General features: G+C 39.3%; 22 protein-coding genes, 1 long non-coding RNA gene and 3 other non-coding genes across 40 annotated transcripts; 13 read left to right on the top strand and 13 right to left on the bottom strand.

Annotated features, from left to right (window-relative positions):
- Window positions 1–307: 307 nt before the first annotated feature.
- LOC132793067 (mitochondrial proton/calcium exchanger protein) lies at window positions 308–6,067 on the bottom strand. Its single transcript, XM_060802723.1, has 6 exons — window positions 5,925–6,067; window positions 5,243–5,512; window positions 2,797–4,055; window positions 1,657–2,736; window positions 1,315–1,596; window positions 308–1,245 (listed from the first exon to the last, which is right to left on the bottom strand). Exons 2-6 carry the CDS (start codon window positions 5,319–5,321, stop codon window positions 880–882), a joined length of 3,066 nt encoding a protein of 1,021 aa, XP_060658706.1. The 5' UTR covers window positions 5,322–5,512; window positions 5,925–6,067; the 3' UTR covers window positions 308–879.
- A 33-nt stretch (window positions 6,068–6,100) lies between these two features.
- Window positions 6,101–9,007, top strand: LOC132793070 (uncharacterized). Its single transcript, XM_060802727.1, has 2 exons — window positions 6,101–8,562; window positions 8,628–9,007. Exon 1 carries the CDS (start codon window positions 6,777–6,779, stop codon window positions 8,559–8,561), a length of 1,785 nt encoding a protein of 594 aa, XP_060658710.1. The 5' UTR covers window positions 6,101–6,776; the 3' UTR covers window position 8,562; window positions 8,628–9,007.
- Window positions 9,008–9,143: 136 nt separating this feature from the next.
- LOC132793069 (larval serum protein 2) lies at window positions 9,144–11,413 on the top strand. The gene has a single exon (XM_060802726.1). It carries the CDS (start codon window positions 9,150–9,152, stop codon window positions 11,262–11,264), a length of 2,115 nt encoding a protein of 704 aa, XP_060658709.1. The 5' UTR covers window positions 9,144–9,149; the 3' UTR covers window positions 11,265–11,413.
- On the bottom strand, window positions 11,242–13,322 carry LOC132793072 (uncharacterized). Its single transcript, XM_060802730.1, has one exon. It carries the CDS (start codon window positions 13,166–13,168, stop codon window positions 11,414–11,416), a length of 1,755 nt encoding a protein of 584 aa, XP_060658713.1. The 5' UTR covers window positions 13,169–13,322; the 3' UTR covers window positions 11,242–11,413.
- A 94-nt stretch (window positions 13,323–13,416) lies between these two features.
- On the bottom strand, window positions 13,417–17,540 carry LOC132793068 (syndetin). The gene is made up of 10 exons (XM_060802725.1): window positions 17,388–17,540; window positions 17,089–17,313; window positions 16,710–17,027; window positions 15,785–16,651; window positions 15,393–15,730; window positions 15,159–15,324; window positions 14,983–15,093; window positions 14,601–14,924; window positions 14,423–14,535; window positions 13,417–14,360 (listed from the first exon to the last, which is right to left on the bottom strand). The coding sequence occupies exons 1-10, from the start codon at window positions 17,451–17,453 to the stop codon at window positions 13,985–13,987; spliced, it is 2,904 nt and encodes a 967-aa protein (XP_060658708.1). The 5' UTR covers window positions 17,454–17,540; the 3' UTR covers window positions 13,417–13,984.
- A 406-nt stretch (window positions 17,541–17,946) lies between these two features.
- On the bottom strand, window positions 17,947–20,862 carry LOC132791500 (general transcription factor 3C polypeptide 3). The gene is made up of 2 exons (XM_060800446.1): window positions 18,948–20,862; window positions 17,947–18,887 (listed from the first exon to the last, which is right to left on the bottom strand). Exons 1-2 carry the CDS (start codon window positions 20,793–20,795, stop codon window positions 18,000–18,002), a joined length of 2,736 nt encoding a protein of 911 aa, XP_060656429.1. The 5' UTR covers window positions 20,796–20,862; the 3' UTR covers window positions 17,947–17,999.
- A 323-nt stretch (window positions 20,863–21,185) lies between these two features.
- LOC132792384 (DET1 homolog) lies at window positions 21,186–23,253 on the bottom strand. Its single transcript, XM_060801731.1, has 3 exons — window positions 22,925–23,253; window positions 22,167–22,870; window positions 21,186–22,109 (listed from the first exon to the last, which is right to left on the bottom strand). The coding sequence occupies exons 1-3, from the start codon at window positions 23,181–23,183 to the stop codon at window positions 21,411–21,413; spliced, it is 1,662 nt and encodes a 553-aa protein (XP_060657714.1). The 5' UTR covers window positions 23,184–23,253; the 3' UTR covers window positions 21,186–21,410.
- A 564-nt stretch (window positions 23,254–23,817) lies between these two features.
- LOC132790542 (putative helicase mov-10-B.2) lies at window positions 23,818–27,166 on the top strand. 2 transcript variants are annotated; one of them, XR_009632809.1, is made up of 6 exons: window positions 23,818–23,970; window positions 24,035–24,186; window positions 24,258–25,057; window positions 25,118–26,539; window positions 26,600–26,664; window positions 26,720–26,801. XR_009632809.1 is itself a non-coding variant. In XM_060799105.1 (6 exons), exons 1-6 carry the CDS (start codon window positions 23,968–23,970, stop codon window positions 27,011–27,013), a joined length of 2,610 nt encoding a protein of 869 aa, XP_060655088.1. In that variant the 5' UTR covers window positions 23,820–23,967; the 3' UTR covers window positions 27,014–27,166. The 2 variants fall into 2 exon arrangements, 1 of the variants encoding a protein (XP_060655088.1); XM_060799105.1 differs by lacking the exon at window positions 26,600–26,664 and adding an exon at window positions 26,953–27,166 and having other exon boundaries at window positions 23,820–23,970; window positions 26,720–26,891.
- A 210-nt stretch (window positions 27,167–27,376) lies between these two features.
- On the bottom strand, window positions 27,377–37,252 carry LOC132790541 (putative uncharacterized protein DDB_G0277255). Of its 7 annotated transcripts, XM_060799102.1 has the most exons (8): window positions 36,800–37,242; window positions 34,008–34,387; window positions 33,573–33,949; window positions 33,297–33,431; window positions 32,629–33,029; window positions 31,200–32,007; window positions 28,645–29,301; window positions 27,384–28,567 (listed from the first exon to the last, which is right to left on the bottom strand). In XM_060799102.1, the coding sequence occupies exons 1-8, from the start codon at window positions 37,218–37,220 to the stop codon at window positions 27,919–27,921; spliced, it is 3,828 nt and encodes a 1,275-aa protein (XP_060655085.1). In that variant the 5' UTR covers window positions 37,221–37,242; the 3' UTR covers window positions 27,384–27,918. The 7 variants fall into 7 exon arrangements, with proteins under 7 accessions (XP_060655080.1, XP_060655082.1, XP_060655081.1 ...); XM_060799099.1 differs by lacking the exons at window positions 31,200–32,007; window positions 32,629–33,029 and having other exon boundaries at window positions 27,379–28,567; window positions 28,645–28,750; window positions 28,853–31,026; window positions 36,800–37,249; XM_060799100.1 differs by lacking the exons at window positions 31,200–32,007; window positions 32,629–33,029 and having other exon boundaries at window positions 27,384–28,564; window positions 28,645–28,750; window positions 28,853–31,026; window positions 36,800–37,243.
- A 12,113-nt stretch (window positions 37,253–49,365) lies between these two features.
- LOC132790544 (sphingosine-1-phosphate lyase) lies at window positions 49,366–52,618 on the bottom strand. Its single transcript, XM_060799109.1, has 6 exons — window positions 52,478–52,618; window positions 51,973–52,150; window positions 50,583–51,244; window positions 50,076–50,524; window positions 49,864–50,010; window positions 49,366–49,808 (listed from the first exon to the last, which is right to left on the bottom strand). Exons 2-6 carry the CDS (start codon window positions 52,124–52,126, stop codon window positions 49,586–49,588), a joined length of 1,635 nt encoding a protein of 544 aa, XP_060655092.1. The 5' UTR covers window positions 52,127–52,150; window positions 52,478–52,618; the 3' UTR covers window positions 49,366–49,585.
- A 114-nt stretch (window positions 52,619–52,732) lies between these two features.
- LOC132790545 (enoyl-CoA hydratase domain-containing protein 3, mitochondrial) lies at window positions 52,733–54,872 on the top strand. Its single transcript, XM_060799111.1, has 5 exons — window positions 52,733–52,842; window positions 52,905–52,961; window positions 53,026–53,402; window positions 53,462–53,847; window positions 53,923–54,872. The coding sequence occupies exons 1-4, from the start codon at window positions 52,810–52,812 to the stop codon at window positions 53,841–53,843; spliced, it is 849 nt and encodes a 282-aa protein (XP_060655094.1). The 5' UTR covers window positions 52,733–52,809; the 3' UTR covers window positions 53,844–53,847; window positions 53,923–54,872.
- LOC132790546 (glutathione S-transferase S1) lies at window positions 54,191–58,686 on the bottom strand. Of its 2 annotated transcripts, none has more exons than XM_060799112.1 (5): window positions 58,541–58,686; window positions 55,825–56,111; window positions 55,599–55,766; window positions 55,386–55,528; window positions 54,191–55,321 (listed from the first exon to the last, which is right to left on the bottom strand). In XM_060799112.1, exons 2-5 carry the CDS (start codon window positions 56,084–56,086, stop codon window positions 55,154–55,156), a joined length of 741 nt encoding a protein of 246 aa, XP_060655095.1. In that variant the 5' UTR covers window positions 56,087–56,111; window positions 58,541–58,686; the 3' UTR covers window positions 54,191–55,153. The 2 variants fall into 2 exon arrangements, with proteins under 2 accessions (XP_060655095.1, XP_060655096.1); XM_060799113.1 differs by lacking the exon at window positions 58,541–58,686 and adding an exon at window positions 58,047–58,194.
- A 75-nt stretch (window positions 58,687–58,761) lies between these two features.
- Window positions 58,762–64,894, bottom strand: LOC132790547 (uncharacterized). 3 transcript variants are annotated; one of them, XM_060799116.1, is made up of 2 exons: window positions 64,110–64,894; window positions 58,762–58,779 (listed from the first exon to the last, which is right to left on the bottom strand). In XM_060799116.1, the coding sequence occupies exon 1, from the start codon at window positions 64,701–64,703 to the stop codon at window positions 64,122–64,124; it is 582 nt and encodes a 193-aa protein (XP_060655099.1). In that variant the 5' UTR covers window positions 64,704–64,894; the 3' UTR covers window positions 58,762–58,779; window positions 64,110–64,121. The 3 variants fall into 3 exon arrangements, with proteins under 3 accessions (XP_060655099.1, XP_060655098.1, XP_060655097.1); XM_060799115.1 differs by lacking the exon at window positions 58,762–58,779 and adding an exon at window positions 63,611–63,766 and having other exon boundaries at window positions 64,098–64,894; XM_060799114.1 differs by lacking the exon at window positions 58,762–58,779 and adding an exon at window positions 63,611–63,766 and having other exon boundaries at window positions 64,110–64,891.
- Window positions 61,678–70,640, top strand: LOC132790543 (triple functional domain protein). Of its 3 annotated transcripts, none has more exons than XM_060799107.1 (8): window positions 61,678–61,768; window positions 66,121–67,261; window positions 68,512–68,610; window positions 68,670–68,967; window positions 69,230–69,316; window positions 69,379–69,483; window positions 69,550–69,684; window positions 69,740–70,640. In XM_060799107.1, the coding sequence occupies exons 2-8, from the start codon at window positions 66,495–66,497 to the stop codon at window positions 70,241–70,243; spliced, it is 1,995 nt and encodes a 664-aa protein (XP_060655090.1). In that variant the 5' UTR covers window positions 61,678–61,768; window positions 66,121–66,494; the 3' UTR covers window positions 70,244–70,640. The 3 variants fall into 3 exon arrangements, with proteins under 3 accessions (XP_060655090.1, XP_060655089.1, XP_060655091.1); XM_060799106.1 differs by having other exon boundaries at window positions 61,759–62,066; XM_060799108.1 differs by lacking the exons at window positions 61,678–61,768; window positions 66,121–67,261 and adding exons at window positions 67,832–67,937; window positions 68,007–68,170 and having other exon boundaries at window positions 69,740–70,637.
- A 1,418-nt stretch (window positions 70,641–72,058) lies between these two features.
- On the top strand, window positions 72,059–79,257 carry LOC132791286 (rho guanine nucleotide exchange factor 25). Of its 2 annotated transcripts, XM_060800149.1 has the most exons (7): window positions 72,060–72,492; window positions 73,384–73,551; window positions 73,653–73,986; window positions 78,238–78,324; window positions 78,390–78,494; window positions 78,558–78,689; window positions 78,750–79,257. In XM_060800149.1, exons 1-7 carry the CDS (start codon window positions 72,227–72,229, stop codon window positions 79,191–79,193), a joined length of 1,536 nt encoding a protein of 511 aa, XP_060656132.1. In that variant the 5' UTR covers window positions 72,060–72,226; the 3' UTR covers window positions 79,194–79,257. The 2 variants fall into 2 exon arrangements, with proteins under 2 accessions (XP_060656133.1, XP_060656132.1); XM_060800150.1 differs by lacking the exon at window positions 73,384–73,551 and having other exon boundaries at window positions 72,059–72,492.
- Window positions 79,258–84,899: 5,642 nt separating this feature from the next.
- LOC132790253 (uncharacterized) lies at window positions 84,900–85,745 on the top strand. Of its 2 annotated transcripts, none has more exons than XM_060798732.1 (2): window positions 84,900–85,408; window positions 85,472–85,745. In XM_060798732.1, exons 1-2 carry the CDS (start codon window positions 85,007–85,009, stop codon window positions 85,496–85,498), a joined length of 429 nt encoding a protein of 142 aa, XP_060654715.1. In that variant the 5' UTR covers window positions 84,900–85,006; the 3' UTR covers window positions 85,499–85,745. The 2 variants fall into 2 exon arrangements, with proteins under 2 accessions (XP_060654715.1, XP_060654716.1); XM_060798733.1 differs by having other exon boundaries at window positions 84,901–85,412.
- A 2,317-nt stretch (window positions 85,746–88,062) lies between these two features.
- Window positions 88,063–89,635, bottom strand: LOC132792699 (uncharacterized). The gene has a single exon (XM_060802147.1). The coding sequence runs from the start codon at window positions 89,545–89,547 to the stop codon at window positions 89,107–89,109; it is 441 nt and encodes a 146-aa protein (XP_060658130.1). The 5' UTR covers window positions 89,548–89,635; the 3' UTR covers window positions 88,063–89,106.
- Window positions 89,636–92,166: 2,531 nt separating this feature from the next.
- On the top strand, window positions 92,167–93,573 carry LOC132790507 (chitin deacetylase 7). The gene is made up of 3 exons (XM_060799051.1): window positions 92,167–92,447; window positions 92,503–93,227; window positions 93,281–93,573. The coding sequence occupies exons 1-3, from the start codon at window positions 92,196–92,198 to the stop codon at window positions 93,528–93,530; spliced, it is 1,227 nt and encodes a 408-aa protein (XP_060655034.1). The 5' UTR covers window positions 92,167–92,195; the 3' UTR covers window positions 93,531–93,573.
- A 3,119-nt stretch (window positions 93,574–96,692) lies between these two features.
- Trnag-gcc (transfer RNA glycine (anticodon GCC)) lies at window positions 96,693–96,763 on the top strand. Its single transcript has one exon. It is a non-coding gene; the product is annotated as a tRNA-Gly (tRNA).
- Window positions 96,764–97,715: 952 nt separating this feature from the next.
- Window positions 97,716–98,971, top strand: LOC132793151 (uncharacterized). Its single transcript, XR_009633083.1, has 2 exons — window positions 97,716–97,825; window positions 98,632–98,971. It is a non-coding gene; the product is annotated as an uncharacterized LOC132793151 (long non-coding RNA).
- A 1,642-nt stretch (window positions 98,972–100,613) lies between these two features.
- On the top strand, window positions 100,614–101,555 carry LOC132789939 (uncharacterized). Its single transcript, XM_060798287.1, has one exon. The coding sequence runs from the start codon at window positions 100,929–100,931 to the stop codon at window positions 101,280–101,282; it is 354 nt and encodes a 117-aa protein (XP_060654270.1). The 5' UTR covers window positions 100,614–100,928; the 3' UTR covers window positions 101,283–101,555.
- Window positions 101,556–101,904: 349 nt separating this feature from the next.
- On the top strand, window positions 101,905–104,130 carry LOC132789937 (uncharacterized). The gene is made up of 2 exons (XM_060798286.1): window positions 101,905–102,126; window positions 102,191–104,130. The coding sequence occupies exons 1-2, from the start codon at window positions 101,972–101,974 to the stop codon at window positions 104,010–104,012; spliced, it is 1,977 nt and encodes a 658-aa protein (XP_060654269.1). The 5' UTR covers window positions 101,905–101,971; the 3' UTR covers window positions 104,013–104,130.
- Window positions 104,131–105,038: 908 nt separating this feature from the next.
- Window positions 105,039–105,479, bottom strand: LOC132789941 (uncharacterized). Its single transcript, XM_060798289.1, has one exon. The coding sequence runs from the start codon at window positions 105,372–105,374 to the stop codon at window positions 105,132–105,134; it is 243 nt and encodes an 80-aa protein (XP_060654272.1). The 5' UTR covers window positions 105,375–105,479; the 3' UTR covers window positions 105,039–105,131.
- Window positions 105,480–105,905: 426 nt separating this feature from the next.
- Window positions 105,906–106,263, bottom strand: LOC132789940 (uncharacterized). The gene has a single exon (XM_060798288.1). It carries the CDS (start codon window positions 106,231–106,233, stop codon window positions 106,036–106,038), a length of 198 nt encoding a protein of 65 aa, XP_060654271.1. The 5' UTR covers window positions 106,234–106,263; the 3' UTR covers window positions 105,906–106,035.
- A 3,111-nt stretch (window positions 106,264–109,374) lies between these two features.
- On the bottom strand, window positions 109,375–109,456 carry Trnal-aag (transfer RNA leucine (anticodon AAG)). The gene has a single exon. It is a non-coding gene; the product is annotated as a tRNA-Leu (tRNA).
- Window positions 109,457–110,781: 1,325 nt separating this feature from the next.
- On the top strand, window positions 110,782–110,863 carry Trnal-aag (transfer RNA leucine (anticodon AAG)). The gene has a single exon. It is a non-coding gene; the product is annotated as a tRNA-Leu (tRNA).
- Window positions 110,864–113,731: the final 2,868 nt, after the last annotated feature.

The raw sequence follows: 113,731 nt of genomic DNA, 5'->3' as shown, positions 1-113,731 counted from the left end.
CAAATATCGCTTCACCCCTCACCTTGTGGTCATAGCATAACTAATTCTGAAAATGCACATCCAAGAATATTTGGCAATCACTAACCAAATAAAAAGAATGGTAAAGACTAAAGTAAATCAAATTTAAAATTTTCTACCCCTTTAGGAAATAACATACAAATTTCTTGTGTCTATACTTAGTTAATTTTTTTTATTATTGTTGCATAACACTTTTATAAATGGTTATCTAAATGAGTTAAGCACATATTTTTATTTTAAAAAATTATCACGCGTTTTTCAAATTGTTATTTTTACGTTCAGTTATGAATATGCTTCATGCATTTCGCACAACTTTATTTAATCTTCAATCATTTGCAGTTGTATAGGATAAATACGTGTTGCGTATACTAAATGAATTGAAATAAATGTAAATAAACATTTCGCTCTATGATCACAATTGCTAATTGCAAATTATTGTTGTCTGCCAAGACAATAACAGACTTTTAATGTACGACATCAAATAAAGATATAAACTAGGGCGGTAGAAAACAAGTAGTATGTAAATTTAAGGTAGTTTTAGTAAAGACACACCTGTATGGTAAGTGCTTGTATTTATGAATAGTTATAGATTATCTAGTTCATTTCTGATTTGTGCTCGATTTTACACATTCGTACTTCAGCCTCGCAAAATGTTACACCCGTTTAGGATTAATTTAAATACAGATTTGAAATTTAATGTCAACTGTCTATTCGTGCTTACAGTTTATATGGTCAAAATTAGTAAAACTCCCATATAAACACAACTGACATAGGGTAGACATCATCATCTTATTTCGCCTTAGGTACTTGTTCTGGATTACTGTTTGTCAACGACTCAGGCTTCGATTTGTACTTAGCCGGTCAGATGAGCTTTTTCGAGGTGACTGTCGTGGATGAACCATTAGCCGCCGCCTTTGCAGAGCTCGCTTTTTGCGTCTGAGACGCAGTTGGTGTTGGTATCGTTGGCGGCAATTCCATTTCCTTTTGGGGAAGAAGCTTTTCGATCTGGCGTTCGGCCGCCTCACGTAGCGCAGCTTTGGTAGGCGTGTCTTCACCTTTAGCGGGAGATTTGTTATTTGCGCTATCGCTGCTACCACCACCAGCTCCCTTGGGTGGTGAACGTGGAGAGTTATTTCCTTTATTGTCATCTTTTGGCGATTTTGACGCCAACTCATCCAATGGCTTAGCATTGTCCTTTAGTGTTTTCGCAGTATCCTTTAGATCATGCTATAAAAACAAATGAAACGAGATATATTAAAGTAGCTGAAATGAATAATTAAGCTGGTCAGTAGTTACTTCTTTTTGACTAGCGATTTCCTGATCCATTGCACCCAATTCGGTGGCAATATCGCGAATCTCCTTGGCAGAATCATGTATGCCATCTACCAACTTTGCCATGTCCTTATCACTCTTCTCCACCTCCATTTTTAGTTTCTCTGCCTCCTTCATACTCTTTGCAATCGCCTTCTCAATCTTTTGCTCAGCCTCCAGAATCTGTTCCTTGTCAAGCAACGTTACGAGCTCCTCAATGGCTTTCTCGCTTAGTTTAATGTTATCTCGTCCAATAGACTCCAGCACCTGCACATTGCATATTATACGAATCAGAGTGGTTTATTAAATAGCATTTAACTGACTTACCTTGCGTATGTCATTGACGGTTACAACGCCATCCTTGTCTGCATCAAATTTGTCCAGCACGCTCTCGATGTATTTAAGACGAGCTTCGTCGCTGGTCTCCTTCAGCTTCTTGATACTATGCATGAGATCATCGATGCGGACTAGCTCTTCAGTGCGACGTTTAGTTGCCTGCTTGATAAGAAGATCGGTGAATTCCTCCAACTGTTTCTTATCTATTTTAGTAGCTGTGCTGTCGATGCTTTGGACAACTTTCGTAATTTCATTCACAGAAATGGCACCATCCTTATCGGCATCCAGTTTAACCATCAAGTCCTCAACGACCTTGAATCGCTCCTCATCGGAGGCTTCCTTCATGCGTCGAATGGTTGAAACAAGTTCATCTATGTGCACCATTTGTGAAGGGCTGCTGGAACTTGGAACAGGAGACAGTTCGGGGCTATCGACTTGCTTAATCTGTTGCTGACGATGCTCCAGATCGTTCAACACATTATCGAGTTGCGAGATCATTTTGTTGACCCTATTGTAGAGAAGCTTAGCTGCTCGGCTCTCGCGCACTGGCTCCTTAACCACTTGGCGCACTTCACGCAGCTCCTCGACATCCTCCTGATAGTCACGTAACTCCTCTTTAAGTTCCTTGATTGTTTCCTTCTCCACAACCAATTGTTTGTCCGTTGAGAGCGTTTTCAACGCATCCGAGAGCAATTGCACATCCGTTGGCGATATGGTTTTCTCTTTGTCTTCAGCCGTACTTTCCAATTTCGTGTCAACAATTTTCGGTACCTTGACAATCTCCTCGGAGAACACAAACGGAGCTGTCAGCTCCTCCTTAATAGCTGTGCGCTTTGCAATATTCTCTTCGCGCTCCTCTTCACGTTCCTCACGAATCTTTCGCTCCTCCTCCTTAATAATCTCGATCTTAGTCTTGTTATCCACTTTGCCCTCACGCTCTCCAATCGCATGGCGCGTGTGCGCGGCCACTGCCTCAGGCAACACACGTATTGTCTCCTTCAGTTTGTCCGTCGTAATGCTATCGTCAGAAATAAGCATAGCTCTAGACAGCAGTAACAATGTCGGTGGCACCTGTATTCAACAAATTAGTATCAATAAAAAATATATTCTCCTACAAATCACAGTACATACCTGTTCATTCAGGGATAAATCGATCCACTCCTTCAGCTGAAACCGAAGACGTTCGGCTGTTAGGCCATAGGCACGCATTCCACGCGCCTTGCACGCCTGCTGTAACTCAAACAGATCCAGGGAGTCGACGCCCTCGCGGGCTATCACGCGATCATCGGTGGCCAGAGAGCGCAGTTTCAAGCGCAGTTGGAAACGCAGTAACATTGTGGTGCCAATGGTGTTCAGCTCAAGAACGCGACACAATGCTGCCAACTGCTCTCGGCTGAGCGAATCCAAGGTGATTTCATCATCGAATCGTTTGGCAAACTTGATGATGTCATCGTTGCTAACATGTTCCGAATTGCTTCGTAAATTATTAAAAAATTGCTCAAATTGCTTCGCTTCTTCACTGCTATGCTCGACGTGTTGCACAGGCATCTGACCGAGAGTTTGTTGCAAGAACTTGGCCACCTCTAGACGAACGGTAAGCGACTGTCTAAGACGCTCCTGACGATCCTTGGCTGTTTGGAACGTTGAGGGCAACATGCCCGGAAAGAATTTAATAAAGACGGGCAACAACAGTTCCATAAACGGCACCACAATGAACACCGAAAAGGGTATCAATCGAAACAGATCCGATGTGGTTCGCTGCAATTGTTTATTCTCACGACGAGTGAGAGTCTTTCCATTGAGCACGCGCCAAAGCAACTTCGAGCTGATGGCCGTGTCAATGAAAAGCAGACGAAATCCGTGATAATAGTGCACCAGTTCATCCCAAATACGTTGCTGCAGTGGCTTTTTCGGCTTGGCCACAGCTTTCGATGTAGCTTCCGTTAATTCATTTCCCGATTTAGCTGTCGCCGTCGTCGACGTTGATGTTGCTGCCGCTGCTGATGTTGAACTGGAGTCTACAGGGCTACTGTTGGCGGTAGCTGCTGTCGCAGTCGCGGCTGATTCGGTGGCTGCTTTCGCGGCTTTGCCATTGGCCACTTCCTTCATAATCTCCTCAACCTTCTCCTTTTGCTGATTCTTCAGCTTTTTCACTGTCGCGTCAATCTTCGAACAGGAATCGAAGAGTGCGGGACTTGCATGAAAATGCCGGAGACTATGAGCCGAAAAATAATATTGACGATGAATATGATGCGGGTAGGTGATCAGCGAATTTCCACCCAACGGCCTCAACTGGTTCAGCACCGCTGCCGATTCCGGATGCAGTGAAGCATCGCTTTTGTGCGGAACGTGTTTCGTTGAACTATATGCATAGCTGCTCGTTCTGAGATCTGTCAAAAGAATGAAATCACATATCATGGTTAAAGCTGATTAGAATAAATTCGATTCTAAATTAATAATCGCAAAACCATAACATTTCCCATTGATAAGCAGGGTGAGTGCTATGAAAGATAAGATGAGAGCTCAAGAGAAAACTAACACCTGCGGTAGTATGTGAACTAAACTTATATAAACTCTTAACAAAAATCAAAAACAAAACACAAAATAATTGCATGTAATTGGCAAATGCATACAGCGGTTAAATGCACTTTCATTTGTATTTGCTTTGCTTACGTTCGCATTCATTCCCTTGGCAGACACTCAGAAAATATAGTGTGTATGGTTTCCCACACATAGAAAGAGAAATCAAGGTGAGGTACAGCGAACTGCGTAGATGGATACAACGAGGAGGAAACAAAGGAAGAAGCTAGCACCGCACCACAAACAATGCATGCAGCCTGCGTTAACAAAAGCGAAAAGTATTCAACCTTCGGCCAATGGCCATTGGCCATTATTACGTGATTATGCGATTACCGGTGAACCGTGTGGACTGTACTTTGTTTCAGGCAAACATACAGGGTATCTGCATGTGTGAGAGCATCAGCGACAGAGGGGGAATGGCGTCAAAGAGTCTAGATGTCTTGGCACTTTTGCTATTTCGATGAGTGTATGTTTATATTCGGCAGTGAGCAAATGATTTTGCAAATTGGTAAAGCAAACAAATGTATTTGTTACCCGAATATTGATCATAGACTACGATTAACACAATTAAAGCCTATAAAGATGTCTTAATCAGTTGGGATTTTTAATTTTAAGCCTCTTAGATGGGCCGTTCTAACACCTAAAGAGTTATATAAGAATATATCAAATATAAAATTGGGCTAACGTATGTAATATGAAATCTGACATTTTGAAAATATTACTTCCAAACAAAATCAACTGAGTCGGGAAATTTCTTATTTGTGGAAGACGAATGGCAAGCAAGACGCAACAAAGGGAATTTAATTTCCCATTGAGACCAGCAAACATTGAATCAGCTGTAGACGAACAGGCAGTCAAAACAAAATATGAGAAAGAGACACGCGCACAATACAGCGGTCACTCACACAAATAAACACGCATGCACACACACACGCGCAACAACTACGATGTGGTTGTAAAATCAATGGAAAGTTTTAGATTGCTCGCACACACTTACAGCGCTTGTAGAATTTCTGAAACATATAATGCGTTTTCAGGTTCATTGAAGATCCTTTGTGATGCAGCAACAGATTCATGATTTTGTATGTTTTCACTGGGAGGCTGTCGAGGGTGAGGGCAGTTGCCAATCCAATTCCAAAGTTCTGTAATTGTTTTTAATTTTGAATTTCCGAATCACTGTCTACTCTCTGTGTATATCTTTGAATTTGTTGTCGTCGTCGTTTCGTTGCGCATGAGAAATTTGATGGTTTCGTTTATCTCCTTAAGCCTAAAAGTGTATACAGTAGATGGAGAATTAGAATATAATGAATTTTTAAAGTAACAATGTCCAAAAAACAATATCACTCTTTTTTCATTTTAAAAATTAGCTTCAAATAATAACTTTAACTGTCAACATAATCACGTTCGCTGTTTTCTTCTCAAACAACTTATTATTTCTATCTTACGTTTCGCTACGTTAGATGCAATGTGTATGGACGAGTTATACATACATACATGCATATGTACGTACAAAACACTCTTTACGATATCAGGCGATGTTTCATTGTGTTCGTTGTTGTTTGCTGCCTTTCGCACATTCTAAATATTACACAACTACAGCAACAATTTCAAGTTATTATTCTAAGCGAATTTCACTGAGTCAACACCTGTTCCGTCATAATTGATAATGCGCAATTTACCATTAAAGTAATTTACGATGTTGATGTACTCTCCGTCTCTTGCCGAGTTTATTTAAATATATATTTATAAATAAATGTAACGCAAAATCAACAAATCCTTTACAATTTTTGTTATTCGCACGCCTTTACGCCTTTATTCGCAATTAACCAATGTGACAGCAAGCCAAATAAACAAAATATACTTAAAATCTTTGAGATACAGCACTCCTGGTATATTTTCAAATTTGACATATTTGAAAATATCGGCAACATTTTTCGGTATATTTTTTTTACTCATGCGATGTTTACAATCACACCTTCATAAATACGATGCTCAACAAGTGCGCCAAATTATGAAAATTATACGAGTGCTTCCCAGTTATATTTAGATGTTGCTTATGTTCCGCGGACATGTGTTAGGGGATGCACAGACTCCTACGTGTTGTCTTTTTCCTAATATACGAGTCGGCACAGTTTTATGTGCCATTCGGCGGCCACATTCATGTATGAATATGTACAGTAAATAACTGCTTATTTCAAACTGCGCCAACCCACAATTTTAAATGATTAAATCGGCCAAGCAAAAATTGTACAGTTAAAAAATAACATTTTATGTTATTTGCACACAAATAATCACAATTACGACCAGATGACTCTAATGAATTGTGTTGATAGTTTTTACACCCTTATTGCAAAAGTATTGTCAACATAATGTAAACAAAGGTAAACGCCATTAAACCTTAAACGTTTTTGCTAAATTAATGGGTTATATTGATTGGTTCGTCGAGTAACTGAACATATAAAAGGACTTCAATTTCCCAGGAGTTGGTATTCATAAAGTTTGGACTCTCGAAATTATAGTTCAAAATAATAATGTGGCAAATAATAATAATCGCTTGCTTAGTCAACGCCCAACTGGAGGTGCCAGATCAAATTATTAAGCGGCTCAAGACCGAGTTGGATTACGAATCTATGCTTGTGGTTCACAACAATTTTGCATCATGTGTGATTGATCTTCAAAGGGACGATACAATGCCCATTATCAACTTTAATGAGAAGCAGAACTTTTCCATTAAGACAACATTTAATAGACGATTTCTTGTCTTGGTTTGTCTGAGTACTCACAGTATCACAGCTCTGAATGTGCTCTCTAAAAATCTCGATGGAATGCGTGACACAGCGATCGTATTGGTATTAGCTCCGGAAGTTAAACTAAGTCTAAGCAATGCTTTTCAAAATTGCTTATGGAACAAAATGCTCAATGTCATTGCAATTCGCAGTTGGAAGCAGGATCATCACGTTTATAGCTACCGCGCATTCCCCCAATTCAAGGTTATCAAGCGACACATTTCTCAAGTGGAGCGTTTCTATGTGCCTCAAATGAGGAACATGGGCGGTCATCCCATTATAAGTGTACCGGATAACATCTTGCCACGTTCTGTCTACTACAGGGACGCGATGGAAAAACCTCATGTCGTTGGATACCTTGCATCGTTTTTGTATAACTTTGCTAAAACCTTGAATGCTACTGTGAAAATCTGCTGGGATCATGTGCCACTCGATATGCCCGAGGAGATGATTAGTCAGGGTGTAATCGAATTAACCGATGAAGGAATGGTGGACATTCCCCTATGCATTATAAATACTGCAAGTACAGTCGGCGAGACTAGTCTGATCAGCAGTTATGTGATGGAGACATCCACTTGGCAACTAATAGTGCCACTTGAAGCCGAGTGTGAAGGTGAATACTTGATTTTTACTGCTGCAAGCAAAGGGCAATTGTGTCTTTCAGTTCTGATCATGATACTATTTGCGTTGTTGCTCCACAACTTCGGACGCCTGGAACTAGGAGAGTCTGCAAATTTGCGATGTGTATATCAATTAATTGATCCAGTTTTAAGGGCCGTGACTAATCAGACCTTTGTACTACCAAGGCAGCCATCGAGGATGTTAAGGGGCGTTTATTGTATGTTGCTCTTATTCAGCTTCTTATCCTACAACATTTACATTGCTCAGCTAGAGATGATTTTGGTACATCCACCCAGAGATAAACCACTAAAGAGCTATCAGGACTTACGCCACGTCGGTTTAAAGATTCTCTTGTCCCCGGACGACAGACATTTGATGCACCATATCTTAGGAAGCCGCCATATGAATGAATTTTGGGATATCTATGAAGTTGTGAATAGATCGACTTTCCAGAGTATGCGTCGGCAACCAAACATTTCCTACGCCTATCCCATAACTCACACCTTATGGCCTCTAATCCAGCGTAAATTCGCTAAACAACCATATCCGTTGTTTCGACTCTCAAAGGAATTCACTTTTATTTCATTTTTGCTCTTTGGTCTGCCTTTGTCCAGGAACTCTATCTACGAAGAGCCTCTCAATCGGTACATCCTAAACACACACTGCAGTGGTCTCTACAATCATTGGTTCCACCGATGCTTTGACAAATTGGTTGAGATTGGCAAAATGGAAGTGCTGCCGTATATCAGCATTGAGGAAACTTTCCATATATTACGCTGGGAACATTTCAAATATATTTGGGTATTGTACTTCATTCATATTAGTTTCGCAACAATTGTATTTGTTTTTGAAATCGGATTGACCAATTGGATGAATCGATATATTTATTATATTCCAATAATATGGTGAGGTATGCTCCCAGCTCAGCACTTCTAATCACATCTGACTGCAGCTTCATTGTTCTTTGTTGTCTAGTAATCCGATTCACGAGCATTCTTGTTGTTTTGGCATTTCATTTGATATGATTTAATGCTCCGCAAATGGGGGAGATATTTTTAGAAGTAACGCATCTCGCTGGCAACATCTCGCTTGATAAGCTTCTCTATTGACCGCTGAGCGACCCTCAGGCGATGTTACAATCATGATGCATCGTTGTCATAACCAAAACAGTCTCAATCAGCAGGTGTAAGTGAAATTGCTTACACGTTAGATTGATGATTAATAGAACCCTCTGGTAGTCGAGCCTCTCTATACCAATCCCAATGCCATTCCCAATCGATCGATCAATTTATCAGCTCAAGGTGCAATCGAAGGTGCAAGCGGAGGTGCAATCGGCGGTGATGCTAGAGGTGCAGTTGCTGTTATCAATGCGACGCTGGGACGGATGTGTGCTACAATAATGTCAAGGCAATATCAACGACCGAACCGAACCGCAAATATCTCCCATTTGATCCCACATGATCAGGTATAAATGCAGGCGGAGAACCGGTCAGTGGTATGAGAACGATGAAGTCAATCACGGCGGTAGTTGTGTTAACGCTAGCTCTGCTGGCACTTGGTGGCCAAGGCAAGCATGTGGATTCTAAGGTGGCCGACAAGGACTTCCTGGTGAAGCAGAAGTTCGTGTTTGAGATGCTGCAACATATCTACCAGGACGATGTCTTTGTTACCAAGTATGATACCAGCTTCTGGGAGTACAAACCCTGGGAGCATGTCGCCGACTATCACCATGAGGAGAAACTGCAGCACTTCTTCGAGCTGTGGCAGCACCATCCATTCTATGACGACCAGGTATGGACTGTGATGTACGATCGCCACGAGGAGTACGCCGTTGGCTTGGCTCGCCTCTTCATGTACGCCAAGAACTGGGAGACCTTCCAGCACGTAGTCTTCTGGGCTCGCCAGCATGTGAACAAGCAGCTCTTTGTCTACGCGTTCACCATTGCCGGACTGTTCCGTGACGATATGCAAGGAATTGTGTACCCCGCCCAGTATGAGATTCACCCATGGAGCTTCTTCGATGGCCAGACTCTGGAGATGGCTGAGCATTACAAGATGCATGGCTTCCACCATGTCAAGCAACTGAACAACGTGTACAATGTGGTCATGAAATCCAACTACACCAACTTCTACGGAGACATGAACTATGAACACGGTCTGGCCTATTTCCTGGAGGATATTGGCTTCAACAGCTTCTACTACTACTTCAACTTGGACTATCCCTACTGGACCAAGGGCGACGAGCAGCATGTGCTGAACAATGATCGTCGTGGTGAACTGTACCTCTATGTGCACTGGCAGCTCCTTGCCCGCTACTACCTGGAGCGTCTCTCCAACGATATGGGTGAAGTGCCCAGCTTCAACATGTACGAACCTGTTGCCGCCGGCTTCTATAGCGGACTCCGCGGCTACAACGGTGTTCCCTATCCCAGTCGCGACAACTACCACAATTTCTACAAATCTGAGAATGTGGAGTACGTGAAGAACGTGGAGCTCTACACCCAACGCATTATGGACTGGATCCATAAGAACGGCAAGTACGACGTCGAAGTGATCAATCAGCTGGGTAACATGATTCAAGGTAATGCGGACAGCATTGACAAGCAGTTCTATGGCAGCCTGGACAAGTGGTATCGCTATATTGTGAACGATGCTCGTCCATTCGGCAAGTACCAGGAGACCTATCCCGGCCACTTCATGCACTACGATACCAATATACGTGATCCCCTGTTCTTCGAGGTCTACAAGAACCTGCTTTCCCACTACTGGCATCTCATGGAAACCTTCCCCGAATACACCAAGGTCGACTATGGCTTCGAAGGTGTCAAGATCGATGCCGTTCACATGCCCGACAGTCTGAGCACCTACTTTGAGTACTTCGACGCCGACATCAGCAATGCCGTCAACGTGGAACCTACTGTTGAGCATCCTAGCGATGTGTTGCACAGTTTTGGACGCAACTCCTTCTACAATGGCAGCAGCTATGTGATCAAGGCTCGTCAACATCGTCTCAACCACAAACCCTTCGAGTTTGTCCTGGACATTACCTCCGACAAGGCGCAGCCGGCTGTCGTCAAGGTATTCATTGGACCTAAGTACGACGAGTATGGACATGTGATTCCATTGGAGCACAACTACCAGAACTTCTTTGAGCTTGAGCACTTCAAGGTGCAACTTGAGTCTGGAGTCAACCATATCAAGCGCAACAGCGGTGATTTTAGCTTCTGGGTTAGCGATCGCACCACTTACTTTGAGCTCTATCAGAAGCTGATGGATGCCACCAACAGTGACTTCAAATTCAAGTTGGATCAGTCCGAGACCCACTGCGGTGTTCCCAACCGCATGATGTTGCCCAAGGGCAAGAAGGGTGGTCAGGTGTATCAGTTCTTCTACATGGTGTACCCATACCATGAGCCCCATGTCCAGCAGTACACTGGCTACGATCCCATTGTCAGCTGTGGAGTTGGTCACGGCTCCCGCTATGTGGATGCTTTGCCTTTCGGCTTCCCCTTCAACCGACCAGTGCATCACGATTACTACTTCGATGTGGAGAACTTCAAGTTCTTCGATGTGAAGATCTTCCATCGCGACGAACACACCAATGTTGCCTAAGACTAAGTTGTGCATCTCACATTCCAGATTCCCTAGACTTCATAGCTCTTGAATAATTTACAAACAACCCCATAGATCGTGTTCAAACTTCGACTTGTAATTAATTTACTTCAAATCAATATGCAATAAACGAATTCTATCCACCTTAATCAATCTGAAGCTCGTTTAATAATCACTTCCAGTCCAAAAACGACCAAGGCAGTGCCTGAAAGAGCTGCATATCCCAACCAAATCCACTGCAGATCTTCCAACTGCAATGCTCCTCCGATTTGCGGAAATTGTCGACTAACAGGATCACTGAACGAGATTAATCCAGCTGCTGCCATATCATAGAAATGCATGTCTACCCAGTGCTGGTAGATGCCAGTGGCTCTCGCATTCATAGTCAATCTGGTAATGTGCTCCTCGAACCAAGAATTTTGGGGCAACTGAAATGCGAAAAGGGTTAATGTACTAAAGCAGGCCTCCTTCGAGTAAAGAAATATTTCCTGGGGGAAATACTTCTGTTGGGCACTCAGCATAGTCCATTTGAGGCGGGAGGCAAAGTAGACATGACTCATATTGAATTTGTCCCTCAGATGATTGAATTCGCTGGAATTAACTGCTAGCATAGGCAGAGAAAGGGAGCTGAGCTTACTTAAATCGTTAAAATCGGCGACATCTACGATAAGTGGCAACGGCGTTAAGGCGTGTTCCAAGTCCGCAAAGCTGCGAGGCTGAAAATGTTTCGGCGGATGAGTTAAAAGGGTACCAAGCGCTGCTTCATGGATTGAACTGATATTGAGACCCATAAAGCCAAGCATTAAGTAAATCCAACTGCTGCAAAGTCTGGGTGTGTGTTCAACATTCTGGCCAAATGATTGGCCCAAGAATCCTCGCAGAGCGACATCACTAAGCAGAAAGTCCACTAGACGGATCACTTGTCCAGTGAGATGCCTGTACAGGCCGAGCAAGCATCCAAAGCCAGTGATAATAGCCAGAGCAATGATTATATGACGGACATTACATAGAATGAGATAAATATCCTTGATTGGAATTGGTTGAGCGATTGGAATCATTAAACAAATGTGGCTCAATTCAAAAGGATAGCTTGTGTGTTCCAATTGCTCGTTTGTATCAATAGATACAAGACCAGCCGGAATATCGACATGTAAATCTTCAGCCATTTTCATCATCTCTCGTTTGTTTAAACTATGCCCTGGCTGCACTTGCTCCGGATACTGCAATGTAGCATTCAACTTCCAGACTAAAGTGTTCACAAAACGACCCACGGAGCCGGCTAATACCTGCGATCCTGTTCGCCAATCTTTGTAGATGATGGTACGTGGATGTTTTTGGTCAGGTAACACAATCAGTGGCTGCTGTTTCATGTTGAAGAACTTCTCCGCATAGAATGGTCTCTGTTGTATCGGATGCTGTTCCACTTTAAACTCCGGGTAGGGATAATAACGGTAATAAAAGAGCTCGTTATCCTCGGCCAACAGTCCAATAATATGCCATATTCTCAGTTTATAGCATTGCATCATTAAGAACCGTAGTAGATCAAGAGACGTTGAGTTGAATTCTCCCGACGACAAGTAGAAGACGATGCGCTCTTTGCGAATATTGTGTAATAATGAGTTCAACTGTTCCTCAGGCAAGTCATTGTCCTGAAAGCAGACTATACAAAGCACACGCGAAAATTCATTTCCAGCTGTTATGTTCGTCAATGGTTGCAATACCACCGGCACTGGAGGCTTCAAAAGTAGCTCCTGCAGCCAGCTCTGCGGGCAATGATCCTGTCGTATTATGAATATCGAAGAGCTCGACTCTTGCACCAGCTCGTTGATAATACTTATAGTACTACTGCTTTCCAGAGGTACTAGTAAAATGATGCCAATGACTAGCGTCCACATGGTGGCCATCAGCAATGATACTGATGTATCCAAAGTTAGGCACAATTCTTATATTCTCATTGCTGACTCACTGCCAAAAGGCTCTAGGCACGCCGAAGGGCAAATGAAAACGCCTTAAATGTGCATGAGTCGGCCTTTTACTAACCAGTTGACAAATTCCTGTTTCTGATAAAATAGGGGCTGACCAGAAATATGTTTGCACAACAGAATTTATTTTGAGCGTTTGTCACTTTGTTTAAATATTCATATCTCAAAATATGCACTCTTTATTAGGTGTTTGTTTGTTACAGATTCATATATGCATATATTTATATACTATATGTATTTATTAGTAGCACTACATTGTGTATAAACGCGAGATTTCTTTTACAATTATTTGTCCGTTTCGCAAATAAATATTACATTTGGGTATTAAAATAAATTGTTGATGTCTTATTTCTAGTTCGACATACATACTCCAATGTGTATGCCTTTGTGTATATGCGTTCTCTAGGTACATAAGTCATATGCATGTGTCAAAATCAAAAGAAAATAACAATAGTTTAGTCACAATAAATAGAGAGCAGAACGCGCTTAGATTACAATTTTCAGATTCAACATTTAAAATTCGAATATCAAAAATGAAGTACATTACAGAGATCGCTTATTTAACTGAAAGAGACTCAAATACTTATAACAAAATGTTCATAAATTTGTACTAAATGGAATGTACAATATTAAAAGAAGAGCCACCAAATTCAGCTAGTATTAACAAAGGGGGTTGCGGGTGTTAATTATACTAGTACATAAATATAAGAGAGAAAAAGTTTGAAAGAGACTGTAGACTTAAATAACATTTCTCAGATTCGAGCCAGAATTATAAGTGTTCTTCTGCGGCGTTGTGCTGGGTGTTGACAAATTAGCTGTTGTCCCCTCTACCAACTGCAGCAGCTTTTGTCGAGTCCGCTTATCGCTGACACATATGCATTGAATAAGATTCGTCAGTTGTTTCGCTGAATATTCATCAGCTTGTCGTTGTTGTTCAATCCATTGCTCAAATTGGTCCGGCGAAAAATAATATGCTTTGATAAACACATCCACATAAGCACGATGCTGTGGATACTTTTGATGCGAAATTAACTCGAGGAATGACATAAAATTTGCAAAGTCCAATTGCATGAGAGCCCGCCCTCCTGCCGAGCATTTCTTCACATTGGAAAATCTAATCAAATGTGCAAATTGAATTCAATTGAATTTCCATTACTAATAATTTCATTTACTTACCCCTCTACTAGCAAATGTGTTGCCACATGCGCCATAGAATTCCACACATGTTTGCTGGGGATGGGCACTTCCTTGGTTATTTCCTCTAGGCACATGGCAAAGTTTTGTATATTCTATAATGAATAAAGATTATTGGTGTGTTTTTCCTTAACGCATTGCATCAGAATCTAGCACTTACGCGGTTCAAAACATCACTGTAGTTGCTATGCTGGTGAGTCACATGATTCACATCCCATTTAACCTTAGACATTTGTGCTAGTATCGCCGGTAGATCGATGACGCGAGATGTTACGCATGTGTAAACTGGTTTCGCAAGATCAGCCATGAATTCGCCGTGTTCCAGATAATTACTTAAAATTGGTCTATCACCAGCGGGCAATAGATGGTTCAAATAGTTTTGTAATACTTGGAACTGCTGGAACATGGTACGGCCCGCTTCAATAGCCACAATGCGGTGCGGCAGACCGTATAGAGTATCCGGATTAGCTAACTCGTTGTTGATCTAAAGGTCAAAGCGGTATATTAGTTGGAAACACGTTTCAGTTGAAACAATCTATTACCAGAGATGAAAAGTTAAGTGGCCAAACTTTAATCTGATTGACTACATTGGATTCTACTGCTCGAAGGCGTTGCTCTAAATAGGGCGTATAGAGATTATCCGTGGCTACGAGCTAATGCATTAAAAATTGAAAAGTTTAATTGAATACTATATCACATGAAGCCCGACTTGACTTACTGCATCTTTGCCAAATATTTCGTGCACTGCATACGCATAAAAGTCAAGCAGTTCCAACATACTGAAGATTATCTTTGGAGAGATGCAGTGCAGCAGCTTACACATTTGCAAATAACGACCAATACAGCGCAACACATTTAGGGCAGTGTTGTTCACAAGCAGCTGACTGAAAGCACACAAAATGAAAACACACAAATTATTTAAAGAATCTTTGCAGATCCTCAGCCTACTTACTTGCTGACATCATCCGCAAACTCCTTGCTTTGCAGGCTCTTTTGCTCATCATCGCTTTCTTCACTAAAGTAACAAGAGGCCTCATCTACAATGCCGGACAATATGTCTTCCTCCAGCATTGCCGCATCAAGGCCTCCATCAAAAGGAGAACTTTTCTCAGAGAAACGCAAAAAGTAACCGTAGGAACCATAAATAGAGCTGCCACCACCATCCTGAGAATGCACAGAGACCAGCTCGTCACAATTGTTGTTACTTATAGGGGAATTATTGGTGGAGGGCATTAAAGCTGTTGTGGGTGATTTGTGCCTTCTCAACGTATGTCTCACAGACCGGAATTCCTGTGAAATTTTTATATAGTAACCTTAAGTAATAATGAAATGTTCAGCGCTTACCGGCAACTGAAGAATGTGCGAAAATGAGTCCAGCGGTGTCCAGGATTCGTTATCCAAAAATAGACATATCTCTTCAACACAACAAATATGATAGCGTGTAAAGAACTCTTCACTCCGTTGCTGCATAACCACAATTAGTTTATCCGACTGCTCGCCGCAGAATTCAATGCCCACCTTCTTCAAGCGCTGCACAATTGACAGAACCTGAATAAACTGATCATATTTGAGGGACGTCAGTTTTGCGCTCTGCAGAAAGAGGCACACTTTGTTTAGTATATCGTTCCAGATGCGCGACTGTCCCTTCTTTAGTTTTTGCTGAATGTAAAGATCCGGAGATTCGCTATCTGTCTCCTCCTGCTGGGCATACAGCTTGTAGTTGTTGTGCCATATGACCACTTGATAGTATGAGGCGAGAATAGTCCAAAAGGTTTTGCACAAACTTATTAGACATGGCATCAGTTTGTCCACATTAAGTTGCTCGCAAAGTTGCTCATATAAAAGCTTGGGCTGTTCCTCTGCGTTAGGCTCACTGTATCCGCGCACTACAGCATTGACCGTGGAGTGAACGGCCGAAATGTAATTGATGTGAAGTTGGTCCATGGCAATAAGTGACTTATTCGCTAGCTTATAAGCCTCCTGCAACTTAGCATATTTGCGAATGTCGAACTTCAGCACCATTTCATTGAGCACCGTATCCAGCTGATACTCCATCAACACCATTGTCTCCTGCAGTTTTTTATGCAGAGATTGGACGCAGTTGAACTGCATAAAGTCGGCAACAGAGCTCTGACATTGCAGGAGCAATGCTATAGCAGCTGAATAGTTGTGCTCTGCCAGCAGTTTGTGCAATTCTTCATCCGTTGTTCGCTGTGAATATAATAATTTTGTAATATGGTTTATGATTATAATGATTATAAAAACCCACCAACTTCTTGATGGCCAACAGAGTTTCCAACACTTCTTTGAGCACCTCCCTCTTACGATAGCTGGCCAAGATCTCCAAGCTGGTCGTGGTTAAATTTGTGCGTGCATAATTCAGATAGGATCGGGCTTTCTGGCAAGTCCAAAGAGATTCTTCCAGCTTCTTTTGCGTCTCATTTATATTTTGAAACTCACTGCCACATGCGTTTCGCTGCTCCAATATGTTTTGCAGTACTTGTTTGGTCAGCACCTTTTGTTGTACTCGCAGTTGGGCGATGGTTTCTTCAATAAGCTGGTTGTCAATTCCACCGCTGAGGACTTTCTACGAAATGAAACACAGACTTATTGACATTTAAACAAATTAGACAGAGCCAAGCAAATACCTTAAGCTCGTATAGCTCCGGATTGTGGTCAGCGTCGTAGTAGCAGGTTTCAATGCTTTCAAGAACTTCTTGATCCGATTTCTGTGCGCTTATTGTGGCATCATCCTCCTCCGCACTTGCTCCAGTGGCTGACGGCGCTGTGGTAGAGGGCAGTGCGTCAGTTGTAACCGTCTGTATAAAATAATCTGAGAATCCCATGGCTGGAATTTTCATTTGACGATTCGTCTAAAAGTGAAAGGCGACGAAAGTAGTTAGTAGTTAGTCATATCATTGGAGGTGCATATTTGGTGGTAATTTACTTGTTTGTGCAGCATGTCCATAAACCTTGCCTTAAACTCATCCATTTTGGCCTTAGAGTTTTGCATTTTGTTGCATCCATGAAAACTAAACGAATTACGCGAAGCAAAAATTCGAGTTCTCTTTGGATGAGACAGTGGGTGGAGTGGAGTGTGACCGAAACTTGTATAGCAGAAATATACCAAATTTACAACAACTACTAGATTTTCTTGCTGTTATTAGTGATGCTCTGGCCTTTTAAAAGAAAGGAAGCAACACTTTTATAAATAATACTTTTTTTTTTTAAATCCATATTTAAAATAAAAAAATAACTCGTTTTTTATTTTATTATTTTATGAAAAGTCTGTTGTATTTATTATGGACAGGCTTATTTTAATAGTTATAAGCAATCTTCCGACTGTTTATTAAAATTAATTTTATTATATTGGCTGTTGTCTGCATAAAAAATGAATTATTTTGTTGTTTGTTTTATATTTTGTGCTAAAGGAGGTCTTCATCGAAACTAATCAGTTTTCTTGCTTTCTTCTTTGCATTTTAATACAATATACATTAAATCAAACTTTTATATTAGGTATAAAGTAAAATTTATTAACTTATTTTATTTAAATAATAGTTTATACAACACAATAACGCATTAAACATTGTCGAGCCTTCCACTTATTGCCATTGGCACGGTAGATGAGATGCAGATTGAATGCGACCTCATGTTGTAATCCCAAGATCTCCTCATGCTCCTTTATCAGTGGATGCTGCTGGGCCAGAGCTCGCTCGTAGTATTCAACAGCCAGATGTAAGATATTCGCTTGATGGTATATACGTCCGATGTTATAGTAGATTTCCTGCTGTGCAGCACACGATGAAATTGAAGAATCCTTCTCGGTGCCTTTTTGCTTACGTGTACGTAGCTCTGCATAGCGTTGAGCAAAAGCTATTGATTGTGAGATTGCTGCCGACTTGCGAAGAACCTTCTTTTGGAGCGACAACTGATTGAAGACTACAGCTATGGAGAGGGCGACCAATGGATGCGGATTCTCACGCAGTATGGGAACATACACGTTTAGGGCATATTTGTACGAACTGCAGTTGAGGTGATAGTGACCGAGGAACAAACGCATTGCCTGTGTAACCGATGGATGACGTTGCAAGAGACGCCGCGTATATCGAAAGTAACGAACCTCATCACCCTGCTGCACCATGAGGGACAGGATATTCCAGAGATTAACGTTCTCCGGCTGCTTGGCAATTAGCTCGCGCAGATATGAGAATCCAATGGCACAATCACGATTAAAGAGACAGGCGAGGATTATAATGCGCTCGATTTCATAATGATAGAAGGTGAACCTCTTTGTAGTGACCATGGCGAAGCAGATGCGTTCAATGGCGCTGAACTTCCCATGGGCGAAGGCGGTTCGGATGAGTTCCAGAAACAAATCGTATTCATTCTTAATCGTCAGATCAGAGATCGCTCCCGCTCCACTTGTACCAGAACTCTTCAGTGATTCCTGTCAAATTTGTTATAATTACTATTATAATACGATTTCATTTGACATTTTCTCACTTACCTGTGGCTCCTGTTCTGCATTGCCTGTTGCTCCAGCGGCTAAGCTACGCATTTGTAGGATTGCCTTGAGTCCCTCGGTGTTGTAGGTGCTGCCACCATTTGCGGCTGCTAGCATCTCCTCTCGATTCTTTAGCTTGATGGAGTTTCGACCAAGCAGCACGTAGCCTACATCGAGGAACTCCTCGATGCGACCAATCTGCTGCAGCATCACGCACCTCTCGTAGAGTAAACGGGCATGCAACGGTTGCCCCTCCTGTTCTCCCGATTGCTCCAACGCCTTGACGGCCTCTTCTGGTCTGCCCTGCTGCTTGAGCAATGCGGAGAGCGTAAACTTTGCTTCATAACAGTACGGAGCAAGCTGGACTACTCGTGCATAGCTCTGGATGGCCTCATTGGTGCGATTAATCTGTCGGAGACACTCCGCTTGACGCAGCCAAACAAATGCTGGACACTCAAATGAATCGCCATCTGTAATGGGCCGCATCAGGGCTATGGCCTCGGCATACTTATGCTCCTGCATTAGCGCCTCGGTGATATCCATGTATAGTTCAACACGATCTACGGTTGGGCTTATGTGTTCCTGAACATTCTGCACCAGATATCCCAACAAGTGATGAGCATGCATGTGTATGAGGCTGACGCAAAGCTTGGCGCGCAATTCGGGAACATAGTCATCAGGAATGTGGCAGAAGTAGATCAGTTCCAAACTCTCTTTCTCGTCTTGCTCCGTTTCAATTTCCAACGTTGTGCGTTCCCGAAGGCATCGCAGAACTGTTTCATACTGCTTATTCAGTATGAGTAGTTCCAAATAGATGTTGAGATCTTCAAGGGTGAAGCGAGAGCTACACACACTGTACGCTCCATCCATGGCCTCTAGTGCTATTGTATGCTTCTCCAGCACATGGAAGTAGCGCGCCACATTCTTGCCAGTTGTAAGGCAAAGATTCCATTCTGTTGATGGCATCAACGGCAGCATTTTCAGGTATGTGAACATCGCCGCATTCGTCTCTCCCATGCGCTCCAAGAGCTGGGCCTTTCGGAAGCGCAGCAAGTAATCCTTGTGAATCACTTTAATGGCTTTCGTATAGCAGACCCTAGCTCTTGCCAAATGGCCCTGCTGCACCAGGAGATCGGATATGCGTATCCACATGTCACGATCTTGTGGATTGAGATGCGCTGCTATTGTGGAAAAGTGCAGAAACTTAACTTCATCACGGTTCTCATAGATCTCGGCCAGCGTGTAGAACGGCTCACTCGCCAGGGGATTCTGTCGTATGATTTCCATGCAAATGCGCTCGGCTGTATCGTATCGCCCATAAACAAAAGAGAGATTCGCTTCACCCATGAGGCCAAGTAAAGCGGGACTTAGTTGACTACGCCGTCCCCAATGGCCACCACCGCCACCTCCACCTCCGCCTCCGGTACGTTGACTTACAGCAGTCTCTGGCTTCGCCTTTGTCAGTAGTGACTTCTTAGCAGCAGCCGCTCCGCTAGTGGAGGGCTCGCATTCTGACTGATCGTCATTGTCATTTGTTTGCGTGAGTGTTTCCTCCTCGTCTTCATCTTCGTCCCCGGGTTCAAGCTTAGTGCAGAAATCGGGAAACTCCAGGCACTGAACGCCCTGCACATAGCGACGGATTAAAGCTCCCTCTTCCTCCTCATCGTGTGTTGCTGAGCTCTGTTCATTGCCATTGTTTTCATTGTCGTACTCAATAATTTCAAAAACTCTCAATGGTTCCGTCTCCTGGAACTGTGCCAATTCATTCTCAGGCACATCGTTGCTATCGATTTCTTCAATTAATACTTCATTTGAATCATTACTTGCTGAAGACTTCTGGGATTCACTCATTTTACTTTCAATGCTATCTGCATGTGTTTATGTACAATTTTGTTGTCAGCGGTTTAATACTACCAGCTCCAGCTGTTCGTTGCTTATCGTATGTTTTCGATAACATACTCGATGCATTAAACTATCGATAAATAACAGTGTCTGTCAAATGACTATGGACTTGTTTGAGAACAGCTATTTTAATATAATAATATTATAGTGCAATAATATTGTAAGGTTTTTAGTGGAAAATATATTTGTTTCTTTTTGTTTTATATTTTTTAGCATGTATATTTTATTTATTATTATTCATTAGTATACCTAATATAGAAACAAGTTAAATTAAATTATTAGTCTTTGATTCTAGAAAAAATTAAATGAAATAATTTATTTGATAAATATTTTATATAAATTTATTCACAAAATCACTGTTTCTAATTTACATTAAGTATTTATTTAAATGTAGGTATCGTATTACTCGGACTGTTTAAACTTTATTGTTAGGTTTCATGTTTAAAACATTTCGTTAAAATTTTATGTCGGCTTGAAAAGTGGTCTAATGTTTGACATTGCTTTGTAACTACTATGTAGCATTATAGGTAAATAGATGCAACAAATAAAATATCACATTTCCATTCAATTGTAGAACTGCTCCACAGTAGTACCATGGTTGTAAATATGCAATTTGTAATCATAGACATGCATACACTTCTGTATGCTAATAATAAGTGGCTCAAATGGATGGCAAATGAAGGCGCAAAGCTCGCGCGGAGCCAAGGCATTATGTGGACGACGAGCTTTAGTATTTAGGCGATATTTGATTAAGTTGCTGACACGATCTCTGAATATTATGGGCTCCGTGGAGCAGGGCTTCGGCCGTTCTAGTGGTGAAACTAGGCGATCGTCATAGTTGAATACATTATAATTAAGATATGGTGATGTGGAAAAACTTTGTGTGCTGACCGGCACACTGGGATTGAAGCGTAGAGCTGCTTGACGCATAAATGGTATCGTTTTGTTGGGATTCACATAATTCTGACGCATAAAATAATGTGTAGGCAATGATGGTACATCGCCAGTTTGCAGGGATCGCACGTTGCACATTTTGTTATAGAAATGCACTACTATTTGAAGCAGTTCCAGAGAGTCATCCTGATAGACGCCAGACACATCCTCGCTGGTCATACAATAGAATACATAAAGTCGTCGAGGAGGCTGTGGCTCGCCTGTGGTCAGCATGGGAGCTACATCGTTGTCTTTCGGTCGCTCTTCGTAGCGTAAGAGAAGCAAATCGCTGTCAACTAGCTGCATTTTTTCAATGATCATGTTTTCGATCTGTAAATCGAGGAAATTTATGATTCAAATGTTCAACGCTGTTGCTTTGCTACTCACAAAATCGAAGTTCTTGTAAAATTCTATATACTTCTGGCCAGTCTGGGGATCATCCTGCTGTATCTGACGGTATAAAAAGCTCAATACTCGTTGCTTGATGTGGCTAATGGGCAGCAGAGTGTTAACATCTAACATCGATGGATGCTCGACTGCTTGGAACGCACATTCTCGTGGCCGAGGACCAATTTCGTGTTCGTGTTTGATCAGTCGACCATCAACCAGCTCGTAAATGTAAATTGCCTGGCGCAATCTCGACAATATTGCTATGGTGTGGCCATGCATTGAAATTCCGTGATTGTGCGACAGGCAGATGGAATCTTGAGGTAGTTGGACTTCATCGGTAACAATTCCATGCTGCAAGTCGACCACAAAGAATATGTACGAAAACAAATCTAGCTTGTCGAATAGATCCGGGTACCGTTCATAATCCGATACAGGTATGTTGCAACCATTGAGAATGCACATTCCAGCAAGCAACACATATCGTCCATCCTCGTGGAAAATACTGAACTCTCGATGGAGATAATATCGAGCTGTGTCGCCATTACACAGGCGCAGCACGTATTTAGTTTCAAAAAGTTTGTCAAATGCCGTCGACCTTAGCTGATTGTTGATATTGACATTGTAAGTTTCTCCGGTGCCAACGTTTGCTTCACTCAGCAGTTGTCCAAAGCGCTCCGATCCGACTCCTTTGTAGGTGTAGACTGCAAATAAAAACTGAATATAATATATATCATCTGCAAGTCAGCTTGACCCACCTATGCAGGAACGCTGATCGTGGGAGAAGGCCAACAATTTGCTTCCATCCGGCGTAAATTTCCGCAAGTAAACTGGCGGTATTGATATGCCAATGGTGAGACACGGAGTTATGGCCTTGTAGAACTGTCGTTCATATGACAGAGGAGCACTTTGACTTAACTTGTTGTGCCGAGTGTATCCCGACTCTCTGTTTTGTAGCATATGCACAAGATTTTGCGTTTGCATTCGCTGATCAATGGCAAGTTTTTCCAAAATCATAATACAAATGAATAACACAACAAAATGTAAATAAACAGGGAAATCGATAAGTGTCTTATCGAAAAAGTACGATGTTTTAACTAGACGAAAATCGATGACTAGTGATATCGATGGCTAATGTAGTCGATGATTTGATAAATTTCATTAAAAATTAAGTGTTCATCAACTCATGGTAAGCTGTTTGAGCTGGAGTAAATCCATTCTAAATCACAAAATAAGATGCTTTTCTTCCAAATCAAAGACCATAATCTACTTCTTTTGTGATATCTGAAATGAATACATCAGATGTACTGAATTTGTCTGTAATACTTTACTTAATATGCATTTACATACTTAAATTTTGAAATTAAACGTCAGTTATAATTATAATAATTATTAATCGATGGTTCGCCAGTACTAGTTGCAGCTAATTGCAGCCAACTTCACGCCATTCTTTAGAAGCGCGCATAGGTATATAGACAATTTAAAATCTTCCGAAAAATTTATTATTTTATTAAAAAAAAAACAAAATTTTAAATGAAGAGTTCTATTAAATTAGCTTGTAGTATTATTAAAAAAAATATAAACAACATTTCAAGCAACTCTGGCAATAAATATAACAGTTTCTATCACACGAAGTTGTCTGCGATCAGCGACAATAATATTGATGACAGATGGCTTCTATAACGGTTCTTCCGTCCATAATTTATCGTGTATAATTTGTTTTGTTTCTTATTAGTGATTATATTTATAAAAGTGAGGCCTTCGCACATTTAATGCCGAAAAAGAAGAATTGGAATCAGAAATGGTATCTTAGAATTTTTAATTAAATGATGAGAGCACGAGCATATTTTTGTATGTTTGTATTTCAGATGGACTTCCAAATCTTGGACAGTGGCGGTATTAAACCTGTCTGTAAGTGGATGCCGAATCATGTTCAGATCAATGAATGTGAGGTACACGAGTTGGAGTTGAGTGAGGCCAACTCGAGCATCGATGATGGTGGGGAGACGCAGGAGCAAAAGTAAGTACTTTGCTTTATACATACATATGTTTAATTCAATTAATATGTTTACTTACAAATGTGTCCCACAGGTTTGCTAAATTGATGCGCTCTTTGCCGCATTATGTACCGAATCCATTGTTGCTGCAAGCGGTGGAACTGAATTTCAGCAATGACAGCTTATCTACCGTGGATGAAACCTTTGGTGCTTATCTGAAATCGCGACGTCTCGACTATGACAATGTCTGCTCTGTGCTGAGCACCCTGTTAAGTATCGAGGATATGTCCACTATGCAAAAATATGCTCAGTTAATGCAGACTGATGTTATGGTCACCAAAGTTGGTGCACTTTGCTACAGCTTTATGCTCAATGATACAAGACTTAGTCCAGAGGATGTGCTTGCCCCGTCTGTGGATGAAGTTGTACTTATACCTATGCAAAGTTTATTGGATGATCCTCTACCCGAAAATCCCGTACAGGCACAACTGCCGCACAAGAGAGAGCATTTGCCTCTAAAGCATCCATTCAGACGGCATGTTGCCTGTGTTGAAAAAGTGACATGTCAAAGTCTCACATTCAAATTCAAGGACAAAAAGGCATTTCCGGGAGACGAGGCGATGACCGAGCGTTTCTGCGTTATCTTCCGGTCTCGTCGTATACCATTTCGATTCATGCATCGAGCGATTCAACTCTTAGAGAAAAGTCCAGGCGTACGCCGCTATTTGTTTCCTACTCAGAAGCCCCAGGAAGTGCCCTATGGTTGCTCCAACTTACCAAATTTATCACTGTTCAATTCTAACATTGCGTATAACATGGAACAACTGCAGGCAGTCAAACAGATTGTTAACGGTCCCAACGCCCTAGCACCTCACATAGTCTTCGGACCACCTGGTAAGATGCCCAAAGTTTCAAAAACAAACCCTAATAATATATCATTTTTTTGATATCGAGGCACTGGCAAAACAACAACTATTGTCGAGGCCATTCTACAGTTGCGACTTCATCAGCCACGAAGTCGTATTCTTGTCACAGCCGGTTCGAACTCGGCTTGCAACACAGTTGCTTTAAAATTATGCGAGTATTTTGCGCATAATAAACACTTGAAGGAGCTGTTGAAAGAGCGAGCCAAGGACTCGCGCTTCATTAACCAGGATGTGGATTCTCATCGCCAGTTAATACGTGTCTTCTCCCGCTCCATTTGGGCGAATGGATTGGGCTCAGTGAAGCCACTGCTGCTCAGGCATTCAAATTGTTCTAAGCGTGTCTATGAGCACTTTGGTGCAAATTTATTGCGCGAATATGGAATTATTGTTGCCACACTGTGTACTGTGGGCCGCTTAGTCACTGATAATGTGGGTAAATTTAACTATTTTACTCACATTTTTATTGACGAGGCAGGCGCCTCAACGGAGCCGGAGACCCTGATTGGTATTATGGGCGTAAAACAAGAGGAAACATGTCATGTGATATTGTCGGGCGACCATAAGCAACTGGGCGCAGTCATTACTAACAATCGTGCAGCCGCTTTGGGATTGGGTCACTCGCTAATGGAACGATTGATGCGCACTGAACTGTATGGCATGGACGCAAACGGCAATTATGATCGCACACTCCAGACAAGACTGCGCCGCAACTATAGATCACATCCGGAAATCGTTGGGCTCTATAACAGGCTCTATTATAATGGTGAACTGATACCTCAGGCCCCGCCAGATCAGGTCAATCTGGGAGTCAATTGGCCCATGCTACGCAATCCGCACTTTCCAATTATATTCCAGGCCACGCACGGCGTGACTCAGAAAGAAATGAATTCCACTAGTTCGTTCAATGAGCTAGAGGCTCAGGTGTTAGTCTGGTATGTCAAGCTCCTACTCAACTACGGTCTCGGCAACAACATCCGTGTCGAAGAACAGGATATTGGCGTTGTGGCACCCTATAATGCACAGGGTAAGGTGATCAAAGAGTTATTGCATAACCAAGGCTACATGCATGTGGAAGTGGGTAGTGTGGAGAACTACCAAGGACGCGAAAAAAATATTATTATTGCCACTCTCGTACGGTCTTTTGCCAGCATAGGATTCATGCGAGATCCTCGCCGTTTAAATGTGTTGCTATCGCGAGCAAAGTCGCTAATGATTCTTATTGGAAATCCAGTGACATTGCGATATCACCCCGATATTAGCTACATAATCAACGAATGCAAGCTGCAGGGTAATTATCTGTTTAAGGAAAGAGATCATACGCAGAGGAAGAAGCATTACCACAATATAGAGGAAGAACTGCCTACTGATCATCCCGATCTATGTTATGATCAAATGCCGCAACACATTTCCGTATATTCGTCCCAGAATCAGAACCAGCAAAGCATACTAGGTAAGTGTAGACAGCCGTAATCGGCATTCTGTACGTAATTTCACCAAAGTAATCTATCAGAACTTTAACTTTGTTTATCGGTGACATGTAAACTAAAAACCCTTTTTGAGAACGTTGAGCGAGAGGTCATTAGTTGTAATTCACTATTTTCACAATTACTGTAACAACATTTTTATGCAGATGAAATTAGCAGCAACAGCTCCTCAAATTGCTTGTGTGGCAAAAAGTCCGATTCAAGTCAACTAAACATTAATATGGAGACTCTATTGCAACTGCACGAAGATTTGATGCCTTTTGTCTGTCGTTGTGGCTCAATTACACTTTTCAACAAGCAAGAACTGATGCAGCTGCAGTAAGACGAATGAATTTACTTTGTTTTTAATAATATTCGAATTTGTCTGCCCTTTTAATAGAGTACACTTAGAAACGATGCTTACTAATCTTCAAGGTCCAATCTACTCTAATCTAATTTAAGCACGATTTGAAAATGATGTGTTCAGTAATTTGTACTCATGAATGTTTAATTATCTGTTATTGTCAATTTTTTAATATTTTTTTTTTTGTCCTTACCATGTATATATTTAAGACACTATTAAAGTTCAATATCAATTCGACTGTTTGTGTGAATCAACGTGTTTTTTCAATCAAATACGTAGATCTGAAGTAGCTTATTATTAAAGATAAAAATTGCATTTAATTGTTAAATGCTTGATCACTCTGGGACTGCTGTGAAGAGAGAAAAATATATTGTTTTAAATGCGAATAAATTATATAATAGTAAGTAAATTTCACACACTACTTGAAATAGAAATTAATTCAATTATTTTTTTTTATATATTACACGAGAATCAAATCAATTTATTTCAAATTTTATTAAAGTCAGCTCTACCATATGTATTGTGTGCTCATTATATTGTTTTCAAAAAGCGTTTATAAAATTAGTTTACAAATTCAGAAATTTCCGAAATGTATGATATATAATTTTGATGTCATTTGATTTGGTTACATATCGCTTTCACCGCTCTTTTTATTTAAATTTGTTCAGTCTTGGTTAATCAACAACTCGGTTAAAAGTGTTTAGTTCTTATACATTCGATAATAATAAATATATTTTGATCTTTATTTGTTATTTGTAATTAATATTGCATTTTTTTTGTATTTTTATTTTTTTATTATTAAAATATATTTAAGCAGCGTACATATATGCAATAGAATATGTAAGTGCACTTGATATCTTCACAATTGTTAGTGGCTTCATTAATTGATAGTATGTTATGACTCTACTTTTGGTTGTTCTTCTCTAATGCTCGCAATGATAGTCTAAGTGTGTGCATGTGTCTGTGATATGTATGACAACAACAACAAAATTATTAATTGGATTAGAGAGCGACGCGTTTTACGCCGCACTCCACGCAGAATTTGGCGTGCCCAATCATGAACTTGGAGCCGCATTCGTAACAGTAATTCGACATTTTCATACTCGCAGTCATGCTAGATGATCCGTTGGACGTGTTGCTCGAAAGTGAATGCTGTGAGGATGCAAGTGCTGTACTGGCAGCGTTGATTGTGTTGTTGTTCATGTTGTTCTGCGCACTATGTTCGTAGTTGTTATTATTGTTGTTGTTGTTGTTGTTGTTGTTATTGTACGCTGTCTCCACTTGAGATTGCTGCTGATGTTGATGTTGTTGCTGTTGATGGTAGTTGAAATTTGAATTTTGCTGTTGCTGCTGCTGCGGCTGAGCAACTGGCAATGAAATCTCTGAACAGCTACTGGAGTAACCAGCCTGACCATCGCTAGGACCAATTCCGGCGTACAGCTGCTGGCGTGCTTTAAGGGTGCCGTAATTGGTTTGCGCTTGTGTTGAGGCATCCGACTTATTGCTCCGACTTGCTGGTTTGCCCGACCCCGAGGCCAAGGCACCTCCGGCGGTGTGTGGGCGCAACTGTTTTTGGGAACGCTGAGCATTGCTTATGTGTAGCTGCTTATCCCCAGAACGCTGTGACAGGCTGTTGGGGGAGTTGCTGCTGCTTAATTCAGAAAAGGAAGAGAGTATTTTGGATGAGTATATCAGGTAGACAATGATGCATTGATAGACTTCACTCACCTGCCGTAAGCAGAGTCAGAACTAAGCTTGGAGCTTGCGCCGCGACGAGATGACTGCGAGGATGACATGGGATAACCATCTAGGCTGCTTAGCTCATCCGAATCTCCTGAGGGTGATGGCGATAAATGTGAGTTACACTTTAATACCTGCTGCACATGCTCCTGATGCTGCAACACATTGCGGCGCACAGAGTCGCCAAACTCCTCACCTATCTGCTTGAACTCGCCGAGCCTTTTCTCAATCTCATTCTTGGCATTGTTTGCCCTCACATTGGGCAATGGCAATGTCGGTGCTGGGATCGAGGATAAAACCGACCGTTTGCTATAATGAACGTGCCTGGCGTCATCTTCGATCTCAGCGTCGAGGTGATCCTCTTCGGTGTCGCTGATCTTGCTGAACTTAGCGTGTTCCGGTTCATTGCCATTCTCAATATGCAGGACATCGATGGGTGTCTGTGCATTGCCCACCATGTGACGCAGCGATTGTGGCGAGATGGGCGAATGTCCTTGGGCGTTTGCTTCCGTCTCAATGCTTATAAAAATCTCGCGCTTCTGCGAGTCATCCAAACTTTTTTGGGTATTCTCATCGAAGCTGTTCATAGATTTGTACGAACGGTTGCTGCTCTGTGACGTCTTGCTCGATGCGTTCGAATCGGATCTGTGGGCGTAACTTTCTTTAGTTGATGCTGTATAGTATTGACTGCTGGGCGACATTATAAGCTGAGAGCTAATCCCGCTAGGGGTAGCTCTTTGTGTGGCTGTTGTGGGTGTCTGTGATTGGGGTTTGGTCTGAGTCGGCGTCTGATTCTGAGCCTGGGTCTGGGTCTGGGACTGTGACTGGGACTGTGTATGCGGAGTCGAAGTTGCTTTCTGGAACGAGCGTTGTCTGTTCGTTGTGCGATTCAAGAGAAACTCGCGACAATCCCGAAACAGTGGAAATTGCTCCTCATCATTATCATTCTCGAATGATGAGAGAAATTCCTCGAAATCAAAGTCATCGAATGTGGGCAGCGGCGGCATATTTGGCATTGTCAGTGGCATGCTGATCGGATTCGAGAGCAGCTGCTTTTGCTGCTGTTGCCAGCACTGTTCATCGAATTCCAGGGACGATCGATTCGCCTCATCATCAGCACAGCTGCCCGACGAGATGTACGCCTCCTCTGGGGAGGCATCGTACAGGAATTGATTGCGTCCCAATCGCATTTTCCTCTTGAGTAGATTCCTTGCATCCCCCGAGTTACGCTGCTGATCCTGGCCCATGGTAATAGTGGACTGCGAACTGCAGCGGCTCTGGGAGAGCTGCTGATGTGGCGTGGAACTGGCATTCGATGAGCCAGTGGATGACTGTGCCTGCTGCTGCACGTGCAGATTATCACATGGATTGATCAGCAAGGGATCAATATAATCACCCAATCGATTGTTTCCAAAAATACTCTCCAGCTTGATGGGCACCCCGCTGCTGCTGCTGTTGTTACCTGTGCTTTGCGTTGTCGAGTTCAACTGCGGAGTCGTTGGCTTGCTAATGGGCTCCAAGCGGAGTGGCGTTGCATAGTTGAATGCCTGATTTTCATTGTTCTCCTTGGCGACTGGAGTGGAGGTCGTTGTTACAGGAGTGGTTAGTGGTGGCAATTGTCCGCTGCTTGTAGTGAGGTTCTTGGCCGAATTCTGTTTGCTCAGATTATTGCTTTTATCCTTGAGCTCCTTGCTGTTTAGCTCCTTGCTGATGGCTGCCACTTCGGCCGCCTTCGCATTCAACTGCTCTAATTCGTGCTCATACTTAAGGAACACTGCGAGGGAGTCCGTCTTGGCCACATTGCGGACTGGTTGCTGCTGCTTGGACTCGTTGCTGCTGTTCTCTATGGTATCGTTGCCCACGCCGAGTGGGAGCTTGAGTTGCTGCTTGCGGTTGGAGGCACTGGTATCGCGACGCACAACGCGAGGACTATGGAAATCATTGCCGCAAGCAGCTCGAACTGGCATCTCGTCGTACTCCTCGGGCTTAAGGAAGTTGGTCGAGATGGGACCCTCGTCGGAGAGACCTCGCTGGATGGTAGGACGATAGTTGGTGGCGAAGAGCGGCCGACTAGGTAGCAGTGGTGTGCGACGTGGTCCTCGCAATGATGAAGTGCGTCGAAAGTTGGAGGTGGGCGTTGTCTTGGCTGTCGTCGGTGTCGTCAAGGTCGTCTGAGGTTTGCTAAGTGAACCCGTCAGCGAGGTGGACATGCTCGTTGGTGTGACTTTGAGTGTGGCATTGGGCGTGTGTGTTGCAGTGGAGGAACCTGGCTCGTTGTCTGGTGGCGTGCCAGGTGAGCAGAGCTCCTCGAGCTGACGTTTAGCAGACAGAAAAGGATCGTATTTGCTATTGGTGAGTGGACTGATGCCGCTGTGTGAACGAAAGATAAAAACCAAACAAATATATATCTCTAGCTAAAGTATCTCAAGTAAGGCTAACACCCTCTCCTTCTCTCCCGCAGTCTGTGCGTCGCTTGGCTGTCGTCTGCAATGCGTGGCGTGTATGTGTGTAATGAGTGTGATCATGTGGGGAATTTAACAAACCTATTTAATAGAGGGCATTCCGAGCCGGGAGATGATCGTGCTCGCCGACTAGTGGGCGATGATGATGGAGATGTCGCCTTGATGTATATGACTGCTTCTTCGTCCTGTTCGAGGAGTACCAGGCGTCGGCTTACATTCGAGCGCTGCCTAAAAGGAGACAACTTCTTCGCATCTCGATGTTCGCGCTCGTTGTCGGTTTCGAGTTCATCCAAAGGTTCGCTTTCATCGTCAGTTAATGACTTGGCTATATCCATAAACTGGCCAACTTCAATGTCAGCGTCGTCGTATTCACAGTCATTGTAAACAGTCAACATTCCATTATCAGCATCCAGAAAACGATCTTCTTTATAATGGTCTCTTGGTACGTCTTTCGACTCAATGAGTGGCAACTGCGTACGTGGCACATCTTTCACACTTTCCTTCCTCTCCGCCATAGGCAGAGCTCGGAGTGGTTCACAGCTGTTCATTATGGTTGGTAGATGCTCGCGTTTCTTTGGAGGGCGCACAGTTCGGATGGTGCAAGTCTCCATCTTTAATCGTATCTCACCACATAGGGAATTCGATTCGTTGTCGGAGCCAGCGTGCGATGATTCGCAGGCACCAGCAGAGCTTTTCTCTATGCCTGTCAGATCAAAGGAACTTATGGCCTTAGGGGCCTCCAAGGATTGTAAGTCAAGAACTGGACTCGTCTTTGTCCTAGGTCGACGATGTGCCTGACGTACTAAAGAAGTGGTTGAACGCGTCTTGTTTCCCACATTTAACTCTTGCTCATTCATATTCATTTTAATATTACAAATCTTTGATCCAGCTGAGAAAGATGCAGCATGTAGGTTGGGTTGATTGGGTTCGATTAGCAATGATTTTATGAATCTAAAACCTGTCTTAAAAATGGCTAAGTGAAAAATATTGCAGTAGGGTCGTTCCTCGACTATGACAATTTTTGTATTAATTTTCTATAATCCCTATAATTATCTCGGTAATGACAACTTCATCTCCTTGCATTGAATGTTATTAAATTGGTAAATTTTATAAAAATTCCTTTGTTGGATAACGTTATCAATTGAACTACTTGGAAGCATACTTTGAATTTGAATAAAACGAAGCTCTAAAGTATATCCTTTTGACGCTATAAAAGAATGCGCATCAATATAACTCTTTCCTATATTGTTCTTTCCGTTGATGGTATCAGTTATCTACTACTTGGAATGATTCTCATTCGAAGAGAATTTTCTGCTTCGCTTTACTGAAAAGATTTAATGGACTGCAGATCCCTTTGGAATTATGAAAAGTATTCTGTGGCTCTCGAAAATGATTAAAAATCACTTGAAAACATGCCATCAAAATGCGGTGATGAACGGAAACTTTAAGAAAATTTGTAGCGGACTGCCTAACTCTATCAACTCGATCCTGTTGGAAATAGGGACAATACCTTTTCGGAGTAGTAACCCATTGAGTTCCTCGAATGTGCAGATAGCTTGATCTGGAGCTATTAATTTTTCCGCAGCTTCCACCAACTTGGGGCGTGTGGTGCGACGTCGGGACTTAGCCGGTAAAAGAGGTGCCGCCTCTATACAATCTAGTTTGGCCAACTGTAATGTGTCTGCTGTGGCTTTCCGACGCAAACGGTCCACGGCGACATCAATTTCCTGGCAAGTTTCGCGCTGTTTACGCCTCGGCTTGAAGGTGTTTGCCTCCTCCGTGGAGGCAACGCAAAGACTGACCGTATTCTGGGTTATTTGGGTCGTTGGCGACTTCGGCTTGACAGGCGCTTGACGTTGCTGGGGTGTTCCCGGACGTGGCGCTTTCATTAGTTTTTCGGTTCTTTGCGAGCTGGGGGTTGGGGTGTGGTGTTGGGTTAGGGGGATAATGGATAATGAGTTTGGAGATCATTTTTTGTAAGATTACAGTGTGCGCGGTACTACGAGACGGTGTCTACATGATTGCCAACGGCAGGATTAGTTGAAGAGCAACAGGAACGGCAGCGAGAACGACAACCATAGCAACGCCAGATGGGCCAATAATAACATACATACGATTGGTGTTAGACTAGTCTAAAGATCGAAGATCGATCAAGATATCAAAATAGTTTGGACTCACTTATCACTTTGAACGGACGACGTCATGGCCGATAGCGACATTAGTGTTTGCTTTTGTGCAACCATTTCAGCCTCGTACTGTTGTTGTTCCTCAATAGAGCCGGAGTACTTGTCGCGATTCAACGAGCGTTTGGTTCTTAAATCAAATAAAGTGAAAAAGGCAACAATTAAACAGTGTAACATGTAGAAGCAAAAAAGTGTAGCTGTCAAATTGAAATAATATCCTATGACATCACAAAGAAATAGTACCCTAAAGTAAAGCCTACTCATTGCTTACTTGAGATTGGGAGGTCGATACTGCTTGCGAGCCTCCATGCGTTCCTTGGCCTTGTTGGTTTCTACGGTGTTGGCCGCCTTGATGTTCGCCTGAATGGCCTTCTCCTTGCACCACTCCACATGGCGATCAAAGGCCTTTGGATTGAAGCTGCGTTCGCAATGTGGGCAACGCTCTGAAGCTGTATCCTTAATGCGTTTACTAATTGAACGATCCGAGGAGCGCATCCTATCACGTGTAAGACCCGGCGGAGCAGCAGCTGCTCCTGGAGTCTCGGCTGCTGCAGCGCCAGCTGCTTTCTTCAAGGAAGAACGTGCAGTCGCACGAGCCTGATCCGTGTTGGATTTGCGGCGAGTCGACGCCGGGGATGCAGCAGCATCCTAAATACAGAAACATATCGTTAATAAAACGATACTTGGTTTCTATGATTGTACTCACCGTGGGTGGCAACTGTTGTGAACCTCCGCTTGCTATTGAAGACGATTCGCGACTAACCCCGGGAGGCGTATGTAATCCAGCCGCCTTCTCTGCGTTGGGCAGCCCAAAATTCTTCGGCAGCACATAGGTGGAGAGCGCAGTGCCCTCTCGGCGCTGGCGCGAAGAGTCAAAAACTTTGCGCTTTTTCCCGCAGAACGCCACATGCTTGCGTAGGGCATTCGGATTAAAGGTGCGTTTGCAGCAGGGACATTCCGAAAGATCTCCAACTGCAGCATGCTCTGGAACGGGGATGGAGGCGCCTGTGGTAATAGGTCCCGGCGACTCTAACTCATTGACTTCGTCTATCTGATCATTGTCAACTGGATCGGACTCCATGGTGGCTATTGTTGTTTGGAAATATTATAAAAATGAATTGGATAAATTGGGTTACTTTTGCAATGTTTGGTATGGATTCAGTATAAAACTAAGCACCTAAAACTAAATATAACACGTCAGCAGAATGAATGAGCCTTCTGCGATTTCTTAAAAAATCAGTGACTTGTTGTGCCTATAAAAATATATTTAACAGACAGAAGAAGGCATCTCTGACCCCATAATGTTGGTTGACCTAGACTATGAGATAGAGAGTTATAATTTGTTTTCCGCAGCACTTGTTGTTTTTTTGCACGGTGATCAACTTGTTTTTAGTTTTTGGCTTCAAAATGGAATACAACTATGTTATATGGTATTAATCATCTTGATTCCTGCGATCAGATAAAAGTTGTAAGTCATTTAAGACAATCTGGATTATTTTGGTATGGTATATTTAAAATGCAATAGTATATTGAAGTATCTGCAAAAGAAAAGTGTACCATTGCGAAGAGAAGTATCCCATATTCATGTGGCATCTGGCCAATTGGATCAAAATGCCAAGCTGGCTTGCACTTGACTGAGAAAGTCAAAAACTTTCCAATCACATCAACTGCCAGATATAAGTGAAAACCATTTTTTGAAAAGATATTCTAGGCAGAGCTCAACTTTGTCACGTCTTACTCGTTCGTAAGTAATTGATCTATAAATTCTCAGACAAAAACAATAGCTGAATTCCACAAATAATTTATGGTTATTATTTGGGCACTATTGACTTTTGCGTGTGTGTTCAGCTTATACATTGTTATTTATCACGAAACTATTTCATAGTACACTGTCAGCAGCAGCTGATGAAATGCGGTAATATCCGAATTTGGTAGCTTGTCTTAGCCAACATCTTGATGAGGTTGCGAACACAATACTGCGGTTACATTGCGTGGGAGCATCGATCAATTTAAATATCTTCGACTCCCCGACGCAAACCACTCATCATCTCAGATCGTATCTCTTGAGTTCAGTAAGGGAAAAAAACAGACAGCATTGCAATAATTATTTAAAATTGTCAGCCTATAAAATAGCATAATATATATATTTAGTTGAAGTTTTAAGCAATACAGTGAACACTCAGTGACTAATGCTATTAAGTCTTGAGTAGGAAGAAAGATGTTTCGCGTCTCATTCCAATTCAAATCAATCCGAGTTTCGTACGCAGGTCTCTCAATGTGTAATCCGATGAGAAGTGGGTAAATGACTGCTTCAATGGATACGAATGTTTACAAAGGACAGAGGAGGTAAGGTGGGTCATGTGTTTCTCATGACAGCACCAAGTTCCACTTCAACATCAACATCAGCTTCAGTTTCAGTTGCAACGATTCCATTTCAATGATGCTTGCAAAATACAGACAGCGGTATATGTGAATGTGAATATGCTCGAATGTATTTTCTTATGTACATTTGTATCTTCCAACTATTACCTCTTGAGCTTTATAAATGAAATAATTCTCCTCATGACCAGTAAATGGCAACCCGTCATTTTTAAAACAACTGGGGGTCCATTAATATTTTGTAGAGCTTGAGCAGATTTTGTTTTGTACAATCTAGAGGAACAGAGCAAAAGTAATCAAACTGCGGAAAGTTGAAGTGTTTACCATGTTTACTCCAATAAATTAAGAAGTTTATTATTATGAAAGGTATGTTGACCATTTGTAATGTACTTATCATAGAAAAATGAGAAATACTGATGAAAAGCTACAAACTAAATACATTCTAATACATGTATATTTCGGAAGTAAGTCTAAGTATCTGATACCCTATAGATATATTTATTTTGTTCAATTGTGAAATCAACGCCACATTACAGAAGGTGTGAGGAATTCTCACTAAGGATCTCAGAACCAAAACTAACTCCTCAAATTTAGTGTGCATGGTCAAGTATTTAATAAGTTTCTCAATTTTTAGATTTTTTTTTTGGGAATTGGTATGTTCTATTCGAGAATTATCTACTAGAATATTTTCAAGTCTAATGACATCATTTATATAATTCTTGCTGATAAGCAATTGACAAATAATGCTCACCGATAACAGAATAATTTCAATTGAGAAAAAAACAGAAATGAATAACTATTCATTCTTAGATGAATTAACAAATTGCCTGCGAATACCGTTACTGCGCTTCTCTATCTTTCTCTCTATCTCTCCACTGATTGAGTAGAAATCTTAATGATGCATAGAGAAAGCATTCGCACTATTAGCAGATAGTTAATTGGAATTAAATTTACTTGACATGCAAATGTCAATTAGTGGCATTTATAGTTGGAGTTATTAATATTGTTGTTGTGGCTGCCGTTATATCGATCTCATTGACAATAATCATAACATTCTGTGCAGCTGACCAGCGAGCGCAATTAATTGCGTGGGCGCTGTTGTGGGCGTAACCGACTCACTTGACTTCGGATTGGGCGTCTGTTTTTTGTTGCCATTGTTGCTGTTGTTGTTGTTGTTGTTGCTACTGCGTCGCAGTGAGAATGTGTTGCGTACGCGCGAAAATGTGGACAGCTGCTGCGATTGTTGCTGCTGCTGCTGTTCCTGTTGCGCCTCACTGAGCAGCGCCGCGGAGTTGAAAGAACTTTGCTGCGGCTGCTGCTCAAACACATTTGTGTTGCCGTTCTTCCCATTTTCAATTTCATGTTCATTTTCACTGCACAAACTCTGCGATTTATGTTGCTCGCCACTGAGCAGCTCGTTTAATTGTTGATATTCCTCATAGATGCCACGACTGTGTCGTTTATTGATTTTATTCAATTGCTGCTGTTGTTGCTTTTGAGGCTTCGATTTGAATATCTTACGCCACATTTTCTTACTCATCTTGCACGGAGTTACGCGGTATTTTCTTCTTAAATATTTTTTTTTTTTTAAATGTATTTATATTTTTAAACGCAACATCTTAGATCGTTTGCGCACTAAGATCTTTAACAGCGAACAAACTTCACGCGCCGGCGATTTGTGTCCAACTAAACGGCAGCAACATCATCTAAAGCGCAGCAACATCAGCCGCGATTCGGGCAACATTTGCGGTAGCAACATTAAGCTTCCGACGCGGCGGCGATGTGTTGTTTGTTGACAATGGCAACATGTTGCTGGCGCATATTTTGCATTTAATTAAAAATAGTTGCACTCCAGCTGCTTGTGCTTCGCTTGTCGTGGGTGTAACAACAACAATAATAACAACAACAACAACTGGATTTCTAACAAAGAGGGCCATTCTTTGTAAGGCAATTCCCGCCGTCTTTACGCCTGATTTATTTAAAGACGCCGCACAAATGTTGCTGAACTTTGGCTGCCTTAGATATATTTGTCTTGCTTTTAGTTGGTTTTCAATTTATTCGAGCAATCTCCGAATCTTGGCACTTGGCAATCTTTGCCATTTCTGACTTCCCCAATGTGATCAGTATCAGAGTCAATCAAAAGACTTCAAAGACCCCAACTTCCTGCACTGTTGTCCATTGATACATTGAGCAACATTCGGGTGTAGCCCACCAACACACACACAGGCATATGTACATAATTACGCCCTGTTACGGACAAAAGCTTCCAGTTGCATAAAAGTGCCAAAAAAGGTAGCTGCGGTTGCAGCCGCTAAACAACAACAGCAACAACAACTCCAGCAACATTTTGATGCTGCAGGCGCCACACATAAATAAACAGCTGGCATGGCAATGGAGTTGGAGACAATAATATATTATAGTATGTGTATCTTATATATTTGTGTGACTTTTTTGAACACAATGGGCAAATCCTCGAGATCTTTGCTTTGTAGGGTATTCCCGTTTCGGACTGTCTCTGTTTTCAGTTTCGTTTTCGTTTTCATTTTTAGTTATTTCTGTTTTTGGTCGTTTCTGTTTTTAATTGAAATGCGAATGCACTTTGGAGTGCCTCTCGCTGTCTCTTTCTGTATCGCTGAAGTATCTGTGTCTGCATCTGAATCTGAGTCTGTCTGGATGGGCGATCCAAACGATTTCATTTGGATGCTACTTGCAATAAATCATTTACTTCTTAGCAGTCAGCACTCAGCTTCCAGCAGATGGTTGACAGTTGAACTGTCGAAGACTTCAGAGGAAACGCAGATCTTATGCAAGTTGCCTTGCCTCATAATCTTTGCTTCAATTGTGGCACGCGTGAGAGGTAATGAACTTTTCGGCTCACCATTCTGTGCTCTATTGAACCAACGATCATATATACCAAACACTCCTACATATGTGGGCGTGGAAATCGTTTGTGGTCGCAAAAGCGAATCACACTTGAGAGTTGCCATAAAACTTCATAATCTCTTCTAATTGTCACGCCTTGAGAAAGACAAAAATAAATTGTGGAAATGTTCACTCAGTTCGAGGGTTGCGAGCAGGAAGGGCGCGAGCATCGTATAAATAGTTCATATGCTTGGATGGGTGGCATTTTGGGAGCAAGGCGCACAAGATGAACTCAATTTTGATGAGCAAACGTTTCAATGTTTCTTATGCATTAGCTTAGCTTCTCCCATACACTGAGAGAATAGAAAAGCAATAATAACATATCGAATAGCGACTGACTATCTACTACTAATTGAGTTGTATTTCTTTTGTGTTCCATTTCCCTTCGTCATCGTAATGAAACCATTCCAGCGTTCGCCTTTTGCTGCTCTGTTCTTGTATGCCGCTCTATAGGTCGATTCTTTTTTTTTGCTATTCCCAATTCCCAATACATGCTGCGGATTGCATAATTTTCTGTTCTCTTTTCAGTTCAGTAATTTTGTTTGTTGTTTATACAAATTCGAGTTGATTTATTTGGTTGCTCTCTGTGTTTATCATTGTTGATATTGGTGATTGCATTTTAGAAAGTGTGAAATACTTTGTACTTCCCATAGTTGCCTTTCACTGAGGCGATTGGTTTGGATTGTTTAAAGTTAATTGAGGTAGGTAATTATTGATTCTCTATGGGAATGTGGAGTGCAAAGGTTATACACAATAGAAATTCAAACTTAGTGTTAAGAATTTGGTTTAAATAGAACTTTTCTTCACACATAAATTATATTTGTGTGTATATATTTGAATTTCAGTTAATTAGTTTAAATTGCTTGAACTAGTATGCAACAGTTGCTACTGCGCAAAAGTTTAGTATTTCCCTCAATAGCACGGCAACACTTTTTCATGCTTAACAGAAAGCTTTCGGCGAAGCTTTTTGCTCAAGCTATGCAGCGCTGTTTTGCAAACTTCGTAAATACGCGACTTGTTTACATACTCTGAATTCCAACGAAACTTCAGCAATGTCATAATGTATGTAGGTTTGAACATTATTTGATTTATCTAGTAATGTGTAAGTATGTAAGTACTAGTAGTAGGCAGGACTGACAGAAAGGGATCACCTGATAACAAGTTCGCACAAATGCATTAATGAATTGTCATCATTTAACAACAGTTTGCGAATAACGAAAAATCGTGAAACAGTAATAAATATATATTGTTTTTTTATTGTTGTGCATGGCTGTCAAGTAAACTACGTTGTGAACATATTAGAAAACTGGTTGGTTGGAATTCATTCTATTTGCCAATAAAACTGGAATTTGTCTTACGAGTCAGTGTCTAGTATAGTGTGGGTATAATAACTCAGTTAAATGTAGTTCAATGTCAAGGAAGCAAAATAGATTCAAGGGAGCACAGAGCGAGCACCGACTGAACTACTGAATTTCTTGTGGGCTGGGTAAGTAACTTTAAGCATTTAGCCAAGTTTGCCCCAGAAGTGGCACACATTTGAGAGATATATGTATATTATGAAGAAAGGCCATTACAAGACCCAAATACATAACAAAATCTGATTATTCAGTGCTACCTGTTATTGGCATACAAATAATGTATTATATATACATATTCGTATATAATATATACGATATTGACGCATTGAGTTGATTGTTTGTTAAAACAGACACGCAATTTTTATGCGTGACTTGATTTGAATATTTCGTTTGATCGATTTCTGTCATACTATAGTCAAATGCCTTACAACATATTATATTATAGACAATGAGGGTGTAATTAATTACTGCCTTCCGCTGCGAAATGAGAACATGTTCTTAAAAGTGCTTTGAAACTTCGATGAGACTTTTATGTTTAATTTAATTAAGATTTATCTGTGTCAATTTTGGCAGCTTTCAATTGAAACTGACATAGTTAAATGTTTGTATTGTTGATGTGTGCTTTCGTTACTTGTTGCTTTTCTGTCGTTTACTTGGCTTCTTTATATTCGTTTTTACTTTTTTCTCAGTCTGGACTTTGTTTTTAGACTCTACACTTTTAGGAAGGTGGAAATGGGTCTATTAAGTTTTTCGAAATCGGAGTGTGAAACAAATAAAACACTATCATCGATATGTGAGTAGGTTCAGCAATTTCCGTCTGTATGAACACATGGATCTCAGCAAATATAAAAGATAAGGACCCCGAACTTTTTGCGTATGTTCATATAGGGTCTATTCTGCATGAAATCAATGTAGAATTTTAATATCTCCACCCAATTTCATAATATATATAACATAAGACCTTAGGTTACAATATTATAGTTTCCATATGGTCGAAAAAAACTTTTGTGTAAATCTGTCAGATTTTTGTCATCTGACATTAATATCGAATAATTTTTAAATCATAAATATATTTTTCAGCAAAAATCCACAGATAAATCCCACACGAATTCGAGTTTAAAAGATTTTCAATAGTCCAAAAAAGAGCGAAGGGTCTAGTGCAGTCAAACCTTGACTGTGTCTTTTTTAATTGTTTAGATTTCAACTGCGTACCACGCTTGCCCTTCCTATACAATACGTAGCGAAATAATAAAAACAAATAAAGCAATGCTTTTGATGTCATCATAGGTGAACACATAGAAAGAAAGTTTTTAATTGACTCATCACTCTCCGCACAGCAAATTTCTCTTGATTTTAATAAGACATTTACATTATAATTATAAATATATTATGTTACTCTTCAATAATGTTGTTGAAGCAATAGAGTTGGACTCGTGACTAATAATAAAAGTGGTGGTAATATTGGAAATAATTTTAAACATTTTACTTTAAGAGATATTTATTTAAGTAGCGTCTATTAATCAATCTAATATGTTGTCAATTATTAACCACAATGTATTCATTTCTCAACCTTTAAATATTTTCACAGTATTTGTGTGTTTATTAATTTCTAATATGTGCATATTTGTTACCTCTACAAGTTTCTCACTTCTCGGAAGTGATTTTTAGTTAAATCGATAAGCAATTATAGAAAACTTATTGTTAACGTCTTGATGATCTCGCAATTTATAAATTCCATTGCATGCGTACTTGAGAGTCTGACAATTATGGAACGAATTCTGAACTTCGGTCTGCTATTTACTATTTTTTCAACTTTTTGTTATTGTTGTTGGCTATGGGAGCAACTTACCAAAGTCAAAGTGATACATGGTTGGGAGGTCGCGCGGGGTTGTCGTCCGTGTTATGGAGGTGATGAGGGGCGTGCATGGTGGCGTGGCGATAAAAAATCGGCTCCAGTTTGCGCGTCTCCGATGCTGCTGCCAAATCCATTTTCACAAGGAAACCTAAGTGGATAGTTGGCAGCCACAAAAATGTATGCAATGAACTCGCTGTTTAAGTTTCGTTGTTGTTGTTGTTGTTTTGTTTTAACACTTTGCAATGCTTCCGCAAGAGAACCGAAAATCCGAGCGCGATTTTCAACGCGCCGCGAAAATCTTTCACTCACATGCAAACGTTTTGCTTTAATATTTATACATTAATGATTTTTGCTCCGTTTGCTAATTAATCATATTTCGTTTTCACTGCACTTTCAAAAGTTTTTAGTAATAATTTTTGCCCAATGTTGGTTTGTTTTCACAATTCTTTTTTTTTTTGTTTCGGTGTGTTTTAATGCACGCAAATCTTTTAAGCCCGAAAACAACTGTTGGAAACAGATTTTGGTTTGCTGGTTCACATTTGAAATTCGTATTTGGCTGGCAATCTGAGAGCAGAGCAATGTTGTTGTTACTTATGCTGTTACCAGTTTTTCACATTATCTCCAAAATCATATGGAAATTTCTACAGTCTACCATATAATTTAAGTCTGGCTTTGAGTTCGAGTGCTTTTGTGTGGGTGTCGCGAGTTCGTTTCTCAGGTCCACTCCTCTCTTCTTCCAATTTATTCGTTGTCGTATCTGCAAAAGGTCAGAGAGTGAGATTTGAATTTTTCGAGTGAAATATGTATGAATAATAAACTTAAGCATTACAGCTGATTTGCTGTTTTGAGGTGTGCGCTTGCTCATTAACTAATTATGAGGAATTATAATTGTTGTCTTAATTATACTTATAATAAATGCACTCTGATAGTTATCAACTGAAACTGTGCACATGTGATTAATTTTGGACAAATATACTGCCATGTTTTTCAGATTTATAAACGAGACTTGTATGCAGGCAGCAAAAGCGAACAAAAGCTGTTCACAAGCTCATCACAGAAATAATGTCTGAAGAGCGACGTTGATGACAAATAAGCTTCAAAATAAACATTCACCACCAATGAGAGGCTTCGCGCATTGCGCATATTAGCTAATTTACAAAAAAACAAATTCAGCAACAACAACAACAACAATAATAACAACAACAAAAACCGGCGAACACGCAAGACAAACGCAAGCGAGACTATGATGAAATCGTCTAAAGTTAGATTGCGATTTTACGAGTTTTTCTTCTTGAGCTGAGCCCACGAAATGTTCAAGCGAAGAAAAAGCGAAGAGAAGAGAAAGAGCAAAAACATAAGCGAGGCAGAGAGAGAGAGACAGACAGATTTCACAAATAACCAATTAATTACCGTTAATGTTCGCTTGATTTTCACTTCTAGTTCGAAATGTATCTATATATACATGGGGAAGCAGATCGTTGTACTATATCTTATGGCCGCCGACACGCTCGATTGTCGAACTGTTACTGAGACCCATGAGCGACTCAAAGAGAATTCGTACTTGATTTCAATAGCAAACAGATGTTTATTTGTCTGTGCATTTCTTTCATCTCTGAGCTTTTCTGTCTGAGCAATTAAAAAAGCGCTCGTTAACTCCCACAAACCCCTTTTCTTGAACACATTTATCGTCATTATAATAAATATTAAATTTTTCTGAAATTTATTTATCCTGTTTGTTATTATTATTATTAATATTTTTGTGAAAATTATTATCATTACTATTGTTGTTATTATTATTTTTAGTATTACTATCATTAAATATGATAGATCTTTTAATTTCGTGACCTACTGATCTTTTGGCATATTTGCTTAAGGTCATTATGATTTTCAAGTCTTGTCATTTATCTGTTAAATGCTCACCTCATATTTGGAGCATTAGCTGCTAATCATCGAGTTCATGGTCTTTTTGAACTCTTTTCAGATGTACATATTTACATAGTATATCTATTATCTTTGGCTGCAGCACATTGTCTATAGTTGCAAATTGAAGGTATAAAGCTAAATAGTTAATAGACTCGTTCTATTTAACCTGGTCATCGACAACTATTCGAACATGTTGTGTACCTAGATAGAGCTGATATTTATGATATTTACGCTATTGCGAATAAATAAAGTTAATGGACTTTTGCGTCGTACTTATGGAAATGAGTTTCGCGCTTAATTTAACAGCAATCTGTACAAATATTTCTTAGTATAGAATACTTTAGTATTATTTGCTTGTATTCATGTACTATATGTTTGAAAAAATCAACTCTTGGACAACTCAAAAAGAATTTAATTGGATGCACACAGTTTAAATAAAATGAACAAATATAAATAATTTGAAATCAACGAAAGAGTGAAAAGAATGCGAATAAGGTGTTAATATAAAAATAAACGCCCAACAAAATCGTGTATATCCAGATTCATATACCTGATCAGATTTACGTCATATTTAAAGGTAATTTTCATACTTTAACATTTGCCTGTAAAAGTTTTTATATTGCTGAAGTTATTTTTTAATTACATGTTTTTTTTCAATGACTTCAAAAATTCATAAGACTATTTACTAAAATTTCAATAATTTAAAGAATATTAAAGTGACAAAATTTGTTGTTTTCCATAATCTTTTTTTGTTGTTATATGGAATGTGCACGACTTTTTCAAACCTATGCTGAAACTTATATACATAATTTCATTTTATTTAAACATTCATATACAAAAAGTACAAATTTAACTAATAAGATGGTTGGATCCGAAATTTTATAAACCTAGCCTTATTGCATGATAAAATCCCATAAACTAAGTTGTCTAGATTTCAGTCTCTTTGTTTCTACCATTTGGATGTGAGTCAGTGAATGAATCTGTCAGTCAGTCAAGGCAAGGAAGCAATACATATATTTTGTATTTATTGATTTCGAACTCCCACTTGCAACATTCAAAATGAGAGCTCAAGCTCATATTTGAGCACGCGCCATGAGGTAAAAAGTTAATGTCGCTTATGTCAAATGTTTCCCGATAAGATTGTCCAAAATTGCGCTCTAATTTATAGCTTATTCGAGTAATTCGATTAATAACTGCTTATTTGGCAGCTATCCAAAAGTCAGTGATCAGAGAGGAGCTGAGGGAACTGGTTTTGGGTTTTGGGTGCTGCCAATGCGGAGATCACTGACCAAAAGCTGATCTCAGCATTCTGTGGAAGCAGCTAACAAGAACGTGGAACACAGAAAATACTTGTCAAGAGTGGCAGCTGTCTGTCATCTCGTATAGCAAGTGCAACCACACTTTGCAGCTAACGTTGCCATTGTCCAAGCAAGTGACTGGGTTTCACCTTCAAGCGGACTTTGTGGCATCGCATCACTTTCGACTTGGCACAGATAACCAAAAGAGAGAACGAGAACGATGACCAAAGTGAGATTGAGAATCAAATGCACATTGTGGACACACATGTCTGAAGGTCACGTGAGTTTGTTGCCTTTGGTGTCACTTTACCAGCTCGAGAGCGAGTCGAGTTCTCGACGTTTAAAATGCTCACATGCCACATGTGGCACTCAATGTCGCATTGGAACTGCGATAAGCTATCTTTTGACAAATGTGACCCACGTTTGTTTTTTGGGTCTCTTTCATTTATCAGTTTCCATTCCATAAGTCGATAAGCCATTGCATCACACAGTCATTTGTTTTTCTACGTTTTTGAAATGCAAAGATAAAAATATAGAAGAGGAAATGACTTGAAATCACTTATAACATAATCAAGTGTGCCCTAGCAAAACAATTTATATTATTGTATATAGTTTTTATTGGATTAACTAAAGCCAATTAAAGTGTTTTATTTGTTGCCCATATTAGAAGCAATCAGCCCAACATCAATTTGTCATGATACGTTTTAATTGCAGGTAACTTGAGGCAATTCATCCGAACCACACGTTTAGTCATTGATCAATTAACTGAATAATTGCGGATGCGGTTCTAAATATCACAGCTCGCATCTCCCATTACAAACAATAACAACAAAGCGTTCATAAGACCGACAAAGTACGTATCTCAGCCAGCTGCAGTTCGTGTATTCACTTATAATTGATGTAAATTATCAAAGTTTGAACTTAAACTCGACTTTCTCTGACGTCGAAAACTTTGGGTGAATTACCCATCACCCATCACCCATGAGAGTGTGCAGTGTGGCGATTTGCTAACTATAAGATACTTTTCGACGTCGTGTATCTACAACGTTTTGAAGCGTGCTTTTGTTCTCGCCAACAAAAGCTGATGTCATTTGGCAATCACTTGAGCTTGCGAGTTTATTTGCTCATTTGCTGTTGCTCAGAATTCTGTCTCTGTCTCTGTCTATGTCACAGTTTTTGCTAGAAGTCGCAAACGTCGCGTCACGCTTGCGAAGGTTACACTGAATTTCGAAGCGAAATAAGTTTCTAAGGCGTGTTCAAGTCGCGTGTTATAAGTTATTACGATACTTGGATTTCTGATCACTGGATCGCTGGATCGCACCATCTAACTCCTTCAAATAATAACGAGACCTGTCAATAGATCGCCGCGGAGAGTCTCTCTTCAAATTTGATGTTAATTGCTCTTGAATATGCATTGCCAGTGAATACACTCATAACGTATATTGTATCCGATTGTGTATATATAGTAGGCTTGAGCTATACATATGGACATGCAAAACATTTTGCTAATGCCTTTTGTGATTGCTGGTTATTGGATTTTTTGGAGCGTTGCAAATATGCATGGATTCGTACAAGCAACTTTAACGTTGCCAAATGCTTTTTGCTTTTTGCAATATTCGTAGTCAAAACAATGCAAAGCTTGAGAAACACTCCAAGGGGATACATTAGATTTAGCAAATACTTTTATTTCAAACAAAAAGTCGAATGTTTCGAAACGTGTTTAACTTTCTATTGTATCTTAATTACTTCATGCATATGTAAATAATTTATAACTATAATATTCAGTATCGTAAATTTATTAGAAACTAATTATCTCTTTCCCTGATCTGCCATAAGTAATGTAATGGGAAAACACCCAAACAATAAATCAAATGAAGTCGAAAATTAGCTGAAACCATTTCCAAGTTATCGATTAAACACCAAGGAACAGCGAAAGTTCTAGGAACAAACTCAGAGACGCAGTTAGTAGCATGTAGTTGGCTATAAATGAACATGACGCCAGGCGTAAAAACCGCACCCTGGTAACCACAAGACCCGGAGTATGAGATTGCCACCCAACAGCGAAATGCGAACCAACTCCCAACTAGCCAACGTCCTTTGGGGAGTTATTGTTATTGTTGTGTTGTGCTGTGTTGTGTTGTTGTCATATGGAAAACAAGTTCTGCTTGACTTGTTATGCCCGCCACATGGTTGTCATGGAAAATGAAAAATAATGCCGAAAAAACATGTGTACTAATACAACTCGTAGAGCTTAATGATGGCATCAAAATCATATACATTCATCGGTAATGTCCGAGAGAAACTTTACCCCATATGCGAACGTCATTCGACGCAAACAAAGACCTGTATCTGACATTATCGCATATCTCATAAAAACTGGAGGAAAATGAGAAATAAACAACCTACCAGAGTATTGGGCATATCTTATCTAATTTGCGCAGTAGATAACACGGAAAATCAAAGAGAATGCGATTTTTTTTTATTCTGTGTGACCCAGAAAATTTGAAAAATTCAAAGCAGTTATAAAGCGTGAGTGCATTTAATTCTTCGAATATTCATTGTTTATCGATATCGGGTTGAAATTTCGAATACACGGCTGAGAGGCTTAAAACTGATATTGCAGATAATGAAACATGATATGCGTCTGGTATGTTCAGAGATATGCAGAAAGAAAATAAAAGTTATAATTGGATCGCATGTTTTTACTGAAGGTGGAATAATCGCAGACATGTTATCAACAACTGCAAGTTCATAATATTTATATTGGTACCTTAGGAATCGATGGCGCAATATTATTATTTACACTATTTGTTTGTCTTTGTACCTTCAACTGTTGCTGTGGTCAATTATTATCGTATAACAGAGAAACAATATTTCTTTAGGGATTGTTAATTCCATTGGCAACTCATGCAAACAATGCATTGATTATGATCATTAGATGATTGTCCATTATTATAAGTTATCACTAAGGTGAAATGAAACTTTGGCTAGTCTATCGTCAAGTGTTCCGGATAGGTGTCACTACATACATACCTAAGTTAATTGAAGTATTCCTTTTGTGCAGTAGTGTCCAAGCAATCGACTTTTGAGAATAACACTTAATCAGCAGAATTTATTATTATTGCACTTCACTTTCGCACACACACACACACACACTCTCACTTAAGAACCACTTTCGATGTTTTCAACAGAGCTACAGACATAATATATATATGTACTATATACAATACTTGCTAGGTGCCAAAGGGCGCCACTCAGCGTTAACAAGTTAAACTGCTAACCTGTTCAAAAAAGCACAACAAGTTGGATTTCTTTTGATCTTTTGCTGAATATTCAATTTGATATGGCGCCCTTAATGAATTTCCATGAAATTATATGCCATATTTTATATTATTATATTCATTGGTTTCAAATCTGGTTTGTGGACTCAACTTTTGACAGACGGAGCTATTTAACACACGCGACGAGTGCGACTGACGCTCGCAACGGACACATACCGAATGGAGAGGCAGCCAGAGACGAAGCCCCGCAATGAGCGAATGAACGAATCAGCCGCTCAACCTGTGCGTCGGCGTTGTCGTCGTCGTCGTCGCTGTTGGCGTCGGCGTCAACAGCGACGTCGACTGCTAACTGAAGCGGAGGCGCGGGCGTTGTCGGCCTGCAACCAGTTATGAAATAAAGACTGTGACCCTTGGGGACTTAAACAGAATTTCATATAATATAACTTTATTTTTTTAATTTTCTAATTGGAAAATTGAGAAAATGCCATCATTTTCCATTACGGTACATCTCTTTCTTTACTCATTTACGTCTCTCGCATTCATAAATAAAAGTTTGTTTTTGGCAACACCGGTTTTTTGTTTTGGGTGTTTGGATATCATTTTTGTTTTCGGCTCGTTTGGGAATATTTTGTAATGTGAATAGGAGACTCAAAGGTATAAACACTTGTGTGGGAGTGAACAAATTTGACTGACGCATGTTAATGTGCGACAGGTTTCATTTGTTGCACAGCTGTGTGAAAAAATAATGTATTGCTTTTTGTTGTTCTTCGTCTTGTGTCGCGTCTCCAATGAGTCTGCCGAAAACTTGTTGCTGCCAGCACCTAGAGATATTTTGACACCTGACACGTGCTCTATGAAATAAATGAGCAGCCGCATAAATAAATGTTTCCGCTTCCGATAGTTAGTGAAACTAAAAATATATGTCCATAACTTACAAAGAGAGGATATGAGCGTGTAAAATCTGCAGCCAAGTATAATTAAATTAAAGACGAAACTCATTTCAAACTTATAAATTAGGTGACATCAAATATTACAAAAGTACAATCAATTACTTGGAATCTTTTAATAGATATACAATTCACAGTTGACATATAGTAATCAAATAAATACACATAAAATGATCTCCAAAAATGTCGATAACAAAGACTTTGTACCCTCGATTACGCCATTCAATCAATATTCTACAGATGATATACATGTGGAAACAATAACAATACAAAGTTGGGGTTTCGTGGGATGGATTATTACAATTCGTTGCACATTGTTGTTCACTTCTCAGGTGTATAGTACATGGAATGCAGAAACAGGCGGGTCACATCACCAATAACCGAGCGATCGGGTATGCTCTGTGCCATGCCATACAAAGCAAATTTGCCAGCCACGGGCTGTCCGGGATCTTTCATGATCTCTGCCGTGCAGCTACGAAGATCAGCCAAGAATTTGTCCGCTACTCCGGCCTTGGTGTGCATGTCCGTAATGCAGATGTGAATGCTAAAAGGTTTATTTATAATTAATTTGATTTCGGTAGTGTAGAGTGTGAACTTACCCAGAGGGGAATTGCAATGGATTCAGATTCCAGCCCAATTTGCACAGTGCATCGGATAGCCGGAAAATATCAAATACATTGGATCCCAGAGCGATAACGGAAGTTGCTGGCTTGCCAAAGATAAATACACCATCAATCTGGCGTGCACTATAAAAATTTATAAAATATAAATTTAAAATGTTTTAAAAAGTTAACTTTAGCTTATCCTTTACCCCCTTTCGATGTAACGCGCTGTGTCCACAATGCGTTTGGTTGCCTCCAGGTATCCCTCATAGCCGAAACTCATCATTGTGGCCCAGCAGGCAGCAATAATGCCGCCAGCACGTGATCCATTTACAGTTGGGGATCCATAGACGCCACCAGGCCAGTCGGTTGTGACCGTAAACTGATGATCCTTAAACTTCTTCTCTGAGTACATAATGACCGACGAGCCTTTGGGGGCAAAACCATACTTGTGGGTATCAGCTGAGATGCTGGTAACGCCCTTTACTGCGAAATCGAAGGGTCGTAGCTGATAGCCAGCATGACGCACAAGAGCTACAACGAAGCTGCCCAGACAAGCGTCCACATGCACAGGAATATCGTATTTAACTCCCAGAGCAGCAATAGCTTCGATGTCATCAATTGTACCATATGGGAAGTTGGGTGCAGAGCCAACCAGCTGAAAATAATTATTGTTATTATCAAAAAAGTTCATTGTAAGTTTACTTCTAGCTCACCAGAATGGTGTTACTGTTGATAGCACGTTTGAACTTCTTGATGTCCACCTCGTAGGTTTCTGGGTCGACGTCAACGTAGCGCACGTGAATGTTAAAGTACTGACCGCCCTTGTCGAATGCTGCATGCACCGTGCGAGGCACAACGATGTTGGGCTTTGTGATGCCCTTGTGCTCGCGAGCATAGTCTCGGTAAGCCTTCATCGCCATGCAAATGGATTCAGTGCCTCCGGTGGTCATAGTACCGCAGGAGTCGCTGTTGCCATGGAAAAGAGTGCATGCCATGCGAACCACTTCAGCCTCCATTTTGCACACGCCTGGGAATAGGTCGGCGTGCAGAGGATTTGTGTATGATGCCTTTCCATACACCTCTGTGACCAGCTCAACCAACTCTGGATTGTAGCCGTAGACTGCACCCGACACGCGTCCATCGCGCCAACTGTAGTGACCAGTCTTGAGATGCTCGTCAACCAGGCCCAGAATCTGTTCCTTGCTCAGACCCTTTTCTGGCAGACGGAGTGAGTATGTAAGGTGTTGGTTGCTTTTCTTGATATCCGCCTCAAAATCGTCCTTCGTTTTCTTTAACTCCTGTTCGATGCGTCGTCGAACAGGTGGCAGCTTCTTGGCTAGTCTGAAGAACTGACGTTTGCCTCGCACATACAGACCTTGAAAAGAAAGAAAAAGGTTTATCAAATTGAACAAAGAAAAATCATAAGATCGGTCTTTATCAGCCGTCATAAGTCCATATCAAAATTGGACAATCTGTCTTATCTTCATTTTACTAATCTATATATCATTTGAATGTCGCTGAAAGGAAATACATATTTATGCGCTGGCATACAGAAACATGACAAACGGAACTCTATACTTTACAGTTCATTGATAAAAAATTTAAAAGCGAGAGTTAGTCATAAAATAACATTTCATATCAGTATTAATTTATCACATTGCTTACAGCGATAAAAGGTTTATATATCTGTCTAGCCGTGATTATTATGAAACTATTTATGTACTATAATTAGGTCTCTATAGCTTTTTTGCTGAAACCAATCCACATCCCGTTACCAAGTAAATCACTAAGATATGTTTAATCTATCAATAATCTCTTAGTTAAATTAAACTTCAAAGTTGATGGAACGTCGAATGCGTGCTAAAGCCTTTTGACAGAGTTCAAAGTACCTGAACGTGTGGGTTATTGATTATATACTCAAGTACAAAAATATGTATATAGCTACTATATAGCACAATAGTACATACATACCATATGAACTTGTGTTTGGCTTTCTATACAAGACATTTAAAGTGAGGGGCAGATAAGATTATTTGTGGGATTAGAATGTATGTCAAAAGAATTTAAAGTAGATTGATGGCATGCTAGATGAATGCCACTTACTTTCGTCTTTAGTTAGAATCGTCCAAATCCAAACGCCGCCCAAAACAGTTGTTGCTGTAATTGCAGCCACCTGCCAAGGCTCCTTGTCGCCAAAGGCCCGATTGATGCAACCGCCGATGGGCTTCACGCAATCCCCTCCAGAAAATGGCCGCATTGTGTCACCGATTTGAGTATATAGCTAAAAATTAAAACTATATGAGTTCTAAATGAACCGTACTCGCGCACTTCCAGTCAATAACTGAAAATCGTGTGAGCTAGTTGCTTGATAATTGTTAACAAATGGTCTGTTCTGTTGATAAGCGTATCGGACGTGTTCCATAAGCGTTCATTTATTTATTAATTATATACACACATGCATAGAAACTCACACACATGTGTATGTGTGTAACTGTAAGTTTATTAGCTCAAAGGTCTTTGTTCTCAATGTAAATCCAACGGCTTATATTTATCAAGTTATTTTCATTCACCATTCATTTACTTGTACTCAGTTTATTATTTTACTAACATTTTGTGCTTTAAGCTAAAGTTGTTTGCTTTGCAAATTTCATAGATTGATGGCACCTGTTTGTCTTTTAGCGAGAGAAATTTACTAAACAAATGAGCGCTCTGCACAGCTGTTGAGCTGGCACCGATAACAAAGCAGTAGTATCGATAGCTTCCGGGCGAATGGCAACGCAAACATGCGAGCTTAGTACGCAGTCAATATTATTTGTTTACGCTTTGAAGCAATTGAAGCAATGCAATGTGTAACAATCGATAAAGATAGATATCGATAAGACATTTGAGTTGGAAGAGCCTGTTGATTGTGGAAGAATTAATTAACTTGTTGTTCATAAAATGATGCGTTTTTTGCCAAATACCCTTAAATTAGTAAATATTAAATATTCAAATGAATTACATAATTCCATAATTAATAATTGCCTCTTTAATAGTGTACCCGTACGTTAAATGTTCGTTACGCTAGTACCGCATCGCAGGAATTTGTAAAGGTAAAATATAAAATCAAAGGATTTTCATTTATTATATAAATTGTATTTGCTTTTAAAAACATAGGTCTCGAATAATGGTGGTGTGCGCGAAATTACACTGTGCCATCAGAGTACACGTAACTCTCTTTCGATGGCCATGATGAATGCCCTTCATAAAGATCTTGTTAAGGATCCCGATGACACCGAACTTCGTTGCATAGTGCTATCGGCTGAAGGCAAGATTTGGTCAGCTGGTCATAACTTAAAGGAGCTGCAGGCCAATGATTCTGCGTACCGCAACGAAGTCTTTCAAAAGATCACTGACATCATATTGGACATACAGAAGTTGCCAGTTCCCGTGATAGCCAAAGTAAATGGCATGGCTGCAGCGGCAGGTTGCCAGCTTGTTGCGTCCTGTGATATAATCGTGGCTTCAGACAAGAGCACCTTCTCCACGCCCGGGTAAGCTGTTGAAACCATACTATATTCGTCATAGAGTTAATTTAATACCTTTCATGCAGCGCTAGCGTTGGAGTCTTCTGCAATACTCCCGGTGTTGCAATTGGTCGCGTCATGTCGCGTCCCAAATCGGCATATATGCTAATGACTGGTCTGCCAATTACTAGCCAAGAGGCTTACGTAGCTGGATTGGTCACGAAAGTGGTGGCCGAAAAGGATTTGGATGATACCATTGATGAAATTACAAGGGCCATTAAAAGCAAGAGTCGTGCAGTAATTAGCTTGGGAAAGCAATTTTACTATGAACAACTAAACCTGCCACTCAAAGATGCCTACAAATGTGGTCAGAGTAAAATGATGGAAAACCTGGAATTGGACGACTGCAAAGAGGGTTTATCAAGCTTTATTGAAAAGCGTCATCCTGTGTGGAAGCATAAGGCGTAAATGAGTACGATTTTTTTAGATTTGACCAGCTGTGCATTTATATTGTTATCAAAAAATAAACACTTGTTACATTTTGCAGATTTGATGAAAAAGTTAATTCTCATTCATTTCAACCATCATGATCATCCGAGTATCATTTTCCTATTGCTGACTTCAAAATTTGTTGGGTAAGTTAAAAAATGTTTCCACATACTTTACTTCTTTAATTTCAAAGGAGTAGTAAAAGTATTTTAATTAAATACTTTTTCTCCCATTGGTAAACTCACCAAATCTTGAATGTATGAATATGGAAATGGTGAACTTGTTATTCTAAAGCTTGCTTAAAAATTAAATAAAACCAATTTACGTGCTTTCGAAAAGTATGCTCATTTCTTATTTTGTGTGTCGTTTATTTAAAATGGGTGAGTTGAAATATGTTGCAAATATTTGAATGTAAAATATACATTAAATTAAAAAATGTCAAAATCATAATTTTATGCTGGCAGTTTTCTTTTTGATTTGTGTTGTATATAAATCCAATTTTTGGTTAAGTCTGTAACCTCAAATATTTGTGAGTCTTTTTACCGAATCCCTATGTGTGTTTTTTTCAATGTTTTAATGGTCGGAAGTAGAAAATTCTTGAGGCTAGACGAATGCGTAATAAAAAACGGAAAAATAATACAAAAAAACTAAAAAAATGAACTGAATATTTGCGTTATTTTCTGTATTGTGTAGTGTTGTTTAAATATTTAGAACTCTTCGCATTGGACTAAAGATAGTTGAATATTAAACTTATAGGATGTGGACATATATAGTAGTATATATACATACAGATATATAGTAAGATTTTAGAGTATACATATGTACTAGGAGTCTTTTTCTAAAAGTAGAGCAATATTATAACTGTGCAATAATTGGTTAATATTATATATTTATATTTTTTTTCGTTTTTCATTGTCGCGAACTTTATAAATTTGAAAGTTGGTGTAAAAGCTAGAAATTAGATCCGCTGATGAATAGTTACGTATATTCTAGGCAATGCAAAGAGAATTATGCCAAAAAGAATTATAAAGTGCCATGTGCCAGAGGACTGCGCTGAAATTCGAATTGAATTTCTGAACGCAACCCCGTGCGGTTAAATCCCTTTCGTAGGTCTACATGAATTAGATTCCCATCAAAGAGTGGAACAAAATGTGTAAATAATAATAATAATAGTAGTAATAAAAATGTGTGTTGGTATGGTATTGGAGTTGGTGTGGTGTTGTTGTTGTTGATGCTGCTGTTATTGTGCAATGATTCTCCTTTCGCTGCCGCTGCCTGGCTGGTTAGCTCTAGACTTCGGTTACGGGACGCTTCTCGATCCAAGCCTTGATCGGTTCAAGGGCGTTGATGGCATCGACGACGCCGCGCAGAGCTGGGTATGGCTCCAGCAGATCGCGCTTGACCATGTAGTTCATGTAGTCGGTGATGCCAGCGAAGTAAACATCGGCCCAGGTGAGCTGTGGGAAAACCATTTTCAAAGTAAAGATTGCCTTTAAATTAAGGATTGCTTGTGACACGAACCTTGCCCAATGCGAGGTGACCGTCGTTATCCTTGACGGTTTGCTCCAGTTTCTCTAGATAGAACGGAATGACCTCAGCATTAAGTGTGACCAGCTTCTTCTCCTTGATCTCATCCTCGGGCTCATACGAGACGACTGCAATTTCTATACATTAAAAATTCGAGAGTTAATCAAGGACACTGAACATGAAACTGAATCACACATTGTTCGCTACTTAGACGGAAGTCATTGATGGTGTCAACGACAATATCGATTTGCAAATCCTCCCACGGCGTGGCGCCGCACAGACCCACTGTCTTGGCCAGGAAGCGAGCCATCGAGATGCTCTGATGCACACGCTTGCCGTCCACCTCCAGCACCGGCATCTGTCCCATGGGCATGGCTAATAATAAGAGTGGTTACTCGAGAGATCCTAGATACTAGAGATCTTTTTAACTTACTCGGCTTCAGAGCGGGCCACTCATCGCGAGTGACACGCACGTCCTCGTACTCGATGGCACCATAGGCGAACAGGTAGCGCAAGGGCTCTGCCAGGGCCTTAACGTTGAAGTAGAAGAGCGTGTAGCTGTGTTTGATCGGCTCGGCGGGCTCTGCGGGTGGTGCCTCACCCTCGGCTGGTGGTGCAGCCTCGCCCTCTGCTGGTGGTGCGCCTTCCTCTGGTGCGGCGCCCTCAGCTGGTGGTGCTTGTGCTTCGTCAGCCATTTCTGCGTTTACTCAATGCAATTCTCTGTGTAAATAAAGATAACAAAAAGAGAATTATATCAATCGTATGTTTCTCCGTTCGAATTTCGAATTTCTTTCTTGAGTTTATTTGCTTAGGTCTCTTATTTACACAAACCCATAAGCTGACAGAAAAATAACAAGCTCCCAGTAGTTGTTTGTTCGCTAATCTGATTAGGCATTAGATTGGGCCCGATAACAGATATGACGTTTGGAAGGTTGAAGAACGTGTTTATTTGAAACCGTGACACCTTGGGGTAAGCTATTAATTAGTTTCAAGCAAACCTGATAAGATAAGTGTGGTATAATGGCAAATAAACATATTTCGGAAATAGTTCAAGAAGTTTCTAATATTCATATCTGTTTATTTCACAATGGTATTTCCAATTCGATACGTGTTCGAAGAGCAATAACGTGATAATTAAGTCTCATAATCCATTTAATTTGCGTATACTTGATATTTCCATATTCGGCTCTTTCGTTGCCTTCAGCATTCCTAAAGACAATTGCAATAAATCAACGGTACGATGCTGTTTATTATGGCTGCCAAGCGGAAATGCATTGATTATGCCAGAAGTTCGACTTGGAAATTGCGGACTGCAGACTCAGGGTATAGACTTCAGACTACAGACTGGAGACTGGAGGTGGATGAGGAAGCCACAATGCGAGCCGAGTGCCGAGACACACCCACGTCACTTCTACAGAGATCAAATTAAATGAGGCGACTCTCTGATCAGTTGTAGTTGGGGCGCTGTCGTTGACGCTGACGCTGTCTCGTTCCGTTCCGTTCCGTTCTCGGGGGCGTACCCCTATTTCCATTGTCTTTCGCTTACTATAGTATATAGTATAAAATATAAACTGCAAGCTGTTAGGCAGGAAGTGCTGTTCAGCCCTTTTTGTTTGTCGCGGCGTCTTGTGGAAAGTCGAAACGAGTTGGAAGTGTTGCTTTGCTGTCTTCGTCGCTTTTGGTGCCTGATACATTTGGCAGCTCGCCCATTCAGTCACTCAGTCAGTTAGCTCATTGCAAAGATCCCTTGTCCCCCTCCTCGATCGGTTGGTTGCCTTTGCCTTTGCTTTTGCTATTTCGAGTCTCAAATTGCACTAATCGATTTGGCTTTCTCACTCTGACTATCTATCTCTCTCTCTCTCGCTCTTCTCTTTTGCGTCTCTATCCCACTTGCACGACTTGTTGCTTCAATTGAATTTAATTTGGCAAGATCCATGCTGAGGAGGTGCAAGGGCCACGGGTATTTTAGTGTCATGATTTAATTAAAATCCGACTGCAATTTGTTAGCCATGCTGTGCTATTTTAATGCTTCGACTCTCGATGCTGTCTTATTGACTTGACTTCTCTTGCTCAATTAAATGTGTGAAATCGTTTTTCGAAAAGTCTACAAAAAGTTTTCGACTAATTCAAAAAGGTCAAAGGAAATGGTTAATGGGTAAATTGGAAGAAAGCAATTTGCATATTTGGTTTTCTTATTTGTATGCAAATCTTGAACATTTCTATTTCCAGTTATCATATTAAAAATTATTTATTTTTTTTTTTGGAATCCAAATATATTTTTCATTATTAGGTCAGGAACCTGAAAAGTACGTCAGAAATAACACGTGCTGTTTTCTATATAGAATCCAGTGCCAGATGTCCAAACAATACAACCGAGAGGGCTGGAAACTGGAAGCTGACTCGCACTGATTACAGCTGAACTAACTAAGCCTCATAGCACATTCTTATCAAAGTCATTTACAAAGCCGCAGTGTCTCAATTCTGATTTCAACAATCTGATGTGAAAGTATGCTCATTTTCATCATAAACTTAAATATTGTCTACAAATTTTGGTATAGTTTCAGTTATTGTCTCAGTTATATAAGAAATTTAATTGAAAAACGCATTGCACTTTAAAAATAATCTGAAGTAGTTCCGATCACGACAGTTCAGTACCTCACGCTTTGAAATTCGTACGCGCACTCCCGAATGAAATGAAAATTGTGATTTCGAGTTTACTATTTCTAATGCAATTCGAAGATGGTTTCGTTCGACGTTATTGGTCGATTGGTTTCGGATGGGTTTGGATTGGGTCCACGCACGTCGTTGTCCTTCACATATTTGCGTGCGAATGATTCGAGTCGTAGGCGAGAACTACAAATGCCCGAAACGAGTTCAAAACTTTTCGATTTCGAATCGATTGACCCACAAATCAAATCGATTTACAGACAGTTCTAATTTTAGGCACGATCACCAAGTCGATGACGAAGACGAAGGTATTACCGACAACAATATGCACTCGGCTTTTATTTAATTTCTATTCTTTTTCTTTTCGTTTTCAAATTGGCAAAATCAATTGACTTAATTACATCACTTTGCAACTAATATGCATTCACTTCTTCTTTTTTTGCAATTGTATTTCTTCACTCCACTCTGTAGGGCAGTCTTACCTCAAAGTACTTTTCCAAAAAAATTCAGCTCCAGCTGCGCTTCTTAATTGTCAATTATGTTTGGAGATGGCTTTGCGTTTTGTTGGGTACACAGCACACAGCGAACCGATCACAGCGTCAACAGCAACAGCAATGAAAGCTGACTGTTGTTGGAGAGGTTGAGTGCCGGCTTTTATACGTTTGAGTAGTCAAAATGGGCGGCGTCACTCCCACATGAAATGCTCTCAGCGGCCGGCATACTAAAAGAGAGAAAGAGAGAGTGTGTGTGTATACAAGGAAATTTTAGGCTCCACTCTTTCCAATCTCACAACATAGCGCGATTGTATTTACATGCGTATGTCTGTTGATTGTGTTTTAAAGTCGAACTAAAAGGCACGAGTAAGATATATTTGTATAAATTAATTAAATATAAGAACTTATTCAATAAACTGTGCATAGTTTCACAGTTTGCTATATGCTCCACCACACCTTTCCTCCTTAAGCAGCGAGAGTAAGAAAGAGGTACTAGCAATTAAGCCGGTCTAAAGGCCGGTTATTTCTTTTACTCTGCTTTGGCTGCGTATGTGTATGTGTGTGTGTACTAGTGAGAGCAGATGTGTAGAGATCTGATTTTGACTGCAGAGAGAGCAGTTTGCTAGCATTGCGGTAGTCTGTGTGGGCGATTTGACATGTGCTGTACTCAATGCCTTACAAAGGAATTTCTTACTTGATGAATTCAATTACTTATCTCACGTATAGAGTTTAATGTTTTTACAATTTCTATTTTACAAAACTGGGAAAGACATAAGACATGTTCTATATGAGTATGGAATTAATTTTGATACCTCATAACATGTTATTCTTAGGTTATGCATGTCAATCTATTTAAGCTACATTACAAGTAAATAAATCACAATTTTACAAGCAAGGCTTACTTATTTGGTAAAGAAGTGCAATTATGTGCCTTAATTAAAATATATGTACTTACATATGTGAGTGGGTAAACCAGAAAATGGTAACAAGTCACCCTATAATCAAGCCCTCTCGACGAAAGCATTTATACTATAGTTTAACTATCTTATTGTGTTCAATTTAGCTTACCTAATTGGGTATTCTACACACGGTTCTATATCACTTTGAATATTTTACTCATACTAGTACTCTTTTGGTTTTCTCGAAACTCTTGCGAGTATATTTTATTATCTCTTTAAGATATTAAGAGTATATTATTGTCGAACGAGTGCGATTCTGTTCAGCTCAACTAAATATTTGGGCAGTTTTCAATTATTAAGCAATTATAGTTGGTGGCTTAGGCTGAACTAATATTTAACCCCGCTTTTAATGGGTTATCTACAATATTTGACATATTAATGTCAGTTTAAATAAAGAGAAGTATTGTGTATTTATGCAGACTTCTGTATATTTTCAGATTATCTTATAACATTTTTGAGTAGGGATGAACTAATGACATTCGAATCTAAAGATCTGTTATCCTAATGAAATCTTTAGTCATCCAAGCTTTAATTTAATGCATTTCCGGCGAAAACTTGACTGTTACAATAAACAATAATTGGAGGCGGAGAAAACTATAAACGCAAACATGAGAAGGTGGGTAGAATGTTTTGGACTGTCGGCACCAAGCTCTGTATTGAAATCTGAACGCATTGTCAAGCCTGTTTATGGTTAAGGGCACGCATGCAAAGTCCAACTGCAGTGAAGTAAGAGATGATATGAGCTGATGATATGAGATGACTTCTTCGAACAGAAAGTTGTATTTCTTTACTTCATATCATTCATAAATTGCAATATATATATGTATATACAAAAGTTATTTATTTATTTTTAAAAATGTTTATTATTTTCAATTCTGTAACGCTCGGTTGCTGTAAGTGGAAGCAGTGTAGAAGCTTTGAACTGCTTGGCTCATGCTGACAAGCTTTTACGTACCACACAAAGCTCGTTGCTATAATACCTGAATGTGTAGTGCGCAACTAAAAGCTGTTTGCTGTTTAAATTGAAAACTTTTTACAGCTTAAGGCGGCAACATTTTTTTTGAATGTTAAAACAACAACAATAAATATCTCGAACACATTCAGCTATCAAATCAGTAAATCAACGGATTCTAACGTACTTTGATACGGATTAAAATTAAACCCCATGCACTTTAAATTGTATTTCACAAGTCAGCTGTGACTCCCCCAGCAAGAATGTTTAGTAGGTGTATCTGAAGCGTACTTTAGTTTTCGGCTATCTGAGAACGACGAACGTTCGAAAATGCGCTAAGATAAGCAGAAATGTGTAAAGTACTTGAACACTGAGACTACGCCAAATGGCCAATTGGATCTTATGCTCTTCTTGGTGGCGATTGAATTGCGAAGTGACGCGACGATGGAAAAAAAGTACAATACTTGCTGATAAGTCGATAAGATAATAATTTAAGAGTACGTATGTGTTTTCAGAGTATATACTTATATGCACAGAGCAGCTGTAAAGATATAATTTTCGCCTTGTTCATTGTGAAACTCTTTTTTTTTGTGACCACTTATGACAATTTTCTCAATGTTGCTGCAAGAAAGTGCCAAAGTATGTTTATGTAGTACATAATACGAGTATGTTTGAATGGGTTTTGTCATTGTTGTATTGTCAGTCGTGTTGTCGTCGGCCTAGACTAATTAAGAATTTATGCCGCCTGCATGTAAATACGAAGCGAAATAATGAAGCGCGGCAAAGAAAAGAATTATGACAATAATTTGCTGTAGAAAATGCGGCAAAACTCTCACGCAGACAGTGACAAGCAACAACAGCTACAGACACATGTACACGAGTAGCTGCTAAATTGTGTGTGAGAGTGTGTGCACTCTAAATAATAAAGATAGAACGAGCAACGAGCAAAAAATTATAACTAAAGCGGCGGAGTCGGCGCAGCAATGCCAAAGCAACATCCAAAGCAACGCAAAACAGTTAAAAGCCTACAACAACGACTGTGTGACAAACAATGAGAGAGCGGGAGAGCGCACAGTGGGTGCGATTGACAACTTGCTGTAGTTAAATATATTTGTATATGACTGTATATTTCTCATCTGCTGAAATCTGTCTCTTTTTCAGTTGTCTTCATTACTCGTATTTTCATTTACAGTTCGTCAAATCGCTGTGAGCAAAAAACGTATCTCACCCACTGTGATAAGAGAGCCGCCGACTTCGCACTTGCTGCATTGCGAATTCCGGATCAGTGCCAATTCAAATGCGCAGGTGAGCTGAACACTGAATTCTAGTCGTCGGGCGTCGACAAAAATATCGTGACTCGTCGTGTCTCGTCTCTCGTCTCGACTCGTCAGTTGTTCGTCTGTCTGTCTGTCTCTGTCGTGTATGCGCAAAACAGTTAACAACGACACCAACAGAAACAGCAACAGCAACAGCAACTGTCGCAGCAACACTTGTGTGTGTGTAAATTGCGTATACGCTGTGTGCGCTTATAGAACATTCTGTTGATTCAATTGTGACTAAAGCTGACCTTAAAATTACTTTAAATTTGCCACTGTTACCTAATGTAAGTGTCAAAAATGGCAAATGGACAATAGCATAAAAAGCACGTAATTGCAAATCTATTTATTTATGTCTACACATAAACTCTGAAAAAAAAACTCTAAATCTAACTAACAGACAGTAAAATAAAAGTCAGACTATAGACGCGCTTTAAATATGTCAGCTAATGGCTAATTGTTTAATTAACACGTGCATGACATGTAAATATTGTATATAGAAAACAAATTAAAATATTTGTGAAATTGTATATACAAAATCGGGTTTACATAGTGTTTTCTCCCCTAATTCTCTTCACATGACGTGTGTGTGCAAATCTGGCTTTAAATGAGTGTGGCTCAAATGAGTGTTTTTGTCATTTTTATTCACTCGTTTTTTTTTACTAAGCAGATAATTTAATGAACTTTTTGTGGTTTCTCTAGTTCTATTTCGTATTCATTTTGGAGATTGTAAATTCATAAACAATTGCTAAAAAAAACTGTTTAATACTAAGTTACAAAATATAAAATTCACTTTACTTCCAAAATAGCACAAAAACTCCCTTTTTTATCAGTGTTTACTAATAAAATCATATCAGTCATTTGCTTTTATGATTGTTGCAGTTTATTTTCGTGCCGGCAATTCCAAGAAACGGCTTTTAAAAGCCAATTGGTAGATTAGAGAAAGAGATAGCCAAATGTACTCACACTCATAACATTTTGTTTCTCGATACAATTTTGAGAACGACGCTTATAAAGCTAACATATGTGCATTTATTCCCTGGCAACAAGTTAAAGGAAATAACATTTATTTTAAATTATGTTTTTATTTACTTTTAGTAATATTTGTTGCTCTGTAGCAACCTTTACTTATTGATATTTGATATGACATCAAAAGATAAACTTTTCTTCAGACAACTTATATACAAAATGTATGATCAGAGTTTGTGAGGTCACTAATTCACCTTAATTGGTTTGTTTCATATTGAAAGTTGAACAATCAATAAAAAGTCGAAAGAATGGCAAGCAAACAATGATATAAACCCACCTATAACGAATAGCTAAGTACTTAAGCCAAAGTATTTATAAATAACAATTGAGTTGGGAAAACCAACAGTTGTACTTTAAATCTAAGTGATGTTATTACTGGTATTGTTTTACAGTTTCTACTATAAAACTTGTTAATGACCCATTCATTTCTCACCAAACAACTAAGAACGGTTACAGTGAACTACGAGTATAAAAAACAACATAAACCATTTAAATTTAATTATTTTTATTAGTTTAGGAAATGAATGAACTGATGTATACTGATAAATGTATAAAAGTTTCTAGGCAAATGAGAAGAATCTTATTAGATGATCGTTTCTTAAATTGTTTATCATCAAAGCATAAGCATTAAATCAAAGCGAATGGAACTGAAGTTCATATAATTTTTTAAAAATATCATAAGAGAAAATATAACTCATTCATTTTGTACTGTAGCCAATTAAAAGACGAGGTTAGAGGTTATCAAACAGGGGCAACAAATCAACGGTTATGAGAATTTATCCAATTAAAAACAAAATACCAATTTTGTTAATACTTGTTTATTTACTCGTCTCTAAGTAGTTTCATATAATATATATAATGCATTGTTGATTGTGAAGCAACAATTTGTCCGATAGAAAGAACATACTAATTTAGTCAGTTTATCAAAATAATCAGCAGCCATGACAGTGCTAGAAATCTGAAAGAAATAGATAGGAAACAAGTTAAGGTTATAAGCTACTGCTGATCATATTTGTTATATAATCAAATACTTTTTTTTTTACTACATAGGTAGCCATATAAAAGCAAAGACAGATACAGTACATAGACAATTAACCAGTTGGATCAATCAAAATTGCAATAAATAATAAAAGTTGTAAGATCTATGCCTCAAAATTATGATAACGGACAAACGAATATAACCCATACATATAATATATATGACACATAAGTAAGCTAATTCCCATATTCTTAATTTTCTTATAATAAAATGCAATAGAATAGTGCTTATATATAGAATTCCATCGAACCTTGCAACTTACTATCTCACGATCTCATATTAAAGTACGCATTGGGGGCCACACACTTTTATCTACATCCGGCTCTTCAGTATTTCCGGAATTATCGCTGTTAAGGCCACAAATAGAGCAGACACTCGTATCTTTAGGTAACAGAATTTTGTCCAGGTTATTCGAATTCTTGCGTCGCTCTGTCTTCACATTGGGATCCACAACGCAGGCAGAGCACAATGACAATGGAGGTGACTTGGGACCGCTTCGGGTGCTCGCTACAGAGTGACTTCGCTTTCCATCTCCTTGGCCATTAAGTTGTCTGGAAATGCGCTCCACTGCTGCTGTTGCGGTTCCTTGACTTGCCTTTGTCGTTGCTGGTTTATTGGGAGCAGAGTTCAAACACTTCGCTGGCGTCGTCTCCATGTTTAATTTGTAGATTGTCCCCTGTCGATCGATGAATCCCAATCTTTGGCTCTCCTCCAGTGCTTGATCAACTTCTTTTTGTAGTTGAGGCAAATCATTGAACCGAATGTTCTGCTGCTTGGCCACCTGGATGATAATGTCCTCCTTGGTACCTGGCCCTCCAAGGGCCACGAAGGCGCTGTAAATGTCTAAACGTTTCATTACCGCAATTTCTTAGTAAAATGGAAAAGTAAAACTGCTAAATTTGGCTGAACTTAGCAAATGAAATTTAATTTAAAATTGAAATAATTTCCGATCCAGATTGTATACGTTGTTGAAACTTCCAAGCTCATATAACATAATAAAAAAAATGAAAGTTTTCTGTTAGAATATTATGATCCTTAAGCCCATGCTCACTTAGAAAACCGAATGTTTAAACGAAGTGCAAAAGTGTTTACCTACTGAGTATTTAAAAGCAATACTTGATTATGAATTCTTCGCAAAGTTGCTTCAATTCTCATTTCTAAAGTAAATTGGATTGCTTATTTATATGTATGCTATATTTAAGGTAAAAGTTTATCTAATTATACACAGTTTTATATGAATTACGTTTAGAATTTCTTATTTCTGATTATTCCTGAGTAACTAATCAGCTTAAGAACTTAGAAGTTGTTCAAGAAATATTATTTTATCGCGAAAACCGGCCGCTGTATAGTATTTTGTATTCAAAGATGAATTTTGAATGTAATGTTATATTGACATACGAAATATATATTTTGGTATATTTCAGTATTTTATCGGTATATTAATTTGATATATTTAACGATAATATTACTCTATTTTCTTTTATTGAAAATGGGTAGAGGGTATCCCAAATTCGATCACACCTAACTGTAGTTTTTTTTTTTTAAGATTTCTTTAACTGTTTAAGAATTAAGTGTTTTCCATTAATTCGTTTGGCTATTAGGCAACCAGAACTTGTGATGAATGAGCAAGATGAGATGTTGTTTAGAAACAGAGTTTATTACGTTCTAACAATTTTTTGTCGCAACGTCACAGATAATTAGCCACTACAGATAGTGTACTGTGTATGGTGAGCTCGGCTATCTTTGAATCTATAACCGCTTGACGTCATTCGCATTAAAAATAAACAGATTTGTATCCACACAAACATAGTAAATATTTGTAAAACAATCGGACCATCTTAACGAACTAAGTCCAAAGTTATATACAGTTAATGTATTTAGCAAATTTCGAGTTAATAGTTAATGTTAATAGATATTTTAATGATTAAAACAAGAAAAAAATGCACAATCCCTACCAGCGTAGGAATAATCAAAATCCATCTTGAGGCGCGTAAAGTTATATAATGTAAATTAATAATAAGTAAATTTAAAGTTACATTTCAATGATCAAATCAAGAAGATGCAAAAAACGTCTAACGATATTTGTTCACAAATTGCCAGATTCTTTTGTTTAACCACAAAAATCTCTCTCTTTGTGACTTTGCTAAATGACTTGTGTATTTATACATGTATTTGAATATACTATGCAAAAGTTTGTATATACAATTTTAAATGTTAAAATATAAAAAAAACACTTTATCGAATATTTATTTTTGTTTAACATTTTGTTGCAGCGCATTAAAAAGCGGACGAAAAAACAAAGCGAAAACAGCGAAAAATAAACAAAACCCCCGCAGTCACAGCTGTTGGCAGCCAACGCACGAGATACAAATACGTGTCTCAAAAATTCCAAAGCAAACACAAAAGATAAACAATAATGTGAATACACACATACTTAAAACTAAATTAATATTGTAACTACTATAACTAGAGAATTGGTTGTGGAATGAAAAGCTATTCTCCATACTCTGGCTAAAAAGAAATAAGTATAGAGAGACAAAAAACAAAGAGAGAGAAACAGAACACATTAAGACACAAAGACAGTTAAAAATAATTAGAGAGCGGGAGAGTTGGTAGTGATAAACACTATCAGGCGACTCCGAGCATAATGGCTGACGAAGATCTCAGCCCGCTGCCGTTTCGGCGAGAGCGCAACTTGAGCAACCGGAACTTCAACAAGCGCAACACTCTGCGTCGCAGTAGTAACGTGGATGCGGAGAACGCCGGACGACGCGACAGCAACGTTAGCACCAGTTCCAGTTCCTTTCAGCTCTCTTACTCGGTCAACTCGGATACGGAGAGTGCGTTCAACCGACGCTCAGTGCTTAAAATGCGAGCGGCCAGCGATGAGACGGGTGAACAAGAACCCAAAACTCCTTCCCAACCCGATGAGGAACCAATGACACCAACCACTCCCACGGCGGATCCTGCTCTGTTGGATGTGCGACAGAAGGTGAAACGTTTTGAGACTCTCAAATCAAACATCAGTTACTTGCGGCAAGAGCGACTCAGTCTTAAGTTGCTCGAGAATCGTCGCGTTCCCAGCTTCTCGCAATACGATGGGACTGCGCAGCTCAAAACTCCTCCTACACCACGTCGGATTGCCTTGCCGGGTCTTAGCTCCGGCAGTAATTCCATTTCTAGTGCACACGTCAGCATTGACGAGGTGCGATCCGAGGATGAGGTTGATCAGATCTCTGACTTCGAGACGGATCCCCAAACGCCAGCGGAGCATGAACTTAAGGAGAGCAGCTCCGCAGTGCTGAGTTGTTCCATTGAACCCGAGGAGAACAAATCCCAGCACGTGCAGCGTTCGATAAGCGCGGATCACACACACAAGACTCGGCCGCTGCGACCCGACAAGGATTTCCCAAGGTGAGTGTGCTAACTATATAAGTATGATGTATGATATCGGTGATATCATGGCTTCAATCAATACCCTGTTTTGTAGATTTAGAGACGACCTTCGCATACTGTTCAGCTTAGTCTTTCCAGTTCAGAGATTGAGTGGGGGAACCTAATGAACAAATGTTGAAGGTGAAACCTCCGTTTTAAGTTTCGTTGTATTTTATGAGCATTGTGAACCGGTTGCTGCCTCGAATTAAGTGTCAAACCCGATTCTGGAACGTATTTACACTCGTGTTAGGAAATGTCGGAATATTCTAAAAAATGTATCTATCGCACTCGAATCTTATAAAGCATCTCCAGCTAAAACATGGAGCCATCAGAGTCCAAAGAGAATCGAAACGAAGGCCAGAGCGATACGCAACTTCATGGCGAATCAGAGGAAAACTTTGTGCCTCCCCGTCCGGTCATGGTATCGAAAGGAGTTAATACGATCCCGAGGCATGCAAGGATTGAGGACAACGAAAACACAAAAGTCACTGCCACTCGATCAGTATCGATGTTAGATTTTGAAGCGGACACCGATGAGGTCACACCAAAGAGCGGCTCCAATGCATCAAATGCGTCCGACCTTTCACCCACTGCGAGCATTCTCAGTTCGTCACTATCCTTGACAGTGGCTAATAGGGAGGGCTGTATCGAGGGGGTCTGTATTCAGTCCAATTTTGGTCGCATCGAAGTAATTTGCTAGCTTTGCAGCTGATGGGCTTCACAGTGACGGGCGTTTCAATGCTTCTTCTGATCATGGTGTCGTGGTTCCTAATCTCTCAGTTGGATTTCTTCTTGGACTGCCTGACCAAGTTCTCGTTATTGCTGTACAAAACTTTGGGCAAGATCCTTGTCTTTTATGTGAATGGACACCCCAAGCACTTGCGACGGGTAATGTCCAATTTCCTACAACGTGTGTGTGGGGGGTTAACCCGTTTTTCCAAACTGAATCATACACAATACACTTGCTTCCATTATGTACATGGATAGGTACATAAGTACGGTTGCCTTGACTGGAGCGTCGCTTATCAGAGGGCGATGAAGTCGTGAATCATACAACGCCTCGTTGGGGACGCGTTATCTTGTATTTGTTGTTTTCGAAATGGCTGCCATATTCTTGGGCTAGTCTAGTGAGCTTAGCGTTAATATCGTTATCAATGATAAATGCTATAAAAAGCAGAGCGTCGTTCTCAGTGTTTGACCATTTTATGTGCTCTTATCTCTCTTCGCAGAAACTATCGTTCTACTCCGAGAAGGAAGACTGAAATCATTGGAACAACAAACCATCAACTGGTTGATAAATTTCATTCACTCTACCAGCCCAAAGAAGAGTAAGAGAATGCAAAAAATAATATAAAATAATAAAAATAAATAAAATCGTATTTTCCAGAGAGGATGATGTGGAAATTGAGCTGCGTGATAAGAGCGACAAATGTGTACATCCAATTCTGGAAGAGCTCATACACACCGAAGAGGCCTATGTGAATAATCTCTTTACTGGCTTGGAGAACTACGGCAATATATTCCAGCGTAAGGACTTGCCTCTGGGACTGCGTGGCAAGAAGTACGATCTCTTTGGCAATATTGAGCAGATCTATGAATTCCATCGCGATGAGTTTTTGCCCATGCTGCAACGCAATCGCCGTGATCTTAAACGTCTCTTTGACGAATTCCTAGTATTTTTAGATGTAAGTACTATGCAAACGAACATTTCATCAATTATGCATCAGTTCATCAATTTATTTATATCTTAGTAATTAATATAAACACGAATCATGATTTCATAAAAATAGCTAGATTAACCACATAACATAATACAGATAATAAGAATACATGTCGATAGACATGGGAGCTTGTACGCCGCTTATGTTAATTGTATTATTATTATTAATTATATTAATATTATTGCCGTTTTTATAGATTTACTAACACCTCTCTTTGATCTTACAGCAAGACTGCTTTTATGGTTATGTGATCTTTACTATGAACAAACAGAAGTCCTTAAAGCTGTGCGATCTTTATAAGAATTACTTTACGGTAAGTTGTTTTTGGATATCCTAAAATGTTTTCCAATGACTGAATATCATTCCTTCACGCAGAGCATTCGCCTGGAGCGTGATGACAAGCTGGGCATAAACAGTTTCCTTGTTCAGCCAATTCAGAGAATGGCGCGTTATCCACTGCTCCTAACCCAGTTCATCACTGTGAGTAAAACATCATCTTCAATTTCTTATATATATATTAATCTGTTTTCATTTGGTTCTCATTAGACTTTCTTTAAGAATCGCGACATTGTGATGAAGCCACTTATTGAGTCCTGCTGCCGTCTGGAGAAGCGATTGCGCACATTGTTGACCACAACGAATGAATCGGAAATTATCAATGATATTGTGGATTGCCATGAGGTGGGTTTACTTTCTATGCACTCCACGATCACGATACTAATGCCACTCTTTGCAGTTCAATGTGTACTATCAGGGCAAGTTCCGCAAGGTCAGCGAGTTCCAGGTGATGGATCAAAAGCTCAAGCGCAACTATCGTGCCAAAGTGTTTATATTTGACAAGTGCATCATTTATACGGAGATAAAAGGCAAGCATCTGGTCTTCCATGGTCGTTATCCATGCGAGCACGTTGGTATCTCGGCCAGAACGAAATCGTTTACACTCTACTATGAGCGCCGCAAGCAACAGGAATGCGAATTCACCGCTGATCCGGCGCAGATTCAGCTCTGGTTGGATCTGATACGCGACATGATCAACAACTATGCCAACGAGGAGCGTCTGAAGCTGCAAGAGCGCTATTCGCGTGAGAACGATCATCTACATCGCAAGGCACCGAGTTTCTCACTGTATCGCGACTCGAATCGCTTTAGCTCCGACAGTGGCATTGGCAACATTTGGATAATGCCCAAACCTGATGAGGAAACGGCCAGCAATCGAACCACTTGGTATGCGGCCTCGTAGACATCGATGTATACGGAGATCTGATCTCCGATTGGTTCTGCGTGTTTTTAAGAGCCCAAATTGCCCTATATGAAATATGGAGTTCAATTTCCTGGAAGGCTCCTTCCTCTCCCCTGACCCCAGACTGATCCTGAACAGCCTGTGCATTGAGCCAACAACATTTACCTGAAATAAATGTGGAAAGGAAAACATTGTTGCTATGTTTAATTGTGCCCCAAATTTGTTATAATTGTTAAGTTACCAAATTCCAAAAAAAAAAAAAAACCAACATGTTAGAAGTCTATGCTAAATCACCAAATATTGTTAAATAAGTTAATCGTTTAAATACTATTTAATGTATTTATATCGTCACATCGAGTAAAACAAATTGTTCACTGTGAAATTTTGACTATTCATTGAGATTGTTGTTCTTCGAGGATTAAGTTATAAACAAAAAAAAAAAAAACCGGAATCGAAACCTTCGTTAACGAGTTGTTTATTTCAAACACGTCAAAGAGAATTTGAGCTTCTCACGCTTTGAAGCAATGTTCAGTAATTATTTGCTATTCTGTTGCTGCAGTGTTCACAACATTGCCAAATTATGAGCCACAGCCTCCAAATGGCATTGTTAATAAACGACATACAATTAACAATCCGAATAACTTGTTAGGCAATTGAATCGCTTGTGACATCACTTTGAAAATGTATAAAAATAAACAATTGACGCTTGACGCTGAATATAAAATCAGACAGAACTGCGCAAAACTTGGCTTATCGAAAATGAAATACCCTTTTATAGAAACCTATTTTGAATATTGGTATAAATTTATATTTTAATTATTTTGAATCCATTTAAGCCGTAAACATAGATATTAGAATATGTAATATCTACATCTATTTATATAAAAAAAATCTATTATATCTTTTGATATTCGTATAGCGATATTCGACAGAAGAGCATTCAAAGTTCAATAAGCATTTCATGAGATAAACACATTTGTTTATTGAGATTCTTCTTTTTTAATTTATGCAAACAGTTGGCAGACTTCTCCTCTCAACCTCTCAACGGGGTATGTAGTACATCAATCGCGCCCAGCCAATAATTGTATTTCGTGGAATCTTTCAATTGTCCACAATTGTATGGAAATTGTTTGGGGGGCGTATGGATGAGCACAAAGTGTGCTAATGAAAAATCCATTGCAAATAATATGAATAAAATAATGTATCCGCAGTTTAATTGTTAGATTTACCAGCGATGACATTAACGGCAAAAAAGAGTATTTATAAGTATTTGCATATATATTTGTTATATTGTCGCTACTGTGTGATCTGTCTCTCTGAGATCATCGCCATAAATTTGCGTTGCTATACCGCATATCAGTAGTCGAGAGTACAGCTAACTAATAAACGTCTGGTTAGTCGTAGTGATCTATTAAATGCGACAAGTATGACAAGTACTCTAAAACAAACTTTTGCTCGCTCACATAGACCAATGTAACATAAATATGCAAAGTTCAAGGCGAAACCAAAAGCAAATTTAAAAGTTATGATCACCATACTACCATTAATGTTACCATAACGTACTCTATTTTCAATGCTCAGGAATTTTAGCTATCGAACAGAAAACAAAAGTGAACTAATAAAAAAATATTAAATTATTTTTACAGTTTGATATTTTGTTTATAAACAAATTCCAGACGCGTGCTGGCCATGCTTAACACGGAGAGCAAGGTCGGAAGAGCGTGAGAGAGTGAGCTCAATAAGAGAGCTTGAGCTTTTGCTATAAAGTTTTAGCGATCACAGCGAAAGCTCGTGGACACCAAAGATTCTGTTAGTTGATGTTTGCCTTTGCTACGTGTCGGTTGCTGCGGTTTACCATAAAATGCGTGATTTGTTTGTGCGATTAAACTGCGTGTATAGCAATTGAACAACGCGTCGTATATCCAATGGCCTCTCCTATACTTTAATATATTGAATTGTGAACAAATTGTGAAAGATTGTGAAATGTTTGCCATCAATTGGTTTGACGTGATACCTGTTGCCATAACTTTTCTTGTCATCGCCTTTGTGCAAGTGCTGAATGTGTATTTGCATATTCTGAGCGATAATGCGGATCCCAAGAAAACAGATATCGTCGGTTCAGTGACTGAAGCCGAGTTGCTATCATCGGAGCCTATTGTAACAACTCCTACAAACACTTCACCCAAGAGGCTTTCCATTTCACCAAGAGCATCATTGAATGCATCCAATGGCATCCCGGATTGTGATAGGTGCGCCAACTACTTTGTTATTCCTAAACTTTCATTTGTGGATACTATTCGATAGCTAGTCCTTGTTCTTCATTCCCCAGCTATTCCGGTTTTTACTTTATTGATTAGAGCTTGCTTGCATGTGTATCGTCTATGTGATAAGATAAGAAATTTGCAATGTTAAGGTTTACAAAATGTCGCGGTCATTTGCTAATCGCTTTGGGTAATTTTTCCGGATGTGTTGCATAAAATTTTATAGTTGACGCTCGCCAATCGGATGTGCTAGGTGCATACTTATAAATAAAATAAATATCGCTGCAGAGAGTTTAAATCACTTGATGTTTAGGATACAGTTTCCGTTCACACAACGCAATATCAAATTTTATTTTTGGGAACTTTAAGCTCGCAATTTCTTGATACTTTAATAAAAATAAATAGAATTCTTCTTATTTGTTGAACCCTCTCTGAGCAGAGTTTTATTGAGAAATCTACTAGCAAAAACGTGTTAGCCGAGAGTAGTCGACGGTGAAATACCCGATTTGAAACGAAACGGAAAACAATATAGTATTATTGTTAAAACATACATAAATATACTGAAATATACCAAAAGCTACATTTTGTTTATCAATATACTATCCATTCAGTCAAAAGCAAAATTATTTCTTGAACAACTTCTAAAATATTTATCCGATCGTAACCAATAGAAAAAAAAATAAAAATGATAGCCTTATCTCTTATAGTCCACAAGATTAATATACACTTCCCAACAATGCATGCAATACATCTCAGTTGTTCCGAAAGTTTTGAAGCAATTCAGAATTTTAACTTGTCTACAAAAAAATCTGAAAACATGGGCTCATATATCGATGTTTGGTTTTCATTTGGAGTGTTCACATTATTTTGTGTTTTCAGTGGTATTTCATTGTGCTCTGTCAACCTAAGTTCAGCACCAACAACAGCATCATCAACAACCTGTGTTCCACCTGCCACATCCCCAACAGCGAATTCATCACCGACATACAGCTCGCACAATGGTTTTCTCACCCATACCCTCAGTTTCGAGACTTTGGGGGATGAGTAGTAAGTAACTCAGCTCTATCTCTCTCTCAGAGATCTTCATTGTAATCTTCAATTCACATTGAGTTGCTAAATATCGATCTTTCTGACGTCATTCCATTTAGCCACGAGGATGAGGACACACTGTCGTTAGAGAATCTCTTTCCCTGCGATCAATCGGAGATATATGCCTCAAAGAAGATAAGCTTCATAATCGATGAGTTGATTCAAACCGAAGTCAACTATGTGAACAATCTGCGCAAGGGACTCCTCAACTATGGAAAACTACAAGATTCTGAGAACCTGCCGGATGGACTGCGAGGGGAAGAGCGACAGAAAGTGCTCCTTGGAAACATTTCGGAGATCCTCGAGTTGCATGAAACCGAAATTCTTCCCTTAATGTTGCGCAATCAGCGCGATCTTAAGAGCTTATTCGATGAATTTGCACTTCTTTTTGAGGTGAGTACCTCGTTTTTTATTGTATAGAATGCCGTCAGTTGTCAAGAGCATTAAATGTGGGAGTAGCTGTCAGTCTGCCAGTCATTGGCAATTTCGATCAGATTTGTGCCAATCAGAAGAATATTTGAAATAACTATTCACTACACATTACATTTTTATGACACGAAAGATGTTTTCAATTTTTTCGCTAATTTTTATTGCCTGACTCTGAGGTCGTTACGTTATTTTTATGGTTACTAAAAGTTGCGTCTTAATACAAATTAATGTACAAATACCAAACACATTTATGCCTGAAATATTGAAAGCATATATTAGATATACCAGGCAGAGACTTGTCTTTAAAATATATTTTGAGTGAAAGACAACAAAGAACAAAATTGTAAAAAAAGATATTTCTGTAAAAAGTGCCTTTTAGCGTTTGGACTCGATATAGCAATTTGCGTAAAATAAATATTTACGTTGCTAGTTTCTATGTATTTTTAAAATGACGTTTTCATTTGTCTGCGGTTTTATGGGGCTTCGCTTATTATTATTGACTGTTATTTTTAGCGACATGTTTTATTTGTCTTTCGCAATTAATGCAAATAATGTCAGCTCAATTTAGACTCATGATGGGTTAATATACGATATACGAAATAACGAAACTACGTCAAGCGGGCAACACTTGGTTAACTATGAATCGATTTCATTGTAAATTATATTGATACTTTTTTCATTTGAAGTTATTAATCACACCTCATGACAAGCCTGGAAACATTTTCCAATTGTTACATGGTATAATAAGCCATGTGTTTAATATTATGCTCATGTCTTTGTACTTTAATTGAAAATTACCAACGAAACGCCGAACAGTTGGGTGTCAGAAATAAGATACTTGGTTCACGCCAAGCCCATCCGGGAATTTATGCCATTGTTTCTTATTTTATTTTATTATAAATATACATCGTTGTGTGAAGATATTCTTTACTTGTTATGATTGTGAATTAAAATTATATAAGTACGTTTTTTTTGACGCTTTAGATACTTGACTCTTATTTACAAAATTGACATACGAAATGTTGTCTATTTGCGATTTAAGTAATTAGCATGGCAAAAGCAAAAGCAAAACCCTAACGATGACGAATGAGTTTGTATGTGTGTATGCCCGGCAAATTCCCCTGATAAGATTGGCATAATCAGCTAATGCCAACAGTAAACAAAATGTACACAATTTAAAACTTTGCGACGTACTGAACAGCAGAAATGTTTATTGTCGGCGTTATAAGATGACGTCATCGGTTGTAGGAGCTCAAAGCTGAGGTCTTGCTATAAAGCTTGTCAAATAATGATTTGAGAATAGCCACGTATTATTCTCACTCTCGCTCTCTCTCTCGCTCTCTCTTTCTCTCTCGGTGAGAATTGCTTAATTTTTGTATTCATTTGTCAAGTCATTAGATAAAGCATGTTGCATGAGCATTCAACAATATTTGTTGGAGACACTTTGAGTAGTGATTGCGGCAACATGTGCAAAGCGAAGCCAATCAAAGAATTTAAATTGCATGAATGGGCATGTTATATATATATACCACATATAAATATGTGATCTTATGTCATATCAAATTCTCAGAATGTAAACAGCTGGAACAAACTCTGCATGCGGAGTAGCATTCACAGGTAACATTCCGAAGAACCCATTTCAAGCTGAGCTGAAAAGGAATTTACGACCAAAATTATAAGTGCTAGGGACTTGGCAAATTTTGCAGCGTAAATGCTTAAAAAACATGATATATCCCAAAAATTTGTTAAGCAGCTATCTGATTTATGCTTTTGTTGTTCTCTTCTCACTCATCCTAAGCGAATATTGAATCACACAGCACACAAAACTGAGGAGAGAAAAATCGTCATAATAAAAGCGTGCAAATGTTTATCCATCGCCATATTCTTAGATATATTTTGGCAACGCGCGTATAAACAAATATCTAAATAGATGGCTGAAATGTATTTCCTTTCAGCATATTGTCGAAACAAATTAATGAGGCTTTTCAGAAATAATTGCCTACTTGATTAGTTTTCTCATTTCAAAACGTTTACAAATGAGTTTCAGAGCTTTTCATTGACTTGAGCTGGTTTACACTTTACGACTTGTTTGCTTTATTTCTTTTCGACTTATGTTGAAACTTGTTGCATTAAATTTTGGACATAAGTCGGTATAAAAAAACGACCATAAAAAGCATTATTTATAAGTTAAATGAAATGACACATTGACATTTTTTCCTAGTCGACAATAAATTGTTGATGTTAACAATATCATCTACAATATGATTAATAATATCAACAAACATGATTTACAATTTACTGATAACAATTTTATTTCGCAGACAAAATTAAGTTACGCTATAAAGTAATTATTTGTTGAGGGTTTCAAGATTTTGTGATTTTAGTGCGAACAATGAAAATTATTCACATAGGTCAATTTTCGTGTCAGCGAATTTCCCATTTTAAGTTTAAAGCCTGACTTACTCAGTACCTCAGTTGCTATATAAATACCCAACATATACGTATATAATCTACACGAATATATATGTGCTTGAGTATATATGTTTGTATATGAACGCGAACTAAGCAGAAATTGGCTTTTGGGCGAAATCGTAAGTTTTGAGTATTTAAGTCACGTAATTCTACACCGCACACAACAGACAATCGGAACCAGCTCGGAATCAACTGTGAACCTTGGCAAAAGCAAAGCCAGTGAAAAATTGATATTCCGCTCGTTGGCTCCGTCTCCGTGTTGAAGGTGTGATGCAAAACATTTTCCAAACTGGTTCACAACAGCAAATATTTAGCCAAGATTATATTTTCAGGCATTTAATTTGATTATCCGATGACTATTAAGCCTTACCCCAACCAACAACCAACCAACCAACGACTGACTGCCACGAGCAATTCAAAGCCCATAATCTAATGGCGAAATAATTATACCATTACTTGACAGACTTCGAGTTTGAGGCAGATTAGTTGACTTAATGTTGGTGTTGTGACAATATTTGCATTTGCCTCCGGCTTTCGATTGATGATACGACTCAAAACACACAAACACTAACACATACACAACTCTCCTACCGTTGACTGCATTTGCATGTCAAATGTCTTCAATTATTAAATTAAACAATTGTCGTAGAACGTATTTGCAGTCTAACTGAGCTGCAGATTTTTGCATTCGTACCGAATGTGTCATTTGAATAGTGAATGAAATGTTTTGCATTTATTTCTTCAATGTTTAGATGACTGATGGGTAATTAAATAATGAAATTATTCCTTGAGGTGTTTTAAGTCAGATGAAATCTTAAATGCACATAATTTGTATTTAAATAGATTTTTTATTTTATTTCTTAAAATAATATTCAACTGTGAGAAAAGCCAAGAAACTTTTAGTCGAACCGACCATTGAATAAACTATTTTTGCTTTCATTGATATTGTAAGTGAATTTTTTTCAATTTTTAAATGACTGAATAATAATGAAATTATTCCTTAATGTATTTTTTGTTACAAGAAATCTTAAGTTCCAATAGTTTATATTTAAAAAAAATTTTTATTTTATTCTATTCTGTGAAGCGAACGAAGAAATTCTTAGTTGAGCAGACTATTGAATAAGTTATTTTTGCCTTCATATCGAAAGTTTCATTTGAATTGTATTTTGCATTAATTCCTTCAATGTTTAGATGACTGACAGATAATTAAAAAATTAAATTATTTCTTTAGCTATTTTAAGTTAGAAGAAATCTAAAATTAGAATAATTCCTTTTTAAATAGATTTATTATTTTAAACTATTCTGTTGAAAGAACGCAGAAACTTTTAGTCGAACAAAATGTTGAACAAAACTATTTTTGCTTTCACATCGAAAGTTTCATATGCATTAAATGTTTTGCATTAATTTTTTCAATGTTTAGATGACCAACAGTACATTAAATAAACTATTCCTTGAGGCATTTTAAGTTTAAGAAACCTTAAATGTGAATAGTTTTTTCTATTTAAAAATATTTTTATTTGATTTATTACAATATTACTCAGTTGTGAAAAGAACGACGAAACTCATAGTCGAGCACAATGTTTAAAAAGTTATTTTTGCTTTCATACAATCACATGCCAAGAATTTGCAAATTTGCAGAATGGATTTAAGAATGACATATTTGCGAATAGCAGATGTGTCAAAAGTGTTGTCAGACATTTAATAATACTTAAATCAAATTCATATATTTTCATTTCGCCGTAGAAAAACAATTTGTATTGCTATGTGAGCTTCACCATGGGCAAGAAATCGTCGATGCAGTTGCGTCAGGAAAACCGCGAATGGTTGCAGGCAAGTAAATTAAATTATTATTGGAATGTGACTTTAATATGACGACATTTGCATTCTATTTGCAGAACTATCAAACCTCAATAAAAGACAAACTGGGCATTGACAGTTTTTTAATGCAGCCCATACAAAGACTGACGAGATATCCATTGCTCTTGCAGCAATTCATATCAGTGAGTATACGACGCTAAATTAATATTTGAATATTATTGAAATATATGTATGTTTCCTTTAAGGAATTCTACAAAAATGGCATTAGCTGTAAGCCTGTACTGAGTGCTGTTTGTAAATTGGAGACGCGAATGCGACGTCAGCTGGATGTTGTCAATCAATCTGAGGAGATTCCCAACATAGATGAACTTAATGAGGTAGCAAAAGATTGTTTCATTGAAAGAAGTTATACTCAAAGTATTCTTTCGTATTTGCAGTTCGATCTGAAGCTGCAGGGAAATTTCCGGCGATCCACGGAATTCGATGCACAGCATTTTCCCACCAAAAAAAAGTATCGCGCCAAAGTGTTTCTCTTCGATCGTTGCTTGGTCTGCACCGAGGTGCGAAAGCGTCGTTTGGCCTATCGTCAGCACTATAATTGGGAGCATGTGGAGTTGCAACGTCCGTTGGAGTTGACTACATCGAATGCCAATAAGATTGTCAATCTGTTGGTCAAGCATCCCGATAAGGACAAGGGCAAGCGGGAGGAGTTTTCCTTTGTGGCAGCCGAGGCTTCGGTAGTGAAGCAATGGCTGCTTGCCACCCACAAGATCATCGAGATAGCTCGACACGAGCAATCGCAACTCAATACCTTCAGCTTGCCAATGGACTTGGTGCTGGGCGTGGGGCTTGCCATTTGGCTGATATGGCAATATTTATAGTTCTATCTTTACGCTACGATTATTGGATAAGCCCTAGAATAAAGCTAAGTTATTTCTATATGAATATGAGTGTGAATGTGAGTAGTGAATACTGAGTACTGAGTACTGAGTACTGAGTACTGAATACGATGAGTGCGAGTGGTCACATACATCTGCCACTTCCCTTGCACTTCCTGTCCGTCTGAGCGTAAAATAAGTTTGCTGCAGTTGACAAATATTTATGATAAATTGCCTTTGCCGTTGCCTTTTCTTGTGCTTCAGCTTCGGCTTCAGCTTGTGCTTTTTGTTTGTCCTTGCTGAGCTTGAGCACGAAGAAGCAATGCAAAATGTAAATAGCTTTTCATCTTCTGCTGTGACGCACACTTGCTCCCAGACCCACAAAAGTATCTCTTTCCCTTGGCCAATTTCCCCAATTCCTGCGACACACAGTGGCCACCAAAAATGTTGTGACAAATCTATTTGTTTAGAATTTATGACAGACTGCAGAAGAGCAAAGAAACCTGTCACGGCAGACTGAGCTCGCGTAGGGCGGCTAATGAACCAACGCCTTCCTCTCCTCACATGGAACAGGCAAAAACCAACCAACGAGAATATATATATTAATAATCGCAACTCCATGTCAAGAGTTTTCCTGCACAAAATGAGGCAATAGACTTCAGAGCATGAACCACTGTTCAAAGCAAGGCAAAGCAAAGCATATGCTCTGATTATCCGGTCAAGCAATTGACAAAATTATAATCTATCTTGAGAAAATTGCATGCCAAAGGACATTCCCAAATGGCCAAAGTGCAGACTCCTTCAGGCCAATCACAGCCAAAAAAGGAACGCTAATGAAGTTAAACAAGCGCACCAAAAAGTATGCATTGCAAATTTCAGCTATCTTCGTAGGATTAAAAGCAACTAAGATGGGGCATGTGTGTGTATGTGTGTGTGTGTCAGAAAATTTGCACAAAACCAATTTGTTAAGAGAGTTCACACACACATAAAACATGAAGAACAACAACAGCAAGAAAAATGTAGCTTGACTTTTGAGCGAGTGAAAGACCAAGAGTCGGGAGGAGGTCGAAACGGGGTCTGTCTAACGGTATTTGGAGTGTTTCAAGATAATTTTTATGCATGCATCCTAAAAAGGAAAGAGGAAGGTAAAAAACGTCCGCCGCGCATGTTGCTTTATTGTATTATGTCAGTTAAGTTGTCGTTTTTGCCTTTTGAGGATAAGGGATAATGCCATGTCCTTTAGCAGGCAGCGTAAGTGTATTAATGTATGTCAAGTAGTTGTCGCTTAGCTGACGTATATGTAAATGATTTGACATTTTTATGAGCTTCAAAAAACAAACAAAAAAGCAAAAGTCGCGAGTGCTCGACTGTAAGATACCCGCTACTGAAGCTGCGAACATGAGTTCTAGTGGAGTCAGTTTATAACGTTAAAATGGGCAACATTTTATGTTATTTTGTTGAAAAAATATATAAAGAAATCTTTTCCGTTTGTGTTGTACATTCAAATTAGCATAATTTTTATAACTTCGAGATTTACACAAAAGTAAAAATTTTGGTATAAGGAATTTGAATGTTTTTCCGGTAGTAAGGGAGTTGTCAAGGGTGTAAAAAGTTTGATAACTATTTTTAATAAGAAAAATATGATATTTCCTTATTTTTTAAACCTAAAAAATCAGATGAAAATATTTCTTTTTATTTTTTTTTAACGATATATTATATTATGAAAAATTAAAATCTATTTTAACTCGTGAAACTTGCAACACCATAGTGACACTATTTTAGTAAAATGAATTTGTTAATTGGAATAAATAGCAAATTTTATTAAAAGTGTGTGATTATTACAAACCATGAAGTGAATCATCTATGTTGGCAAAGAAAATGTCAATGTAAGATATCAAGATGTTTCTGACACATCGAAAATGTCGATGCTATTGAAGTTTTGCTAGGTATATTAAGAATGCAACATTGAAATATTAAGGCATTTGTTTTCTTCTAATAGCATAAAACCACATAGAATCGGATGCTTCTTCGCATAGTAGAAGCGTAAAATTTGATATTGTATTACAAGGTTAATAGCATCTAACTCTCGTAATACAAAATAGTTTTTTAATAATTTTCACATTCATTATTTGAAATTTTCTTTAATTTAATGAGTATAACGAAGACTCTAGCTGGTATCTTAAAATACCCTTCAGCTTCATGGGTGGCGCATTTAAGAAGTATAGAAAAAGTCAAATGTTGTCAAGTGACATCCGTTGAAGACTGAAGACTAAAGTGCAGTGTAAGTTTTGAGATGAAGTCTGCAGACTTAAGCAAATATTTCAATATTTTTTCAGGCCATTGGCTACGGTTTTGCAGGCCTCTCACGTAGTTGCCTACACATGCCACACATTCTCATTCTCGTCCTCATTCTCATCCTAGTTCTCGTTCTCGTTCTCCATCTCCATCTCGTTCTCTTTCCCATTCCCTATTCGACTAAATGCATAATTTGTGGGGCAGAGCTAGCAAAAACAAGTTTCGGGCGCATTTGAACACAATTCACAATATTGTGCCTAAAAGCTGGCAATAGAATTGTAAAATGCCTTGAGGCATAATTTATTTGAATTTAACATGTGCGCTCACGTACACAAGGCCAGGACAGAGATGGATGGAGACAAGTTGAAGAACAAGGCAAATATTCCTCTCCGTTTTTTTTTTTGTGTTGGTTTTTTTGGTTAGCATCCAGAAGAAATTTACCAAGTAATTGAGCAAATTATTGCACGTAGCATCGCCTAGGCGTAACATATGTTTAAGTTGTTGTATAGGCACCATAGCAGCTGACACTCAGCTAACACCCATCACACATCCCCCTTCAACATAGAGAGAGAGAGACACACACACAATTCACGCTACATTAAATTAACTTGACATACTCGTTCTCGTCCTCGTAGACAACTGTCGACTGTCGACTGTGGAGCGTCAAGTGTAGAGACCGTGTTGGCACGCAACTGTTGCTAATTTTTGCTTAATATTCGCATGCCACAGCCCTTCGATCCCGGGCAACACTTTGAGGCGACACTGGTGCCCACATACTTCATTGGATTTGGGGGTCAGATGTCACTTACTGCCTACTGCCTGCTGCTTGCTGCTTACTCTCTGCTCATTGCTCACAAATGCGTATAGTATAAATTATCCAATTCACGCCTCAGCGCATTTGTCGCCCATGAGGCAGAGACTGAGGCAGAGGACACAAATTGTATTACGTCGCATGTAAATGCAACACTTAGGCACGCATGTCCCTTTCCCTGGCTTCTGCTCCAAGCCCATTTCCATCAATGCTTCCATCTCTATTGTCATCTTCAAATTCGTTGTCGTTGTCGCTGCCTCTGGATTTGGGTTTGTGTTTTTCGAGTGTATTCGTTTGTCTTTGTGTGTTTGGGCTTGAAAAAGTTCCAATTTCGGCTGTGAAATGGTACGTGAAACAATGTGTTCAGCTTAAATTGGGATGCTCGCAAGGTGTTCGGTTCGAGCACAGTGGAACTTGGGTTAACCATTTCTAGTTCACTAGTGCTTAATCTGCAAAGAACTTATTTTGCAAAACCAAATATTATGCTCTCATTATCATGAGTATTCATTGATGGTGTTGTAAGTGTGCCCATATATACACGACAAAATTATCATAATGTGACTGCATTCCTGGAAACATGGTCACACTTTTTATCTTATTTCTCACTGCAACTCATTAAAATATAATACAAATTTATTAAAATATCAACTTCATTAAAGCATGACGCCTCTAAATGAACAATCGATTGAATTTGTTTTATGTATGTATTTCCTTTCCTTTCTTGTTCACCCTTGAACCACTGTGCAGCATTTCTTTTACACAACGAGTATTGCAAGCACAAATCAAGCAAAACAACAATGGCTATGTGAATGCGAGAATTTCGGGACGACGACAACTGATAATAGATCGAATTACATACGCTCAGCACAAGCAAGGCTCTATTGGAGATACAGGACTAGAGCATTGTCATGGGAAGGAGGCAGACAAAGAGTCAGAGGCAAAGAAAAGAGCAGTTACAGACCCAAAAAGGAGGAAAAGCTGTGCCTACGTTTGCTCCCCAGTTGTTGGGTGCAAATGTGAAAAACGACTGCAGGCAGACGCACGTTTCACACACACTTAAACTTAGACTAACACCCACAGCAGCAACAGCAGCATCAACAGCGACACATTCGATGGTCTTTAAGACCTGAGAATGCGGCTCAGCATTAGATAAAAAACAAAGGCATGTAATTTTTGGGGTATAGCTGTAAGCCACAAAATGATGCAAAGGCTGAAAGCGGAATTCGAGTTGGGCATGAATGGGAGGAGGAATGGAAATGGAAATGGGCATGGGAATAGGAAGCGGAAGCGGAAACGCTTGATAATCGCAGCTTCAACTTGGCTGTGAGGTTAAACACGTATTGAATGTTGCGAGCTGATGACGATGATGATCACGATAATGACGATAATGATGCCTGATAATTTGATGTGTTGTGTTTTACTGTGCTGCCTGAGTGTTGAGGTGATGTTGTAAGGTGAGGACCAAAATCACGTATACGCCCCGACGTATTGATAAATGCGCCCTGCTAAGTGGCATGTTTTGGGTTAAATGCGGTGTAAAATGTGAGAGAGCCCATACACCTAATAGCATAATAAGAGCATCGCGGGTGGATGGCGAGAAATGCCAAATGCCACACCTCACCTCATCTCTTGCCTCTTGTGCTGAATGACAGTTCAGTTAGCTGCCAAGACGGAAACTGTCAACCTGACGCTGTGACGCGTATAAATCGCCCGGTCGGTTGTGCACCTGGCGTGCCAACATATGCCACACGGAAGGGCTACGTCTTGTACTCGTACATACTCGTACATCTTGCTTACAGGCCAACGCCAAATTGAAATTTAAAACGAGAAAACCAATAAAAAACAAGTTACAGGCGGCAGCAACAGCTACAACGAAGGGCGAGGACAAGGACGGGGACGGAGACGACGAAGGCGGCAATACAAATTGCAGCGACGACAGCTCAAAGGCAAGGCTCGTCCCCAAGAACCCATCGCATGATGCCCCAATCCCCAAATGCAATTCGCGCCCTAGCCTGCATACAAATGCCATTCCATTCCGTTCCGTGCCGTGCCGCTCTATAGTCAGCCAAAGGATAATATAATGCACGTTGTTGAAGAATAATGGTTCTGCCAGAAGACAACATCGTCGTCGTCGTCGTCGACGTCGCTGGCAATGCCAACGTCTAAGGGACTAAGCATGTCTGCCAAGCAGCTGCCCAACCCATCTGCAAATGGCGCATCCAAGTCAAACGCAGTCTGAGCTGTGATAGTTTGCTCTGTTTGCACTCTGCTAGTCGGACAATAACGATGGTAGGCAGCAATGACAGGCGATTTTAATAGAATCCAAGCTCAACGAATGCGAATGGGAATGAGAATGGGAACAGCGTCAAGTCAAGTGGGTGCGGGAACAATGACATTAATACTTGCTCTATGACTTTCTCATTGAGAGAATTGGAAAAACCATGTTATGAATACGTTAGTTATTCAATTGTCATTTGATATTTCCCAATATTCGCATTTAATAAGGACAATAGAAATACTTTCACGTCTCGAAAGTGCGAAGCCAGCATATGAAATTGAAATCGAAGTAGGCTTTTTTAATGGTTATTTAAGATTTGTGCTTAGTCAATACTTGTATTTCAGACTGTCTGTAGCTTTCTCTCAGCACTACACTAGCCTGTAATTCTATATTTTCAATTACTCGAATAAATTCTGTCCGCCATTTACTACAATGGACAGTGTTCCTCTTGAGAAGCTTGGCTCCTTTTGTAAGGCGTTGCGTGATTCAGAGCTGCGAACTCTCGCTTTGCTCGGTTGTCCGATGAAGGTGCGAAAGTCGCCGCACTTTTTCCAGCTTGAGGTCTTTGTTTGTGGACACATTGTGACCGAGGTACCGGCGGATGCGCGCATCAGTTGCAAGTTGATCTTTAAGTGTCCAAGATTTTATCCCCGCGATGCTCCCGATGTCCACATCCGATCGAAGAACAATTTTCCCGATCACTTGGTAGCTGCAATATTCACGGAATTTGAACGCATTCGCCATTTGTATCGTGGATCACAGCACATAATTCCGATGGTAACCAGTGCTCTACATATGATTGAGCGGGAAGACCAGAAACCTAACCGCATGACTGTGGGTACGTTAAATATGCATTCTTTAATTATTTATATCTATTTCTTGTGTTTCATATTATAGATGAGTCAAGAAATTTGTAGACCCTAGCCCAAAATTATTATTGTGTACGAGTATTTGAATAGTTATAAAGTACGAAGGGCATACATAATCCATTAGTTTTACACATAATATGAGATATATTTGCAAAATTATGTCGTAACAGTATTGGATTTGATCATACTTTAATAATCGATTTTATTAGCAAGTGTGCAGAACATTTTCTTTATGATTAGTAATTTTTTCTTACAGAGTTTATTGTTAAATGTAAAATAAATATTTATGTAGCAAATTTCAAGTGCTTCTATTTATTCTACTCTTTTTCCTTATATAAATATGCCAGCTAACTATGTTGTTATAACAACATATAGATCTAGATTTACGTAATAATTTCCTTATTTCCTGCAACACGTAGCATACTCGAGAATACTCAGAATTCGCAGTGATTTCGTGGAGAGCACTACATAAAATGATAAATATAAAAATATGGTTACAAAAGCATATGTTCTATTTATGATTTGGCAACCCGATTGCAACTTTTACAATCTCCTCACACACACGAGGGCATCTCCTGCTGAAATTACCAATTAAGCGCATTTATGACTGCAACGCGAGAATAAATATGAGAGGAGAGCGTGTGTGTGTGTGTGTGTCCATGTGTGCAACTAGGCGATGGACCAGACTTGACCTGACTGCTTGGTTGGGGGCTATAAACATTGTTATTGTGTGGTGGGCTATTGCTCCACCCACAGCCGTAGCGGCCATGGTCAGAGCGGATTATTAAGAAGGAGAGACGAGTGAGACGCTTGCAAGTATGCAATAAAAGCGGACACGTAATGCCGAGTTTATGGCGTAAGTTAAAACCGGAAACTAAATAGTTGACACCGCGCGAAATGAAGCGCAGACATTGCCAGAGGATTAACATTTACTGCCCAAAGTCAACGTCACGTTGCAATGTCCTCTACAGCAGCTGGTGGGGGTTGAAGGTTCTAAGGAGGGGGTTGGGCGATGGAGGTTGCCACCCTGCTGCCTCATAAAGCGCACAAATGACAACATAATTTGTAATTTGAATTTGTTTCGTGCTCCGGCATAAGCAATGAGCTCAAAGTTCCAACAGGGCAAACAGGAATCCATTTTGACCATTCTGTTGCGGTCTGTGATCATAATCCATCGAAAATTCATTTCGCGTGGAAATTTCATCTCTCACAACTCACAATGAACTCTAAAATTGGGTCGAGAATGTATTATATTTTCTAAGACTTGCGATATCTACTATCTTATACTATATTTTCTTCTTCAAGAGCTAAGAGAATACTTGAAAGTGAGTAACAATAAAGCATAAATTAACGACTCCATTGTTCATTTCATTTCGGTAAATAAATGTCTCGAGATGCATTACAGATAATTAAAAAATGGAAGCAGCTCGGCTAATTTGAGGTGGCGCATCAACTGATAGACATCACATCTAGCTTAAAGGTCCACAAAGACTAGAACTCTTTGTCGGCGATGCAAACGTACATCTCGGAGTTGATTTATGCGCTTATCACGCAAGCGTCGCCGGTTTTTATGGCCTGTCTCCGGAGTTGTCTGCCTGGCGTCGCGTCGTTTAGTTACCGGCCATAAATGTCCTGAATGGCTTGCCGCATTGGCGACGCACACAAATTTGCGATTTTAATGCCACGACAAGCTCGACGAGCGCTTTTCAATTTTGCAATACCTGCGATGGCTTAGTCGCCTTTGCCTTTGCCTTTCTTCACCCATCACCCAGCACCTCCTTTGCCTCGCATCGCCTCGTTTACTTTTTCCAACCCTCCTCCTTCGCACTCATCCAATCGGCAGCCAGGAAGCTCGTCGTCGTCGTCTTATGCCGTGACAGTTTTTCATTACGCACAAATCCTTCGGGCATACAGTCGCCAATGTCGTCACAGCCGCATTAAAGATTAAATGCCATTGAAATATATTCTGCTTGTAGTCCGCAATGTTTGCGGTCGCCCAAAATTGCGTCAGTTGTAGCTAAATCTAACTAGCAAGCAGATTCTAAGTAAGAAGAACTCGAACACTGAATTTCTATGCCAGAAATGATATCATGGTATAGATGTGTATACAGGTAATATAAAATATATGACATACATATATACACTGACGAGCAAAACTCGTGATAATACTTGATACCCAAAACGGAAATATTGTAGAGTTGTATCATATAATTCTGAGCAAGCTTGATTGAACCATTTACTTAACTAAAAGAAAGAATGAACATCATTATCGTTCACTAAATTGAGTAGATTTGAGTCCCATTCTCGTTTGATCAATTATTTGTTTTATGTAATGCATTCGTTTAATTCGTATGAGTCTCACTAAAGCTTACCTCAATTTAGTCAGTTTGTCTCAGCAGAACTGTTCAATCCGAATGACATGAATTAATGAACGTTTATTGAATCAGTCTTATTTAGTATTATTTGTCCGAGAATATAATTTTGTCCCAAATCAAATATAAATATTAGAAAGGGCTTTACTTTTAATTTAAATTAACCGAATCAAATTAATTAAATTAACATTCTACTACTATGTATCTATTCTCAATCAACGATTTTGTGCATATTAACACTAACATCTAGCATTAAGAACTATTTATTAAAAATTTCCAGCAATACACATCCAAAGATCAATTTCAATAGTTATTCCCTTAAGTACAACTGCATCTTCGATTGACTTAGTACAAGTTTTTAGATGCATTGCTCATCCCGTTAAGCACTTTAGACTTTCCTTATGTGTAACATCGAAAAGAAAAAAAGACTTTTGGCTTGGCATGCAATCGTGTTCATTTTTAGCAATTTGGCCCCAAAAGTCTTTGAAAGTGACATTATGCAAGTTGTGAGCAACAACTGCAGCAGCTATCTAAATTACCCAGAGACATCCGGCATGAGAGCAAAGGACTTGACGTTGCTGCATCTTTGAGGATAAACAGGATGCGCCCAAGGAAGCGACTGCTGCGCTCAGTCCCAGTCTTTGCCACACATATTCCTTTGCTTGCTCCTTTTTTTTACAACCAATTTGTAGTGCGCTGAGGCGGCGGCGTCGGAAGGAAATGTAGCACTGAAGCTAGAAGCTAAAAAGTATATGTAAAGTATATGTGGATATGCTAACTGAGCTAAGTCATAGTGTCACTTTTAAGATAGGATAACTATGGCAAATGCTTTGGCATGCGCATAAAAGATAAGTTAATGCAATGCCCGGCCCGGCCCGGACCGAATTTGGACGGGGTGGAAGCTGAAACTGGACTGAAAGTGCCACAGTCGCCAATTAATGAGCTGTCGTCGTGGCGCGTTGCGTTCATCTGCTGTGGCACGTGTTAACGTTTGGCCAAGTGTTGCATACTTCAGGTCGCCCGCCAATGATGTCAATGCCAGAAGTCACGTATTCTGCGTAAGGGCAGCGGGCAACGGGCAACGGGCACAGCAAACATGTTTGTGCACGTTCGTACGCGTCCAGACAACAAGGACATACACCTCAGCATGGTGATGACTGGCAACAACTACTACTACTACTGCAATCGCACAGTTGGGACAGCGAAATACACTCAACATTTAAGAGCTCCACTCCACACTCCACACACAGCATTTCCCCCTCTAGCGTCAGCTTCAGCTCGTCACCACATGTCAGTAGCCTCTGGAAGACATCGGCAATCGCCTGGCCATATTGTTGAGCAGCATTTGCAGCTGAGTGACAACTGCCACAATCATATAAAGCCCCAAATGCCTCTCCAGCGTCGAAGCAATTTCCATGCGCAGACTCAGCTCCAACTCGTTGCTGACATTCCGCTTCTCAACTAGATCGACTTTTGGCAATTGCAGCGGATAATTGACCGGGCAGGTAAATATCAACTGCAACGCAATGCCACAATCGTCGCCATCCTGGTAATTAAAGGTGCTCACGGGCAACTTGAGGCGCAGCAACGGGCTGCGTGACAGCACGACATAAGGCAGTCCAAGGTAGTGCAAGGTAAGGACTTCGTTTCTCTGCAGATTTCTGTTGAATCTAACCACTTGCTCTAGTTTTCGTTTGCACTCTTCTTGACTCTCATGCAATGTTTTTGACATTTTTGAATTTACTTTATAAATTTTGTTCAAGTTTTCCACACTTTTTTGAAGTCGAGAATTGTTTGAAATAACAGTCTAGGGGAATACTTAAAGGAACTGGACAAGAAACTCTCCGATGATTTATGAGAAAACCAATTCAAATATTCTGAACAAACATATCTATGTTCTTAGACTGATTAATTTAAATATTCCGCAGGGACCCAAATATGTTTTCTTTTGTAACGAATGTAAGGCATTACATCCAACTTGGATTTCCGAATGTTGCTTTTGTTATTGTTCATAGCCTGAGCCTTGTGCTGGATGCAAATGTAAAGAAGAAGCAAGTCACCAGAGTTTTATAATCTGAGAAATGTAATAAGAGACTTATCATAAGGCCGAAAATCTTTGCAAAGAAAATAAGCTTTTGCAATGGATTACAATTGGAAGGAGCGAAATAAAGTTTACAACGAAGATCGAATGCTCTTTTTGACAAATATGGATTCATTCTTTGATGTATAGAATAAATGGACTCTTCTTGAGAGTGTCACAGTTGAAATAGTTACAATATTTATCAAAATGTTCTTTACCTCGATAGTAAAAGAAATGTTTGTGCTGTAAGAGCATCTGCGTGTTTATATAAGTAAATACGTTGTGGTCGGCAAATTGAGTTTGTGCGTTTGGGTTGATTTGATTAGCGCAGATTTGCAGTCGCGTCTATTTCATTCGCTATGCAAATTAGTTTCTGTGATTATCGTGAAAATTGGCAAACGCAAATGCGACTCACACTTGCCTCCCTCCACCCCATCGTCCCCTGCCAATTATAGTATTCTCGCCCCCTTTGTAGTTTTGTTCTCAGCTCAGACGTGCGTGAGTTTCTTTTGGGGTAGATCTGCGAGCATATGAGTTATATTTTTATTAAGGCAAAATTTGCATTTTAAAACAGTTTGAGCCACGTGAGACTCTTGTTGAGTGTAGCATGAGTAAAAATTTTCACTTTGATTTCACGCACTGATGCGCCTTGGTGAAACACATGTGAGAACTGTGACACGGCATTTGATGCAGATGGGAGAGATGCGAGAGGCATACGATTCATACGATTCATCTTCATTGAGATTGGTTGTCAATAAACTTTCAATAAACCTCCTACAAGATGCAGGCAAAAATTGAAATCTCTTTCAGGTCTCAAGCTGTCCTCAATCATTATTATCTTATGAGTAGCACTAACATATAGTATTGTGTTGTTATTTGACACATTGCGCATACGTCATACGGAGGCAGAGCATCAAACTCACTCAAACATGTTGCGTTCGATGTTGCCCCTACAATTGCAACATCGAACCGATACGAACTGAGAATGTGGAGAGATTGTGGGCAAGGCTGCCGCCCACTTCCACTTCTATCTACTTCCGCTTGCAGCCGACAGTTTTTCGTTCTCGTTCTCGTTCGTTTGTCGGCCTGACGTTTGCCGTCTGTTGGTTGGCTGGCTACGTGGCACGTGGGTACATAGGGCACTTGGGGCACCTACCCCTGTCGGTAACGCCCTAGAACGTGACCAAACTGAATTGTAGGCGTACCCCATGTCAGTCGGCATATGCGCGACGACAAGAAATCCATGTCGTTCTGTTGCATGCAACGCGCTGCATTCTCTAGCGGCCCATGACGACTTCAATCAGCAACTACTCTGAGCCAAATATCTGCATCTTTAAAACAAGAAATATCCCTCCCGTTGCTTCCTGATTCCTGTTTTCTGTTTTCCGTTTCCCGTTTCCAGCTTTCGCCACTTGTCGGTGACTATTCACTTTTGCCTGTTCGCTGTTCGGATTTAGAATTCTGATTGGCCGCCGTAGTGCATTACCTTGGATGCGAATGCGATTGCGATAGCGATTGTGGAGGCGTGTGATTGACATGGGATGTGAATGAAGGAACATGAAGAAATGGGCGAGTCTAGCGGAACGGGGGAAATATTTGTGGCTGGCAAAACACTTTAGAATATTTCAGGCTTTGTTTTAAGAGCTTCTGTCGTGCCACAAAAGTTTGAAGCACTTGTTTACGATTTCAAGTGCATTTGTTGGGCCTGTCATAATTTGGGTTGCAGTTACTTCGATTTTGCTTGGATTTTCTCTGCGGAACAAAAACTTTTCCACTCAAATCGCAGGCGCAAATCTCAGCTGTTAAGTTCAGGACTTTCGGTCTATGCTAATGAGGCAAGTTTTCGACTTGTGGGTGAACCAAAGTCAAGGCTCATATAATTGAAAATAGCTTGAAAAGTATTTTCGAAATTATCAATGTTTATGGTAGTAGAGCTATGGCTTCCCATTCACCCGACTACTGTAGTCTTATAAGCTTGATAGTCATTGAATATTATTAAGTACCATTGACTGTTGAGAATGCAAATAAATTGAAGCTTAAGTTTTGCTTCATTTCGATCATAATTATTGTATTCTTGTACATTTCCACTTGAACCAAAGGTGAAAACATCTTCGAAAATGTCGAAGCCAAGTACATAGGCACACCCATGAGTAATTGCACTAGCAATGTTAAACAAGCAAATCAAATTTGAATTGGTGATATCTTGATAAGATATGATTTCCGATCGCATGTTATAAAAGCTGAAGTCCGCTTCATTTACTCTGCGGAACAGTTGAAAACGGTTGAAACGCTGGTCCAGCATGAAATACGCAATTGTTCTAGTACTCGGTGTGCTACTCGCCACAACTTTGTTATGTGATGGCCAGAAGACGAAGAACAAGCTAAAGTCGAAGAATAAGGTAAAGACCACTGTGGCGCCACAGCTGGCAAGGCTAGACTTGCAAAAGGCCGAGCCATGCTCTGCAGCAAAGTGCAAGCTACCCGATTGTCGTTGCTCTGATGCCACATTGCCACGACCAAAGTTCAAGGGCAAGGAACAGGAAATTCCTCAGGTAAATTCAATTACAAATCGATTCGAAAGCCTTCTATGCTAATTTCGATTGCCAGTTTGTTACTATAACCTTCGATGATGCCGTGAATGCCGTCAACTATGCCCAATACGATCTGCTCTTCGATGGCCTGACCAATCCCGATGGCTGCCCAGCCACAGGCACCTTCTTCCTCTCCCACGAGTACACAGACTACGTGCGTGTGAATGCCTTGTACAATGCTGGTCATGAGATTGCCCTGCACTCTGTGACCCATGGTGATGGTACGGACTACTGGCGTGAAGCGGATATTGACACGATCGAGAGCGAGTTCGGAGCCCAGCTGCAGATCTTAGAGACTTTTGCCAAGGTCGATCCGAAGAAGATTCAGGGCATGCGTTTGCCCTTCCTTCAAATCTCTGGAAATAAAACTTTTGAGGCTGTGAAGAGCTTGGGGCTCACCTACGACAGCTCATGGCCCACTCAGCAGTTTAAGAATCCACCCATGTGGCCATATACCCTAGACTATTTGTCCGTGCAGGATTGCCAAATTGGCCCGTGTCCCAATGCTGAGTTGCCTGGTGTCTGGGTGAATCCTATGGTCACATGGACTGATACTGAGGGCTACAGTTGCTCCATGATCGATGCCTGTGCTTATCCTCCCGCTGATGAAATTGATGCGTTGTTCGAATGGATGCTCGAAAACTTTAATCGCCATTACCAGAGTAACCGGGCTCCCTTTGGAATGTATCTACATGCCGCCTGGTTTTCCCGAGGACGCAACAATTTTGCCGCCTTCAAGAAGTAAGTTTGATTTTCAGTGGGCATCATTCTTTTTCTAATGCTCTCCTGAACAGATTCGTGCATCATCTTTCCACCTATCCGGATGTCTATATGACGGGCATTTCACGCATGTTGGAGTATGTGAAGAAACCGGTGCTGGGAGAACCCTTCAAGAGCTGTGAGGTCAAACCGAAGACTCAATGCCAGGCAGTTCATTGTAATGTCCAGAAGACTTCGACTGGGGAGATCCGTTACATGAGCGTCTGCGACAAGTGCCCAATTGTGTATCCCTGGTTGAAAAATCCATTGGGTCTGGATATGTAAATGTTACAGACGTGGTAGGCAATAAACACTGTACAATAATGCATGAATAATGTGCTCCTCGTTGTTGTGTATTGTCTGGGCAGCTTACTAGTATACTTGTATGATCTAAGCCAATTTACTTTCAGCGCTCGTACCCACGAAAATGTTGTTGATAAACGACTTCAAATTATGCTCCCCGGCCGTGGGGTCCTTAATTAACTTAGTCCGTCCCCAGACCGTGCTCTCCCCCTATTACCCGGGCATGTTAATGACCACGACGAGACTTTGTCAATTTCGCTAGTCCTAGCCTAAGAGTTGCCATATTTTATGGCACGAATAAATGCCCATCCCGTCCTCCAGGTGGCTTTCTGCTGTCCATTGGACGTCAATGCAGCTGCTACCGATAAATGACAGCAGCGGGGACAACGTCATGGCGACTACACGTGACACCTTACCTTAACTTTGCAGTGTTGTTGTATTTTTGGATAATGGTCTACTTGCATCCTGCAGGCTCTGTCTGCAAATCAGCCTAAATTGGAATGGCTGGAATGTAGTCTCGGTCATTGTCATTGCTCCCACTCTTCAATATATGTATGCGATTGTGGTTAACAATTACGTACTCGTACCTTAGACAGGTTAAAAAGACTATGCTTGAAATAAAAGCCTTTGGTTGTTCGCAAATTTATAATTTCCTATGAAGAAATGATAAAATTCCTGTCTGGTTGAGGACTTTCGACTATAAACATTATCAAGAATCCAGCATAATTGTGTGCAATTCACTTTCAACATACATATTTGTATCTTATACACGAAAACACAAATTCAAATATTATTTTTTATAAGATTTTTTACCTCAAATGTCTCTGTCTCATTAATATTCATTTACAGCTGACAAAAGTGTCTAAAATCGAAAATTCCTATATTTATTTTATTTCACATCATTTGCTTTTAACCTCGGAATTAAAAAGTTGCTTACTAATATGTTTTTCCTATACAATATAACTGAAGTTAAACTCCAAAAAACTATACATATTCAATGTGTAGATGTTTTGTATTTTGTTTAATTTACAATTCAGTGTATTTAACAAAGTGTAATGAATCACTTCATTGTTTTCATAGTTGGGGCTGCTCTCACTCGCTTATGGCAATGCTTATTGGCCAGAACGTAGCCTTGTGGGCAGCTAGCTTCCAAAATGTTGTAAGGCTTTACAAAGATGATGTCACTTGGGTTCCAGTTCTCGATAGTAGGAGGGTTGACGTTTAATCCAAGTTGGGTACTGGGAGTCGCGGCCTCGACGACTTCGCTATCAAAAGGCACAACTTGATGGCAAAATGCCATCAATAAAGTGAGCAAAAGGATTCCACGATACATATTTAAAAGTATTGAGTACACCTTACAAACTTTACGCAAACTCTTTTCACAACTGCTCCAATAAGACTGAGATTGTGTCGATTGAAAAGTTTTCTTTTTACCTGATTTAGCTATAGACAAATTTTTGAAAGCAGTTGGAGCCTTATAAGGCAGAGAGCTCTCCACATGATGAGCAAGTCGATGTTCAAGGTTGAACAATGATAAATTCCGCTGGAATTACAAGTAACATTTCCTTTGGCTTGGCAACTTTTAATATTTCGCAGAATGAAGCAAGTTAAAAATAAGAAAGAGCAGTAAAACTAAAAAGAATCGACGACGAAGCTACCCTGTATATAAGAAAGGTAACATTTTTAACAATCTAGTTTTCTTAAATAAAATGAGGGTTAGTTAGAAGTTGGATAAATTTTGAACTGTGGAACACTGGAACTTATATAAAATCAACAGATTTTATTTTGCATAATCCTTCCCGAATATACCCATACATTTTTCTTTCATTTCTTAGCATATTATAATACCAGATATGCCAACATACAATGGCTACAGGGTATAATATCAATAATTCCACAGACATAGACTAGAATGCATTCAATGCAAATGCCAAATGAAAAACTGGTAAACAGCTCTTATGAAAATGAAGAAAACATCGAGGAGCGGGGAAACCGCAAGAGAAAAATAGCAAATATTTACTGATTACTTTGCCAAAATGTCGATGATTAACCTTCGCGTCGTCTTCAGTGTCTATTGTCCGTGTTTTGAACGGCGAAAGCAGAAACAAAAGACTCAGCGCAGCGGAACACAACGCACCTGCAATTGCGAATGCGAATGGAGCGTTGCTCATTTTGTCATTTTCTCATAAAATATTCTTTCTATTGGCTTTTAGCAAGCTTCCTGCTCAGAGGTCGCCATAAACAAATGACTGTACGACATGTAACCCGGCAACAACTGACTCCCTCAATGCGGAAGTCTTGCATCAGCTGCCAGAGTGCCGAACACGCATTATTTTAATGTATTTTTATATACTTACTACTCGTTTTCGCATTTGGAATTTGAAATTTGGGACACAAGCGTGCCTCCAAAAGGTTTCGCAGAACTTAACCCAGGGTCGCCGGGGCTTCTCCAAAATTATGCCATTTAAACTGACATTTTTATGTAATGTGTAAGTATGTTGTCATTTCGCCTCGCCGCATACTTTTTAAGAGGCCTCGCACTTTTGTGATGAAGTCAGAGGGTGGCTGATGGGTGGTGGTTGCTGAAAGAGACTGTCTCAACTGGGGCTGACAATAGAATTGTCACAATGATTAGCCTAAATAGCCGACATTTATTACCAGTAACTCAGGTTACCTCACAAAAAAGGCAGTAAACAATGCGAAACCTGAAGAAGACATTCCGTTTATTTAAGCAACGCCTGCTATTTTCACTAGCCGCACTAGTTATGAATTTTGTGGAATACTTATACATCAACATCCTAGGATAAATTTTTCAGATGTACATTTTCCAAAATTTTGGATTAAAGAATGTGTAGTTGATATTGAACTCGACATAACTTTTAACATTAAAATTAAAGTTAATTTTTTAAGCTAGAGATTTTTATGCTTGCGATTTAACAATTTTATCATATGACACATATTTAAATACGTTCTGAATTTCATATGCTTAAAACCCGAAACTGATTAATACAATTTTTGCTTGAGAGACAAAAAATTTGCATATTGTGTAGCAAACATATGTATTCAATGAAATTGGATGGGAGACCGAATCTTCTACTAGAAAGCGCCCCTTCCATTTGTATAATTAAACCATATTTTCATGAAGCATCGGTGGTTCAGTGGTAGAATGCTCGCCTGCCACGCGGGCGGCCCGGGTTCGATTCCCGGCCGATGCAAAACACATATTTTGCTTTTTCTTGTTGCTTAAAATATATATTTAGACAAGATCAGACTTTCAAGCTTTTATATTTAATATATTCAGACATTCTTTTCGTACTTTGCCTAATGCTTGGAGTCCAAACTTTGGACACAACTACTTCAACGAAATTTTTGTCATTTTAACGTAACTTTAAAATGTATTATCTAATCGGAATCAAATTTAATTAACTGTCAAATTGAGTTTGTTATCAGTAGCCACTTTTTAGTCAGGTTTTAAATAAATAAATGGAAAAGTTCAATAAGGTTACCATATTATCATATATTCAGAATATTGTGTTTAAGCAGTAATAGTTGAGTGAATTTAGCCATATTCGTCTGTTCCTTCGTGTGCAAATTTAGATTTAGCAACTACGTACATTTAAAAGAGGAAGATACCAAATGTTCGTGTAGAACGCTTTTATACCCGAGTTTATTTTATAAAAACATCAACAATTAAATCTTGAATTTTATAAGATATTCATAGGGTCCATAACATGTAGCAAAAATGGAAATTTGACATTGATCTCTCAAATTCCATAACGATTGGGTTACTCTGTGTCGTATATTTGCCAAACAATAATGCCCTGCTTTTATGTTCATTTCCAGTGTAAGTTGTTTGTAAAGTTTTTCATATATTAAGCAGCAAACATTTTAAATAGACCAATATTATGAGAAGCTATTTCAGTACAAATTTCAGTGTATCTTTTGTACTTATTCAAGTGTAATTGAAATAGCTCCTTAAAGTATGCTACATTTACGTATTGCAACTGATTTAGGTGCGCGACTTAGCTAAGCCGCTGGAGTTTGGTCACACTTGAGTCTGCTATGTTATTTGATCAGCTGATGAAACACGATGAGTACGTAGCCCTTAATAACAGCTGATAATTACACGATATTATTAGCCAGCTACTTAGATGGAAACAATAATTTATATTGGGAGAACTGTCAACTCCTTTTTGGCACAAGTATTCCATGAAAAGCATTGTACAAACTCTGTTTTGGAGGGTAGCAAGCTAATCTAAACCTTCATTCTGTTACATGTAAGCATGTAATAACTTGAATTTTTTTTGATTTTATGAGACCCAAATGCTCATCTGGACTTCCTAAAAATGGCTAGTGGTTAAATGGTTCACACTTTTATGCTTGTTTGGAAACGGTAGGAATTTAAAATTTGTGAACAGTTTATCAAAATTCGCATTCTAGCTAATCACACATTGATGTTACTGTGAAAAGCCTTTGACTTGGAATCAAGTAGATAATACACATTGCGAAAAAAAAACATAATTGAAGCAGGAAAATTACTGAAATGTTAAGCCCATGAGCCGTCAAATATATCTGTTAGTCTTAACTTTTTTAGTTTCCCCGTTGCTATACAGCGAAACAAATTTATAATTTTCCAAATTATCTGGTAATAATTTAACCGGGAGTTCAAATAATCGCCAATATATCTGCAGCCGTTGAGAAGCGGGATGATGATATTTATACTCAACTATAAAAGTTCATATAAGGCACAGAAAAATCTAAAGGATATTAAAAAACAATTATGTCAAAGTACAAATAAAAATGTACTTTTCTATAATAAAATTGGGACAAGCTTGTTAGTTCAGATATGATAATCATAGTGCAGCATGTTACAATATGCGCAGATCTCAGAGACTATAAGAGATAGAGCTACAATTCTCGAAATTTAAAATTTTGTCCTCTATATCGTTATATTTTAGTATTTTTCGGGTATGGGTAGGGATATATTATAGTTTAGCACACTCGACAGCAGCGTGCATTCTTGTTTTAATCTGATTATATGCAATTACATATGGGAATAATTTATGATGCAATTTTTTTACAGATTATTTTCTCCTAATATCAACGTACATAAATAAATGAGTTAGTCTTAAAAGAGAAGTTGTGCAGTTTTGAAATAGTTTAACAAGATGATAATAAATTTTAGATCACAATTAAAACTTGCGTTTCGAATATTGTTGTGGTTGTATTTAACACGTGTTTCATTTGCTATTTTGGATGAAAACATAAACACACTAGTGGATTTAAATGAACCTTGCCAACTAAGGACTCCAATGGCGTTAAGTTCTGCAACAAAATGCAAAATCGGCCTCAAGTTGTTTGATAATCTTTGTAGAAAGATAAAAAAAAAAATTGAATAAATATTGTTGCAATTTTGTACTCTCTATTGTATTATTTTTGTATTTAACGGCATATTTATTTTGGAATATATTAAGAATACTGCACTTTTTTCTTTTGTTGAAAATTTGTAGCGAGTCCCTACAGTTGAGCATACTCGACAGCAGCGTTCATACTGGACTTAATCTGATTACATGCAATTACATATGTGAATAATTTAGTGATGCAATTTTTTTACGGGTTATTTTCTCCTAAGATCAATTCACAACAAAATTATTCAGTCCTAAAAGAGAAGTTTTGCAGTTTAAAAATAGTTTTACAAGATGACATTAATTTTTCGGTCACAATTTAATCTAGCGGTTCAATTATTATTGTGGTTGTATTTAATAAATGCTTCATTTGCTATTTTAGATGGCAGCATAAACACACAAGTGCTCTCAAATGAACCATGTCAAATTCAAATTCGATCGGCACTAGGATCTGAACCAAGGTGCAAAATCGGCTTCAAGATGTTTGATAAGCATTGTAGAAGAGTCGAAGAAAAGTCAAAAGCATGTGAATAAATATATTGTCTTAAAAAAGTTTTATTTAATCTATTAAGGCTGTCTATACTCGATCATATTTACATATTTATTAAGAGATGTCGAGCTTTTGAAGCAAAACTTTTGTTTACATTTCAGTGAGTGAGAATGCTGTTGCTTTAGTTTGCGCTTAAAATCACCAACTTCCAGTTGAAATTATGACGAGAAAAAGCTTTACTTGTGTTATGCATTCATTAAAAATATTGAGAACAAGAAAGTTGCTGTCAGTTGATTTCAACTGCATAATACCTGGTAGCTATATTGAAAAATTTTTCCAAATGAAACAAATTTTTATTAAAAAGAAGGTTATTTGAGCACAATATTTATTGTGGATTTAAGAAATTTACTAATTAATTAGTATTATATATTATATTGTATAATTATTCGTCAGTAATGACTTCCTAATATTATATTATGAATGCAATTGTAAAGCTTTCATTATAAATGCAACTATACAAGTTTTGTGCTTCTTGTTATTCCTTATCGCAAGTCTCTGAATGCCAACAACTTACAATTGACATGGCGCGTGGGATACTGGGCAACTCTCTCTCGATAACTTAATGTCAGTCTTAAAATCGAGTTTGGGTAGAGTGCATGTCTATTAACACGATGACAATTAAACTCAGATGCCTATTGACCGTAGCCATTCCATTGTGTTCGTTATGGTTGCTGTTGTCATTCCCACTCTGTGCTGCACGCGAACTGAAAGATGATCGCATAGTATATCCGGGAGATATCAAATCAACCGATTCTGGTCAAAAAGTACCGATGAGTGAAGCAGAACTACTTGATTTGATTTTTCAATCTAATACAACTGCATCTACCGACAAGATGACTAAGCTGAATACGAATAAAACCCAAGAGATTGCAACTAACCCACCCAAGATCGGGAAAACCACTTCGCCTGCAACTGTTGATATGCGGAATCAAGCGGGAATCGGACCTCGGATTACGCTAGATACTCTACCCGTGTGTGGGGAGGGTCTTAAGCTATTTGGAAATCATTGTCGGAAGGAAGCTTAAGTATTGCACAATAAATATGATTCGCTAAAAAAGTGTGTATATTCGGTCATATTAATCTATAGACAACTAAAAAGTCAATTTAGTATTTTTTGTATGCTTGAACAGCAGAGAAAAAACTTCAGATTCCACTTCCACTTTCCAGCTTCCAGTTGGCTAACAAGCTCAATTGTAGTTGGTATATTTTTTGTTTATTATAACGAGGCAATAACAATCAATTCTTATCTCAAGTGGTGCTCAGGTCGGCCTGTTTATTTCTCAGCCAGACTGTTGTCTGTTTGGAGATCATCATACAGGGGGCTCCAGTCACCGATAGCTATTGTCAGTCTCGAAAGCTCTGTTGAAGCAGCCAAACGCGTTTTATTTTTCGCTGCTCTCCAGTAAACAAATAAACAAATAAATAATGCATCACAACGTCGTTAACGCTCTTCTCTTGGCTATTGTGATTTGGCATATATGTGAAGCTGAATTACGTCTATGTGCTACTACCAAAGACGATCGCATCATCTTCCCAGACGATAATAGAGATACGTGGAACAATATTAATGCTAGCTCCACCACAGAAATACCTTTAAACAGCACAACAGCGACCTTGGATGATCTGCACCGCAATACGACTCAGGACTTAAACCGAACAACAACAACAACAACAACAACAGAGCTGCCTGACATTGGCAATCGAATTCTTGTGGACACTCTGCCGGTTTGTGAGCCGGGCTTTCAACTGCGAGCGGGTCGATGTCGTAAATCGGCTTAATCAAAAATACATAAAATCGTTACTTGTAATGTATTAAGAGTGAAGTTTTGAGTATTGCAACCATCATTATTACTCAATAGTGACTGCGAAAAGTATTTTTGAGATTTCGCCGAATATGAAATACCCTACTTCATATGCAAAAATAACCGTCATAAGTATTATATAAGTATCTTAAAATAAAATAAATAAAATGATACAACACCTCGGTATGTATTACGACTGCGAATTACTTTACCAAATGAGTTTCGCTTGGGACAAACACTTGATGAGGTAACATGGAAAGGCTATTCGCAATTTACCTAATTAGGCATGTGACGAATATGACTCGACTATGAGTTACCCTAAATGTGTGTGTGTGTCTCTACTGATATTCTTATTTCATCACAGTTGACGAGTGCAAAGCTTCCGCGTCATTTTCATTTACTTGAAAATGCATACAAATTTGTACGTTTTTATTTCAGAGATTATTTCTTTGCGTAATCTTTAGTCATTAGCTCTTATAATCGATTATAAAGCTTAATTCTAAGTCTTTCCTTTTGAAAAGTATAAGAGATGTCTCAACAGATCATCTTATCAGCTATATTGCGTCCCAGTGGAATGCAGGTCTTTTAATGACAATCTAAAATAGTTGATGTCAGTCTCGTTTGATCTGTCGTCTATAAAACTGCTGGTAAAACATAAGCGGCAATATGTTTTGTAAGCTTGGGCTCTTATCACTGGCCCCGTTAGTGATAACAACAATCCTAAGTGCGCAACTGGTAGATGCTGAGGCAGCGCATCGTTGGTTTTCAGGGGAACATCAGAGTAATGAGGATCAGAGGGGAGCTTATTACCAGGAGCAGAGGTAAGTACATAGCTCAAAAGTCGCGGCTTTGTCACTTACTTTGATTCAAAAATACACCCAACAGAGGACACCACAATCACGGGCATTACCATGGACATCATCACGGACACGATTACAATCCCAATCAATTAAACGATCGTTTTCCGAGCATCGGGTATAATGGCCCCCCATTTTATGGGCCCGTTTATGGCAACCAGCATCGAGGAGGTGCATATCCGGGCCAAGGGTTTGGATATCAAGAGCCTAGCGTTGGTATCAATGCTCAGCAAGGCCTTGGGTTCGGAGGTCGCAGTCCCAATGGAGGTTACGGAGGACGCCCAGGTTTTGGGAATGCTTACCAACCGAGGCCAGGATACGGTGGTGGTGTCCCGCCCTATCAGAGCGGTCAACCAGGTCAGGGATATGGTCCCAATGGATTTCAACAGCCTGAGCAGGGCTATGCTGGGGGTCCATTGCAACCACAGCCAGAAGTGCAACAACCTGGCGTAGGTCTTATTTTCAACGGTGCACTGCAACCACGACCAGGACAAGGACTGCCATATCCTGGAGGACCCCAACAACCTAGCCAAAGCCAATCTGGAAGCGTTGGAAATACATTACAACCACGGCCAGGACAAGGAACTGCAGATCCCTTTGGCGTTCAAAAACCTGACGAAGGCTTCAGTTTCAACAATGACAATTCATTCCAACCTCGACCAGGGCAGGGACTGACACATCCAGGTACAGCCCAACTTCCTAACCAAAGTCAACCTGGAAGCATTGGAAATCCACTACAACCACGGCCAGGAAAAGGAACTACAGATGCCTTGGGGGTCCAACAACCAGACGAAGGTTTCAGTTTCAACAATGAAAATTCATTCCAACCTCGTCCAGGACAGGGATTGGCACATTCAGGTACAGCCCAACTTCCTAACCAAAGTCAGCCTGGAAGCATTGGAAATCCACTACAACCACGTCCAGGTCAAGGAACTACAGATCCGTTTGGCCTTCAACATCCCGACGAAGGCTTCAGTTTCAACAATGAAAATTCATTCCAACCTCGTCCAGGACAGGGATTGGCACATTCAGGTACAGCCCAACTTCCTAACCAAAGTCAGCCAGGAAGCATTGGAAATCCACTACAACCACGTCCAGGACAAGGAACTACTGATACCATTGGCGATCAACTAGTCGAGGAAGGTTCACTTTTCAACAGTGCCATTCCACAACAACCTCGCTCAGGACAGGGGCAACCATATACGGGAGGACCTATCCAAAGCCAACCTGGAAGCATTGGAAGTCCACTGCAGCCGCGGCCAGGACAAGGAACTACAGATCCATTTGGGTTGCAACAACCCGACGAAGGGTTTAGTTTCAAAGGTGAAAATTCACTCCAACCTCAAGGATTGCCACATTCAAGTGGACCAAACCAAAGTCAATCTGGAAGCGGAAGTCCATTGCAGCCACGTCCAGAACAAGGTCAAATCGAACAGTCCTATCCAATTGGACTCCAGCAACCAAGTCAAGGTCAATCTGGAAGTCCATTACAACCACGACCTGGCCAAGTGAGCTCTAACTTAATTTCTTTCCCGCATGCAGAACATACTGGCAATGTTCCATCTGGTGACTCCATTCAATCGCATCCCAAAGATTTCTCTGTTCAGCCACACTCTGGTCATCATAATCAGACTTCGTCGAATTTGGACCAAAGTTCGGATAGCAATCAAACTGACCACACTGTTGACGATAATATTTTTTCTATTTTTAATACGAAAGAAAACGGGATAAAACCACTCTCTGTGGACACTTTGCCACAATCAATAGAGGGACGTTTTCTCTTATCCACCGATCCAAAATGTAAAGAAGGATCTGATGTTAGAAGCGGTCGCTGCCGCCAAAGTGCATAAACTGCGCTTCAAAAAAACAAATTGAAACTAATCAGCTTTAAAGATCAAACAACCTTTTTGTGATTGGCTACATAAATATTTAATAAACATTTTGAAAACGATGCATCAGTAAATATAATATTTTCGCATAGAGAAGTATAATTTTGTGTATATAAATTTCCAGAAATCTATTAAAGTGTTCAATTGCATTGAGTAAACACTTTTACATTTGAAAATAACATTAAATGCGTCACAATTTCGATAAGATAATGTCGAGTATGACATCACAATGCATAGACAAAACAATATTATTATAATACCAATATTACTAGAATCAAAAGCTCAAATGTCTGCTGCACGAGCAAAACAAGGGAAATGGGAATACATACTACGTATACTACACATTGCTCGTGCCTCATAATCGTTGAAAGTAATCCCCGGGGTATCGTAAACTGTCAGCTGTTCCTGCTAAGTAGTTGAGTAATGCGAAAGGTCTGTAAGTTCACTGGCGCTATATATATAAGATACGCACTTTGTCAACGTTTTCAGTTGTTTACTAGACGTCCATTCAAACGTTCTTATTACCGGAAAAAAACAAATATGAAGTTATTGTCTACGAAATTTCTATATCATCTACTAATAGTGTTGGTATTTCTTTGTGTGATGAGTACAGCATCGCCCGTACGGAGTAGAGCACACATCAAGTGCGCACCGCGTTTCAAAATGTATTTCGGACGTTGTCGATTGCCAGCCTGAGGAGCTAAGGAACTAGTTTTAAAAGAATGTTATTGTGTTTTTTATTTAAAAAGTAAAATTCTCAGAAATGTACTATGTTAAAAAGATAAAAACACACACATAAGCACCTCGCTGCTGATGAAATAAATTGACATTTAGACACTTGACTCACGTCATTGTTCAGTCATTGATACCGTTATAAATGATTGGAATCATTTAATCAGTTATATGAGTAAACTCTGATTCGTTGGAATATACAGGTGTTGTCATTCAGCAAAAACTTGTAACAATACCAAGTTTCAGTTACGTATTTATATAAAAATAAAACTTACACATTTCTGTATTTTATTTTATTAAACGCATTTGTGAATAAAAAGTATAAACTTGTTATCACTGGAACGTGTTTTACGCCGACTTTCGACAACGCGGCGGATTACCTCTTGGCGAGAAACCCTTTTCACAAAAAAGTGGTACATCCCATATGCTTTGGAGAACGGGATTGCTATCAACATTTAGAACATCACGCTGTGGCACAGGTGGAACCAGCATCTGTTTAACGTTCCCAGCAGGCACTCCTTCGCTTAGCGAGATGAGCAGACAGCAGAGCAGTAGTCCGCAGCACACAGAGATGTACAATCGATCGTTCATCGTATCCAAAGATCCAGTTTAAGCTCAAGCTTCTCACCTTTACAGAGTAAATAGCAATACTGAACTATACTCAGCTTGTAAAGCCTCTCTGAAGTTTCAAAACGTATTGGAAGCTTATATTGATACATGCATTCATACATGTACCGCTTGCTGCCGAAAGCTCTTCCCCAACCAGACGACGAGTTGACCACTGCCAGCTGTTGAAGTGAAAAGCTTTAGTGCTTAATGCGCATGTCTTATGAGCTCAACGACATAAAGAGAGACCGGCATTCTCTTTTATTTTTCGAACTTGAAACATTTGTTTTAATATTGAAAATGTATGTTTATTTTATCGATTTTGTGATCGTTCTCATGATCATTTCTGTAGGTGTTTATCACTGTATCTCTAAGCGCTATGCGAATTTGCTGTCAACATTATTCATGTACGTGAGCATGAAACTATAAACCTATTTTTATATACATATACAAATTTGTTTGGAGTTTTTGTTAGTCAATGTACTTGAGCACATAGCTCATTTTATGTTTCACAAATCAGAATTACTTTAAATCGTTTAACAAATTTATTAATTATATTTAAATACACAGCCGCCACTTATTATTATATTAGTAATTATATAATCCAACGCCGAATACTCATGGGTTGTTCTACCAAGCTTAAATCTCACTTATTCTCATTTAATGCGGCTCGTATCTTTTCGTGATTCTCGTTCACTTTGGCAGCGGCATTCTTGTTGTTTGCGCCACTATTAGTGGCATTCCATCCATACCAACAAACAGCATGTACGACAAGCACAACAATTCCAATGCGAAAAGCGGGCTTATGAAAAATGCTCTTAACAGCGTGTTTATTGTTGTCCATCACGTTGCCGACTGAATTTGTTGAAAAAGTGCGATAACAGCTGATCATATGGTAGAAAGCTCGACGAAAAGCTTTGCGAATGTAAGCTTTTCATTGGTTCATTCCGATTTTATTTGGCACTCGAAAATATAAAATTAACGTAACAACAGAAAAGAAGACAAATTCACACTGGCATCGACAATTAAAGAGAGAGAGGTGAGCGAGAGAGATGAGTAAGCGAGCACAGTGGTTAGAGTGCGCACCAACATTTCCTGCAAATTTCACTGAATGACACTCATATTGGATTTCGTACCAATGTGCAGTATTGCCATTTTTATTAGCTGTTTTAGTTTTGATGAATAAATACAAATCTACGTATGTGTGTTTCTATTCTAAATAGAAATAAATAATAGTCATATCCATTTATTTGTTCAAATTAATTACATTAAGCTTTTTTGTGACATCGCCTTGGTTGCCCGAATAATTGAAAGCCAGGTCGACACATAGACGGAACATCAAAAATCGTAGGCATAATATACGTTATTACATTTTCATATAATTGTGGAGCTGAAGTACTTATGTCATCGTAAATCCTTGAATTTACCGGCGATCCTTTGCAACGTTCATCCTGCAGAGTGCACATTACCAAATATCCCAGGAAAACTAGAAATATTTTGTGTTCCATTCTTGTTTACACGTTTCATGGAACTGCAAAATCTGGTATAAAACTTTGCAATATATTGATTGAGATTAACAGGCTTTTGGTTAAATAAAGAAGACTATTTCGGGCAAAGAAGAAAGAAAGCTTTATATTTGGGTGGAATGGAAATGATGTTGAAGAGTATTACGAATTGTTTACCTGTACTTTAAGTTACTTTAAATTACTCAGCTACTATTATTAGATGCTATTCTTTGAGCCTTTGCCTGAAAACAGACTGAGACTGAGGGTTGGTCTGTGACCACAAAAGTTTGCACTGCAGCAAACATCACAAAGGCAACTGGCTGCAAAATGTTCAGTATCCAATGGCACACAAAACGCTCGTATTACGTATACTGTCTAGCTGTGGATAAAAGTGAAGGACCGCAGCGGAGGGCGACGCTGAGAGATTGTAACTTCAAGCACCTGGAATTAGCATGTTATGTTTAACGCATTTTTGCACCTTCGACATGGTCTGCGTCTGACTCTGGATGAGAGTCGAGCTCGGATTGGAAGGGGTGCAAGAGGTGGATAAGGTGAGAGGTACGTTGGCTTCTATTCCTCCAATTTGCAGCACATGTGCAAACAAGGCGCTTCCTTAACCCATTGTGGCTTTTCCTGCGGCATTTTCAACACATTTAATCGCATTTTGTTTTGTGGGGAATTGTTGAGAGCACACACATGAATTTTAAAATGCGGTTTGCTTCGCCCCAACGTCAGTTGGAAAATAACTGTGAGAACTAGTACAGGAGATATCAGAACATCCAAATATGTGCATATCTATGTGGCTTTCGTCGGCTTAAAAAAAGGGAGTCACTGTCAGTCAGAGTGAGTGAGTGAGTGAGTGGCACTGAATAATGCAGTTGATGTAGCTGCTGCAGCTTTCATTGCCATCCCGATTCGAGTAAATGAAAATTGAATTTACTTTGTGACATTTAAAAATTTCACGAGCCTCTCCTACATACGAGGACGCCAAAGCCAAAGCCCAAGGTAGTGGCTGCGACTATGGAAGTGGCATGTGGTGAGGAGGAATAGCATTTTGCACTCACATCCAGGCTCATTAAATAGATGCCCGAAACGTGCTTCCATTTTGGAGCACATTTCATTAAATGCACGTAAACGGCAGGCTGTCAACTAGCGTCAATGGGGGTGGGTGACACACCCCAAACACCCCAAACCCATGATAAGAAGCATACACACACACAGACACACTGAAATCGGAGAGGAAGAGATACTTATACACTGCGACACTTGGGTAATTTTCAACGTAAACACTTTGGAAACATGTCGCAAAGACATCAATTACAGCATCGATTCCTGCCCTCTCAAGCGTCGATGGCAGCAGCAGCAACAGCAACAGCAGCAACTGCAATGCGAGTCAAGACGTTGTTGATGATGATGAGAACGATAATGATGATGTTTCAGTGTTTGCTGACAATGCTGCGGTTTGCTTTTTTAGCCACTTCAAATGTATTTTTATGTGAGTGCTCTCATGCCAATACTTTGGCTGTTATTGCTGCTCGCATTTGCCTTGCATTGCATTGCTTAAACACATTTTGGCTACGTGAACGTCTCGTCTCGCATCGCATCGTGTCCTATAAAACCATCCCCTAGGTTAGCTCGAATTTAAGAAAATGTTACGATCACGTGAAGCCATTGCCACGAGTAGGCAGCTCTTAATTGTTGTTGCGTGCAGAGTGAATTCAATTATCAGGGGGGCCTACGACACTTCAACTTTTCTCCTTAAATACTACTACCAAATACCAAATATAGTATGATGGCGATCTACATAAATTAATATTTGAAAAAGCTAAAGCTAAAGTGCAATTATTACTTAGGTAAACAAAAGCTCTAGCGCACTTCTTACATTACCGTCGCTACCTGTCGTGTTTCCAAATTAAGCTAAAAACACGTACTCATGCATTTCAAGGGTTTTCCATATCAACGCTAAGTAAGTAGAAAAGTGCCGCCGTTCCCAATTAGCAAAAAAGTTGTAACCATTTTTTATGACCGACAGAGGAGAAGAAAACAAGTGGAAATTATTATCTGTCCAACGTGCCTTGTGCACGAAGAATGCTCAACATTAACAACAAATGTTACAGACCTGTCGCCACTTAGCCAAGGGACGTCACCTTCAGTATAGAATTGCTCTTGGAACCCTTCAACTGCCAACAAACAACTGGCAGGGAAAATAAGTTCACGAATGTTTTAATTGCTCCGCAAATAACCGTAAGCCACTTCTGAAAAACAATTGTATACTTAAATTTGGAAACACCTCTCTAAACCATTAAAAATTAGTTGAATTTAGAAATAAAAATAATCGAGTAAAGCATACTCTTCAATTAATGGTGCGTGCTGGCCAATTAAGCATAAGAATGAAACTATTCTTATCAATTACTAATCAGCACGTTTACTAAAAATTTAAAATAAAATGTGAAAAAAAATTAGCAAAAAGAATTCTCGCTTGGCAGCGGTGGGATTCGAACCCACGCCTCCGAGGAGACTGGTGCCTTAAACCAGCGCCTTAGACCGCTCGGCCACGCTACCCGTTGCCCGTGTCGCGTCAAATGCGCTACAAGTGAAAACGAAACAAAACGATGTGCTGTCGACTGTTGCTTGCTCTCTCAACTAGTGGTGCTTTTCTTATTAACTTTGTACCTGCACTGTGCCATTTATGTATGTATGTTGGCGATGACGTAACGAGTCCGTAGTAATATTTTCATGTTTTTCTATTTTTATGGGTGCATAGGCAACACCTTGAGTTTATTTTGCTGCCATACTGCGGCGCATATAAATGCGCTCATTGGGTAAATATCAATGAACCGAAATCAATTTCTGATGCTCTGATTCTGGTTTGTAAGGAATATCCCTGCATTAAAATGTGTATTAGTTTTAAAAACTGTCAGCATTTTTGTCTTGACAGCTTGGAAATGCGTTTAATATTCAAATGAAAAGGCGAATTTATGCGTGACGTAAAAGGGGAGCTGAGCTGAGAGCAATCGTATAAGACGATTTCGTTACAAATACTTGTGCACACTCATATGAATGTATGTATGTGTGCATGCAACCACAGCAACAATTTGCCGTCGCTTTTGTTATGGTTCTTGTCTGATGTTGCACACATAAACTGAAGCTGGCGACAGGCAAGTCTCCGCTCATGGAAACCCAACGTAGCATCCGCAATGAAATTAGAAAATTGCAATAAAAATCTTTGCACGGGAGACAAACAAAACAAAACAAAACAAAAACAGAATTGTGCGGTTTTCCCAGCCAAGTCTCCGTCTGCATGGGCTTAGGTGGAGGTATAAGGTAAGGGTCGGAAACATTTGTGGTTTCATTAAAATGCCAGCAAAGGTCTGCAAAAAGCAGGCGCAGTCGCGTCAGCATTCAAAATATTTGCGAAACACACATGAATTTACTGAAATTTAAGGCGATTGCGTTCGGTCGGAAAATTATTGCAAAGATGTACATTTTAAATGCCCTCATTTGGTAAATTGTAAAAAAATCACGTCCAGACAGAGCTACGTGTATGGTAATGAAGTTAATTGTGGGAATTACCTAGAATTCCTGATCAAGAGTGAAACAACATGCTGCCATGTATAATAGCAATAAATTAAATTTAAAACAATTGCGGAATTAAAGTAGAAACCTAAGAAATCAAACAATTGTGGTACGAACATTTCACACATCAAATGATATATAAAATGAACAAAATCGACTAATTTTGTTTGCTATATGATGTGTTATTTTTTTATTAAATCAATCATTGGACAGCCATATTAGAAATAATCCATGAAATTAAAAAAATGTTTCCTCTAACTGTTAAGATTCGACCGAGCATGTTAACAGTATTTGGCAGTGTCGTAGAACATGGTAGCGTGGCCGAGCGGTCTAAGGCGCTGGTTTAAGGCACCAGTCTCCTCGGAGGCGTGGGTTCGAATCCCACCGCTGCCAAGAGAGTTTTTTTTTTTAATTTTATAAAATACAATTCAATAACACATCGGAAGTAGTTTTAAAAAGCTATCGAGTTTCTCATGCCATGATTGTCTGTCTGTGTGGTCACCGTTCCCGTGCGTCAAGTTAAATTTAGAAAATAAATATTAATTCGCTAATATAATATGTATTTTTAGGTATTCCGTTTTTAGGACAGAGCCAATTTTTGCAAACATTTAGAGCAAATTAAATATGCCAGCAATTAAGCGATTTTAACAAATAAATAGAACTTTGACAATGTTAGGGCAACAATTTGGGTTTTCATCAGAATTCAATATGAATGATGTTGATCAAATTAACTAGCGACATCCTAATAAAGAGCTGTTCATCCATCGGCCAGCAGGGAGAGGTAACTTTGAATGTTGCTAAAACTTTGAAATTGTCGGAATAAAAACTCCTGGCACATAAGTTTTGTGCACTTTAAGTACTTTTTCATAACCATCTTTCTTGTTGTTTGGTTTTGGATTCCTTGCAGTATTTGCATGCCTCTGGGGCAAAGTACTGTACAATAACAAGGGGCAACAAATATCAGCGAATGGCAATAAAAGAGTATGCAACGTATTCGAAGGGAAAAAAATAAAAATATAACAAAAACTTTAAATAGTTACTAGCTACTTTTCGAGAGTTAACAATGGTGAATGCGATGGATGACGAAGAGGGAATTCTTGAAGCATACACACATAATGGGAAGAAGTGGAATGTTAAATTACTTTTAGTAGTACATTTTTAAAAAGTTTTTAGATTTTGTGCAAAGTTTTCGTCCCCAAATTAAGCGATTACAAATGGCCATTGTTGATGTAACTAAATATAAAGTACTTTTTTTTAGTTCATTGGCACATTCAGGTATTTGCAATCTTCTAAGTTTTGCCACTGTACAGTAAATATTTTATGATTATAAGAATTATTTTCAACCCTAAAAGTATGCAATGAAATTTGAACATCTATTTATGATATTTTCTCTCTGTCTTCGCACTGCATGACAATTTTTGTGTAATCTGCTATTCACACGGTTTTAATATAACATAAACAACAACTTGCTTGCTAAAATACAAAGTATTTATTGCTAAATATAAGGTTGTTGCTAGACAATAAATAGAAAACTTTAAGTAAAATAAATTCGGAAGTTTTGTATTCAATTGCTAGTAGCTTTAGCGCTGACAATTCTCAACTGCACTTTAAGAGAATACATAAAGTTGTTTCACCTCTTACCCAATGATAATTATTTGTTGTAAGTATTTGAAGAATATATTAGACAATAATTATGAGTATCAATGACATGGAACAGTTGCCTCGATATCTAATTCAATCATAACTTGTAAATTAAAAAGTGATTATTCAGTCATTACAAAAACTATATTATTTTCTTGAATATTATGCCATCTGATCAAGACCAAATTTTGTCATTATGTTGTATACCGAAAAATAACATTCGGATTTGTTATGTGGTAAAAATTGGTCAGTCGACAATTAGTTGAAATAATATTTATTTGAGTCAACGAGAGAGGAATGGTCGAATGGTCGCAAGTATTTGTGAGAGTTGGTAAAATAAAACGTACACTCTTTGGCATTTTTCGTTGAACTTTGGCCTCAAGCAGCAGCATCTTGGAGCCACTTTGCTTGCCTTGCACGTAGCGTCATTTTTGACATTTAATTATGGTTGCCTACGGTTGGCACAGCGTACGATAGACAGAATATAAGGACCAATGTGAGTACTCACAATGCGAGTATTGTAGGGCTGCAATGCGAGGAGACGAGAAGAGATGAGGAGAGTGAGCTGCAAACTCGATTTCATGGCCCGTCTAAAAGGTGCTGCCATTTTGGCAATGTTGTTACTTACCGGCAGGTAACATGACGCATTTGCTGCCAGCTAGATACTAGTTCCAATGCGTGCTACGTGCGTATCCTACAACATACATACATATATGTTATATGGGTTCTGTCAGTTGGCTTTGCCTCTTTCTCTTTCTCTTTTTCGTTGCTGCCCCATGCCACATTCGTTGCTTCGTTGGCTGGACGTGTGTTGTCAAAACTGTCGCTTCATTTTTTTGCTATATAAAAATGCTTAGTTGCAAAGCAATGAGTTTTGTGCAAAACTCTGCAGTTGGTCATGCAAACGATTTATGAAAAAGTCGACGCACGTGCCGGGTAAAACGGCTAAGGATATTGGCAGGGGAACGGGGCAACATGCACTGCTCCCTGGCTGGTCACTGACTATCAACTGCTGGACAATTGCGTCTAAATTAATTATCTGAGATAACAGTGCATTGTCCACCGTCTGCCTGGTGGGCTAATTCAATTATCTAGCTCTGAAATTAAAAATGGCTTAAGCCAAGTTAATGCTATCCTAAGCGCGTTAATTAAAAGCAAGTTGATATGCTCGTGGGCCCCTTTCTTCTCGAAACACACCCAACAGCATCAGCTGCAACAACAGGAAGTCAACTGTTTCGGGGCGAGATTTAACCAACCCTTCGGCGAGCAAATAAAATAACTCTTATACTCTCTTACTGTTTGCCCAGTACACCGAACAGCCGAACAATAAAATTGCCCGCTAAAATCACGAATGCAAGTCTCTGGAGAATAATTTAAAACATAGAAAAAGCCAAAGATGCCGACGCGGAATCCGCTACATTAAAATATGATGAGCTCTGAATAACTGAAACGAACGAAACGAACGAACAAATGAAAAACAAAGTTCATAAAAATGTTGTAAAGAATATGAAGCAAAACACTACGTTCTCCCCATACACGTAAGGTGTGCTGTTGTCTTCTTGAAGGTGAGACTCGCGATGGTAGCTGTCCAAAAAAAATAATCAACATAAAAAAGAAAAT

Source organism: Drosophila nasuta, chromosome 3 (assembly GCF_023558535.2).
Source record: "Drosophila nasuta strain 15112-1781.00 chromosome 3, ASM2355853v1, whole genome shotgun sequence".
Classification (NCBI taxonomy): Eukaryota; Metazoa; Arthropoda; class Insecta; order Diptera; family Drosophilidae; genus Drosophila; species Drosophila nasuta.
Note: the sequence above shows the minus strand (reverse complement) of the source record. Positions and strands in the feature narration are given on the sequence as shown.

Bases quoted from the DNA above. Each gene is read 5' to 3' on its own strand.
- LOC132793067 (XM_060802723.1), bottom strand. From the start codon at position 5,321: ATGAATCTGTTGCTGCATCACAAAGGATCTTCAATGAACCTGAAAACG. The intron at 4,056-5,242 runs GTAAGTGTGTGC...TTCTTTTGACAG, and splicing joins TCAGAAATTCTACAAGCGCT to ATCTCAGAACGAGCAGCTAT. The intron at 1,246-1,314 runs GTAACTACTGAC...TTGTTTTTATAG, and splicing joins AAATCGCTAGTCAAAAAGAA to CATGATCTAAAGGATACTGC.
- LOC132793070 (XM_060802727.1), top strand. From the start codon at position 6,777: ATGTGGCAAATAATAATAATCGCTTGCTTAGTCAACGCCCAACTGGAG.
- LOC132793069 (XM_060802726.1), top strand. From the start codon at position 9,150: ATGAGAACGATGAAGTCAATCACGGCGGTAGTTGTGTTAACGCTAGCT.
- LOC132793072 (XM_060802730.1), bottom strand. From the start codon at position 13,168: ATGGCCACCATGTGGACGCTAGTCATTGGCATCATTTTACTAGTACCT.
- LOC132793068 (XM_060802725.1), bottom strand. From the start codon at position 17,453: ATGCAAAACTCTAAGGCCAAAATGGATGAGTTTAAGGCAAGGTTTATG. The intron at 15,731-15,784 runs GTAAGCGCTGAA...AAAATTTCACAG, and splicing joins CGCACATTCTTCAGTTGCCG to GAATTCCGGTCTGTGAGACA. The intron at 14,536-14,600 runs GTAAGTGCTAGA...TATTCATTATAG, and splicing joins ACAGTGATGTTTTGAACCGC to AATATACAAAACTTTGCCAT.
- LOC132791500 (XM_060800446.1), bottom strand. From the start codon at position 20,795: ATGAGTGAATCCCAGAAGTCTTCAGCAAGTAATGATTCAAATGAAGTA. The intron at 18,888-18,947 runs GTAAGTGAGAAA...CAAATTTGACAG, and splicing joins ATGCAGAACAGGAGCCACAG to GAATCACTGAAGAGTTCTGG.
- LOC132792384 (XM_060801731.1), bottom strand. From the start codon at position 23,183: ATGATTTTGGAAAAACTTGCCATTGATCAGCGAATGCAAACGCAAAAT. The intron at 22,871-22,924 runs GTGGGTCAAGCT...TTTTATTTGCAG, and splicing joins CGATCAGCGTTCCTGCATAG to TCTACACCTACAAAGGAGTC. The intron at 22,110-22,166 runs GTGAGTAGCAAA...CTCGATTTACAG, and splicing joins TTTACAAGAACTTCGATTTT to ATCGAAAACATGATCATTGA.
- LOC132790542 (XM_060799105.1), top strand. The intron at 26,540-26,719 runs GTAAGTGTAGAC...ATTTTTATGCAG, and splicing joins GAACCAGCAAAGCATACTAG to ATGAAATTAGCAGCAACAGC. The intron at 26,892-26,952 runs GTAAGACGAATG...CCCTTTTAATAG, and splicing joins CAAGAACTGATGCAGCTGCA to AGTACACTTAGAAACGATGC.
- LOC132790541 (XM_060799097.1), bottom strand. From the start codon at position 37,220: ATGAGTAAGAAAATGTGGCGTAAGATATTCAAATCGAAGCCTCAAAAG. The intron at 34,388-36,799 runs GTGAGTCGGTTA...AAACAACAATAG, and splicing joins GACGCCCAATCCGAAGTCAA to CCACCATGGAGTCCGATCCA. The intron at 33,432-33,572 runs GTAAGCAATGAG...ATTTGATTTAAG, and splicing joins TATCGACCTCCCAATCTCAA to AACCAAACGCTCGTTGAATC.
- LOC132790544 (XM_060799109.1), bottom strand. From the start codon at position 52,126: ATGCGGCCATTTTCTGGAGGGGATTGCGTGAAGCCCATCGGCGGTTGC. The intron at 51,245-51,972 runs GTAAGTGGCATT...TTTCTTTTCAAG, and splicing joins GATTCTAACTAAAGACGAAA to GTCTGTATGTGCGAGGCAAA. The intron at 49,809-49,863 runs GTAAGTTCACAC...TAAACCTTTTAG, and splicing joins CCATTGCAATTCCCCTCTGG to CATTCACATCTGCATTACGG.
- LOC132790545 (XM_060799111.1), top strand. From the start codon at position 52,810: ATGATGCGTTTTTTGCCAAATACCCTTAAATTA. The intron at 52,962-53,025 runs GTAAAATATAAA...TTAAAAACATAG, and splicing joins CATCGCAGGAATTTGTAAAG to GTCTCGAATAATGGTGGTGT. The intron at 53,403-53,461 runs GTAAGCTGTTGA...CCTTTCATGCAG, and splicing joins AGCACCTTCTCCACGCCCGG to CGCTAGCGTTGGAGTCTTCT.
- LOC132790546 (XM_060799112.1), bottom strand. From the start codon at position 56,086: ATGGCTGACGAAGCACAAGCACCACCAGCTGAGGGCGCCGCACCAGAG. The intron at 55,767-55,824 runs GTAAGTTAAAAA...TCTTATTATTAG, and splicing joins GTGGCCCGCTCTGAAGCCGA to CCATGCCCATGGGACAGATG. The intron at 55,322-55,385 runs GTTCGTGTCACA...GTTTTCCCACAG, and splicing joins GTCACCTCGCATTGGGCAAG to CTCACCTGGGCCGATGTTTA.
- LOC132790547 (XM_060799116.1), bottom strand. From the start codon at position 64,703: ATGAAACGTTTAGACATTTACAGCGCCTTCGTGGCCCTTGGAGGGCCA.
- LOC132790543 (XM_060799107.1), top strand. From the start codon at position 66,495: ATGGCTGACGAAGATCTCAGCCCGCTGCCGTTTCGGCGAGAGCGCAAC. The intron at 67,262-68,511 runs GTGAGTGTGCTA...CTCTCTTCGCAG, and splicing joins CCCGACAAGGATTTCCCAAG to AAACTATCGTTCTACTCCGA. The intron at 69,484-69,549 runs GTGAGTAAAACA...GGTTCTCATTAG, and splicing joins TCCTAACCCAGTTCATCACT to ACTTTCTTTAAGAATCGCGA.
- LOC132791286 (XM_060800149.1), top strand. From the start codon at position 72,227: ATGTTTGCCATCAATTGGTTTGACGTGATACCTGTTGCCATAACTTTT. The intron at 73,552-73,652 runs GTAAGTAACTCA...CATTCCATTTAG, and splicing joins GAGACTTTGGGGGATGAGTA to CCACGAGGATGAGGACACAC. The intron at 73,987-78,237 runs GTGAGTACCTCG...ATTTCGCCGTAG, and splicing joins AATTTGCACTTCTTTTTGAG to AAAAACAATTTGTATTGCTA.
- LOC132790253 (XM_060798732.1), top strand. From the start codon at position 85,007: ATGGACAGTGTTCCTCTTGAGAAGCTTGGCTCCTTTTGTAAGGCGTTG. The intron at 85,409-85,471 runs GTGGGTACGTTA...TTCATATTATAG, and splicing joins AGAAACCTAACCGCATGACT to ATGAGTCAAGAAATTTGTAG.
- LOC132792699 (XM_060802147.1), bottom strand. From the start codon at position 89,547: ATGTCAAAAACATTGCATGAGAGTCAAGAAGAGTGCAAACGAAAACTA.
- LOC132790507 (XM_060799051.1), top strand. From the start codon at position 92,196: ATGAAATACGCAATTGTTCTAGTACTCGGTGTGCTACTCGCCACAACT. The intron at 92,448-92,502 runs GTAAATTCAATT...TTCGATTGCCAG, and splicing joins AGGAACAGGAAATTCCTCAG to TTTGTTACTATAACCTTCGA. The intron at 93,228-93,280 runs GTAAGTTTGATT...TCTCCTGAACAG, and splicing joins AATTTTGCCGCCTTCAAGAA to ATTCGTGCATCATCTTTCCA.
- LOC132789939 (XM_060798287.1), top strand. From the start codon at position 100,929: ATGCATCACAACGTCGTTAACGCTCTTCTCTTGGCTATTGTGATTTGG.
- LOC132789937 (XM_060798286.1), top strand. From the start codon at position 101,972: ATGTTTTGTAAGCTTGGGCTCTTATCACTGGCCCCGTTAGTGATAACA. The intron at 102,127-102,190 runs GTAAGTACATAG...TACACCCAACAG, and splicing joins GCTTATTACCAGGAGCAGAG to AGGACACCACAATCACGGGC.
- LOC132789941 (XM_060798289.1), bottom strand. From the start codon at position 105,374: ATGAACGATCGATTGTACATCTCTGTGTGCTGCGGACTACTGCTCTGC.
- LOC132789940 (XM_060798288.1), bottom strand. From the start codon at position 106,233: ATGGACAACAATAAACACGCTGTTAAGAGCATTTTTCATAAGCCCGCT.